This window comes from Azolla caroliniana, unplaced genomic scaffold (genome assembly GCF_043228905.1).
Source record: "Azolla caroliniana isolate FFs.n. ecotype wild unplaced genomic scaffold, voAzoCaro1.0.p SCAF_7, whole genome shotgun sequence".
In the NCBI taxonomy this organism is placed as follows: domain Eukaryota; kingdom Viridiplantae; phylum Streptophyta; class Polypodiopsida; order Salviniales; family Salviniaceae; genus Azolla; species Azolla caroliniana.
The window spans coordinates 2,954,955-3,083,920 of NW_028230442.1; the positions used below are offsets into that span (position 1 = coordinate 2,954,955).

Consider the following 128,966-nt stretch of genomic DNA (forward strand, 5'->3'; position numbering starts at 1 on the left):
TACAAGCCAAAATAAACAGGAAGTTGACCCAATGGAGTAGATCTAAACTATCCTTCGCTGGTAGGGTCCTTGTTGCGAACCAAGTGTTGCTCACTACCATGTGGCACTCAATCTCCTGCTGGATTATGGACCGTGTAGGTCTGCACGCGATTAAGGCTGCCATCAGGGGGTTTATATGGTCAGGTAAGGACAACCCAAGGGTTGCTGCCAGAGTGTCATGGTGTTGGTTAACGCAACCACGGGCCAAAGGGGGGCTTGGCCTCATAGACCCCTTAATGCAAAGTCGTTCATTGCTGGCTAAAATGGTGGTTCGCTGCCTCCTGCCAGGTAAGGGGTGGTGGAAGGTACTTCTTCGCAACAGGCTGCAAGCAAGGACTCCCAAGTATGGTAGGCCTTGGCCCGACTCCTTGAATTGGTGTTGCACGAGCGGAGTCCCACCCAAGCTAGCTTGCCATCCAAAGGACAGGGTCGCGAACTCCATCTTGCGGGCATGGTGCAATCTACGACAGCATTTGGTCAAACACACCCCGGAGGCATTCACCGAATGGACTAAACAGCCACTATTCTAGAATCCTCAAGTGCGAACAAGTGACAACACGATGCTAGGGCAACTTAAGGGCCTACCATGGGGAAAGCTGGCACAAACATGCATCCTATCTATAGACGATTGGAGACGCATGGATGTTTCAGGAAGATCCCAAGAGGACCTTTTCCCTCCCCTCAAGGGAGCTACGAAAATGCGGAGACTGATAGCTGAGGCAGTTGACAGGGTTCCGATGGGGGAGGCGAGAGAACCTGCATGGTTCGGTCTCTTTGACGAGGTTGGAATGGTCAAGTCGCTAAAGGGTGTGAGCGGATCGGGGAGAGATACAGTTTTTGGGGATGGTCAGAGCAAGGGTTCTTGGCACCCAATCCGAGTGGTGGCACAGGTTGACAACATCTGGAAGACAGACCCGGATGTTGCTAAGGTGGAACCCCATTGGAGGTTAAGGGTATATGGTTGTCGCCCCCTTGTCGATCTGGATTGGGACCCAGGGGATTTCAGATGGAAACATGATGATAGACTCCATCACTTCTTCGATTACACCACTAAATTGGGTCGGACTTTGCAGCTATAGCTGGGCAACCCCCTTCGCAATGGCTGGCGAACATTGGGCATCCCCGATGAGGTGCTCATTACCTTTTGGAAAGGTCTCTGGCGCCTCCACATGCCTGAAAAGATCAAGCTCTTTTGGTGGCAGATCGGTCATAATGTGGTGCCCGTTGGTGAATGGCTAGGTAAACGCGGCGGCCTGTTAGGTTGCCCAATGTGCTCTCGACCTATTGAGACTCAGAGGCATTGTCTGTGGGATTGCCCTCAAGCTCAAAAGATCTGGGATAGAGTGACTCGCCTCCTTGCGGCATGTGAAGTTGAAGGAACAGCCTCGTGGAGCGCTGCGGCATGGATTGGTCACTCGGTCGAAGGGTGGACGGACACCGTCAATGCGGATAGTTGGTGCTATGTATGCACGAGAGGCAAAATCGTCAAGATCCGTTTCGAAAGAGGCTTGCAGCCCGCATCCCCTAGGTTTCCTGAAATCTGGATGCTGATTGCAGGTTTCACCTTGTGGTACATATGGAAAGCGCGTTGCCTCAAGGTTTTCCAAGGTACGGTACGGCCCCCGGAGGAAGTGATCATGGACATATGGTTCGCGATTATCAACTGCCTACGAGGGCAACTGGAAGAGATTTGTAGCCACTCCAACGACGTGATCTCTGCCCGATTGCGCTTTTGGCAGAAATGGAGGAACACACCTATGGTGATGCAAGGCGAGAGTGACCCGAGGTGGAATTACCAGCCCCCACGCTGGTTGTTTCCTACTCACTTGCCACCCTCTCTTCGTTGTAGGCCCCAAGAGCCGACTCGTACTAGGCAACATTGAAGGCCATCGCCTTAGATATAGGTAGCTTCTTACATTAAGTTAGGCCGCAAGGCATTGTAAGTAGGTTGATCTTCTTTTACTTGATCGGAGGAAGACTCCCCGATGTGTGTATAAGTCTCCTTGTAGACTCTCTATGTAATAATCCTTCCTAACTAATGGGAAAGTAGCTTCATTTTGAAAAAAAAATAAAAAAATACTACGTAGGATTTCTTTTTGCTCTTTCAATGAACGCAATAAAAACTCTTTCCAAGTCTGAATTGTTTTTGCTTGACCTTTTGTCATTTTCCCCCACGATAGCCATTGTCTGGAACCCAACACTAAACCATATGATGTTGTAAACAACGGGTTCCAAACAATCTTTTGTCTGAGATAGTCAACATAATGTTTGGGACACATAGATACGTCTTATGTATGTATTTGTAGTATATATACATACCCATTAGACATGTATATGTATACATATAGACATAGGCAAGAACATTGGCATACATTTACACATAGATACGCACACAATCTACAAATAAATGTATGTATTTGTAGTAACATTAGAGACGTCTATCTACATATACATACACATTAGAGACGTATATCTATATACATAGTACGTAAAATTCGTGTTCGTCTAGCATAACATTTGTTTTCCCACGTTGGAAAACGAATGCGAATGTTATTCAAACATTCTTGTGTTTTTTTTGTCCATTTTTTAAATGTTTTCGGCTTATTTACCTCATAATAAATAGTTAATCCAAAAGTATGGTATTTATCATTCTCGGATGGTGTTTTTTCGTACGCGAATGCACGTATGGTACGTATGGTTCAGACTATGTCTATATATACATACATACACATACATACATGTGTGATTATATGTATGATTATATGTATGTATATATACAAATTCCTATAGACGTGATGAAGAGTCACATGTAACTCTATGAAGAGAGAGAGAGAGAGAGAGAGAGAGAGCCAGAGAGAGAGATTTTCTTCACGTTAAATAAAAGAGAAGAGGAAGAATGGGGCTCCTGAAGATATGGAGGAAAAGCTTGGAAGCCATAGCCACTGGTGCGAGTGCTAGTGTTGCTTCTGCTAATGAGAAGGTGAACAAGAAGAAGAAGAAAGGGGTGGAAGAGGATGAGCATGATGGACATGATAAGGATGATGGGCATGATAAGGATGATGTCCCACGTACCAAACACAAGAAGAATGGCATGCATGTCTACCATGAAAAACCATTCCCTCCACTCAAGACCCCCATCTCGCCACTCTCTACTAGGGTTTCCTCTACCTTTGGACGCCAGGTCTCTCTCTATGAACATAAATTGCATTCTTCAAGTTTGGCATGCATGCAATGCAATGCAGAAATTCATGTCTCGCACATTAGAATGTTAGATCTCAATTCTCAAAGGAATCTTGACCAATATCATCCCTTGAAACATGATTCAATCCGAATGTCTTTCTTGCTCGCATAATACCATGTCAAGCATATACATATAGTATTAGGAAAAACAAATGCACGTAGTACAAGAAAAGAGTCTTGCATAGAAAAGTAGAAATTTGATGGAATTTTTGTTGAAAAAACCAAAGGTATTGTCTAAAAAAGCATCAGGACCCACCATCCTTTTCGGAACATCGGAAAGAGAAACAGTGGAAAAGGTAAATTTTCTTGTTTTCATTATTTTGACACTAGGAAAATCACCAATATGTTAACTCCTCATATTTGGTCTTTATTGTTGACAAATTATAGCAATACTTCAATCAAGAATTTGATAGGTGTAAGGCTGGAAGAGATGGGCCAGGCGAGTGGGTTTTGTTGAACAACCATTAATTTCACAATATTTCTCATGTACAATCAATGCTAATGCAATGTTTGATCATTAATGCAGGTCCTATATATACGGTGAAAGTAACATCCATAGGAAAGCAAGTGGAGTCCATAAATGAAAATGCTCCTGAAGTTGTATTTGGGATGTCTAAAAGATTCGCATCGGTATGCATATCTTATGGTTTAAGAAAGCTAAATCATTCTAGTTATGTTTCCATGCAATATGATGGATGCTATTTGCAAATTGCTTACACCCATCTTATGGTAATCTTTATTGTATTCATGCGACTTTTGTACTTGTGTTAAATAGCAAAGGTTTGGGGCGGGTAATCCTGGACCTGGAACATATTCTTCAACCTCGGCGTTTGGTAGACAAGTATGTCCTCTCTTTCTCTCTCTCTCTCTCTCAAGAAGTAAACCTTGAAATGCTAACTAAATACTATATGTGTAAACAACTGAAAATCCAAGTTTTCATGGCATGATTGATTTTTAGCAATATTTTGTATCAATTCAGTAGTAAAGGACAATGTGCCAATTTCAGGTTTTATCATACCAAAAATCACCATTGTCTGCTGATTTCAATCGCTCAACACGAGAAGACCAAAATAAAATCTACATGAGTGCAGCATTTGACAAGGTGGTACCAATGAAACACACCCACAAATATTGGCTCATCTACCTAATGAAATAATTATTCACAAAAAGTAAAAAATAGGGTTTATCACTACCATAGAACTTATCCCTATTTACATGCCTAATGAATGTAGATCAAATATGGTGTGGATTCCCCGGGGCCGACAATTTGTGATGATTCGTCTTCTTTAGGAGACCAAATTACTGCAAACTTCAAATCTGCACCCAGATTTCGATTTGGTCGAGAGAAGAGGTTTAAGGTGCATACTTCAAATGGCATGGTTTCCATTAAGTAAATTTTATTTGTTTCAAATATTTTAGCAAGTCTTCACACCTCAAGACTTTGTAGCAAACACTTAACTACAAAGCTGCTATGAAATCAGCAATTAACACACTCATGCCAAACTTCATGATGGTGTAGCAACACACATAGGATTATGTTCAAATAGTTGTCACACATGAAAACAATGAAATGTGAGACATGCCAAATTGTAGATGCCCAATACTTGGGAAATATGTCGTCATAGGATACAAATACATCATATAACAACCGCTCTACAAGCATCAAAGCATATTGTTATGCATCAGATGGCTCATGTATGGTCCAAATATATGGTTTTCTAAGGCACTTCCCATTGAATATTACCATTGCCTTAAGCCAATAAAACAAAATTTAGTAAAGCAACACTTTACCTTCTGGTTCTCACATAGACATCATTCACTACATATAAGGATTACATCGAATTCCTAATAGAATGATGCAAATGAAGAAGCCTTTGTGCACAATCCAAACACCGAAGGAGTTTATATAGACCTAGATGAGGACTTCACGTAGCGCAACCTTTTAAGTACAATTCGCGAAACATCACATAGACGTGGACAAATGCCAATATGACAAACGTTGACCTATGCCACACGTAAAGAAGAAAGTTTTTCGGTGTGTAAATGTTTTATCAGCACCCTTTTATGAACAATGCATCTTCTCCTGGAGTGGGGAAATATGAAGCTGCAAGCTCCTTTGGCAAACAAAATGAGTCAAAGACAAAGAATATTCCTTCGTTTAGTTTTTCGCATAGCAATCGTGATCAAAGAGCTAAGGTATGTACAAGTTTTCTTAATGCAAATGAAAATCCCCTCCAAAAGCTAATTGAAAGAATAAAGATCCTGGAAGTTATGAACCTTTCAAGCCTTATGGGAGTTTTCCCATCGTAATGCATTGAAATTTGTATAGGTTTTCATATCACCACAACATGATAAGGACCATTATGGAGCAGAATCACCAGGACCTGCAGCAATTGGTCCAAAGGCATTCCCAAAGATGGTAAACAAATCTTTGTTTCTAATTGTTCTTTTAAGCATTGCATGTCACTCTGTAATGGAGATGTTCCCATTTAAGTTTCTTGTTGTAATTTCAAGTGTTTTCAGGTATTCTGTATGGTTTGAGTTTTTATTAATCATAATGAATAATAAAAGTTCTATTTCTTATTCAGGGTCAACTACAAATTGATTCAAGAAAACCTTCATGTACTGCCTCTCAATTTGGAACATCTACACGCTTCAAACAATATTACAGTGACAATCCTGGTCCAGGGAACTACAATTGTTAAGTTTTTTGCTCTGTAATGAATGTATGCGTAAGCTTTTGTTATAAATTGGAAAATATATTAAGTGTTTTAATCAAATCTGCAATCAATATATATCTACCTTCCATAAATGAAACAGAATTACAAAATGAATGAATGTTGAATTTACATCGCCAAAATGTTATCAAATTAATTATGTCATTCCATACAAAACTAAAGATATGGAATGAGAAGTTATACCACTTACCCCCATAAGGTAAACTGGATATACAATGAAATCTATTAACTTTGTCAAATCATTATCCATATATGTTAGTGCACACAAAAGTATATCCTCAGATCACATTTAGCATAATATGCTCGATGAACACGAAATATTCTTGTTGTGGCATAAATAGCTATCTGCATCCCAATACCCAGCATTTCTGTCTCTAACAAGCAAAAGTTCCAGTCCAGACAACTGATTTATTGACAAGGTGCAACATTATATGTTAAACGTATTTAATGGATACATACGTTCTTTCAAGTTGCATGACAGGTCAACATGCTTCAAAATTCACTCTAAAAATATACTGCTGTAACGATAACTTAATTGTGTATTCTTGGGTGCAATAGGTATATGCCACTAGAACTTCCAAAGATAGATAAAATCTATTTTTTATATACATCTACGCATCCATCCATATGGATGTACATATATTACATATATACCATCTTTACAAAAAAATTTGTTATTGCATAATCTATAAGAGATCCTTACGTAAAAATTAATATACACTACGAAGTTCCCAAGCCCTAATTTGATCCCTGAGGTACACGGTAGAAATCATATGATTTATCATGTCCTTGCACAGCCTCTTTCAAATGGCGGATAATTGTTCGTTCGCCAGGCAATGCCGATGTTCCAGTAACACCCTCTCTCTTTACAACAAGAAATGTGGTTCCATCTTCATCATTCTCTATTGTGACTACCAAAGAGCCTTTAGCTTGCAAGACACCCATTTCAGCTGCAATTAAGGTTAGATGCACCCCATTAGGCAATGGGTCAGCTTTAAATGGAAGAGGAAGTGGTAACTCGCTAGATGAGGCAAATGTTATGGCCCATTCCTGTGCACTCTGTATTACCTGACCAAAGGTTGGAAAGACAATATATTGGAATTTATAAGACAGATAGTAGATGGCATTCAATGGAAATATATAAAGCTTATGCATCTCAACTTGTTTGTTTTCTTGTCATAAATGATATGAACATACTTTTAATTTTGACTAATCCATGATGTGAAAGCTTATGCATGCTTCTTTTTGTAGTACTACATGATACAAAAGCTTATGCACACTTGAAATACATGTATGAATCTTATGCACACTTCTCTTTTGTCGTATGTGGCGCGTGATTCTTTTTTTGTAGTACATAGTAATCTATCACACAAAATAAGTCTGAGAAAAACCTTTGAAGCTTCATTCGATTCTATCTCTAGTTTCAAAAGTTCGGATGTGGATGATCTGCCGAATAAACCGTACCAAGAAGTTGAATCCTTATTATTAGACTTCTTAGTAGTGGTAGATCCAGGTTGATTGAAACCCCATGACCATAACCACGAAAAGACACCAGCCCGCATTTTGAAATCAGCATCCATTCTGGCTTTCCTTTGGGCTGGGGTTTCTTCCCTCTCATTAGCTGAATTTCATCCCAGAAAAGCATACATCGTTAGTAAGAGAGAATGGCATCCCTAAATGTCTGGAACTGAAGACTTTGATTTCGAAAGTAATATCATGCCAAAGAGAAGATCTTCCTATGAGTTAATGCTATTCTTTTGAATATGGAAGATATAGCAGCAAACCAACACAATGAGATACTAAATGCTCTTGTAACCACTTGTACTCTCCAGCCTTTTTAAAGGCACTGCTGTCCTTGTATCTCATTTGATGAAAATAACACCCTTGACCTCACTTTTGAATGTTGGCTAATTCTGTTTTAAGTTTCTTAAATTTGTCTCCCTTAATATAATGTATACTAGCTTCAGCTCAGTTTTGAATGTTATTGGACTTTGATAAGTTTCTTGATAGTGTCATTTAATATATTATGATCCCCCACAGAGGTTCAGGCCTAGTGGTTTGAGCCTGAGTCCTAGAAATCCTACATGAGTAGTTCAACTCCCACCCCAAGACTCTATTGGCACAATCGACAATTAAACTGCCATTAAGAGGAAAAAAAGAAAGAGTATTTGAAATAGAACACAACCACAGTATTATAGCACGGTAGATTTTATTACAAGTGTACCACAATTTGTTTTTTTGTTCCATATGTTGCTAAAATTTGAGATGTGCATCTTTCTTTTTGTTTTTACCTTTACTGTTCAAATTTGATGTTGCCTCCATTTTGCGTTTGAAAGTCCTTGCTGCCATAAAGACATTAGAAGGTCGTTCCCAGCCCCCACCGAAAACACCATTACTCTCCTTTGGTTGTGGTCGCATAAGGTACTCCAATACAGGTAAATCTTCTCTTTCTACATAATGAATGCAGTTCACTGGACATGCTTGTAAAGCGACCTACAGCATTTCATCAACACAGCCACAAATTTATTTGATTTCACACAAAAGAGATTATATAGCCAAAAACAACTAAATCAAACCAGACCTTGATTTGAGCATCAGAATCCCCCCATTGATTGGTAACTCGAGCACGACCACTGGATTCATCCATGGAGAAAGTTTTGTGTGCATGGAAAACACACTCTCGGCATCCTGTTCATCAATATGTTAGGGTATTAATAGAGATGCGAGACCCATTCGTGATGACGAAGCCCTGACTAAAGTGATAAAGAGGCCTAGATATGCAAGTTTTTTAATGGTATCAAATTGTGAAACAGCCCTGTGCAAGCAAGATGTTGGATGATGAAACCCTAATGAAAACAAAAGTGGCCAGTTGTACACAAGCAAGTTGTTGGATAATGATACCCTAATCAAATCAAAGAGAGTTTGGCGTGTGCAAGATGTTGATGATAAAATCCAAATCAAATAAAAAGGAGTTGAATATATGCATGATTTTGACAATGAAAGCTTTATAGAACTGAAAAAAGTGCTCAGATGATTTGAATGATGAATACCTAATCAAATCAAAATTGAAGAAATGAATGCAAGATTTTGGTTTCTATAAGACAATGCATCACCACATCAGGCATGCCAAGGTTTCTAACAAAAACAACACGCAATTAAGGTTAAAAGTATTTTTACCTATGCAAGCATTCTCGTCGACAAATATACCCTGAGGTCGATCAGGGCCATTCCATGCACTATACGAAAAGCCAGTATAAGAATACTCTGAAGTGCCTCGGGTATTGGGATTAGAGGATGAGTAAGCACGGCGCAACTCATTGCTAGTCAGAGTCTTGTAAGCTTCATTAAGCAAGAGAGTCATTGCATGGCCCTATCAAATCAAACACCAAGGACCGTAGTGTTATGAGTGTATGCACAATTAAGCAATTGGGATTTAATTAAGGTTATCCACTACAGTATGCACACCAGCTCATGGACAGGCTTTTGGCCAGGGACAATCAAAATGGCTATCATCTGGAGTCACAGGGTTTGTGGGTATAGCATATGCATATCTAAGTAATTAAGAGTTACAAACATGACATTCACATATACACACATGACACACCCAGCATTACGACTATAACATACATCCACACATGTGTGAAGTACATGGTGATGGTTTACGAGTACAGTGTGCCATCACATGACACATATGATGTTATTGTCAGTTACATATGATATATTGCACACATTATACAACATGACACCAGTGATGGTGACATCTTGGCATGTCAGTGATGAGTGAACAGTACATCATAAATCCACAGGATGATGTCACATGTCACATACTTATGACATCAAGTGAAACTACATTAAATTCATGGGAAGATGAAAAACCTCAGGTCCAGCAACATCTGGATGGTGTATTTTCTGCAGATTCCGGTAAGCTTTGCGGATTTCTTCGTACGAAGCATCGACATTAACGCCCAGGATTTCATAATAATCTCTGTGGTTCAGATCATCCGCATTAGAGATCCGAGTCGAAGCTTGAGCGATAATCCTGCAGCAGGAGGAGGAGATTAGGGGGGGGGAAGTGCACCAAAAATGATACTCAAATTGATGATAAAAATGATGCTAAACCGAGGAAGCAGAGCAAGATGAAGCAAAACCTGAAGGTTGAAGGGGAAGATGGTCGACTTGTCGATGTTGGGTTCCTTCGATTGGGTTGAAACGAGTATGATGGGAACAGAGGAAACATCAGAGAAGAAGCCATTAGGAAGGAAATATCACAAAAAATATCAAGAAAGATAATTGCTGTTGGTGATGGATGGCTGGAGGAGGCCCTTTTCTTTTTTACAATCTGAGGATCTCTCCCCCCCCCATAAGAAAGTGATCAAATGAACCTTTGAGAAATCTATATACCTTTTGATATGTCACACAATATGTGCCCCGCCCCATCGGTCTCTACGAATGCCGGCCTCGTAACCAAACTATAATAAGACTCGGGAACACAGAAGAGCAAGAGCATTCGAAGAGAAACTATCACAAGCCTCGCAACATTGAAGAGCGTTCGAATGAAACTATAACAAGCCTCGGAACATTGAAGAGCATTCGAATGAAACAAGAATGTGAGTCCTGCCCTCGACCAGATTCACGCCTTTAGACGCGGCCCCCGCAATCCAGACTCTGGCCTTGCATCGCTGAGATATAACGTTCATGTGGCACGAAATCATTGGTCCTGCAAAACTCGGGGTGGGTGGAGTTGTTCTTTGGGCCCCAATGACCGTGGAGATGAATATCAATGGTGCCATTGGCAATAAGCTTACACTTTTTGAGTAAGCCCCTTGTTTCAGATTAAATGGCTTGAAGGAGATAAATGTTGGTGTGGAGCAAAATCCGTGGTCATTGAACATGTGGTGCAAACAATTGCTTCTCTTGGGTATTGGTACAAGAAAAATAAAATGTCAAGCTCCAAAGAAGTTTTCAAATGAAGAGATAAGTGAGATCCACACCAACAATGCATCAAGGTTGGGTTCATTGAGGAGGCACACTTCAAATGGAATGAAGACATTTATTTTGCGACACAAAGTCATTGGCCATGAAAAAGATGATGGACAACAATTATCCAAACTATTGTTGTTGGGGTAAATTTTATATTGACTTGACAAATTTTGTTTAAATGATGAGATAAATGAGATGCATCAAGGTTGGGTTCTAGCATCTTGCTTTATAGTAAGTCCTAGTTTTGGTCACACACTCGAATGAGAACCCATGCTAATTATGTAGCATGAATGCTAATTCTGTATTGGTTTTAAGGAAATTACTAGAAAAACAATGAGGCATAACTTGATAAAGTATAATGTAGAAGAAATAAATTTACAAATCGATTAGAAATTATGGCTAGAAATAAAATGTTGTACATAGTAAACCTTGAAAATTTTGACCTTTAGCTTGAGATCAAAGCCTAAAAGTAACGGTTCTAATGTTTCAATCATACTTTGTAAACTCATACTTTTAACTTTGAAATATTACATTGATAGGTAAGTGATGCTTTTATCCTTAAAACATTGCTTTACAAAATTAGTTCTTTAGAACGCAAAGGTAGAGAATGCTAGCATTGCTTTACACAACATAATGAATGTTAAAAACAAATTGACATATTATTTTGAGATATATTCCTTTGGAAATATCTAGATTGTCTCCAATAGATGTGATAGGTGGATGCATCGATAGGTTTTGTTTATCATCCTTGAAGATCAAACATGACTATGGATGAAAGCATAATATCATCATGTAATATGCATGGAGTTGATTAGTGACTCTCACTATCCAATGATTTTACTAATGGACATTCATTGAGAAAGCACAGACTTGATTGTGTTTGAAGGTGGATCATTGTAGTGCTCATTAGCTTGTTTGGGGCAAAATATGTATAATTAACAAGTCTCCTCACTTGTGTCCTAGTGTTTCATTTCCGATAGAAGAGAATGTGACCCAAGGTGTTTAGAAGCAATGGTGCCAATGGGTAACAAAGAGATATAATATATAGTTTATTATTGTCCTCAAAGTTAAAACATGAGAAAGGGTGAAATAAAGAAGAAAGAAAGAAATATTAATGTCTTCTAAGACCGAAATTGGCCCATGGGACAATTGGTTTACAACAAAATGGGGTGTGTACCCATTCATCGAAAAAAATAAAAAAAATATAGATAAAAGAGTTATAGTATTGTACAAAATGTGTTATAAAATAACATATTCTATAAAGGAAATGGCTTTGTGTTAGGCCTAGTTTCATTTCCATCCAAGTCTCTCGAAAAGAAGCAGGAAATCAAAAGGTTTCAATGTGGGTGTGGGTCGTGGTCCCAATGTAAAAGTTACCCCAACCATAGCTTCTAGGCGGCCTAACTCACGTTCCCTTATCTTCTTAATTGCTTCTACACCACTAGTTAATTTGAACCCTGCCGTCTGAGGGTGTTTGGTTGTTCTTTGGTTTTTTGCTTCAACAAAGGAGAGGTCGAGTGGTGCAGGTATGTCCACATTCATCGTCTCCCCGTGTCCTTGAAAAAATTCATTGGTTACATGTTGGTGAATATTAGAAAGGTTATTGTTTAACATTTTGTAGCTTATTCTCTCTATGTTGTTTTAGCTCTAAGATATATCTACCTAGTTTCTTATTTTTGAAAGATAGTGTAGCCTAAACCAATCCACATCTAACACCATCACACTTTCTCTCAATGATCCACTTATAGCTGAGTTTTTACCAAGTGATTGTAAAAGGTTAATGTTTTTAGAATATTAGGCCAATATCCAACAACCAAACTCGTTACAAAAACCACTTGAGAGCCCTACACCTAGTTTCTTATTTTTGAAAGATAGTGTAGCCTAAACCAATCCACATCTAACACCATCACACTTTCTCTCAATGATCCACTTATAGCTGAGTTTTTACCAAGTGATTGTAAAAGGTTACTGTTTTTAGAATATTAGGCCAATATCCAACAACCAAACTCGTTACAAAAACCACTTGAGAGCCCTACCCTACAAATAAAGCTTTTCTCATGTTGCTACTCAACCTTAGCCTTATATGAACTGGCACTCTTATTATATATTGTTGATCAATTTTCTTGTGCGATCAAGTATCCCTCAACCTAGAAAGTGATGGTTTTTTGCTTCAACAAGGGAGAGGTCGAGTGGTGCAAGTGTGTCCACATTCATCGTCTCGCCTTGTCCCTGAAAAAATTCATTGGTTACATGTTGGTGAATATGATAAAGGTTATGGTTTAACATTTTGTAGTTTATTCTCTCTATGTTGTTTTAGCTCTAAGATATATCTACCTAGTTTCTTATTTTTGAAAGATAGTGTAGCCTAAACTAATCAACATCTAACACCGTCTCATTTGCTCTCAATGATCCACTTATAACTGAGTTGTTACCAAGTGATTGTAAAAGGCTAATGTTTTTAGAATATTAGGCCAAGATCCAACAACCAAACTCGTTACAAAAACCACTTCAGAGCCCTACCCTACAAATAAAGCTTTTCTCATGGGGTTGCCACTCGACCTTAGCCTTATATGAGTTGGCACTCTTATTTTATATTGTGTGGATAAAGTATCCCTCAACCTAGAAAGTGATGGTTTTCTTGTACCTATATGTGCCTCTATTGAGGGATATCACTTTCTCCTCCTTAGATTAAAACCTTTCAAATGAGTTGGTTGTAGCTTAGTTGCTAAGGTGGTTTGGCATAGCAAAAGGACATTCATTTGAACCCTACATTCCACATTGACATCTAGTAAAAATATCAAAAAATATATGCTTCAACAAAAGAGGTGCAAAAGTCAAGCTTTGACACCAATGCCTTGTGTTGGTAGTCTAATAGCTTAGCACTATTTTCTTGTGTGGATCAGGTATCCCTCAACCTAGAAAGTGATGGTTTTCTTGTACCTATATGTGCCTCTACCGAGGGATATTGCTTTCTCCTCCTTAGATTAAAACATTTCAAAGGAATTGGTTGTAGCTTAGTTGCTAAGGTTGTTTGGCATAACGAAAGGTCATGCATTCAAACCCTACATTCCACATGACATCTAGTAAAAATACCAAATAATATATGCTTCAACAAAAGAGGTGCAAAAGTCAAGCTTGGACACCAATGCCTTGTGTTGGTAGTCTAATAGCTTAGCACTAAGGTAAGTTAATTATGTAATGAGAGAGATGGCGTCGTGAAGTAGTGTGTTCACAAGAGAAATGTATTGAACTCCAAGTATATCAAAGGTTACTCAAGCCAACAAAAAGATATAGTTCAACTAGCCAACTTAGCTTTAGAATGATAAGTCAAAGGTTCAAATCTTATTCAAAGGGAATAAGCGAGCTTGAATAGGTCAATAGAGGTATTGTGAATGGATGGACGTGATGGTTAGCATTTTGCTCAAATTGGGTGCCTTGGGAAGATAAGGATGGGTGCATGCTAAAAGAGGAGGTTCCTATGTTTATTTACAAGAAGATCTCTAAGAAGGTATAAAAACGACAAGACGGATGTGAACTTTTGATGTAAAAAGATATTCTAATATGTATTAAAATTAATTTTGGTAACCGTGTTGTCTTCGTGTGATTCGTAATTGGTTGAGGCTTGCGACAAATTTTTTGGTTGGGAAGTATGAGCATGGCACACAAGATATATGGACATTGCCTCGAATTTGATGGAAGTTCGGACATGGAACTTCTCACTGAAGGGCTTGTAATGTTAACATGAAGACGTCACTATGAGGGTTGAGACGAAATTTTTGATACATTAAACCAAGCTCCAAGTGAAAAGTTACAATCGAAAATTTTGATTCTTGAACTTGTCACACCAATCAAGGTTGATGTCCTATCAACCAGATGACGTCCAACTCCAGTGGGACATTTTCGTGAATCCTTGGATTCAATTTCTTGAATTAGGGAAATGTGAATCCATGAAAGCCCAAAGGCATTGAGCTCTCATGGGCTCATGAATCCACAAAAGCCCATATTTTATTTTATTTTTTAAAACTACACCATAGTTTCCATTACCAATCCAAAAAGCATATACAAGACATATAATAATACAATCTAGTGGCAGGTAAGATATCCCCCATTATGTCATAATTGAAACCAACCTTCACCTATGGAGGGAATAACCATTGCGGGGGTACATATTGCCAATCCATTTTTCCATTTCTCTCCACAAAAACTAACAAATCCTTCCATTTGCCTTTAAAGGATTGTTGTTTTAGAAAAGTCATATCTTCACTACCCGTGAAGGAGTCATATTGACCTTTTAAAATTGAGATAAACATCGGCCAAGTTTCCTTCACACAATGAACAGGATTTTGCTTTATTTGCTGAAACACATTTTTGCATTGATCTATCCAAATATTCCATAGAACCACTAATGACATCGTAGCCCATACTGTGACATCCACATTCAACCGATTTGAGCTTGAGTATGGTACAGTAGACATTCGGTTAAGTGCGCACTTTGAACGCAAGGAAGAAGTGCGCACTTAACCGAGCTGCGCACTTAGGGGGTTTCTGAAACATTTTAGGGTTTTTTGGAAATTTTTAGGGTTTTCTGAAATATTTTCCTTCTGTATGCTAATCATACAATTCTTTATAAGAAAAGTGATAAATTTATGTGATAAATTGACCTAAAATGTTTCTAGTTCCACCATTCATACTTTTCAATTTCTTTCTCTCAAACATTTTAGGGTTTTTGGGAAATTTTTAGGGTTTTCTGAAATATTTTTCCTTCTGTATGCTAATCATACAATTCTTGATAAGAAAAGTGATCAATTTATGTGTTAAATTAACCTAAAATGTTTCTAGTTTCACCATACACACTCTTCAATTTCTTTCTCGGTTCTAGATGGTATTTGTCTTTTTGCTACAACTGAGAAATACATCCATTATGCAACAAACCTAATGAGCTTCCTTGGATGCATCATGCGATGGGATTTTTTCTTGCGTTTTCTTCCTAGTGGCAGCAAGTTTGAGGAATTGAAGTAGAGATGGAGGAGACAAGAAAAGAGAGAGGGGGAGCAACAGATAGATCACCGACTACAACTTTTGTCATCTAAACAAGATGCACAGAAAGAGAGAGGGAGGGAGAGAGGCTTTCTTCATGCAAGAAAAGAGCACACACAGATGTGATACATGCACACACAGAAAGAGAAGGAGAACAGATGGATATGTTGCGCGTGGAGAAGGAGAGCTCACGTTCACAACCAATTGCTACAAAACTTGACTATATTCATGATCATCAAGATTTGTTTTCCATTCTTTGCTTATGTTCTTTAATCAAGAATCAAAATCACAGATTTGTAATCGTAACACACACACACACACATGTAGAACACATGACACACATGACATACCCACAGAAACTCCTTTCGTTGTTTTCTTAATGTTTGGACTCGCTCTCGTTACCATAACACTTCTTGGTTCTTGTGTGACTAAACTTGTGGGATGTCCTTGTAATCGTAAACACACACATAGACATACCCACAGAAGCTCCTTTCGTTGTTTTCTGAATGTTTGGAACATAGTTTTAACTTGGTTTGATGTAATTTCGTCATGAAACAATGTAATTTTTTTGATCCGGATTTCGACCACTAAAAAAAGCGCACTTAATAGAATGGTGCACTTATGTGGGCACGCACTTAACCGAATGTCTACTGTATGTCCTTAACTTGCCCTCCCCTAGTTTTAAGGGTAAATAGTTATCTTTTCCCTTTCATAATTTCCATCTAAAAGACATTTCCCCATGTAATAACATTAGGTCCATATGCAACACCAATGAAGCGCAACATATGTTTCCAAACAGAACATGCGGCCATACGGTTCCATAAGGCATGTTAAATTGATTCCAAGTGAAACCCACAAAAAGAGCAAGTTTTGGTTCCCTCCTACCTATGCATCCATTCCAAGACTGGAAGTGCATAGTGGACACACAACCATCTAAATGTAATGATTTTGTGAGGAATCTGTAGAGCCCACAACCATTTCAAAAATACCAATACTAAATGCATAAGAATATTATTATTTAACCATATCTTAGCTGCAACTGACATAACTAGATTCCTCATTCGTTGGAAGTCCCTACCTAATTTTACAGAGTAGTCAAAGAAAGAAACCATCTTACCATTAACATCTCTCCACCACCATTCCACCAGATCCCACTTTAACCCCAATAAAGGCTTACTATCACAAACCCAAATATCCCAGAAAGGGTTTACTTTTTCAGGATGGGGATCAATAATACATACCTTCCCTCTTTTTGCAACCACCATAATAGGCTTCCACTCCACTAAATTGAGAAGGTCATCCTCCATAGAGACCCATTGCAATTTTCCCTTCGAAAATATTATATATGCTAAGAAGGATTCATTAGATGTATAAGCTCTTGCTCCAATCAAGACATTAAACGAAGAGAATGCCCCATACCATACATGGTTTCAATTAAAGAAGAAGGCAAAATCCTATTACAAGCGTTACTTATCACTTGGAACATTAACATACCACCTCTTATTGATTTCAAAACTTGTTCCTTAACATCCCTCGAGGATTGATTAAAGTTTAACCAAGTACGAACATTAGCCACAAATGCCTCATCAATTGCCACCCAATTTAATCTTGTCCTTCTTCCCAAAATATTACCGTAATCATCCTTAATGAAGGGGTTCTAGCAAATTGGTTGCCTTTTCCACTTGTCCTCTCATACATGATGTTTATGCACAAGATTAGACAACAAACATTTCCAAGCTCTTAACAAAGAGTTAAAAAAATTTATCTGAAGTGAAAATAGAAGCCAAAGGCATATCCTTGTGTACAAACCACCACCTCACATTTCGCTTCTAATGTCCACCTCTACATTGAACCAATTCCTTCATACGTTCATGAAGTAGCAATTTCCATGGTTCATTCCCTGGCAGCATACTTCTCAAAACAAATTTCCCAAGTAATGCTCTACATTGAAACATTGGGTCTATCAACCCTAATCTGCCCTCGTGAGGAGGAGATATTATTACCTTCCACGCAACTTTAAATCTTGCATTTGCATAAGATGCAACCCATAAGAAATTGCGGACAAGCCTTTGTACTTGAGGGAGAACAGATCTTGAAAACAACCAAGATGAGAGGATATACCACATCGAGACAGAAGCACTTGATTAGCAATTACAATTCTTCCAGCCAATGATAAATGTTTCGAAGACCAAAACAACAATTTCCTCTTCAATGACATCAACAAGGGGGCAATAAGGTTGATCATGAGTAATATCAACACCAATCATGGGGCAACCAATGTGAAACTCTATTATTCTTCATTCTTATTCCAATAGATTTATTCCAATGTATAATAGCACCTAATAGCTCACAAAATTCTTGCACCACACATTCAACATTACGCAAATTTTGTTCCTCCCCATCCACATATACAATTGTATCATCAGCAAATTCATTATCAAGCACTTGCTTATTATCGAATCCCCATTGCAACCCTTTAATTCTTAAGGCATGATTATTAAAATACACATGAAAAGCCTCAACTATTAATAGGTATAGGAAAGGGGCCAATGGACATCCTTGCCTAACCGACCTTGAAATAAAGAAGGGTGCATCAACTTCTCTTGCCACATATACAGAGCTAGACGCGTTCTTATACAAGGCTCTTACCGCCACCACCCAAGCCATTGGAAATCCTAGTTGTAACATAACTTCCTCGAGGAAAGACCAATCAACTCTATCTTATGCCTTTTCAAAGTCCAACATTAGCACCACTAGGTGAACATCCTTCTCTTTTGCCAAAGTTGTAAGCTCCCACAACATGACAATATTATAAAAAATAGAACGCTCTTGCATAAAACCCGTTTATGATTTATGAATAATATCATTTAATAAAGGTTGCATACGTAAAGCAAGGACTTTAGCATAAAGCTTATAGATAGTATTCAGAATAATTATCAATTGCCACTTCTTAATGTCAACTACTACCCCCTCCAATTTAGGAATAAAAAAAATTAACCTTGCATTCCATTGATAAGTCATATCACCCAAAGTAAAAACCTCTTGTAACGCTTCCGCTACACTGATTCTAATGTGATCCCAATAGCAAAGAAAACATTCAAGAGGAAAACCATCGATGCCAGGACATACATGTTTACCTAAGGCCTTAATTGCAACATACACCTCATTAACATTAAAAGGTTTAACTAATTCATTAGCCATAGAAAGATTAACTTTCTTCTTCATAACACACCATAATGTAGATCTTAAGGCTAATTGCTCATGCGTAAATGACTACCTAGTTAGCAAAGATTTATAAAAGTTCAAGGAAATTCTCCTCAATTCAACGTCATCCGATGTTAATGATCCATCTTCCCTCTCTAATTGTCTCATTACATTCTTAGTATGGCCAATTTTATTTACACGAAAAAAATCAGCATTAACCTTATCTATGAGATGAGACCATTTCGTTGAGGATGCACAAAATTTGTGTTGAGCTATAACATCCTCAATTTGTTGCATCTCAACATGTGTTTGATGCAATTCAGCTCCAACCCACATAGCCCGTGGGTTTTTCTCTTGTAGGTTTTGATGAGCAACAAGTGTTCGCCTAGAAGCTAACATCTTTTGTTTGGCCTCTTGTAATTACATCAACGTTTTATCCTTAAAAAAATTAGCAATTAAATACAAAGCCTTGTGTACCTTAGAAACTTTAGATAGTTGAGCCCCCACCTCATAATTCCATATACCCAAAACTTGACTTCTAAAAATATCATTCGAAAAGAAGGATATAGGAATTTTAGTGGAAAACGTTCTATGTTTTTAATCCTAACCAACTTCAAAATCACCGGAGCATAGGCAGAAAATAGAGAACCCCCAATAATCTCAACTTCTCCTCCAATATCATTAAAATAATCATCTACATATATCCTATCTAGCCGAGATAGATTAGCCCCTAATTGACACCTATCCGATCTAGAATACTGTAATGAGTCACTAAGTCTATGAAATGAGGGGAGGTGCCAAGCATCTTGTATCCTCAACATGAAACATAATCTCTCCCATGATGCCAATTCACAGCCTATAAGAACAACATTAGACCACCCACTCTATCCCCAACGGCCTCAATCATATTAAAATCACCGCCCATGCACCAATGGTTAGCATGGCAATTGTTGGACAATTTGTGTCCAAAAACCCTTACGAGCACCCCTATCATTTGGGGCATAAATGTTCAAAAAAACTCAAACAACATCATTAATTTTAAGGAGTAGATAATGAGCCCTTCCTTACACCACTTGTTGGGAATGGACAACAAATTGCATCCATTTATCACTATGAATCACAAAAACCCATATTCACACATATGTGTATGACTTATTCACACATCAAGACTTGGTGCTTCAAAGTATGTATAGATATCCCTTCTTAGGAAGGAGACACATCAAGATAACTTTTGTACTTATGTCCTATGTGTCAATATTTGCCTCTCTATGGATGCAAGAATATCTATCTACCCCACTATGGGTGGCATAATATTTTCCCCAAATACCCCTCCCTTACCTATTAACACCTATTCACACACACTATACATCATCAAACAACCATTCAAATAAACTTACCTACTCACTCACACGTCAAAATGGACTTAAACACACATACATACGTATGAATAAATCCAAATATTTATACATAATCATTGTTACAAGCCTCGTACATGCCTGACACATTAATGTGAATTAAACAAATAAGGAATCAAACAAGAGACTTGCTTACACATGATAATTACTTGCATGGTCTAACACGCTTTAGCATTGACAAAACCACTAGAAATTCAGGTACTTGCCCTTGCATATAGAGCACACATAAAATCAGCTACACCCACACCCACACACTTAAACATTATCATGGTCTATCTCGAACATTCGAACAAAGTTGCGTATTGTCAATTTTGAAGTTCCTGAAGCCATCCACTCAAATCATCTCGTCCCCTTTATTTAAAGACCTTAGTGATCCCCCTCACATTTCACACACACACGCGTATTTTCTCAACAATGGTTCTACAAAGGTCCTAAGTTCATGCATTCAACCCCTAAATTCTGCATTGGCACCTCATAAAATCAAGAAAAATATATGGTTTTATAAGGAGGTGAGGAAGTCATGCCTTGAACCCAAGGACTTTTGTCTATAATCTAATAGCTTATCATTAGAGAGAGACAAATATATATTTTTAGCATCCATAGAGAGAGAGAGAGAGGATGTCTAGATGAATGTAAGGTTGCCCAATGGAGACCAAAAGGTCATGGGTTTAACCCCTACACTCCACAAATGGTGTGTAGTAATTTTATTATTATTATTATTATTCAAAAAGATACACCCTGGTATTATAAAATCATAAGAAATACAAAAGTTGTGTTGGATATACCAATCGATTCCCTTGTACTCTCATCATGGCCGATTTGATGTGTATATACAATAACCACACATAGTTTTTTGTACATTGATGTTCAATATTCCTTGCTTTCGCCAAGCCCTAAGCTTGGGTTCATGACTCTTTGATTTGTGAACTCAAGTTCCCTTAGATCTATGCATTATGGGCAGAAATTTCATTGCATGTTCATCAACATCCATGATATATTCATGTTCATAGTTTGCATATTCTGGTTCCCTTATATACAACCATCATCGATATAGAAATCCATGTTAATCTCATCAATAAATGCATACATGACATGCTCATTGATATAGATATCAATGGTATGTTCATGTTTATGAGTTGTTAAAACCCACCAGATCTATCAACTCATCCATGATCAATATAGGCATCCATAGTATGCTCATTGACATAGACATCCATGGCATGTTCATATTCTTGCTTTCTCCAAGAATCATGTTTTATTCTGATCATGTTTTCGAATTTTTTTTCATCCTCTAACATACCAACACTTCCAAATATATCAACCATGCGAACATATGCCTCCACACCATTATTATCTAGTTGTATGGCTTGATCAAAGGACAAACTCCCAAGCTTCACATTTCCCCACTTCCTACAAGCACCCAATAGTGAAATCCCTATGGCTGAATACTCAAAAAATAGCATTGCCTTGATCACTGAAATAGCCTTATCAAATTGCCCCCCACATCCAAATACTACAACCATGCAATTAAGATGCTCTAAGTTTGGAGAAATACAATATTTTGTAGTCATAATCTCAAAAAACATTTTGGCATCTTTTATGAGCTCAAAGTGAGCACTTGCAAGTAGGCTATGATAAGGCGTGATAAAATATGAATTTCGAAATTGACAGCGAGAGACATGAAGGAAAAAGTAAAGTTGTAGCACACATAATAATGTTATGTTGTTAGGAGATATGCCCTCGCTTTCCATGTGTTTGAGACACTTCAGGGCTTCATGTCCTTGTCCTTGTTGAGCATAGCCAACAATAAGGGCTGACCAAGCAATCACATCTCGAAGATGAAGCTCTTCTAGTACTTTTCTCGCTTTCTCAAGCATACCACATCTAGCATACATATGAACCAGAGCAGTGCCAAGAACTATATTCTTCTCCAACAATTTCCTTTTCACGACCTCATCATGAATTTGTTTGCCCTTGTCTATAGCACCCATGCTTCCACAGGCCTTTAGAGTGCAAATAAACGTAACAACATCATGTGATAAACCCTCATTTTGCATTTGTTTGAAACTATTGGGTGCATCATGGCTTTGTCCATGTTGAACATACCCATAAATTATTGCAGACCATGTGATGACATTGTGATTAGAATGGTCTTCGAGTGATTTTTGAGCTTTGTCAAGCATTCCACATTTAACATACATATAAGCTAAACCGTTAGCAAGCACAATATCCTTCTCTATGAAGTTCCTGCTCCGAATTTGATCATGAATTTGTTTGCCTTTCTCTATAGCCCCTAAATTGCCACATGCCTTCAAAATGGAAAGGTTAGTGCTTCCATTGGGAGAAAGACCATCATTTATCATTTGTTTGAAACAATTTAATGCCTCATGGTCATGCCCTTGCTTAGTATACGTTGTGATTAATGCATTCCAACAAATAGTGTCTCAAGTAGAAAGCCCTTCAAGCACTTGTTGCACTTTTTCAAGTGCACCACATTTTGCATACATACCCACTAAAGCAACTCTAAGAACAATATCATTCTCCAAAAATCCTCTCCCGAGAAGCTTTTTATGAAATTTTCACCTTTCTCAACAAGGCCAATGCTGCTACATGCTTTCAGAATCAAAATAAAGGTGATTGCATTTGGAGCAAGACCTTCACTTTGCATTTGTTCATAGATGCTCAATGCTCTGTTATTTTGTTCATTTTGCACACATTGGCATGTAGTAAATTTAAGGGTACATGTACTGAGTAATATAGAGGTGTGATCATTGGGTTTTGAACACAAGAAATACTACTACTGCATAGGTTAGTAAAAAATATGGATTACTACTGCTGAGTATGAAGAAAGACTAAAAGAAAAAGAGATGACCAATCTCTTTGGGACGATATCGAGTTTGCAAGTAAGATTGAAGTAACTACCAGATTATATGAAATTTATGCCATTTTGTCCTTTACGGTGAGTTGTTGCCACAGAGATTGTTAGTTGGCTATTTTACTACCTTGCAATAGAACATTAGGCCATTTATTTCCTTAAGGTAGGTTCTTGTAAGTTGCTAATTGGTTATCTTATCATCTTGCCCTTAGTTGTGCATTTTCAACATGATTCATAAAGAGAAAAACATTACCCATCTTACATATCAAATTCACCAATTACAACATCAAAAACTCGTAAGGTTTGTCAAGCGTAATGATAGCCTACCTTTCAATTGGCCTAGAAATATATGTTTATATTCATCCAAACTTTGGTTTTGCTTTAGTTGAATTTGCCATGACAAATATGCCATCAAATCAACCTGTGTTAAACAAATATTTAAGGGGATTAGTTAGAAAGCATGAAAATGGTGTAAAGGTCACTTACTATGTCAATTTATTGCAATCCACTCTTCATAATCACTCTCTCTCCCCCTCCCCCTTCTTGCATACCCACGTTTTATGTCATCACTATCTTAGAGACCAAAAGCGAGAATTTCTCATGATAGTTTTTGAGGGGATGGGATACTTTTAGGTGCCCTCGCTAGTTTAAACAAAGAAACTTTTCGAATAGATACCTTTCTAGGTATGATTGCCTTTTCTCGAAAGAAAAGAAACATCATAACCAAAAAGTAAATTTTTTACGACACATGAATCGAAGTCCTACAAAAATGCGTGAGGAAATGATTTTCAGAATCCAAGTTGGTGAAAAAACTTTGATCCCAAGGTCCAACCTAGCATTTCGTGGCACCTCAAAATCCAATTTATCATAGAGTCGACTTCAACTCCCCAAATTCGAACTTTACTCTGGATAAAAAATTATCTTCTTTGTCTTAGAAAATAGGATAGATGCAGATTACCATAAGGTATGCGCAGTTTACAATTGTGTGATGTTCCCCATTGTCTCTTCCACATATAATGGTAAGTTTACCTATATTCGAGGGACGAAAACAAGAATAAAGTATACATTAGAGATATACCTAACCATATCATGTCTTTTAGTTCAAATGTAACTTCGCCAACAGTGACAAAACGAATGCTTAGGCTATTCCTCAGGTGTCAATGACCATAGTATATATATATATATATATTGTCCAACACTCCAACGTCCTACGTACCACTGTAGTTTCGTAAGGAAACATGTGATTTCTTTTCTTCTGTTAATAGTAATTGTACCTCTTCTTTAAACAAAGCAAAAAGAGCTTAGCCACAATTGCATTTTTCATGATACGTCACCACAATTTGAAAAATGAAATTAGTTGTTACTTTGTTTTTTTACCCTTTTTTTTTCAAAACAAAATATCCTTCCATTAGTTTAAAAAAAGTATATCAGCGACAACATACAAAATAGATGGAAAGGAAACGATTATCCTTCCCAAGCCCGTCTTGTGTAAGAAAATGGCTAGCCATGGATCCTTAGTTTAACCGAGCCAAGGAAACAAATCTATATACATCCAAAGTAGAGGAAAACAACCAACTAAATGGGGAGAAAACTTCCATATTATCCTACACTTTGTCAATCGAAAGATTGGAATGCAGCTCCAAAGCTTCCGAAAAGTTATTGTAGCCACTCATAATCCATATGTGTAGGAATATTATCATTTCCAGCTTTTATTGAACTCATCAATTCTAACGAAACGGAAGTAATGGTTTCTTGGACCAACATTATTTGACCCTGAAACATCTGCACACTATGCTTTCCGTAGAGATTATGCTACTATTGGAGCCAATCTATCCCATAACTCCTCCATCCATCTCAAAATCTAATTTCATTTCAATATGTACTACCAATTTTCCCATGTTGCCACATGCTTTCAACATACTAGAAAATGTCATCATATTAGGTAACAAGAGGCCTTGCACAAGCATTTGAGGATAGAGTACTTTGTTTTTTATCCTTCTTTGAACCTACTATGAATTACATAACAAACTTTTCGCAAAGTAAACCTTTTCTATCCTCAATAGAAGCCTATGGTCAAGTGAAATGTTTTTCCTTCTTTGAAGTTGAGATATGCCTATAAGTTCATTCCAGGTACCATTACACTATCACATTTATAAAGGAAGAAGTAGTGACTAGGCCATGGATAAGAAGTAAGCACATTGTTGTGTAATTAGACAAAAGGATCTCTAGGGCAAGTGGTGGTGCACTACGTATACCATCATGATCCACTACACGTAATGTCTCCTTGGAACATTTTCACACCTTTGGCATTAATACTATGCACTAGCTAGCAAGCAAATTATATTCAGTTTTGTGAATGAAATTATCAGTCCAAAAAAGTTACTCCTACTTTGAACATGATCATTACAATAAGACCAACAACAAAACTTGAAAAATCATCACAAAAGTACTAAAAAAATTAAGACTCAACATGCAAGCATTTAGGTCACCTTGACTAAGTACAAGTGCATAAATATATATAGCCATCATCTTATTAAAAAATACACTTGCTCATATCCATAACCATATGATGGTATACTTGCAAAACCTGATTAGATATTTTTGCTTGATCATGTACAAAAGAATCATTACTTTCTTTTGGTTATTTTCAAGATCTTATTTACACTAATCTTGTCTTATCATCTTATTAATAGCGCAACTTTTGTATGATACCCTACCTAGAATGCCTCTCATGTCCAAGAAGCATCCCATTTTATAATAAGTATATTTACCCTAATCAAACGATCACAAATGGAGAGGCAATAGTGACCACTTCCAATGCTGAAATGGTAAGACATGTCTTCTCCACATCATATGCATTCATATCAACTACTTTTGATGGAACATTAGTACTAGGAGATTAACTCAAGAACATTGTCAATCACTTATAACAAAATAGAAGTACACAATGCATACATCGAGATATTAGGAGATTGATCAAAGAAGATGACGCTGGCATTATCTTTACTTAGAAGGTGCATCACTTTTACTTGGAAGCCATAACTCAAAAAATTTGCTGTTATGTATCTTTTGAGTTTGAAAAGAAGAGCTGAAATTAACATAAGATACAACAAAATGTTGATTGATACAATGCTAGCTTTCCCAAAAACAAGTTGAATTTTACGTATGTTATATCTAGGCGAACTAAATGGCATCGAGAAAGACGGAAGAATCTACATTTCTCACAAGAAAGAACCCATTATCTTTCCTGCGAGTAAGAAGGAATTAACTGGCACCCAAAAATTCATGGCTTGCCAGTGTCGAGCGGAATACAAATCAATCACATTCGTTAAGAAGTGATGTAGGGTTACAGTTAGCCTCCACAACTATGCCAAGAGAAATATTAACAACATTCTTCAAGCATTATAGTATACACATAACTTGTAATTTCAGCAACAATATCAAGCAAGCATCAAGCAATATATACCGAGAGGAACATTGACACATCATTCGCATGACATTCAACATACAGCTAGTTTCCCCACAGCTATATCAATATAAGATCCGGAGGGCTTGTTGTTCGAGCTGGATCTTTCACAATACCATTAATTTCCGACAAAAGTTGCACTACTTCTCGCATTGTAGGACGATGGTCAGGTATGTCGGACAAACAACTTAATGCCACCTTCAGTAGCAACATAACCTCTTTAGTTCCTTCTACATCTAAACTCATCCTTCCATCCACGATTTGTAGTATCCCTTCCCTGTTCATAACCACGTGCTTTCTTACCCATCTTGCAATGTCGATGCAATCTCCATACTCAGGCTCAATCGGTCTTCGCCCTGTTACAAGTTCCAAGAGAACAACTCCAAAGCTATAAATGTCACTCTTCTCATTGATCTTTAGAGTGTACGCGTACTCTACATGTCAAAAAATCAACAAATGAGTTTTTCATTACACAGATCAAAAGACTACATTAAATATGAAACAAAAGAATGGTGGTTTGGTTACGAGCGTAATGGCAATCGAATATACATGGAATTGTTAAGGCTAGAGATAGGATCATTAGGTCATGAATGGACATTTCGTGTCGGACAATGTCAAGATAGCTATGCATATATACCTGGGTTTAACTGGTGTGTATATATATAGGCCAAACTGTCTCTTGCCTCCTGTTCTTAGTTTCTCTTGAATTACTCTTTTTAAAATTAGGTTTACTTCACAAAATGTGATTGTTAACAACATCCTTTACACACTTACCTGGAGCAATGTAGCCATAAGACCCTGCAACAGAGGACATGGACTCAGATTTTCCCATTGAGTCTCGGAGGGTGCGAGCTAAGCCAAAATCTGCCACATGTGCTTCGTAGTTGGAATCGAGAAGTATATTGTTGGATTTCACATCCCTATGCACAATCAAAGGGGTACAATCATGGTGTAGATAACAAAGGCCCATTGCAGCCTGTAAAGCAATCTTATATCTGGAACCCCAACTCAATGACCCTCCCCGAGGCCCATGCAACAATTCACCTAGACTTCCATTAGGCATATGCTCATAAAGTAAAAGATTGGCTTCATGATTAGAGCAACATCCTACAAGTCTCACAATGTGCCGATGTCGAATATTTCCGAGTGTTAAAATCTCGGCTGCGAAACCATGGTCATTGTACTCTTCCGAATCCTCTTCTGGGGATCCTTTTCGTATTGCCGGGAGCTTCTTTATAGCGACCATTTTCCCATTAGGCATCAATCCTTTATAGACTGTCCCTGACCCCCCTTTCCCGATCACATTCTCACTTGTCAAGCATTCCAATACATCGTTCGCTGTGAAATCCAACCGCTCAAACGCAGTTAATTTCCATGATCTCTTCGATAAGAAGCTCTCATTGAACAAAGAGCACAAGAATTGCTTATCCCGCTCATTCCGGAACATAAACACTAGTGCACCTAAAGTGAGAATAAAGAGACCAACCACTAGACCACTCATGCCATAGATGAGAGACCTCGAAGATGATGACAATCTCCAACCGGTAGTGTTCGTGTTCGTGTTCGTGTTCACACCCTTCCTGGCCTCTGCAATGCAATTGTGTTTGCTACAAAGCTGAGGATTACCGACGAATGAAGTTTCGTTGAAATTTGCAAATTGACCTTGGTCTGGAACCAATCCCGAGAAGTTGTTGAAGGAGAAATCAACAGTTGTAAGAGTAGACATATTCTCTAGTGACAAAGGGATGCTCCCATAGAAGTTGTTATAAGATACATTGAAAGAAGCCAGCACATTGAGGTTTGAGAGCTCAGGGGGTATTTCTCCTCGGAATTGATTGTGACTAAGATCGATGCTAGCGAGGCTCGAACAATGGGTGATGGTTAGAGGTAAGGAACCATTCATTAGGTTTCCACTTAGGTCTAGCTTAGCCAGGCGTTTCAAAGAACCTATCTCTTCTGGCATCGGCCCAGTTATGCGGTTTCCAGAAAGATCTAGATCTACTAATCCCGACAAACTTCCAATACTTGATGGAAGTGTGCCAGTGAGCTCATTGTGTGACAAATCTAAGCTCCCTAACTTAGATGAAGAAGGCATGGTGAGGTTTATTTCTGGAAAATAACCATTGAGACGGTTCCTAGGAAGCTCAAGTAAATCTAGCTCAGGAAGCGATAGAATTCCAGGCGGTATAGAACCACTCAACATGTTATCGCCCATTCGAACCCGGACAAGTTTTGGGCAATTTGCAATACCTCTTGGAATAGGTCCAGAGATTCGGTTACGAAGCAATATGAGCCGAGTAAGCTTCTTACTTTTGCAAAGGTGAGGAGGAATGAATCCATAGAATGAGTTAGATGAAAGATCGAGTTCTAATAGTTGCCCATTTCTTCCAAGATGGTGTGGGATAGGGCCAGTAAAATTGTTTTCCCATAATGTGAGAACTTGTAAGTTTGGTAAGTCTCCAATGTAGGAAGGAACCTTGCCATGAAGACTATTAAGGAATAGGTTGAGAAGCTCTAGCTTGTGTAGAGAAGCTAACTCCTTTGGGATCAATCCACTCAGCTTATTATTGGATAAATCGAGTGATTTTAGGTTTGTAAGGTTCCCCAGCTCATGTGGTATAGGACCCATTAAGCTATTAGTTTGCAAGAAGAGAGAATCTAGGTTAGAAAGTGAGCCTAATGATGATGGAATCTCACCACTAAGGCCACTATTGGCCAAGTCTAACCTGACTAAGTTGCTTAATCTACCCAACTCCACTGGGATTCCACCTTCAAATTCGTTGTAGTAGCCCAAATAGAGCCTCTGGAGATTCATTAAGCTGCCAAGTTGGGGGGGTATCCGACCAGTCAATGCATTTCCCGAAAGGGCAAGGTATTGGAGATTGACGAGATTGCCATATTGGGGGGGAATGCTGCCATAGAAGTAATTACCCCCTAAATGGAGGTGCTTAAGGCTAGTTAGTAGACTTACTTCGACGGGTAGCTCGCCGGTGAAGTTATTGTTGAATGCGTCGAGGACCTCAAGTGTCGGCATGAGAGACGAGAAATTGTTGGGGAAATGTCCGCCCAAAAGATTGTTGGATATGTTGAGATAGGTCAAATGGGAGAGGATCGCAATGGCAGGGCCCGAGAGGGTGCCCGACAAGTTCATGGAAGAAATGTCTAACCCTATCACATGACTTGAAACATTGTTGCACTTCACACCCATCCAGTTACAAGGACCTGCAGTGTTAGCAGTAGAATTTGTTGTTGCTGCTGTTGTTATATTCCAATCATGGAGATGTTCAGGTGGACCCCCATATTCATCCACAAATCCGGCTTTCAATGAAAGTAGAGCTAAGCTTTCTTCAAGTAGAGAAGAAGAAGAAGAAGAAGATTGCACTCTAGCTACCATGATGAAGCTACCAAGTATGCAGAGAAGGGATGGAAATAGGTGTGTCGATCCGACCCATTGGCTCAGCCACATTTTGTTCAAATAATTTTTTGAGCTTATATTTCTCAAGCTTAGCAAGTGTAGGAAGGCATTGTCATTGAAAGCAAACTAGACATTGTAATGATTTCAGGGCCTTAATGTGGGTTTCGGGTATGATAAGCTACCTAAGAAATCACTGAAATGATCGACATGTAACCCAAAAAAAAGACCTAATCTCGGAGCTCAAATTTCTACAAGTATAGGAGAATCAGAAGAAGCAGAAACTGGAACAGAGTACTGTGGGGGAGAGGAACAGAGAGGGATATGGAGGGAGGAGCTAGCCCTGGTAATGATTTCAGGTCTTTAGTGTGGTTTTCGGGTATAATAAGCTAACCTGAAATGATCAACATGTAACCCAAAAAACAAAACATAAATCTTTGGAGCTCAAATTCATACAAGTATGTATAGGGGAGAGTCAGAAAGAAGCAGAAACTGAAACAGAGTAGTACTATGGGGAGAGGAACACAGAGGGGTATGGAGGAAGGAGCTAGCCCTGGTAATGATTTCAGCACTTTGGAATGGATTTTTCAGGTGTAATGCATTAGCAGAGAGATCATTGAAAGGATCAACATGAACCCAAAAAAATAGAACTTAAAACTTTGGAGTTCAAATTCTTACAAGTATGTGTTATGTGTAGGAGAGTCAGAAAGCAGCAGAAACAGAGTAAATGGAGGAGAGGGGGGTATACATGGGAGTGGCATCATCCTATATGTATAGATGTTTGATAGATATGATTCATTTTTCATGAGGTTTTAACAAAGGGGGCATCTCTGTCTATGGTTTATCTGCATTTGGGAGAATAAAGAAAAAAAAACAGGGGCTTTTCATCTGTCATTGCCTAATTACATACATACTAAAAAGCTAAGAATGTGCTTCCTCTTCTCTAGATGTAGTTTGTTTGTTGGGTTTCTCAATAAAAAGTTACCTCTTTATGTTTTTGGTTCACCTTTCAAATTAATAGTCATTCCTAAGTGGTGGTCCTCTATCTATCAACACACTTTTAGTCTTACCTCATGGGTCTCTATCTACACCTATGTATGTACATATGTATTAGTTGTCAATCTATATCTATGTCCATGTATGTATTGGGTCTCTATCTATCTATCTCAACTTATATCTATCTTTTGGGGATCTCTCTATCTATAGAGATCCTAGGCCCAAACATCCATCCACTACATAGAGATAGATATATTAAAAGAGAGAAGAGAGAGTTAGGAACATAAGAGTGTGTGAGTGCGAGAGATGTGTGTATGAGAGAGAATGGGCATACACAAGTGTGTGTGTGTGTGTGTGTGTGTGTGTAAATGACTAATGTATGTGTGAGAGAGAGAAGAGATTATTAATGTCCACATGAGACCAATGCAATTTGTGTGCGAGAGAATGCATGAATCCTTGTATAAATGTTTGAGAGAGAGCATGACTTTGTGATTGTTTGCGAGACAGAGAGGGAGGGAGAGGATGTGTGAATGGGGGTGGGTGGGTGCTAAGAGAGGTTACAATTTACAAAACCAAAGCATGTGTGCACACATGTGTGGGCATAGTAGAGAGAGAGAGAGAGCACCATTCCGCTTCTCTATTGGTTGGGAGGTTATATTCATACTCTCTTTCTCTGCCCTCTCGACTCACTAGTTAGTAGTAAGTGTCTACGAACACATAGAAAATCTAATTTCTAGATTCTCTACAAAGTTCTAGATCGTGCTTGCAAAGTTGTATTTCATGCTAAATAGCCATGCATAATGCATCAACACTTACATGAAAATTAAGGCACACGATTGATAGATGATAGATCACTTTGATGACTTACATTTGCATGATAGATGAAGCATGACCACGCGTGACCAACTGTATCGATTAATATAATACATATTTGAGGATATGTCAAAATTACATTATGATATATTGCAAATAATGTTTAAGCTTTCTTTACATATCTTCTATCTTGTCATCAAGGTCTGAATTTTTAGTATTTATCACTCATCAAGCATTTGAATAATAACATAGTACATAACTCATTTGGAATTTTGTAGAACCACAAAATCAATTTTTTAGTATTTTCTGGAATGCTTGGACGAGAGAAATCTTCCTAGCATGGAGGGAAAGAGATTAGAGATGCAAGACATGTTCACTCTCCTCAAGTGTCTATATGCTACCTTGACATCAACTTACAACACTTACAAGGTCACTCTTATGCTAATATTTTTCAATTTTTGCTCTACTTTATGAAACTTAGGTTTTTGTATTTGTTTTTCTAAATTGGATGGCCTTTTATTGTTCCAATTGTCTATAGTAAGAATGTCAGTTATGAGTGTAGAAATTACTCCCACACGATTGGATCCCACGATAAATTTCTAGGAGAGAATGATAAATGTTAATTTGATAAAGTATATTGACATTCACGTTCTATAGTGTAGTACCATGCAATGAGTAGTATATATTTGTTTTTCAACAAATTTTCACAACAATCTAGATTTATAAACAATAGATATCGTGTAAAATAGTATTCAATATCGCATGGAAACATTTATTGAAGTGACCAGATTAGTTAAACCTAAACAATGCCCCACGATGTATGTGTTCAAACTTCAACATATGTTTGAGTGCTTGTGTAGCACAAGTAAACATGAATGGCCAAGCTCTTGTTATATGTTCCATTGGGACATATTGTGACATTATACCAAACCTTATCATATCTAGGATATCAATAGAGGCTACATTACAAGATTGAGCCTAAGATTAGTTATAGCATTGTTAAATTGTGAGGATAAGTACCTTACAATAGACATATTATTGAAGTTGATTTTTACAATGTAGCATTTTTGGGTGGTTCCCTTGTAGAGGTCTATTTTGAGATTGATATTTTTTTTGAAGATTATTGGTGGTAAACCTTGCATGGTATTCTTTATGTGGTTATTACAATAATGATCCCCATATACATTATTGCCAACGTGAAAACATTACAATTTGGCCCAACCGTACAACATTTGACTTGGGGCCAATTCATCCTCTTATGCCTAGGGTGTACCATGGTTGGCATTGAGGCATATGCATATTGCCAACTTGTACACTTCGAACGAGAGTGACTTACACTTGGTTTAAGGGATGACAATGCATAAGTACAATAATCAACCATTTAGTATTGTTTATAACTTATAGTGTTGACCTATAGTTTTGGAATGGGGTGTTGGGTATGGGGAAACCTCTCACAGGGTCACTTTGTCTAGTATATGCAGTGATATGTTTGTGCTTAACAACAAAGTTTCCCATCTTGGTATTGGCGCCATACCCCCAAAATCTAAAGGTGTTTGAAAACTTTGTTGTAGCCAACTTGAACTAAACAACTCACAACTTGGGAGCACTCTATAGTGGCATTCAAGTTTCTAAGGAAACAAGGACATTGCCATTATGGCTCCATAACAAGGATAAAGATCATAAGTTGATCTTGTATATTATCAAATGTATTGGTACGATACAAGGTTGTATAGGTTTTGCTCCCATTCTTCCACCTTGTCCCAAGCATGAATTTACCCCGTCCCCTCTAAACAAAAAATTCATTTCAAGAATTCAATGAACCCATTGACAACAATGAGTAGCTTGAACCTTTCCAAATGTTTGTAATATAAACATTCTCATGTCATTTCATGTTGTAGAAGGTTCTAAGCTCTTTTGAGTAGAACCATCCTAAAAAGCTCAAAACTATTTGAAATTGTGCCTTTCAATAATGGTCAAAAGTATTTATGGTAGTGTACCGCAACGAGGTTTTAAGTTCTAATAATTTCATATATGATATAACACAAGAAAACTTGGGCAACAAGCTCGAATAAGTGTCTTGAGGTTCAACTTTTTTCTTGAAATCTTGTATTGTCTTGTGACATGGTCATGCATTTGGTTTCGTATTGTATAGATATTTGATGAAGATTTGCAATAAGCATATTAAAAGGTTAATCTTTTCCTTGTAATCTAGACTTATGTCTTGATTCGCGCATATATTGAGTCTCATATTGTTAAATACATGACGAGGTCTAACGTTTTGTCACAATCTAGTCTTGTCGTATGTTCTTGTCATGTATCGAATCTTCCCTTGTATAAATATATGATGGACAAGCGAGATAAGCATCTTAAAGTCCAACTTTTTCTCATAATTTAGTCTTGTCTTGTGATGCAGTCATGGGTTGAGTCTCATCTTGTTTAAATGTATGAACCCTTGTAATTCATACTTATGATCAAGTTAATGCAATGTACTTTACATTTCAAAATTTTATTACCTCAACCTAAGTTCTTATAATCAAGCACTTCGATGGTTGACACAGAGTACTAGAAGAAGGTTATGAAATTTTTGGAACTCAAGTGAGATTAAAGAATTCTAGAATATTTTATAAACCTCGAGAGAAGGCCAAGATATTCCAAGCAAGATATATTCACGTTCACGACAGTACGATAGTCCTCACCCACATTGAAGTGATGAACAATGCTCGGGTCACATCAAATGAATGAATATAATGAAAGAACAACCCCAAATATTTCGTGATCTCCAACATGCCCTTATAATTGAAGTTTTGCGTGTTGTATGAGAACAAGTAACATAACCTACGAAACCGATGAAATGTGCTACAAGTGTCTCATCTAGAAAGAGAGAGCATGTGTGTGTGTGTGTGTGTGTGTGTGTGTGTGTCTCGCTTATGGAATGAGGTCTTCATTTGAAGATTTTACACATTCTATTTTTATTTCACAAAAGGTGTAGTAAAGAGCCCTTCACTCAACTCCAATTCTGGCATGGTAATCACATATATAAAAAGAATATGAATTATGTAAATTGCTTGTACAAAATTTCGTTGTCTGTATCTGAGAACGAGGCCCCATTCATAGGTTTATTTATTTTGAGCTGAAGCTTCATAAATTTTATTGATGATGTAAAGCGGTAAATTTTGTCCCATCAATTCATGACACCGTGGATTTCTTTTTTGCTATTACCAATAACATAAATATGTTGCTTGTTCACCTATCATTATGGATCCTACTATCGTTATTGTATTCGATATTGTTTCCAGACTTCAATCTTTGATCAACACAAGTAAACAAGTTGTAATAAGCCTTATGAGTTTAGATACTCATTTTGTGATTTCTCTAGAGATTATTTTGGATCAAGGAGTTAGAGGTTAGAATATGCTCTCAAGTGCCTTCCAGCATTGCACGGAAAAACATCAAGAAAAGAAGGCAACATTGAAGTGGTACAACACAGAGAAATACCATCACAACTTCTTGAACTATAAAGATACATATCGCCATTACCTCTATCGAGTATCGTGGAAAAGAACATAATCTAATTTGTGTCTTCATAACCACTGAGCTCCAACACTTTATGAAGGAAGTAGAGAAGATGGAGCAATAAATGAAATGATTGGTACAAGAATCAAAGTCTTTGTTACAATCGACAATCACCATGTATAATTTTTAATTGCTATGGGAAATCAAAGCATCCACTACAATCGGGAATCTCCATGTCTTGTTTCTAAGCCTCAATACTATCATGGAAGAACTAGTGCATGATCTCCCCCTTTCCCATACGAACGTGGGGAACAAGTAGAGTCATAGTATCGAAAGGTCCTCTTAGCCAACTTCTCAAAGTTGAGAAAAGTATTCTAGATGTAGTGGCATAGTGTAAAAAAAATATTATCTCTCATATCAAGTTTGCACTTTGCAATTTTGAAAATATTAATATATACCCCAAATAAAAATAAGAAGGCTTAAAATTTTACTAGCATTCCAAGAAAGAAGTTAACCAAGGGACAAATATATAGCACTAACTCGTCGAATAATGGACACATATATAGGTAAGTAGATTGTAGAACATAACACCAACCATGTTAATATAGGTGCAAATGTATCAACAAGGTTATTCCAATATGAGCAAACCTATCTAAAGTGAGTGTCGAGAGCAAGTGACCTCGGGCTCAAGAGAGCATAATTACCTTGCTTGTATGTGAAGGCGACAAATCAAGGCATGGTGGTGGAGCAAAACCTCTTTGTCAAGATTCCGCATATTGTATGAATTTAATCAAAGGGATAATCCAACTCAACTTCAAAATTAACGCAAACCACTTGTAGTAATAAGCCAATTAAGTTATGGATATAAACAAATATTGAAGGAAGGGATATAAACGAATATTTGGAGGAGGGGTAGGGGGAGAACGGAAACTTGCTACCCTTGTAAGAAACCAACAATAACCAAAATATTTTTTTATTAAGTAACTCAAGTGCGCAACAATAACAACTATCTTGGAGAGGGAGCATTATTGGAATACCCCACAAGTCTCTAACAATAACCAAAATGCTTTTAAAGTAATTCATCTGAACACTAGCCAACAACTTTCCTGGTTTTAAAAAAAAATAAAAAATTTATTATGAAAGATGCGCCTAGTACATATTACTTTCCTGGTTAGGGGTATATAGTGGTAATCTATGAGGTCATTTGGGAATCAGGACAATAAACCATTCCATAGTGTTAGCGTGTGTAATCAATCGTTATGTGGCCAAGGGCTATTTGGGGGTAAAAGCCGTTACTGTGTTCGGGTGATCTGTTCAAGGGGTAGGGGCATTTGAGTGATATTAATAATACACGTACGTTTGGGGGGTGTTGGTCCATGTAATAAATCGAGATTGTTACAACGAAGAGGCTAGCAGGTGTTTGTTTGGTTACAGAGATAAAAAAAAAGGAGAACATAAGGGAGGGGCATATGGGGAATAAATGGGAAAACTGTGGAAGAAAATAGAAGAAAACATGATGAGTAAGGAAAAGTGTGTGGTAAGTAAGTGTGAAAAATGTAGGGGCATATGGGGAATAAATAGGAAAACGCATAGGAGGGAGGGGCATTCTGTGGAAATACAGAAAACCAGGTCTTCTCCCCTCCCTAAGGGTAAGCAGGAAATCTTACTCGTAATTTGGGAAACGTGGCGATGGAGGAACACAGCATGCAGAGAAGCTATGGCAGACCTTCCACGTCCCTCTTCTTTTCCTGTACAGGTATCTCATGTCATCGCAGAGGGAATTTTTTTGTGTCTTTGAATCCCTCGCCCTCCCCGTTTCCTACGTTGAATTCAATCGTCTTATTTTTCTTTTTCTTTCCTCTTCGGAGTTAGGGTTTTAGAAACTGTGTAAGTATAATGGATTGTTTTTTTTTTTTTTTTTGTCGTTTTCGGATTAGTGTTTCAGAAATTTCTTGATTGAAATCCTGATGATTTGTAGCACATATGATTGCATAAACAGCGTGAAGGCGATTTCTATTCTTTGAAATTTGATATCTTGACTGTTTGAAGGCCAGTTCTATTAATTGAAATTAGGGTCTGAGAAACTGTTAGAAATCCTGGTTTTCTCGACTTTAGGAATGACGGGCTTAGCGTTTCAGGAACCTTCTAAAATTAGTAGTCTTGCTGGAATTAGTGTTTTAGAAATTAAGTTTGTGTTATGGAAGTTAAAGACATAAAATTGGTATATTGGTGTTTGATAAATATGAGTAAAGATATTAGTTTTCGTTTAAACAGGGTCTAAGCAAAGGTCTAAGATTTCAATCTTCGTTGAAACAAGGTCTGGTTTTTCATTGGATATTGGAAGTAAAAGGATTTGAGCGCATAGTTTCTCCTTGGATCTAGTTTTATTTGCTATTGGATATTGGGTCTCTGAAGCTGTGGCAATATCTTGCTTATGATGATTTCAGAAACTGTAATTAATGATCGATTTGTGTAATAATGATTTATTGAATGTACAAAGGAACTTTTAATTTTCTTATAAGAGGTCGATATGTTTGGTAGAGAAAAAAGAAGAGGTAATTCTAGAGAAGAAGAAAAAGGAGACCAGGTATGACGGACAGTAATAAGCAGTTCCCTTCTCAACAACAAGAAGGTCAGCCTGGTAGTGAACATGAGATGCATCCCTCTCCTGAGATTGTTAGATCAACATATAAATCTTCAGATAAGCTCATGGTATACTTTCTATTCTTATACCTTATACATTTGAAAAATTGGAATGCATGGCTATATTATCTCTAAATTATTGATAAGATTAAGATAATGTGATTCATACCTCTCATTCTTTGAGATTCAAAGATAAATGTAAGCTTTAAGGTGTCAGTCATTTTTGTTTTCTACCTCTTCGTTTTTGAGATTCAAAGATAAATGTAAGCATAAAGGTGTTGTTTGTTAATGTGCTGTAGTCTTGCGTGCGATTCAAATTCAAATTATTGTATATTATGCACGAGATTCATATATTCATATATGTTTGATTATTGTGTATTATGCACATGATTCATACATCGATGATAGACCCCTTTTTGTTGTTATATCAGAATGCTGCAGAGTGGTACCTTTCCTTTCCTGTATATTATCCTGAGAGTGGCTATATTGCTATGATGAGACAAATTGATTACAAAATACTACGATTAAATTATTGCTTCAAATTCTTTTTATAGAACATGCTGGATTATGCATTTTTATTTGATAAACCTTGACATTCATTTGCTAGAATGTGCATGTATCCTGCAGAGATACCTAATAGAAGGTTGAGAGAGGGAGTGAGTACCTGCAATCTTTCCTTTTTTTGTTGGATAACGTTGTGTGAATATCGTGCGAAACTATAGAATCAAGGGGGCTGAATCACCGTTTTTTTCATGGTGCAGGGAAAGGTAGCGCTAATTACTGGTGGAGATTCAGGGATTGGGCGTTCAGTGGCTTGCTACTTTGCAATCGAAGGTGCAACAGTTGCCATTACTTATGTGCCAGAGATTGAAGAGAAAGATGCATCCGAGACATTGGATCTACTCAAGGACAAATACAAGAGCTCTCATGCAAAAGACCCAAGAAGATAGCGGTGGACTTAGGTTCTGAAGAGAATTGCACAAAATTTATCCAGAAAGTGATTGATGCGTATGGCCAGTTGGATATTGTGGTAAATAATGCAGGAGAGCAGCATGAAGTTCCTAGAATTGAGAACATAACTGCACAGCAGGTGGAACGTGTTTTCCGGACCAACATATTCTCTCAATTCTAGATAACTAAGTGAGTAATAGCTTTCATTAATAGTTATGCATCTGCGGGTCTGATAAATGACTTTATGATTTTTATTATTTATGGTCCTGTGGACTGTTCATGACATAGGAAATATGCATAAGAACTAGTTATTGTCAATTGATAATTCCATATCTGTGAGATGGTTTTATAACTAGGCATTGATTATTCTTACTTTGATGGTCCTATTGTAAGGCATTTAGTATTGATCACTATCAAAATGTAAGACATTCTGTGAAAAAGCACCTAATAAAGAGTCCTGCATCATCAATACATACCTATATTAATGCATATCAAGGGTTATTGATTATTCCATGTTTTTATGTACTTCAATGGTTCTATTTTTTAAAGCGTAGTATTTACCATTGACCACTATTTGCTTGTAAATAAGGCATGCTGTGAAGCACCTGAAAAAAGGGAGCTGCATCATCAATACTACCTCGATTAATGCATATCGGGGCCATGCAACCTTAATAGATTACACCGCCACCAAAGGAGCAATTGTGGCATTCACAAGGGGTCTTGCCCTCCAGTTGGTTGATCGTGGCATTCGTGTAAATGGTATATGAATCAAATCTATCCTATCAATAATGTGAATATAACCAACATTATATATTATACCATTTGAGTGAGTATAATGCTGAATATATTCAACATTATAGTATTTAACGTATTCAACATTATAATACCATATCAGCATAATGCTGAATTTATTATAGTCAGTAAGAAAGTAGACATGATTGCATATGTCTCCATTTTCTTTGTCTGATATATGACATATTTGTAACTGGAAGTTTATTAAAGGTTAATTCTAAATCCAGGTGTGGCACCAGGTCCTATTTGGACGCCCCTTATTCCAGCATCCTTCCCATCAGAGAAGGTGGAACAGTTTGGATTGGAAGTGCCCATGAAGAGGGCCGGCCAGCCTTCTGAGATTGGTCCCTCTTATGTTTTTCTAGCATCGGAAGATTCATCCTATTTTACTGGCCAAGTTCTTCACCCTAATGGTATTCTAATCCTCTTTTTACTAAATTGGGTAAATAGCAAATTCTCTTTTTAATTGGAATTTTCTATCTCAATTGGATAGAAATCTTATGCTAATCCTCTTTTTACTAAATTGGGTAAATAGCAAATTCTCTTTTTAATTGGAATTTTCTATCTCAATTGGATAGGAATCTTATGGTAATCCTCTTTTTACTAAATTGGGTAAATAGCAAATTCTCTTTTTAATTGGAATTTTCTATTTCAATTGGATAGAAAGCTTTAAATGATATTCTGTTTTACCTCTTCTTTCTCTCATTGGGTAAAATTTAATTGTCCTCTCGTGGATTTACTTATTGGGTAAAATTTATTTGCTTTCTGGGTATTTACCAGCATACCCTAGTCTAAATTCAATACAGTACATCTCTATATTACACTTTGAGTAACTGTATTTTGGCATTTTGCCTTTAAAAGAGTCAGGTGATTTTGGCAGTGCTTTGCCCTAAAAAATGAATGTAGGGCAAAAATAAATGAATTGTGTTCACTGAGTGGTTTGCCCAAAAAATAAGTGAAATTTGGTGAAGTGAGGTAGGGATGTTCTGCCAAATAACATTAAAAACAACACACTGATTTTCTTTCAGGTGGCGTTCCTGTTAATGGCTGAAGTCTCCTTGGATGTTGGCCAATGGATGGATGTTTTATACAGAAGTGCACATGGAATATAAGGGTATTGGTTGATAAATTGCTTTTTAGAAGATTGTGAGCTCCACTGAAGAAGATTGTATAGATTTGTGTAGAAAATAGGAGTGTAAATAAAAGGAACCATGTACATTTAAGGCAGGCTCCTTTCCTTGTTTTAAAACATGTTTTGTGTATTAAAGTGTATTTAAGGCAGGCTCCATGGAGGATTGTATAGGTTAGTGTCGAAATATGTAGAAGCAAAAGAACTTGGTACAACATAATTTGTGTGCTCTGCAAAGTTGACATAAAAAGTGCCCTAGAAGCACAATTATATCGACTTTTTTTAAAAGTATCATATGTATTGATATCCAACTTGGTACAACATAATTTGTGTACTCTGCAAAGTTGACATAAAAAAAAGTTCCATAGGAGCACAAAGTATCATATTGATATCCAATATATGCACTTCATACATTTTCATCATATTGATATCCAATATATGCGCTTCATATATTTTCATCATATTGATATCTAATATATGCACTTCATATATTTATTTTGCGTTAGTAAATTGCTGTAATATGTAATAGGGAGTGCACACATATGGTTCTGACACCCGTTAAAAATTGAGCAATGAGAACAATATATTTTCATCATATTGATATCCAATATATGCACTTCATGTAGTAATTTTGCGTTAGTAATTTGCTATAATAGGTAATAGGGAGTGCACAAATGGTTTGGACACCCTTGTTTGAAATTGAGCAATGGAAACAATGTCTGTTATGATTATTATGAGAATATGAAAAGGGACTCCTATCTTACGATCATGTTATGTAATGGTAATTTTGCGTTAGTAATTTGCTATAATATGTAAAAGGGAGTGCAAAAATGATTTGGACACCCTTGTTTGAAATTGAGCAATGGAACAATCTATGTTATGATTATTATGAGAATATGAAAAGGGACTCCTATCTTACGATCATGTTATATAATGGTGTAGTGATAATTTGTATGTTCACAACATACAATGTGAACATTTGATTTGAAAAGAGGTTTTTATGTACTAGAAGTTGTGACTTGCAGCAAGTACTATTTTTATGTTTGCAAATAAGGAGTGTTGATAGGATATGAAAGTAGAATGCATAGTAATGTTAAACAGTGCACCTTAATGGTGATGTGATAGTATTAGCAAACAAAAACTCTTTAATAAGTGTCTAGTGATGATATATGAAAATGGGCGGGGATGCATTCGTAATGTTAAATAGTGCACCTTGATGATGTGATATTTGCAAACCACCACTTTATACGTGAATGAAGGTGAAAATGAGGATGCCTAGTAAGAAATATGTAGTTTATGTGAAAAGATGTAATAGAAAATTATGAGTAGTTCACCTTTAATACATGAATAGTGCCACTTGAGTGTGAGGTAGTATGCATGTCTTATTAAGATAAAAAGGGCAAAAAGGTATGTATGCAAGTAGCCAAATAAGAGTTAAAGGTACAAACAAGGAGGATACAAAAGGTGGTGCATTGTTCATGGTTGTTTTTAGCAATATTAACCACTAGTAAATGTTTTGCCAAGGATGTGGAGTGTTTGGTGCATTTGGCTAGAGTTTATAATTTAGCAATATTAACCACTAGTAAATGTTTTGCCAAGGATGTGGAGTGTTTGGTGCATTTAGCTAGAGTTTATAATTTAGCAATATTATGTACCATTTGGAGAGTCTACCTTGTTTTCACCATTGAGAGATGGCTAGAAGGTAACGCGAATACAATGTGAGAATTTGAATCTTCAATTTTTAAACGGGGACAACTTGAAGATTGTGTCATGAAATCTTGAAGATTATATCGTGCAATTCACTCTTGAGGGTTGACCTAATGAGAAGAAGGTGATAGAGGCCAATGTCAAAGATGGATCTCTTGTAACTGGGAGAACTTTGAGATTGTAAGTCTTGAAGATTGTTAAGTGCAATGGTTTAAGCTCGTGAACTTCTCTAAAGGGAAAAGGGTTCATTAGCTCGAATATGTTTCTCCAAGATTGTCAAATATCCCCACTTGTTAGGGGTAAAAAACTAAGGTAGCTTTATAGGGGCCTAGAGAAGGAATAGAGATGGAAAAACTATAATGGTTGCACAAGTTGATTGACAAATTGAGGATCGAAAATGACAAGAATAGAAGAAAAGTTTTTACAGAAAAGAACGGTAACAACTTCACGTCGTTCTCTCTAGAATCGTCATGATGAATCGTCATGCAATTCATTCTGTAAATGAACTAAGTTTATGATAATGTCTTCGTCAAACTGCTTGGTTGGCCTATGCAGTGAAGAAGTGTATAAAATGGGAACAATATTCCCCATATAGAATCTAGTTTTATGCACATCTTTGTCTTCTTAACTGTACAAAAGTCTTCTTGCATGTATCTCTAAACTCCAAAACTTTATTTACGAGAGCCTTTCATAGTCCACAACATATTGATTCATCTAACTATTGTTTCGATCCTCTCAATGGTTTGATCATTTTTTATATGCTAGTTGCTTGATAAAAGATCTAGTAATTCATAGCCATTTATCGTTTTAGCCAAAAACAATTCTAGATGCGAGAAAAACAAACCCAAAAACTCAAAATCAAATGGTTGGATTGAACTATATGTGATGCCACTTAGATGTAATTTCCTTGATTTTTATTTGTCATTGCAAAAGTGCAAACAAAAGGTGAATTTATGGTGGGATATGTGGGGGATTAGACTTGGTACAACCCCATAAGGATTTGTGACATGGGAACAAGTGGTGTCTAGAAGTCTTACCCCTCATTAGTATTTTATTCATAATATTTATGGCTAAGTAATAGTTTTGATGGACTATATTTTGAGAGAATGCTAAATGGGTTTAAAGATAAAGAGGCTTCAAGATGAAGGTCTTATGAGAGAGAAGTCCTAAATGAGTGAAGTTGGTCATAACTTGTGTGATAAGGCTTAGGGACGACCTTGAGATAAGGAGGAATAAAAAAATATGTTTTTCATGGAGTAGGACAATAAGTGACTCGTTAGAAGATAAAGATGTGTTGTGTCCCCTGGCACACTTTCTATTCTTTCCAAACTTCTACTCATATGTTTTTATTGTGTCATTCTCTTAACAATCATTGACATTTAATACTTTCATATTTTTGTGTCTACCTACCAATTTACCAAACACATTGGCATGTGCTTAGAGAACTTTCAACATGATGGTCATAACTCGGTTATAACTTGCATGGGGTAGGACAATAAGTGACTTGTTAGAAGATAAAGATGTGGTGTGTCCCCTCGGCACACTTTCTATTCTTTCCAAATTTCATATGCTTTTCTTGTAAATCATTGACATTTCATACTTTCATATTTTGGTGTGTCTACCTACCCAATACATTGACATGTGCTTAGTGAACTTAAGGTAATATCATAATATGATTTGGAGATTGTAATGATTACTTGAGTTAGGCGAATTCGGAAAATTGTGACTTGAACTTACACAACAAATCTTGTTCATGTCTAACCTTACATTTTAAAATAGACCAATGAGGTTTAGGTGGTTTCCTTCCCTTTTTAAACCTCCACATAGTGCACAAAATCATTTGTCTAATGTTTCTTATTGTGTTTGTAGGATTAAATATATAACACAAATTGCAATTGATCAAAGAACACAAGTGTTTAATCATGTCAAAATTTAAGCTAGGGTGTTTCTAAAATTAGCATTTTCATCTCTATAACATTCAATTTATGCAAGTGAGGATTTTGATGGGCGAAGTATTCAAAGATTTAGATGTGGGTTTATTCACATTAAAGAGCAACTTCTCATTGACAAGAAATCCATAATTGGAAGGAAAGGTATAGATTCCTCTAAAGCAAGCATAAGAACACAAAGATGATTAAATAAAAAGGTAAACAAACATGTACCAACAACTAAACAAAGAGAGAGAGAGAGAGATAAGGCAACCATAAGAATATTCCAATGAACTAACATTTTCAAGAGGTATATTTGATTTGACCGGTTGGACAAGGTAAATATATTGGGGAATTAGAAAACAAACCATAGATGATCTATTACATATTTATGCATATGTTTGTGTGATATATGGAACCCATGTCGCATATAGGATACAGACTTTGTGCGATGCGCATATATTAGTCCTGATCTAGTTTAAGATGTCACATTATCCAGTTTCCCATGAAATCTTTCAATGACGTGACATACTCAGGCATCACTGAAATATTCGGGATCGTTAACGAGGGCATCATGAGGATAACCTGTGGCAGATGGGCTTGAACTCTTCCGATAGTGCGCAAGAAGAGTAGAGATGAGTTCGAGAACGCGTCCGAACAAACCTTGGGTAGTGGTGCTATAGCCATTGACATACTCGTCATCCTCGAGAAGCAATTCCGAGTCCGTCTTAGTCCAAGTGATCACGAAGGCGGTCGACTGGTCATCATCGTAAAGATCAGTTAGGGCGTCGTCATGGTCTACGGAGTAAGCGACAATGGCGGTGGTGGTGGTGCTCCTGCAATCGGCCATGAGGAGCCGGGCATGGGCGGGGTATTGCGAGAAGCAGTAGAACACGAGGAGAGCGAGGGGTAGGGCGAAGGCGAGGCGGGCCATCAGAGAAGTGGGGAGTGGATTGATGGTGATGGTGATGGTGATGGTGGTGATGATGATGGCGATGGAGGAGACTCTGCTCTGTGTAGCAGTAGATTTGATAGTGATGGTAATGGTGATGGAGGAGGGACTCTGCTCTGTGTAGCAGTAGAATATATAGGTTACTGAATCCAAAAGACTTTACTTTTCTTTATATACGAAGGGAGGGGTGGGGGAGAAGGGCAGGCTGAGGCAGCACAGCTTTACTGCATAACGTTGAGGAAAAACATGTGATTTTGTTTATTATGCTTAAACGGTCAGGAGAGAGAGAGAGAGAGACAAACAGAGATCTGAGAGAACGGAATTTAGGAGCGTATCTGTGCTTCTGCAAACAGAGCTTTAATGGAAACACACGCACAATCTCTCTCTCTCTCTCTCTAAAAAAAAAATGGTGGAACTTACAAATTACCGGCAACATGCCACTACTTCTGGCGATGCAGAATCCCCTCTTCATTTCAATGTGATCTCTCATACTCATACGTCTGAATTTTGTCCGTAGCTTGCAGAGATTGCGTCAGTTTTTTTCCATCACACAACCCCACGCTGCATATTAACCATGAAATTTGAAGAGAGAACAAACGATGTGGGAACCTAATTAAGAACAGTTTGAATCGATTTGATTAAGGGCGGAAACAAAATCCACCATGGGTTAGGTTTTAATTAATTCCAGAAAGCAAAATCAACTCAATTTTGGGGTGAGATCAAGGTTGAGATCAAAATCTACCAACGTTTCAAGGTTGAATCTCTCTTTTGAAATTCAGAAGATATACTGAAACAAACCGCTTTTTTCATTTGGCCACTTCCCATTTCCATCAGCGCGAGAGGAAAAAGAGCGTAATTAAGCATATAGCAATCTCAAATCTTGTCATTAGTGGTATTTCTGGCATTTCCGGTAACTCAGAGCAGCATATAGGGAATTTTAATTAACCTGAGAGGCATTTTGAGAAATACAGCAAACTACATTGGCACTTTAGGAATTTCGCCATTGCATATATAGATATGCTGAAGTATGTAGCTGATGCTTCCATTGCTTTTCTTAACACGGGTTCTTATGAGAAACATTGAGAATAGTTGTTTCAAAAGTAAAGAAGGATTATGTAAAACATCACTATTTTTACCAGAACCTGTATTTATTTACACTCAAGTAACCTGACATTACTCTACCACCTGTCATTCGCATTCCATCTATCAAATAACACCATGTGGATCCAAGTGCACCGATGAAGAAATCGGCATCAGAAGCTAGAAGGAAGTTAACTAATGGATGGTTAGTGCTCATTATTCTTCCAAGGCTAGCCTCATATGCTGGCATACTCATATTCCCAGTTTGTCTACTAATATTAGTATAATAAATGTCCCATAGGCTTGTATACTGATTTGATTCTTCAATTACCTCCTGCAGTAAACCAAGATATATTACAAATTAATTTTTCTTTCCATGATCATGATTTTGATCTAGGTGGATAACACAAACACAATTAACTACACCTAGATTAGAATATAGTTAAATTAGAGACATGTAGATTATCACAAACCTCCTAGGACTCAATTAGACTCCAATTTATCTTATGAGGGTTCTCATTTGGCAACTCTAAGCATATCTAAGAAGTACTTGAATTTTAAAATTTGGAGGTTGAAATGGAATAAAAAACATTCAAGTCTCAGAGAATATAAGGCACAATGAAATACCAATGTTTTGTTCATTAAAATGTGACAAGAAACGCATACTAAATCAACCATTTGGAAAAGACGCTTAGATTTTATGGGAATATGGGTGGTTGGTTATAGAGTAGAAGAAGCACAAACCTCCATCTCTGTGGAGAGCCATATGCTTCGAGCATAAGGAAACCGATTGCGTAAATGATGTGCAAGGTTCATGTAGTCTTTAAAAGCAGCAATTTTCATCTCCTTTGCTTTATCTCCTTGTCGTACATGAATACTCACCAACGGCCTAGGAACCCATGGCCTATGTGTCGCCCACACAAATCGATTGATTTCAGTCTCATTCATTACCCAAGGAACCTGCATTTCTAGAACAAATGCGAATTATTAGAATTTGTTACTCGTTCATCAAGGCTGGCCAGGTGATGAATGAGGGTTTGCATGCTTTTTTGTCATTTCCAAGAATATATAGTATATTCATGTACGAGAGCCAGATACTTCAATGATGATGATGAGTGCCACAAAATGTAATGACATATTTATGAATGTTTCGTCAAGTGCCAAAAGTAGAATAACAAGATTAAAACCGTATGCCAAACTATTTTCAGAAGTTAACCTCTGGCCAAGTCAACGGCAGTGAATCCAGAACCATTTGAGCAGCTTTCATCCCAAATGCATTGTGACGAGCCACATTGAGTAGTGAACACATGTATTCACTTGGAAAGCGCATCAAGTATCGAACTGCCTACACAAAAAACCATTAAAGCATGAGTACACATAAGAGAGATTATTATCATACTCAGAAACTTATGTATAGAATATTTGCTCTAGACCAACTTCCTACTGTCTTACTCCGAGGATAAGTCAGACAACGGCAGAGTTTGCAACTATTATTGTTCTGCTCGTAGGTTTGCAAAAAACGGATGCATAAGTTGACAAAAATACAAGATCATGGTAAGTGTTTCACTTTATAAACAAACCAGAGTAAATAAAATCCTCAACAGGACAGTAATGAAATATGTGCAGACTACAAGCTAAATCTTCATGTTATTGCGAAGAAAGGAACGAAACACATGTTTCAGTTACACCAGGAAAAAATTAAACATCCTGAATTTCAAATACAACAAGAAATACATTGATCTCCAAATTAAAAAATTGAAACAAAATGACGAAAACAGGGAAAACCAGCAAATACAAACACACAAAGACAAGAAAAGGCCTCGGAATTGAGCAAAACAAACACTCTCATATACCACAAACACAGAAATAGAAGAGGTTGTCTGGGCCTAAGGATGGATTATGCATGACATGGCCCAGATACTGACCCACTAACATGTAATCTTTACATATTTACTTGGTAACCATAGACGTTACCTTACTACATCATCATTGACATCAACTTGAATAACATAACAAATTAACAAATGTGAATGTGAGACTGCCTCCCACGCATGTATGAGCCAAAGTATCATATGGAAGATTATCTCATCTAAAAGAATATGTATCTTAATATGACAAATATTCTAGAATTACATATGCGAGAAAGGGAGGCATTGAAGGATGATAAAGAAAAAAACTCATAAAAATATGGAATGTTTAAAGGATCGTTACATCTCAGAGCAAGGGAGACATTAAGGATGATCAAGAAAAAAAATGCATGAAAAAGGATGATCATACATGTATGAGCAAGTGTCATATGGAAGACTATATCATCCAAAAGAATATGTATCTTGATATGGCAAATATTCTAGAATTACATATGAGAGAAAGGGAGACATTGAAGGATGATCAAGAAAAAAACATATAAAAAAACTTTGACTTGGGCATAGATGATGTGGCCATAGTTATGCATCTTGAGAAAGATCTACTGAAGTTTAAGCTGGCTCTATTTATTTTCTATTTATCTTAATTTGTACTTATATTTCCCATTTGTATCAAATCAAGAATTACACTACTCTAAACGAAGTTCACAGTAGAACCTTGCCATTATTCACTGTGGGAAGAGGTTGGGATAGGTAGGAGAAATAAATAATATAATGGAATGGGTGCATTAGAATACATCGATTGTACTTTTCAAGGAATATGAAAAACCACCATTCTTGATCCTACCTGTGCCCTCCACCAGCGTCGATCCACTGCTTTATGATGCATTAAGAGTCTGCCATCGATTTGCGTTGTTGGCTGCATGAGTTCCCAAGGTTTGCCCCATTGTCTGCTACGCAGTTACCCATTACATTGTTAAAAATTATTGATACAAGAAAAACATGACGATCAGGAAGAAATGAATATGATCATAAAAAAAATGTACCTTGGTACCGTTCCAGTCCAAATTTTTCTCGATGAATAATTGCTTTTACCAGTAATCACACCTTGTTCCCATGCACTGGGCTGTGTCGCAAGAAACAGTGCACGATTTCTGCATTCCTTAGATGTTTCACTGAGGAAGTAACAAGACCAATGTGCATGGTCGCTACCTAAACAACATTATATATGTCCTCAGATATCCATCTACACTTAACATATATGGATGCTAAAAAGTGCATATATACAATGACCTGTAAGCAAGCTACAGTGAGAAGTATACCTAAACACTCCTGATGATCGGCACGATTGAAGTAATTGCTTACGAGAATTCTTTGTTCATTAACTGCAATGGCAAGGATACCAGTCATGGATGCAATTTGAGCTCCCATTCCGAAACCAATATCAGTCTCCCAATCTGCCAAAAGAAATCGCAGATTCGAATCTTCGCAGTTCTTTGGGTGTTGATGTTGCCATAATTCTGATTGAACTCTCCTAGTAAGTGGTAGATTATCTTCATCACCTCCTTCTACCTGATTATTTAGACATAAATAATACTTAGTCTCTCTTGATCTCGAAAGCACATTAAAATGCAAAATGCATCTTTATGTATTTGGCCACGCAAAACATTCAGCTTACAGAGCTTTGATAAGCTACTAGGTGATCATGATTGTAGCATTTAAGTATCCCATACATAGGCCAACCTTGACCTCATTAGAGACACTAACATAAGGGGGCGAACTCTCAAATAACCCTGCACTTTTTTCCCAGATGCCCCCAGGTTTTCTCATGATTCCCACAGAGAAATTTGGTCAACCCTCACGAGAATATTTATATCTGCTAGGTGCGCAAAATTAGCTAGTCAATGTATCCCCTTTTTCTCAATTATAAGTGTTATTTTAGAAATTATATAATCAATTCCTCCCCTTTTCCCTCTTTCCAGGGTTGATCAAGGGTATTTGGCGAAATAATGAAATCTCAGGGATATTTCAGAGTTTTTCCCTGGATATAATCTTTCATTTGTTCTGCAGCTAAGCCAACAGAGGATGTAGGGTTTAGCTGAAGAATGGAAAAAAATCTCAATAGATAGAATCCATTAATATAGTCCTTCTCAATAGATAAAATTATTACCCAGGGAGGATGTAAACCAAGCATTGTAAGGTTTCCAATAAAGTTTGAGTAATGCTTAAAAGAATCATCAACATAAAGCCCAAGTCCTTGCCCTTTCCAAAGTGTCCATAGTGGCCGAGTTCCATTTTCACCCCAAGTGTCTAGTTTATTGTTGATCCTGGCACGATCCTTGCAATTTTCAAGATGAGGAGCCCTTGGCACATTTGATGATGATGAAACATTAAAACTTCTAACAAGAGGATCATCAGAGTCTCTTAAAGATAGAGTATTTGAAGCTTCCCAAAGAGCAATTAGCATTGCAAGACGAGTTTCGTTCGTGTCAGAATGATGATTGATATGTTTGCCATTATCTGTTACAATTTCTTTGGTATCAGAAAATCAAGTCTTTTGAGTGATATAGCAGGGAAATATACATTTTAAATTTGTCTATCTTGCCAACATTCTAAGATAATACAAATAACAAATAGATGACACTAGGGTTTACAGAAACATTTGTTATGCACATATAACCATTGAAAATGATCATGTCACTAACTGTTACAGATCCTTTGATATCAGACAATTAGTTCTTTAAGTTATATGACAGGAAAACATATCAAAAATATACATTTTTTACATCTATTTTATTGCCATTCTAAGATAATGCAAATAACAAAGAGATGAATCTAGGGTTAAGCAAAAGTAGGTTGTTCTTACATATTACCATTAAAATGGTCATGCCACTACCTATTACAGTTTATTTGGTATCAGAAAATTAGGTGTCTTGATTGATGTAATGAGGAAACATATAGAAAATATACATTGTGCATAATTATTTTATCAGCATTCTGATATAATACAACTAACAAATAGAGGAGGCTGGGGTTTAATGCAAACTCTATTGTGAAACTGCTTATCAACATCAAACTAATATCTTTTAGTTGTAAATTAGATTGCATTCTATTACCACTAAAATGTACATGCCCCTGGACGTTACATGTTCTATGCTATAGGACAATTAAGTCATTGGAATGATATAACAGGAAAAACACAAAAAGAAATGCCAGTTTTCTTGTTGCAATATATCCTCACATGCACCAAGAAAGGGTAGCAACAAAAACACTGTTATTCTGGTGAGGAGGAAGGCGTGTTACCTGTAAAACAAAACATAGTTGGTCCTTTACAATCTAAGCTAATACACCATGGAGGCTAGGGTTAGCCAAGGTGCTGGTCTCTAGCTACTAAGGAAGATGACAAATATTAAGCTGCAATGCCAACTGTTAGCAGGAAAAGAAAAAGTTCGGCTTTTCTACAATATATATAGTCCTTCAGAATCTAAGCTAAAACATAGACACATAGAGTGGAATAAGCCAAGGATTGGAAGACTGAAGACATTAATGTAGGTTTCTTCTTATTCTTCTTGCTAATTTGACTTACCTCGGAGCAGGAAAGGTGAGATGCAGACATCCATACCATTCCAGATCCGATGAAGAGCTGGAGGTTGAAGTAAGAAGAGGAGGAGGAGGAAGAAGAAGAAGAAGAAAGAGATGGCAATGGAGATGGCAATGGAGATGGAGATGGCTTTCCATCGACGGATGATAGCACAGGTGTTCAATCGGGCAAGAAACTCCATCCGCTCAGCTCAGCTCAGGAGCTCTGCAGCTCCAATCGAAACTTTATACTTCAACTGATGGATACATAGTACTTAATATACTCGAATGCATTGGTAAACATTCGAATGCTAACGAACGCGAATGTTATCAAAACATTCTTATGGATTTTATTTTTACAATTTTTACCTTATAATTAATAATGAGTCCAAACGTATGGTATTTACCATACGTCTATGGTATTTAACATTCGCGAATTAAAACCATTCTCGAATGCGAATTTTTACCTTTGGTTCATACTATGGATGGATATGAGACAATTGGGAAATTTTTTGCTTTAACTCTCTCTCTTTTTCACTGTTTTTTCTTGCTTCTTCACTCCAACACATTTGTTTGTTTCTTCTTTTCTTTACTCTCTTGATTTTTCCTTTTGTTGGGGGGGGGGGGGGGGGGGAGTTGACTTTAGCGATCCAAAGACAGCCCAAGATGTGTGGGTCTGGGTCTAGCAAGCCACCCACGTCAATGACTTGCGGCCATTGTTAATTTGAGCCACTCTCGCAAATTTCGTATAATGTAGATCCTACGTCCGTTGCTTGATTCTTTGTAACACAAGAATACGATAAAAAAAAGGCACGTCGTTTATCCTCAGCCATGGACTTGGCCAAAAAAGAAACAGACCATCTAAGTTCTGACAACTTGCCATATTGTCATTCCTTTCCTTCAAATCTAAGTAATGTCAATTTATGATAAGTTGTTGGCACTTAGCATTTTGATCACTTTTGGCAATGATTGATTGATAACCAAATTAGCATGATTTTTATTTGTTGGTTATCAATAATACTAGCTTGACAATGGACAATATGTGTGGAGATAATTATGCGTGGATAATTACTTCTTTATTTTAATTGCATTAGAGATAGGCGTCAATGCTTTTGGTTATTTTGATTTGGTTCTAATTAGTTTTCACAATAAATTGTTTTGCCTTTAAATAACAAGGGTTGTGTATATACGTAAATTTGCTTTTTTATTGTTTGTAAATGACAAACTTCTAATTTCCGTAGAAGGAATGGGAAAAACCCCCTTAGTGCCTTGATCGGTCGATGGTATAACATTGTGAATCTCTCCATTGACAAGACTTAGGCAAGTATTGTGGACGACAATAGCTTTCAATGTAATGTATATGCCCCCTCTACTCCTATTGTGGAGCTTTGGCGGCATGGGCGGGCGGAAATCTTTAACCACGTGCCACCGCCCGATTGGACGCACTCAGAAACGCCGTTTCCTTCGACAGAAACCTTTCAGAAACGCTAACGCGAAGGAAACGGCTTAAGTCATAAAGTTGTAGTCTGTAGAATCGAAACGCCAAGTCTTTAATTTGTCAGAAACGCGCAACTATATGCAGGAAAAGCTCCGTTTCCTGCATCCGAAACGCCTTCCCGCCAACCGGCAGGAAAGAAACCGCTTCCGTTTCCTGCATCAGAATCACTTCCAGCTTCTTTGGCAGAAAAGAAATCGATGCCTTTCCCTGCATCAGAAACGCCACCTTGTTTTGCACCATCCTGAGCGAACAAGAAATCATCGCATCGCTTCAGAAACCGTCCCCATCGTTTTGCTGATCGAAACAGCTGTATCAAGAACAAACAAAGTGAAGTCATTCCTTTCTGTGTCAAGAATCTTCATTCTATAGCAGAACTGCAGTGTCAAGAGAGACCAAGAGAAGCCTTTTTTTTGTTTTTTCGTTTCAAGAATCGTCATTCTATGACGATTCTTTTACTAAGAATCGGTTTCTGAAACATTTCCTATTTGCATCATTCGAAACAGACAAGAATAATCATATCTGTTGCAGAAACATCGCCTTCTCCTTTGCAGAGTTTGGAAGGGAAAAGAATATTCGCTCTATAACACAAATAAAAGGTTTTTTGTAGCTAAAACAGTTCCCTGAGCTGCTATCTGCAATTTCTTGACGAATTACTTATCTATAATTCTATTTAGAAACTATGCGATTACGATTTCTCTGGATCGATTATTACCAAGAAGCTTCGCAGGCAGCTGAGAAATGGCACCAAGCAAATGTGCTTCCCGTTCCATCCCTGCAAGTCTGTACCTTTTCATCTTTCCCTTGCGAGACTTTGGTGTCTACACAGACAATATGTCAGCTTCTGGAAGGAAAATCACACATCGTAAATATCGACTCTTCCACATTACATCATCTTGACATTTGGAGAGTTCAATCACAGTTTTTGACCATCATTTTGCCAGAAAAAGTTGCCTGTTTGTGGAAGAATCCATGGCTAACTTTGATAACTAACGAATTATTTAGTGAAAGATTGCTTCTTTCTCAAGAGGGAACAAGAGAGGTGGAGTTGGTAAAATGTTTCTATGAGTTTGAAAGCTTTGCCGTGGATATGACATATCAAGTAAGAACGATGAAAAACTTGCCATAGGCAATGCATCATAAATCCTTATGACATGAACATCAATGAATAACAACGAATTTCAAATTTAGCCAGCCTACTTTCATCATCGATCACCTTTAATTGCAACTATGATGAGTTGTGAGAAGAAGAATCTATTATTTGAAAGAGATCATTAACACATTCTTTGCATTGAATAGTGTACAATCTGTGTGAGAGCTGTTCTCAGACATGTCAGTTTGTTATATGTACAGAACAATGTAGCCATGATGAGTCTGTCAGAACTTTCAAGTATCGTCAGCAGAAAGCCAATACAAAATGTAAAACAATGGGAGGTAATATTAAAGATCTGATCTAATTCAAACAGTATTTAAGTAAGAAATATGCATTAAGAAGGATAAGTCTCTCAGCCCCACATGAGGAAGTGTCATAATTTTCTGCTTATTTACTTACATCATGTTGCATTTCGTGTTAATCAGGAACAGTCTCCAACTGAATGTGGTAAATATTTGAGTATTGAAGATACGGTTCTCCAGCTAGAGAAAGGAGCAGTCAGAATTCAAGATAATTTGTATAATAACAAGAAGGTAGATAGAGACAGTTCACTCAGCTTTCAATATTCAGATTTATCAAGTAAAGCGGTAAATGCTGATTTAGCTTGTCAGAGTAGATCGAAACCAAATTTACTTGTTCTAGAAGTTGCCACAGTAGATGAAGCTCTACGTGTTTCCTGGACACATGAATGCTATTGGATGGAAGTAAAGAGATTGTCACTGGAGTTATTTCTTAATGTGGATAGGATATCTATCAACAACGAGCAAATCCTTGAACCAGAGTGGATGAATTTAACTCTAAATGAATTTTCAGAGCCTCTTCGTGATAAGAGTAACGAAATACTTGTTGATTCTGCACATGATTGTGATGATTCAATTTGGAATTTACTTGATTGTGAAAAATTCAGTGAGAATAACCACTTTCTTATGTTCGAATCACCTGTGACATTTTGGAAAGACAAAAATATTGTGAACTTTGAGCAACTTTTCAAACAGCTCAGTCTTTCTCATCAGTGCATACCATTGCTGGAAACATCAGACTCTACTTGCCATGGTCAGTATGAAGATCTTATAGTTATGCCTGAGTTAGTTCTTACAGATTCTAGTTTTACTTCATTACCAGTTCCATTCTTCAAAGAAAATGAAAAACAATGCATTGCCATGGATGTGATTCTTGAAGCTTTGTCCATGTGCAAACATTCAGTGCCTGGTGCTCTAAATTTCCTCTATTTGGATTGGCACTTATCACAGAGTAAAAATTGTGGGAAGGATTCTTGCAATATCCTTGAGAGCAGAGTTTTAAAAGTTGAATACTGTGAAACAGCTAAATATAACCCCTCTCAGTTTGATAATGTCAATCTAGATTCTACATTCAACATCTATGTTGAGAAGAAGTATCCTTTAGAGAGAGAACCCATAGTTTCTAGTCCTAAAAGGAATGGAACCAGGTGCTCTATACAAAGAGAAATTCCAGTTTCTACTACGAAAAACATCTGCAGCTTGGGAACTGAATGCTCTGTACGCAGAGAATTCCCAGCGTCTGCCATCAAGGAGAATCATAGCTTGGGAACTGAGTGCTTTGAACAAAGAGAACCTCTTGTTTATACTCCAAGGCAGAATTGCAGCTTGGATTCAAGTAATTCGGTTTGCCCTTTGACACCATCCAGTGATTCCAAATCATCTAGAATACAATGTAAAGCTACCGGAGTAGCGTCAAAACCAATGAACCATATGTACAATGAAGCTTCGTGCAAAGAACCAAATCCAGGAGATACATTTGCTTGTAAAGACTTGACCTTCTTCTTACAAACAAGACAAGGCAATATAAAGACGCCCAGCTCTGGAAACACATTGCAGAAGGAGAATCCTGATAGAAATCAAGTATCTCTTGCTGAGTGTTTGCCTAATTTTCAAGTGCATCAGGTATTGCTTAGTCAGAGGATATTGAGCCTTAGAGGGTTTCTGGAACTAGATTACTCCCGAATTTTAGAAGATGACAAGAACCTTGCGTTTGAAGTTCAGAAACACAAGTCTCTAATGAAACTCAGTACAGAAAACGATGCAAAGAAAACCTTGATCATGTTGATTAAAGAGAGAGCAGATAAACAAGCACTGAATGAACAGCAACTTCTTAGAAGTCTTATTGCATTATATATACTACAGCAAACAGCAGAAAATCTTTGTATATATGGAATCCTAGTTGGTCATCTTTACATGGAAAGCTGGTACTTAAATTTAAGGTTCTTACAAGATTTGATCTGCCTTTCATATTCTGAGCTTGAGGAAGCTTATAAGCAAGTTGAGAAAGGATTACTTATTGATCATCCTAAATTATCTTGTCTCCGAGAGATAATTGAAAGCCACAAGTCGAGACATAAGAACTCAAAATTTCTCATTGTTGTTGAGCGGCGAGCAGTTTTTACTATGTATAAACAGATAATTGCTTGTGATTTGAGACCTTATCAATTCGATCGAGAGGAGAATCTTTTATATGGTGGAATTCCAGTTGAATATCCAGATTTGATCAATCAAGCTGTTTCAGATGCTGTGGTGAAGTGTGATTGCCTTATTGTTCCTTCTGAGTAAGTTTGCTGCCTTACATTCTCATACTTAGTTTTGATGGTTGCAAGCTAATTTGATCTATAGGAATATGGAGTGAAAGAAATATGAACAGACAGAAATAAAAAATGGAAGACAGAAGAGAATAGATAGAGAATTTACAACACAAGCTAAGTCACCTAATCATTTGTTGGGGCGAAGCAGGTATATAGAAAGATGAAAGAGAAAAAGAGATGGTCGAAAATAAGATGAGATAAATATCTTATCATCGACAGGGAGAGACTATGAAGGAATAAACATATTTTTATTATGTTTTATTAAGTAACCTCTATCAGTTGAGAGCAGAAAACAAAAAGGGTATCTTCTATCATCAATAACTTTAACCCTAAGATTGTCACATTGATCTTGTAAAATGTACTCTTCCAGATATATTACATCATCGTTCCCGATTCAACAATTTAGTTGCATTATCCATTATGATGAATCCACTGCAAACGAAGAGAGAAATCTAAGATATACTTCAAGTATGTGTAGTCTAGAAATCCACTCATTTAAGATTACTATGAATGAAGATGATTCCAGAACTCGAGCAGGTGAACATATTCGATGCACTCAAAGGGGTATAACACAGAGTGGAATGATATCTCAGGTCTGTTTTTCATTAACATTTGGACAAACAATAAAATTTGTGCAGCATAAACTAATGAGGATGAGATATTTTGTTGAGCATGATAATTGTCATGGAATAGAATTCCAAACACTATGCTTCAAATGTCTCACCTTTGTGTGCCGAACCAAATTAGATTTTTTGTGTCCATGCATATTCAGTGTGTGTTAAATCTTATCATATTGAACTTTATGTCTGCCTAATGAATGCTTGAAAGTTCAGTCTCTTGTTGATTTTGGCATTGTAATGTGCCACAGGTATGATCTGAACTTTTAACAACATGATCGTATACAGGAAGTCTTAGGAGAAGGTAATATCAAGTTGCAAAATGGGCAATCGGTGAATATATCTACTTCTTCAATCCAAAACAATGCTGAAACAGAAAGGTTACATCTTGATACATCAGATCATTGCATATTTGGAGATGCTACCTTCTTTGGCATGCCACCCAATGGCCACAAACAGTGTGATATGAATATTATTGTAAACACCAGCCAGTCTTATAAACATCTATTGAGCTGTTACAGAAGTTCTTATGAGAAGATACTTGCTCTTGAAAAAGATGGAGTTTGTGTGATAGAAAGGGATCTCTTTCTTCCTATTGACTTGATACTAAGCCCTACAGTTTGTCTCATTTTGTATACGCAAGACAAGGTTTATGAAGCCAAAACAATGTCGAGTGGTACAATCCAGTTATCATGGATTGAGGATATTACTAATGATAGTATGAAAGCTCTTAGCTTTTCCTTCACGACCTGTATTATGGTAAGTTTTCCATTCCAACTTAACAGTCTTATTGAATTGTCTATTTCCTTTCTCCACAGGTACCATTGTTGATGTTTTCAAGATGGGTGTTCCTCTTCTTTTTTATATTTTTGCTGGATGTATTTGAATGGTTGCCATTTCTACACATTTGGTAGCCTCATCGGGGTGTTGACAATGGCGCCATCTTCATCACTTCGTATATGAAATTTAATTCATCACCATATTTTCCCGTTATTAGTTGAGTTTCACGTACAATAAGAACGAACACTGGAGGGTCTGTCTCAAATTATTTCCCGTTTGGTTAATATCTTATTTTCTCAGAAGATTCTCTTTTGTTTTCTCAAAGAGCTATAGTTGTAAACATCCTTAGGACACAGGCTATATCTGCATGAGCTATAGTTGTCATTATTATCCCTCTTCTTTCATCTCTTTCACTCTCATTATTCCCTTATTTATTGTCATGTGCACTCAGTTAATTGTCAGCCAACACCTTTTTGGTTTCTTAATTATGGTACAAAGCTTTTCAATCAGGCTTGCTTCACAATTTCCTTATATGGTTTGGAAAGTTTTTGAAAAATATGCGTAATTGTGCTGCATTACTGTCTTGGTGAAGATCTTTGAAGGAGCTTTCGATTGTATAGAAGAGATCGTTCAGGCATTTAGCAATCTCTATGCTGCAGCTATTGGTTTGGATATTCGGCTTCAATGTTTCATATCCGGGGGTTCTTTCACAACTGATTTGTTAATCTCAGAATGTATAAATCAAGTAAGAAGATCTCAGAAAACATCATCGTTTCCTAAAATGTTGGAAGCAAAAACATACGCAGAGGCTTTTCTCACAGAATTTGCTTCAATAAATCCTCTCACAGCACATGCAATACTATCTTCTGGTATTGGAATAAGGCGTTTCATGTCCTTAAGTGTTGCGGAACAGCTGCATCTAACTGATGCCTTCGATGTAAGTGAAAAGAGCTTACAACTTTTAAAGAAACAATGGCAAAATAATGGAAACTCTGGAAAGGTTTTCATAGAGTCAAAACTGACAAATTATCAAAAGAATGCAGGACTTGTTCCTGGAGAACCGAAGATCTTAGATAGTGAGCTTTGTAGAGAAAAACAATATGAAATGAGAAACGTTGAACATCGCAACCGAGGAAAAAGCAATTTGCTTGTTGACGACTTTAGTCTATCCAAAAATTGTATAATTGATGCTCTAGATGAGGAATGGAGGTTTCAAAAGCCACAGGAAAAATGTGAAGTAGGTAATTTTCTGGCTAATGAATGTGGTCTTTGGCCTCCTGTGGCTGGGGAGAGTCAAGATGAAAGGAAAGATCACTTCAGAAACCACCAACCAAATATGATCTATTTTAATGAGGAAACATCGCATCCTATCATCTTACCTGCACATGAACATATAACCACTTTTGCCTCTCCAGAACATGAGATTAAGCTAAAAAAGACTGTGGATTTAATCTTGAAAAGGGCTCCTCCCAAAAGTGAGAAAAAAAGTGGAATCAAAGATTGTTATTCATATCTGTCTGCAAGGAAGAACTTTCCGATGGGACAGTGTCACCTTGCGTCATTGAGCCCAGAAGCAGAGGTAGAGAATGTGCATGGAAATGATTCATCAGTGGAGGGTAATACTAGATTATCTTTGGATGAAGATAGTAAAACTAACTCTCAGGATAGGTCATGGCATATGTTTCCTTTTCCCACTGATTTTAGCCATGATTTGGCAGATGATATAACAGAAAAACCTGAACGTAGTTTCCTCAGTCACCCAGGTGTGGCTTCTTCTGTTATCTATTTATTTATTTTCTTTCTACAAATAATATGAATAGGATAACAATCAGATTCTCAACAGTCTCATGAATGTTATATGTAGTACATAGAAAAGCAACGGGAAGAGATGCTTTCGAGTATGAACTTGAAAAAGAGTACAGCATCAGACAGAGCTCAAAAGAATGCCCAGAAGAATTTGCAAATAAAAGAACACCTCCCAAACGGAGATTAGAATTCGATTTGCCCGCCACTGTGAAGAAGCATCAGAGAGGTGGACATCCAACAAAAGGGAAGGAATATCTGAAACCTGGTCTTTTTGACAAATACAGATATCAAGGAGAAGAGACAAAGCAGTTTGGAAGAGGAGGTTTACATTATGTTGATAATGAGAAGCACATTGGAAAGAAAGCTCCCATAAAATGTCCGAAAAAGATGTCTATTGGTAGTATAAGTCACGGATGGGGAAATAAGTATAGCAAGTCACCAATATATTATTCTCAACCAAGGCACCGGCAAAATGATGAAGATGATGATACCACTCAAACCAGGGAACTCTGCCCATCATGGACTCCACATGATAAACGATCAAAGAAGGTTCATTGATTACATACACATGCACATACACATACACATACACATACACATACACATACACATACACATACACATACACATACACATACACATACACATACACATGCACATGCACATGCACATGCACATCCACATGCACATGCACATCCACATCCACATGCACATGCACATCCACTTGCACATGCACATACACATACACATGCACGTGCACATACACATACACATGCACATGCACATGCACATCTGCATACATATGCACATACATTTATGTATGTATGCATGTATACCGTTATACTTTCAAAGCATGATTCCCCGAAGCAAATGGTAATTCTCAATAGATTGACAATTCAAGATACGTTTGGTTTCATTTGTGCAGGTTCTCGCTTTTGCAAAAAGAGGCAATGATGGCCAAAGCCAGCTTGTTTGGCAAAGTTCTAGTGAAAGAAGACATTGGAAGTGATAGAAGTTAATCGATTGCGTAAGAGTAAAGATTAGAGAGTTATATTGTATTATATTTTAAATCTTGGAAAGATACGCAAAACCAACATTATGGGACTATATAGGTGTTGACATATGATCTAGGATGTATCCTCTGGATATGGCTATGTAATCCTTTCGGTTCACTTGATTCTACATATTTATGGGAATTGATGACATTTTGTTTATGTTTTTATCTGCCAATTATCTTCGAATAAACAGATACGTGTATACTTGTATGCATATAATAAATGCATTACCACATACGCTTGGCATTGGAATATTGTTAATTAATGGCTTAGAGCATCTCTTCAATGTTTTGCATTTATGCAATTGATTGATCATATGGCTGGTAGGATGTTGTTGATAATGTTAGTTCATGATAGATATAGCGATCTATCATAGAATTATGAATAAATTATTTGCAACTCGAGAGTACACAATCAATATTATTGATTATGCTTCATTGTTATGATTTTTGTGGTAGCGTTTCTTTTTTTCCTTTTCAATATGCAATGTTTTGACCTTCACATTCATTACATTCTACCAAGATTCAAGTCGCTGGTATGATTTATTACATCTACCAGTAGACTATTTTTATGTAATCATGCATTAGTTGTATCAACACGAATAAGAGTATGGTTTGGTTAGAAATACCATTTCTATATATGCAATAATATATATATATATATATATATATGACTTATTTGCAGCTTACATTTTTGTAACAAGTTTTATAACTAGTTGGGTCTAGTAGTGACAAAGTAGTGTCCTAAGGTGGTAAGACAAACTATACAAGTTTGGAGGCAAAGTAGTGTCGTAATGTGTGTAGAAAATCTTTGTAGTATGATAGTCTTAGCTTGGAGCCTGGGTTAATATATTAGGAGACATGTTTTTGTCATTTCCCATAATGTGATTGTCTTCTTGCTCTCTTAACATGTATTTTTGACCTCCTATTTTTCCAAAATGTTTGCATTAAATCTTGGTTCCTATGCTTACTTTTGCCATAATCATCAAATGTCAAGACTAGACCAGAGACCTAGAGAAACCTGAAAATGTATGTATGTATACATGAGTGCACTAAGGTTAAAGGATATAAGGGTCTAGAAAGGTTTGTAGTATCAAACTAAGTGGTAGACGTATGCAAGTTCTAAGGTATGCAACCAAAGTAATTTGGTGGGCCTCTATTGCTTGAACAAAAATGAAAGTGATCCATCCTTGTGTTTTCGTAACATTATTTCTCTTCTTGTATATATAGCATTTTTTTTGTTTTGTAAAATAAAAGCATTTAGTCTCGTCTTTCTGCTAGTCTCATTTGCTTGACCAATATGAATATGGTTGCACATCCAAGGAATAGGGTATAACAAAATAGGTTAGGTTCACTCCACAATGGTTCACAAGTGTAAAAAGGAAATTCGTTGAGGGGAACACTAAGATTCAATGGGGGTGCTTGATCCTTAGGTTGAATGGATACGATGAAATTTTTTAGGGGCAGGGGGAGACGATGAATGTGGAGACACCTGCGCCACTTAGCCTCTCCCTTTTTGAAGCAGAAAACCAAAGAACAACTAAACGCCCTCGAATGCCATGTCTCAAAGTAACTCGTTGTGTAGAAGCAATTAAGAAGATAAGGGAATGTGAGTTACACCGCCTAGAAGCTATGGTTGGGGTACCTTTTACATTAGGACCAAAAGGCCACACCCACATTGAAAACCCTTTGACCCCCTGCTCCTTTTTGAGAGACTTGGATGGAAATGAAACTAGGCCTAGCAAAAAGCCATTTCCTTTATAGAATATGTTATACCGTAACACGTTTTGTACAATGCTAGAACTCTTATCTAAGTTTTATTTTATTTTTACTTTCAATGATTGGGTACACACCCCATTTTGTTGTAAACCAATTGTCGCATGGGCCAAATTTGGTTTTAGAAGGCATTAATATATATATATGTATGTATGTATGTGTGTATGTATGTATGTATGTATGTATGTATGTATGTATATATCTTTCTTTCTAGGAGGCATAGGATACCAGATGGCAGAAGGTGGCTAGCCCGGCTCTGAATCCTCGTGGTGGACAAATTGGATGAGCATGGATGGGAGGGACAAAACACGAGTGAAATGTAGACTGGACTCGACAACCACTACAATCACATAACATGCATAAACCAACTCCCCCCCCCCCGCGCCCAACAAAAACACTAGAGAATAACTTTCTCTAGGAATTAAATTCTTATCTAGTGTTTGGGCCCTCCTCTCTGTTTTATCATCATCCAGCGAACAGTATAGGCTATTATTATTATTATAGGCTCCAAACTCCACATTCAAACACAATGGTGAACAGAGGACATTCCTGACGCATCGACAAATCGAAACAAAGAGAGGGAGAGAGATTTTCTTACAGAGAGAATGACGGCTTTCCCTATCCGCATCATCAAGGTTAGCTATTTATGAGAACACACTCATTCTTGAGCCCAATCTTTCATATATCTATACATATGTAGATGCAATTATCTGAATATGTGAGTCACTTGAACAGCACACAGGAACCCCATAATGTGTCCACTACAGGAAAAGCTGTCAATTCCATGTACACATGTAATTGTTGTATTTATCTGGATTCTTTTATTATTATTATTATTATTGTATGGGTGTCAATTGCACATATTTATTGATTTCAGATCTGCCCATTCATTGGTGGGAGCTATGGTGACAAAGAATCTTTTCTCATGCGAATGTATCCGGATTCCATATAACATGAAAAACTTACGGTTGGCTCTCAGTTTCAGTAGCACAGTGGCTAACAATTGGCAATTGCAATGTATGGCATCAAAGCGTCTATTTACCTTCACATTGTCAAGTAGGCTTCAAAAGAGAAGGTATTTTATTTGTTCTTTTTTTTGTACGAGTATGTTTTTAGAGCCAATATAGGTCACATTAGCAGATAAGATGTGTGTATGTGTGAGAATCAGGCCTAAGTAAAAAGGGCAGTTTTACAATGTAAATCCATGTAGGAAATGTGTTAAGTGTTAAAAAATAGGAAGTGCAGTAGTAGGACGTGCATATGAATCATGTTTAAGATACATGGGTAGCTGTGCAACCTCAACTCATTTGCGAATGGTGTTAACACATCACTAAGGATCATGTTTCTAAGATGAATATCTAGCAAGGTTTCATCTGCTCAATGGGTTTCAAGAATTAAATTTGATGTGCAGAAATTTGAGAAAATAGAATGGTCAATAGCCAATAAAGAATAGTGAGGTAACCATGTTACATCCTGAACTTTGCATGCATCATGTCTAGATGTTAGAAGTTACATCTGAGTTTGGGATTTGGCATACATTTGTTAGATATCAACTAGGGCTTCAAAGGTAACCACATTAAGGAAGAGAATAACGGTAACTAAATGTCAGTCATTTCTGATGATGGAATAACCTTAGCTACTACCACAATTGGAATTTGAGAAGTTATTTAAAAAATATCAGTACTTCCAATCTGGAATTTTGGAATTCAATAAAATCACCATATCTCTCCGATTAGCATTGCTGGAATTTAATAAAATCATACCACAGATTTTTAAGATGATCCTCTAGATTCACAATCATGCTTTAGAAGGGGCGGATCACTTTACAAAGGCCAAGTTGGAGCTTGAGTGGATAGAGAGCTACATTGAAGAATCCAACTAGCATTAGACCAGTCCAATGATTTGGGAATATGGGCAACTGAATGATGGTGGAATTTGTGGGCAGATGATGTGGGAATTGGGGCAACCAAATAATGTGTAAGCTCACTATTTATTAGATGTATGAGTCATGAGAATAAAGAGCGTAAAGGGTAGTGTTGGTGTAAGAAAGTACCAAATAATGCCTTGACCTTGGTTAATGGAGAGGAGTTGAGAACTTCATGTAGTTGATCGGTGCACATGAACATAGAATTGCATTAGAATAATCTCGAGTTGTGACTGTTTTAATGTGCTATCAATATAATCTTAATCTTCCAGATTTCTTTTTTGTATTGATGATTGTGTATTTGTGATTTTCTACACAATAGTGAACATGGCAATATCAATTGTGTCAACAAAGTTTGGACAAGAGATGTTCAATGTGTTAGGCTGATGTGATAACCAGCCACACCACAAGACCATACGTTGAGACCTTTGATGTGCTGGGCTGATTTGACCTGAACGAAATACACTCATTTGCTTCAAACAAGAGACCTCTAATTTGTTTGCCAATGATTTGATATCAAACGTAAAAACTTCTATATTGGGTAATGTCGATCTTCATCTCAGTGACACATCGTGAAAACCTTTAAGAAATTTGGAAACAAGAACAAAAGGTTTTCATGTAATCCCGCAATTCCTTTTTTCATTAGATGATGCCCTTTGTCCATTGAATATATAGAAGTCTAGGGAAGAAGTGTCTTGGTTTTCTATAGTGTCAATTACCAATAAGAGATCGAATGCAATGTTTTTGAGTATGATCTACCAAGCTGTGTACCAAGGAGGATATGTATAAATGTAATCCTTCAGGGTTGCTGGTGCTTGATACACCATCTTCTTCCCAACATAGGATGTACAAACATATGATGTTGGGGGTGATGGTGTTACTGTTGATTGAGACATGAACAATGATAAGGATACAATTGGGTGATGAGGCACATGTTACTCTTCCAACAATTGCGATCATCTAGCAAGTCCAATTTCTCTAATGACATTGGCAAACACAACTTTTTTTACGTCAGTAAGTATGCATAGGATTGTCCAGATACAGCTTGCGAGCTATCAATCTAATGCTCAATACTTCGATTATGTCTACTTCAACCAATAGAGGCCTGCAGTACACATGTTAAATGAAAAAGCCCACAGCATTGTTCTTGTTTCATCTTTCGAGAAGAAATGAAATTATGAATAGAATGCTTTGTGAAATATGGCAGCAGCAGGAGAAGGAGCAGGAGGAATAAGAGAGAAGATGGCTTGGACAAATCATACAAGGCCTCTAAATCAGGGATACATTCATCATCTGTGTTTGTACTCTGCTACTTCTAAAGTCTGCAGGCCTGCCTCCAAACTTACTACCACCCTCGCAATCCACACCCACATGTCCTTTGAAGATGAAGCTGGAGGAAGTGAACGAGATGGAGATGATGATGCAGATTTCGCCCATGCCCTCGAACGCACGTCACTGGCCTCGGTTCCTAATGACGTGGACATGCCTGTGGATATTGCTTCCCTCTTGCAGTACTGTGCCCGATCTCGCTTGCTCGTGCATGGCCAGAGGCTCCACCACAGTGCACTATGTGGTCAGGGCCATCATGATCATGAGGGTGTGTTCATACAGAACCAGCTGGTCTATATGTATGGAAGCTGCGGTGCACAGCAGGAGGCATGGGCACTCTTCTCCACGACAACCCATAGGAATGTTTTCTCTTGGAACATTATGCTAGGCTTGATTGCATCATCGCACCAGCATGAACATAAATACTACTGTGCCGCTCGTCTTTTCTCGCAAATGCTCATGGAAGGGGTTGCACCTGACAGGGTAACCTTTGTGAACATGCTTTCTAATCCTCTTCCAAATATGATAAGGGGTGGTGAGCTCCTTCATGCCATGCTTGTGGGTGCTGAACTAGAGCTAGATGTGGTCATTGGCACAGCCCTTATCACAATGTATAGCAAGAGTGGCAATATGGAAAAGGCACGGTCTGTCTTTGACCACATGCCTGTCCGCAATGTGGTGACATGGAGTGCCATGATAAGTGCATGTGCGCGGCACAATGAAGCTGAGGATGCTCTACGTCATCTCTCATCCATGGAATTGCAAGGACATGTTCCAAGAAAGATAACACTTGTGAGTGCTCTTTCGGCATGTGCTAGTCTTGCCTCACAAGATGTGAGCTATGCCCTTCACACTCGAGCTGTGCTTAAAGGATTCGATATGGATGTGATAGTGGGAACTGCACTCATCCATACATATGGGAGATGTGGTAACTTGATGAGCTCTGATGCAGTTTTTTGTAAAATGATAGAAAAGAATGCACTCTCATGGACGGCAATGATGGCCACTTATGGTATTCATGGAAGAAGTGACCGAATGCTGACTCTTTTTCAAGAGATGCATTCAGAAGGTTTTCTTCCTGACGACATTTGCTTCTTGTGTATCATGTCTGCATGTAGCCATCTTGGAATGTTGGATGAAGGTTGTGGAATATTTGGGTCCATGACTTGTGAGCATGGTATCCAACCAAAATTAGAGCATTTTAATAGTTTGGTTGATCTTCTTGGACGAATTGGAATGTTGGATGAAGGGGAGGTGGTGATCAGGGCTATGCCATGTGGAGCTAGTAGTGGTACATGGTTGAGCTTGCTTTCTGCATGTAAACTGCATTCTGATATGGAACGTGCCGAAAGGATTGCACATCGCGTCTTTCAACAAGATCCGCTAAATGCTGCTTCACTGTTGTTGCTCCCGAGAACTCGTTCGTCTTCTGTTATTGAGACCTCCTTGCTTGACATAGAGGACTAGACTAGTCTTTTAAGGACAGTAATTATTTACGTAGCTGAGTTTTCAAGAATGAGTTTCGTAGACGGCCTTCATTCGAAAATCACTTTCAGATATCTTAAAGTGAAGGTATAGATAACTGAATCCAAGAATAGAGACACTAGAGGTTTCCTGTCACTCGGACATGAATGAAGGTTTATTACCGTTTAGTACAATTGGATTTCTCAAGTACCATGGGTGCACATGGAGCTGTCTTCTTGCCAACCCATTTTGTAAAATTCTCGTCTAGAGGTTTCCTGTCACCGGGTCATGAATGAAGGTTTATTACCTTTTAGTACAATTGGATTTCTCAAGGGCCATGGGCGCACATGGAGCTGTCTTCTTGCCAACTCATTTTGTAAAATTCTTGTCTAGAGGTTTCCTGTCACTGGGACATGAATGAAGGCTTATTACCTTTTAGTACAATTGGATTTCTCAAGTACCATGGGTGCACATGGAGCTGTCTTCTTGCCAACCCAATTTGTGAAATTCTTGTCTAGCTCAAGAAACGAGGTCATAAGCAAGTGGCATTTTTTTGGCCCACACTGCATACTTTTCAACTCCTAAATAAGAAGCTCCAATCCACCGATCCAGGTATTCACTCATATTCTGAAAGATGTGTCATACTAATGGCGACATACCGATAGTGATGGGGTCCATGTCATTTTGTTGGGCCATTTAGAGCAGAAAAGTATGAGGATCATATATTCCTTCGTATTGTATATGAAATCTTTGTTTGACTATGAGCCACATGCACAAAATTAATGAAGCTATAGCCTATAGAATAGAATAGATGTTTTATCGTCCATGAGGAGGCCATTTGACCTATGGGACCAAATCAACTTATCATCTTGTATGTGACTGCAGAAAAAAATCTCTATGTGAAAATAATGCATGCACGTATGTGCTCACCCTTCTTGGTGGACATTTGAGTATGCACTCACATGATCATGCCCGATGCTTGTCTAACAAGTCATCATAATTTCTTGCGAATTACCTTATACCCAGAGCATGCAATAAGTAAGTGATATTCATTTCCACTAGGTTTTCGTTGCATATCTTGCATATCTTCATATTTGGGTGATGATGCTATTATGCTACCTCAACACCTTACTTGCATAAGCAAATTCGATGAAATGTTAGGTTCTCTGAAAGCCAAGGCTTGTGGTCAAATCCCAGGGCCCAACCCTGGACATCTGGTGGAAACTACTAGGCTAGAGTATGGTAGTAGTAGAGGGAATTTTTGGTAGAGAGATGAAATGCATAGAGGTTGAAAAGACACCAAAGGTGATGGCACTCTGCTGGGCCGACACTGATACTGAGATAGATAGATTTTATTATTGTCTTTGGAGGTCAATTATGACCTATGAGACCAGAAATATAACATTTTCATGTAATACATGTGAATGTGAGTAGCGACTCTCAATGTTCCAGAACTTTACTAATGATTTCCACAATCGAGAGTGCACCCTATGACTGTGAGAGAAATTCGTGTAAGGATTGATTGGGTCTGGTTGAAGATGTGTGGAAAATATAGCCGAATGTGGTCAAAGACAACATTGTATCAAAGTGTGATGCTCAGACTTCCTACTAGTTTAGGACAAAGTGTGCATAGTCAACAACTATCAAGCCCCATCTCAAAATTGTAGTGAATGTGAGGTAAGTCACATGGAAGCAATGGCTTTGATGGCAGTAAGCGGATGGGCTCTATCATGTATTGATGTGTGTGGTTTCCTGGTTCGGCGAAGAATATGGTTGTCTTTCTTGTACTAAGAATAGTTCATTCAAATCTACGGATACACATACATGCCTGTCAATCAAATCTGAACTGAAACATGATTGGCATCAATGAGTGAAATCGCCCTGTGCTTTTTGATGAATCAAGAACAATGTGGTGGGCATTTTGATTTAACTTAAACATTATTTGGTTGCCCCAATTCCCACATCATTTACTTGCAAATTCACCATCATTCAGTCGCCGATATTCCCAAATCATTGGACCAGTCTTATTCTACTTGGATTCTTCAATGTAGCTCTTTATTCCCTCAAGCTCCAAGGCCTTCTTAAATTGATCTGCTCCTTCTAAGGCTTGATCAGAAATCTAGAGGATAATGTTAAATATCATCTCTATTGTGTGAGGGATGTTATTTAATTAAAGCAATTCCAATATGGTGATCTCTGTTGATTCCAATGTCTTCTTTCCCTTATAATTTGGAGAAAATACATTGTGATGGTGAGTATGGACATTCTATAGAGAAATTGTGCAACTCAACCTCGTTTATAGTATTCTCTCTATGAAGTTTGGGGTTAGTTGCACTTAGCTATCATACGGTAGTTGATAAGTGGCACTGGTGTGATGCATTTAGAAGACATAGAACTCTTCTGATTCAACATTGTACTTCGAAAATTCGAATGGTTTGATGGCTATTCTATAAGGTATTTTGGCCGAGAAGTGCTGGGATAATGAAGCAGCTGTAATGAAGGCTTGAATGGGTGACTCCTCAAGAGTATATCCAAGATTTTAAAAATCTGATCAACACAGCAGATGTGATGATATTTGTAATACAAGAGAGATGAGCAGGTTGAAAACAAAATGTCATTAGACAGGGTAATATGCATGCACATTGTGCGAAACATATACATTGTATGCATGCATGTAGCATAGGTGCCAGCAACTTCCATTTGTTGCTGGTGGAAACAAAGAAACAAAATGTTTTAGAACTGGAGATTAGATTATGATAATTCTATACGAAGAATAACTATTCAAACTTCTGTGCTATTTTGGAAGTGTACTCGATTCATGGACAGATTATTGCTCAAAAATTGACTTGAGATTATATTATGAATGTGTGCTGACCAGGAAAGGCAAGCTATGTGCAAGATCTCAAATTGATCCTATGAGTTCTCAAGGTGGTCTTCCAAATAAAGATCCAGGTTCAGCCAAAACAAATTCCAGCTCTTCCGAAGTTGGCGGGACCCGGTTATCAAAAATTGTACTATCTTTCTGGAGAAATATAGTGGAGAAACTTGAGAGGGCACAGAGAAGGGCACCTTTGAAAGTGCTTTCCCTTCTCTTGGGCTACTATTCAGCAAATGCTCTTTCCACGCTTGTTGGGCAAACGGGGGATTGGGATATTTTGGTTGTTTGCCTTGCGGTTGCTTTAATAGAGGGAATTGGATTTTTAACTTATCGTCTGCCTTTGGTATTGCACAAATTTCATGACTTCATACGCATGGTCAACTATTGGAAGTTGGGCCTGTCGCTAGGATTTATATTGGATAAGTTCAAGTTAGAAATGGAATTCCCATTTGAGGCGAATTGGAATGTATATATCCCTTCAATATTCTTTTGATTACCAAAATTGGGTGAAATGTATATATCCCTCCCTTCTAAAGTTCTATATAAAAGTGAGAGCTTGCTTAATTTTGTCGCCATATCTAAATCAAGAAATCTTTCTCGTCAAACATAACCTTGTCCAGCATGGTGTCAACTTCCTTGATTGCAAGTTTCACACACTGCGCATGTTTCTTTGAGGATATGCGCGAGTATTATGCCCAACTCTAGCAAATCAACATAGTTGTGATTCTGTACTAATATATTTTGAAAATATCAAAGTTATAAATTAAAGCTGGTTCATGTTCCCTGTTTGGTTAGTGTGCTTCATTAATGCGAGTATCATATATGTTTGTAGATGATTACAACTTTGACAAGAGTAGTACTAATGATGCAACCCCCCTCATTCATAGATGATGCCAAGACATTGAATCATTTATTAATGGGATTCACTTTTTGGTGAAACAATTTAGCTTCTAAATACGTTAATGTTAGTGGTTCTTAATATGTAGCTTTCCATTTTCCCATATGCTCGCCACATTTCACCATATATATATATATATATATATATATATATATATCATATAGATCATCAATATTGCAATGTTGCTTTAAGTAGTGCATTATATTCTTATGATTCATGTTGGAGCTGATTATATGTATATATTCATCTATCTGCCTGTCTATGATTCTTGATGATGAGACTTTCATATCGTTCAAGCTGAAAATATTGGGGCTAGCCTCATTTTGATGGTGCATACTGCGTTCAGATTCCCCATTGAGCTACATACAGAGTTGGTTGCAGAACTATCCAAATATTTTAGCTTTTCTTGACACAATTACCTTGCACAAGGAAGGAGGTATACTAAGAAAGAGCTCGATATGCATATTGATGTAAAAGGGTAGGATATAGCCCATACATACTGAAAAACATAGTTCACATTTCACCTGAACCAATACTGCATACATACTAAGAACCGATTCAGGCAATGCTCACATCTCTACTACTTTGAGATGCGCCTTCAATTTGATTCTGATCTATTTCTTGCATTGGTCGATTGAATCGATCAATGGATCAAAGGCATTCGATTGGTCAGAGAGAGAGAGAGAGAGAGAGAGAGAGAGAGCTAGCTGAAGAATAGACAAAAGAGGTACTCATTTTATTCCATTCTTGGATTGAGAGAGTAGTACATTCTCCCCATTCATTCACTCAGTCATAGGAGGATTAGAAGAAGAAGAAGAAGAAGAAGATAATTTTTATAACAGTTCAATTTCACTCATATACATGCATATAAAGTAGTTGAGATTAGCTGTGACAGAGGCACCATTGTTATTTTTGGGAGAGACAAGAGACAAGAGTAACAGAGTCTCACAAAGAGAGACAGAGGAAGAGGAGGAAGAGGAGGACATGGATCCTTTTTCCATCAGTTGGGTGCGCAGTAGGCACCGCAACGATACTGACAATCGTAGCGACAAACGCCGCCACCCCTCCTCCCTCTACCGCCACCTCCGCCACCTCCGCCGCCGCCCTGGAGGTGCCGCCCGTTCTGGCGTGTAGTTGCGCCGCCGCCACCTCCACCTCCACCACCTCCTTTGTTTCCTCCGCCGCCTCCTCCTCCGCCGCCGCCGCCGCTTCCTTGGCCGGGGCAGAATCCGACGCACACATTGTGACCCCCACCTCCTCCTCCGCCTCCGCCTCCTCCTCCTCCGGTGTTCCCGCCGCCGCCGCCTCCGCCTCCTCCTCCGGTGTTCCCGCCACCGCCACCGCCTCCGCCTCCTCCGGTGTTCCCGCCACCACCACCGCCACCTCCTCCTCCGGTGTTACCGCCGCCGCCGCCTCCGCCACCTCCTCCTCCGGTGTTACCGCCACCGCCACCGCCACCTCCTCCTCCGGTGTTACCGCCACCTCCACCGCCTCCTCCTCCTCCTCCTCCGGTGTTACCACCGCCGCCGCCGCCACCGCCTCCCCCTCCGGTGTTCCCACCACCACCGCCTCCGCCTCCGCCACCGCCGCCTCCAGGCCCTCTATTGAAGCCTCCGGGTCCTCTGTTGAAGCCTCCAGGCCCGCCTCCTCCTCCTCCTCCTCCTCCTCCTCCTCCTCCTCCTCCTCCTCCATTATTATTAGAATTGCAGAAGCCTGGGCATATGAGAGGAGCGCCTCGGCAGCGGCCGTATTGGCAGATGGGGAACCTGGGGCGGCCGCCGCCACCGAACTGCTCCACCTGTGCACTCACCATCACTCTCCCCTCCTCCTTCTTCTTCTTCTCCTCCGTCAATAATGCTGCCGCCGCCTCCTCCGCCTCGGAGTGGTCCCCATCACCATGATTGCTTGAAGCCAGCACATGGCAAGTAGCAGCACATGACAATGCCAATGCCAATGCCAATGCCAATGCCAGGAGCAGCAGGGGCCGCATTTCTTCCTTCCTCCCTCCCTCCCAGTCTATTTATTCCCTTCCGAGTACTTGAGATTGAGGAGCACAATGCGTGAGAGAGAGAGAATGAGAGACTCTGAGAGAGTATTTAATCTATTGATGGCAAGAGATGAGGAATGGAAGATATATGTATGTATGTATGTATGTATGTATGTATGTATACTTAGAAGAAAGGGAGAATCTGAGGAAGGATGCTGAAGATGATGCTGAAGAAAGAGTGTAGGCAAGTAAGGATGAGATTGCTCTACATTGCGAAAGCATTACAGCTTCTTCTCTTTTTATACTGAAGTTTTGGGTGGGGGGTAGGAGATAGGGATGTGTGTGTGTGTGAGAGAGAGAGAGACAGAAAAAGAGAGAGAGAGAGAGTGTGTGTGTGTGTGTGTGTGTGTGTGTGTGTGATGATGGATAGATGAGAGATGATGGATGGAGGAGGAAGAGGAGGTGGGTTTCCTTCACGAATATACATATGTATATATGAACAAAAGAATTGGATAGATATACATACATATATCATCATCATATAGATGTACACATATAAGGTAGAGAGGAAGACTTTTGTCTGTCTACAGAAGAATCAGAGTGATGGTGGTGGTGAATAAGAAAGAAAAAGACCCCTACCCCTACCCCTACCCCTACCCCCACCATATACCTTACTCTTCTCTCTCTCTCTCTCTCTCTGCTCTGGTCAATCAACAAGTAAGTTGGTGGGCACTCTTCTTCTTCTCCTCCAACTACTGCTACTACTACAGTCTATAATTACAATTTGTGTTGCATTGCATTTAATGTATGCCCCACCACCCTCCCTACTCATCCATCCCTATTACCACAGTCTCCTACTTACTTAAGAGTTAGTACTACTACTACTACTACTACCACAATTAGTAGATAGAGAGAGAGAGAGAGAGAGAGAGAGAGAGAGAGAGAGACACTTAGTACTACTACTACCACAATTAGGAGAGAGAGAGAGAGTCTCTCTCCCTTTCTAAAATGGTCAATAAGTAAGGAAGAAGGAAGGGCCCATCCATCATATGTACATTTCTGCATCTATCCATTCCATGCCATGTATATACAGTTGCATTGTTGAGTGTGTTCTTTTGTGTCATTTAATGCCATTGCATGGATAGAGAGAGAGAGAGAGAGAGATGAGAAAACAGACATTAGGGGGGGAAAAAAAGTATGTATATGCATGCAGGTGTGTTATGATATGGATATACAAATAAATGCTCTTAGAAATTAGACCTACAACTGCATGCAAAGTCAACAACAACAAGTGTGTGGGTGTGTGCTATGTGTAGTAGTGAATGATATTTTCATAGATAGCTATACATAGATGAATTGAGAGAGAGAGAGACATAGAAAGAGAGGATGTGTGTGTGTGTGTGTCTTTTTTTGGTTTTCATTTAAGAGGCACCGCGTGGAGAAGAGAAGAGGAGAGGGGGTAAGTGAAGAAAATCCCACAAGTTACACCTACTCTTCTCTTCTCTTTCCTTTTTTAAGGCTCTTTGTCTCCTTCTTCATCAACTCCTCCCAATCCTTATCCATACACACATATACATACATACATACATACATACATACATACATACATACATATGTATGTATGTATGTATGTGTATATATATATATATATTGCACATACATACATTATTATGGTGTGCTTCTTAATCTAACTCTCGGTAGCTGATTGATTGATCCATCCATCCATTCGATCTGATCCGATCCAATCCCACGATCTCGCTCTCCCTCCTTCCCTATGTGCGCGTCATCGCCCATGTGCAAATAGTCAACTTGCCCCTTTCGATCAACATCACGCGGCAGAGGACTTGATTTATGCAATCTCCGACCTTTGCACTTTCCAATACACGGGTCGAGGTCTCTGCTCTTTTAAAGTCTCGACCAGGATGAATGTACCTAGGGTGGTTTCATTAATGACAATGTTGCTTTAGCTCTTTCAAAAGGCTTCCTCTGTGTGTGTGTGTCGCCAGGGGGAAAAAAAGTCTACTCTGAAAAGTTATTGTAGAGGTCATGTTCGTGAGGACACACATAACTTTCTAGCTTTTCATTAGGAAACATAATTTCTTTTACCAACCAATAACTCCTCTTACGTCGGTGTTTTGCGTACAGAAAAGATGGCTAATGTCTCCCCCAATTGCATAGTCACCGTAGGATGTCCATCTATTTATTTCTAGACTCTTGTTTGCCACCCACAATCTTATTTGTTAATCCATTTAATTCATCAATAAACATGTCTTCAAGACATGAGAGTCGATGTATCTCATAGTGCATAAGGTCTTCTTTACTAACAATCGATATATTCCTTTTTGTAGGACTTTACGTCCATCCAGTTCAAGTTTGCAATCAAATTTCCAAGGATGAAACCACCATGTTTTCAAGCTAGTGTCTCCTATCAACATCATTGCACAGTTTTTGTCCTTGGTTCATCTTTGACGCATAATAGTGGTAAAATTTATGAAAACTCAATTGTATGCATTAATTAAAGACATGTATATGACATTATGTGTATGCGAAAATGGTAATCAATTTGTATGCAATTGCTTCCGGTTGATGAATGATTAATGGAAATAACATTAATTCGTGCAATGGTGCCACTTGATGAATGAATAATGGAAATAGCATTAATATGTCTAGATGTCTCAAGTTATCATGATCCCGCTTTTCTCAAATTAACTTCTTCATTCAAACTTTCTAACATGTTATGACATTCAATTACCACGGGGCGACCACCCATAAGTCTTAAGCTCAACTCTTGATCCAACATCATCAAAGAAAATTTGTTGTATGTCAATGTAGAATGATGTTCTCCAAACTCTCAAAGAATGAACCATTGATTGTTAGGACTTTAAAATCATGTAATTAATGCGAGATGCACTACAATAACTTGAAAGGGGTAAGGGTCCAGGGACAAATCATTTGCAATTCACTTTGAGGCTACATTTTTTTGAGACCATGGTGAACATTGCAAGAAGGTCACAAATTTAAATGTCTTGTCCTTTTTTTGACATTGAGGTGCTTTTGATAGAGCTAGTTACACATAAGAAAGTAACTAGGAATCCAAGAGTAGTACAAGTTTGAAATGGAAATCTCCTAAACTCGTGTTATTACTCATCTTCTATGTTACAATTGGTTCCTCTCTCGAGGATCACAAATGCTCCATCATTCTCAAGGTTATAAGGTCCCCATAATGACAAGAAGTCATGATTAAGCTCTAACTTTGGTATTTCAAAATGTGACTGAAAGACCCGCCCAAATAATTTCTGAGATTTGGATAGAAATTGTGCATAATCTCAATGGTTCTTTGGATAATATAAAAGGCAATATGCAACATGCAGATCTCAAACAATTGGAGTTTCATGCCACTTGGGACTAGGAATAGGCAAAGGCTTGGCTCAAGCCTAAATCGAGCCGTTAAACCAGTTTAAACTAGTTTAGTGGCTCATCTCGGTTTGGGCAAAATTTGACAGATAAAACCAAGCCTAAAAAACAAAGAAATACGTATATTGATTAAGTAATTCATATTTGTTTAATTAATAGTCTCGCAAGACAGGAAGGGATGTGAAAATATAAAAACAAAAAGAAGGAGATGAAGAAGGTGAAAGAAGAAAAAAAAGGAAACCAAAATTTAATGGTGGTTTGGGCCAAACCAGTTTGTCTTGGTCCTTGGATAAGGCCAAACTTGTTCAACCTAGGGATCGGTTTGGTTTGGTTGGGTCTAGGTTTAAGAACCCCCAAACCGGTTTGGCTTGGATAAGGCCAAACCAGTTAAGCCCAAACCGAACCATTGCCGACTCCTACCTGAGAGAGGCATATTTTATAGACGGATTTTTTATAAGTATGTATTGAGGTGGAGTGGTTCTAATGTACACCGAAGTATTTATTTAAGCCAACGGTTAGAATTTAGAAAAGGGGCTCATTATTGAAAAGTACATCTTTCTTTTATTTATAGCCTTAGGGTGTTTCTTAATGCTAACCTAGTAACTTTTTTTGGAAAAAAAAACTCTAACTTTTGTAGGACAATCTATTGGAAGAAATATTAGCTCATAATTGTAACCCAATCATGTACTATGATGTTGTATGCCATTGGGTTATGAAGAGCCTCTACAAACTCATTTCAATTTTAGGAAGTTACAAATTATCTTGAGGGGTTTATTTTCCCCTAAAAAAAACGCTTGCTCACACAAATCTTGCGACCTTAATGAAATAAAATTTCTTGAACATATATACATAACGTCATGCATTCAAATCCTAAAATTTGTCATCTTTATTAAATCATATATTGCTTTTCCTAAACTACATACCACATGGTCTCCAAATAGTCCCCGTAGATGTCTCAAAGAAAGCCTTTACACTTCTTTGAACTCACTTGCACAAGTCAACATGGCATTAGAATACAACAAATATGAAGATATGCAAGGTATATTATGGAGACTCGGTGGACAATGAAACTTGCTTTCATATGCATAGCATTTAATGTGTTCCATAAAATTTATGATGATTTAGGTTGTTTCCTTTTAGGGTTTCTTGCAACATTGTAGGATTTCCTTGTTCTATGTTTCCGGCTTTCATCCACATTGCATATGTAGGCTTTCTTTCTTTTTATGTTTTCATTGTTTCTTTCCTCGCATTTTAGAGTTTTTAAGGTTTGTTGCATTTTTTGGTTTCTTTCCTCTCTTTTTAATGCAGACAAGTAACTATATTTCTCTCTCTATCAATTGAAGACTCTTTAAAGTAAACTCTAAACTTGATGACTGACTCAATAAAACATATAAGATAACACTTCATAATAAACTTTGAAGAGACTTTACCATGTTTCCACACACTCAATAGAAGAATGAGGTGACAATATGTCACCATGTTATTAAGAATACAAAGATTAGGGTCCTAACTTATAATTAGGGAAATGGTTAAGGAGAGAGAGAGTGTGTGTTACGGGCATTATCATATAATATCCCGTGGTAAGAATTTATTGTAGTATTCTATACACGTGAATAAGTGTGAGGGTTAAATGAGAGTGTAAAGAAGGGGAGGATTACTTTTAATCCTCGGGATTGAGACAACCCATTAGGCCAAGTGTGAACTTGCTCGGGGGCCTTGGGTATCACTATAAATAAGAGGCCTAGCTACCATCATTTCATCATCTTTTGACTATGTCAAAACTTTGTTCTTGTGGTGGGTCAACTCTTGTAGCAAGCGCGCCAACACCAGGTACAACTCGACGCCACAACGGTAGTATGGGACGCCGATCGAGGCTTGAGTCCGTCTCAATCCCTTCGCTTGGGAGTGATCGGGTGGATCAACACCCTTCTTTCTCTCTCTCCTTTCTATCTATCTATGTTTTATCCTTATCATATGCTTACTTTAGATCATAACTCTAATAGAGAGAGAGAGAGAGAGAGAGAGAGAGAGAGAGAGAGAGAGCATATTAATTGGAGGAAGTCTAGTCTCATATCATGTACTGAAAGGGATTTGGAATGTTTAGATCGCAAGGATCCGTGGTGAAGAAAGGATCTATTTCTCGACACTTGGGCTATCCATTAGGAATGAATGTTACAAATGGTAAGATTGAATGAATGTCTAGCAAGTTGAGGGATAAGTTCGGGTATTGGAAATCACGATCTTGCCCATTTCATGTACATTTGAAGGCTATACAATGTATTATGGAACCTATAATATTATATTACTTACCATTGCTACCATGGACAAAGAAGGCTTTGCATTCTATTTTGCAACCTCTTCGATATTTGTTGTGGAAGAAGAGGGATAAGATGGGAATAACTTGGGTTGCATGGAATCATCTAGCAACTCCTAAGCGCTTGGGGGGAGCTGGAATACTGAACTTATCTAAGCATATGATGGTTCGTAGATTTTCATTATTACAAGACATGTGTTCAAACTCACAACCATGGATATCTATTGTTCAATATTTCATTGAGAACAAGGGTTTAACACACGGGAGAACAACAATTAAGGCTTCATGGTGGCAATTACTGAATGGATGTATTTCACTTAGGATTCTAGGCTCTACATGTATTCAACACTTGGTTACCTCATGGCAAGAAGCACTCTTGTTATATGTATGGAAACCATCATCTAGTAGAGAGCATTGTAATTCTTTGCAAAAAGAGTTACTTGTGTCTTCTCGGTTATTATGTTGGCCAGGAAAGAAGAGATTGCGCTCTCAATTTAATCGTTTGTTTCATTTGGGGGTCAAAGAGGTGGGAGATATAGTTGAGGATCCATCTCAAAGAAATTTGGAGTTTGTTGAAGCACGACAATTATTACGCATTCCGCCTAATTATGAGTTTATTTGGCAACAACTACAAAATATTCCATTGTGCAAGGTCCCTTGCCTCACGAACAGGAGAACAACCATGGATTGATTGGTGTTTAAAGGGTCAGACATTGTTGTTACAAGTGACTACTAATCTTTTATATCATTGCTTTGTCGAGTCTCTAGGATGGTTATCATCTAAGGCTGAAGAAGAATGGAAATTGCACAAATTTGATTATGGGTGGTGGCAAATCTTACGACATAGTTGGCATTCTAAATTGCCACTTGTAGCAAAGGTCTTCATTTGGAGAGTTTTGATTGGAGGATTGCCTTTGGGATTAGCTCTAAAGCGTCGTGGACTAGCAACGGGTAGTTGCTTTTTTTGCACTGTTCAAATGGAAGATAGTACTCATCGATTTATACAATGTCCAATTGCTTCTTAGATTTGGAGTTGCATTTCTCAAATTTGGCAAGTTTTATCACGATGTTATTTGACACCTAGATAGTGGGTGTTTGCACAATTTACACATGTTGACCCAAAGTCAGAGATGGAGATCGTTTTATTATTTCTGAGATATTGGGGATTGCGACATAATTGGAATATGCGCAATGCTTTTGTATTTGATGGTAAACATGGAGTGAAAGCATATCTGCGAAAGTTGAAGGGAGTACTAATGTGGCAATTTTCTTTATTGGAGCAAGTGGAGATTCTTTCCTCGGTGGAGTGTTCTTCTTGCTTATTGGCAATTCAACATGTTCTACTACCCATGTAATGTAGTTAGTGGGTGACCATACTTCATTGTCACACCCATTGTAAGTAGTGTTTTTTACACACATTTATTAGTATAATTGTGTGTTTTCACAAAAAAAGAAATATATATTTGCAAAAGTTGAAGGGAGTACTAATGTGGCAATTTTCTTTACTGGAGCAAGTGGAAATTATTTCCTCAATGGAGTGTTCATCTTGCATATTGGGAATTCAACATGTTCCACAACCCATGTAGTATAGTTGGTGGGTGCCCTCCATTGTGATACCCATTGTAAGTTGTGGTTTTCACACATTTATTAATATAATTGTGTGTTTTCACCAAGAGAGAGAGAGAGAGAGAGAGAGAGAGAGAGAGAGAGAGCTCATATGGATGTTGCTCAGTTGGTAAGGTTCTCCAATGGAGACCAGGTGGTCATGGGTTCAACCCCTACATTCCACAGTGGCATCTAGTGAATTAAGAGATATATAAGAAGTATATAATAGAGAGGTGAGGAAGTTGGGTTTCGAACCCACAACGCAGTGCTTGTAGTGTAAACAACTTACCACTAGGGTGAGGTAATTACAATAAAAGAGAGAGAGAGAGAGAGAGCCCAAATGGATGTAGCTCAGTTGGCAAGGTTGCCCAATGGAGACAAAGGGGTCATGGGTTCAACTCGGCATCTAGTAAAATTGAGAGATATATATGGAGTAATAGAGAGGTCAGAAATTGAATTTCGAACCCAAGACATAATGCTAATACTGTAGCAACTTGCGGACTTTGGTGCTAGGGAGATAATGCAACAAGTTAGTGCACGATCACTACCAGTACTCAAATATTTCCCTATATTAAAAGGCCAAGCATTGGATCCCTATATTAAAAGGCCAAGCATTGGAGCTCCCAGTATAAGACCCCTTGGTGCTAGGGAGATAATGCAACAAGTTAGTGCACGATCACAACCAGTACTCAAATATTTCCCTATATTAGAAGGCCAACCATTGGAGCTCCCAGTATAAGACAAGCAACGCCCTTAGTAACACACATACCCACCATGAGCAATTGTCGTCTGAATCTTCCTAAAACTAATGCCCTAAGTAGATGACCTCATTTATAACATAATAACCAATTCACCATAACTAAGATTGTTTGTATCGTCAAAGTGGTACCAAGAAAGAAAATTTACGATCATCATGATACGTAAAATTATAACGAGTTAATGGTATAGGGTACATAAACATTACTTCATGGTGTTCTAATCATGTGTTTGGAAATAATGGTTTATTAAATCAAACAATTAAAATGATTGTGCCTAAGTAAGTACATATGTATGGAACTATATGTGCTATGTTAACAAAAATTAAAGTGAATGTGCCTACAAAAATATGTAGGGAAAATTATATGTGTTATACTAACAAGACCGTTGATGGTGTTGAAATTGAGATGATGCCAAATGATGTAGTTAGTGAACTTAAGAGATACGCGGTTTCATCCTAGAGTCGCCAAAGATTTATTATCAGTTACTCAACTTGTCAAAGAACAATGTATGCTATTCGGAGAGTGATAGTTGTCAAATTTTTGTGTTAACAATAATGAAGTAATAGCCACTAGAAGTAAAGTTGGTCGCATGTTCATTTTGGATTATGTGGGACGGAAGCATTTTGTTAACTTTATTGATGTTTTTCCTACATGATTTGGATATAATTTATGAAACTTAAAAGTGATGCGTTTCAAAAATTATAGTGACTGTGAATATATGTTGTCCAAATCCATAGTTGAGAATGAATGTGATAAAAAAACAAAAGCTTTAAGAAGAGATGGTGACTGTGAATATATGTTGTCCAAATTATGTAAATATCTAAAAAGTAATGAAAGAACGAGATATATATGACACATAGTTGTACCCCTAAGATGAGCGTAATCGTTGAATGGAAAAAATGGCATATCTTCGAATGTGTTAGAGCTATGATGTTTGAAATCAATGTCAAAAAGGTCTTTTGGCCAGATGCATATCGTTATGCAGTAACATTGATTAATACAATGCCAACAACTACCATTAAATATGTTATTTTGTATGAGTTATTTTTCTGATGAAAGCTTAAAGCTTATTTGTTATGTGCACATATTTATACAAGTTCCATATAAACTTGAAGAAAAAGCATTAAAATGTATTTTCCAAGGGATAGATAATAAAACATGGATATTGATGTTATGATCTAAACTTTATGTTTCTTACATTATTAAATTTGATGATAGCAAGAATCTTGAAGATATATAGCGTAAGGTGAAGGTACCCAAACCATGTCGCCCACAACATGTAAGAAAACTTGAGGCTATTGTTTGTTGATGTCAAAAATTGAATGAATGAAAATTGCATTGAACCAAGTCCCTATGAGGAATTATGTTGTAAAAACGAAAGATGAAAAGCCATGCAAGAGGAAAGTGGCATATGAGTATTGGTGCCAATAATTGACATTCAAACTTTAATTGATTATATAGGTGGATTTGTAAGGTAAAATATAATTCTGATGGTAGAATTAATCATTATAAAGTTTGATTTGATGTGAAGAGTTACGCCTAAACTTATAGTTTAATTACAAGGAAATGTTTTCACTAATCGCAAAAATGTTGAGTACAAGATCCATAATCCTCTTGCCATGCATTAAAATTGGAAACTTTATTGAATGTTTAATGGATATAAAAATGCTTTTTTAAAGGTAATCTGGTGGAAATTGTATACATGAAACAATTGCGAGGGTGTACAACTGGTAATATCTTGTACACAAGCTAAAATCACTTTATATAGATTGAAACTAACACCATGTTCATTTGTATGGCAAGTTGAGAAAGTTTTTACAATGAAATAAATTATGGTTCTTTGATATGCTTGTAAATTGTAATACCCATCTTCTCTACATTAGAAATTAAAGAACAAATCCATTGTAGGGCACATACTTGGGAATAGATTTGGAAAGACCTTTAGTCTAGACTCTAAACAAGTGCCCACATGATAAAGAGCAAAGCATTCGTGCTCCATGATATAAAGTCTAATATTGAATGAGGCATTATTTTAATCAATGATCAATATCTAATAAATAGACTTGGAAGTTGGAAACTTCCAGAACAAAAACACTCAAGATTGGCACTTATATCATAAAAAAAACTTGTTAAACATGGAGATAATGATTATTAGTGAGTTGAAATGCAAGCATGTTTCCAATTACATGGCATAAGTATGAACACTACCCAGATTCTAACATAGCTTGAATTCTCCACATTTGAATTTTAAACCGTGGAAACAAACTGAGTGATCCATACTTATATCATTAAACTAGATATTGAAAGAATATAAATCAACACCACAAAACTTCTTGGTAGAAAGTTGACACACATCATAACATGAATTTATTATAACACCTTATATAAACACACGTCTAGCTCATGCACTCTATTGAATGATAGGGCACCACAAGACCCCTTCAAATTAGTTAGAGATTTAGGCAAGCATGCACACAAATCTATGCCAGAATGGATTTGCAAATTGTGCCCTCAAGGGATGGAATTAAAACAAAAAAATCTTCCATTATAATATTCTTTATGAAATAAGCAAGTGAAACCATTACTTGGGGCTATTCTTGCTAGAACTCAAAATGCCAAGAGACGTTATTGGAGGACAAGAATGTAACCAATTAAAGGCCATAAGCAATGCACATAAGCCATTACCATCTAAACTAGTCCCTTCAAAGTTATCATCAAGCAATAGAGATAACTATCACCTAGCAAGAAAGGTGCTTCCTCACTTCAAAGATGTCTCCATCACGAAGTAGCTCATGCTAGAGATTTTTGAAGGCATAAGCTTCAATTTATCTATGTTTAAAATATTACCCACTTAGACAACTAGATTTCAGTTTGTCATTCTAAAGGATGAGACATTTTAAGATGTAACCTCTCGTTCGGTCTTACAGGTCACTTTGGCCTCGAAAATGCATTGATATTTCTTTCTGTATTTCTCCCAATCATTCATAGTTTATAAATGTTCTTCTAGCCTCTTATTACCAAATGTTAAAATATTTTAAGTCTTTCCCAACACATTACTATGCACAATGCTATCAGCTAACAAAGTAAAGAGATGCCCTGAAGAAGAAATATGATATACTTTACAGAAGTTAAAGAATAAACCTTTCAGCACTATACAAAATACTAGATAAGTTTCATTCGACTTGAGATTCTGCTACAAATTTGTAATGATCTTAGAATGCAAGCCAGATGTTTTCATTCATCAAGATAGACAGTGCTCCTTATCAGGTAGCTGCCTCCCCAATGTGGACATATTGAAACCCCTCCTATGGCACTGAGTACTCACAAAAGATGAGATAAGATGTTTCAAATAACAAATGTTCCACCATAATGCAAGAATTTCAGAACACACCTTGTTTTCTTATTAGAATACCTCAAGAGGGTCACGTTGGTGTAAAAGAATTTACATGCTGTTCAGTAACCTCTTCTTGTTATGATGCCTCGTATTGCTGTACAACATAGCTAAGGAGAAAAACAAGTTACAAAAAGATTACTTATTGTTTCTACAAATTTGAGCTCTGCTCAAACAACTTCAAACACAAAGTAGAAGTTTTATGTTGTAGCAGTCCTAGAATACACAACCTCAACTTACATTACATTCCCTTATATCTACAAGTTCATCTTCTTCTTTTGACCTTTCATTAGCAAACCTCAACTTACATTACATTCCCTTATATTTACATGCTCATCTTCTTCTTCTAACCCTTCATTAGCATTCCTATAAAGGACCATTAAGTAGTTATCCACAGTGCTCTCATCCTCATTGTTGTTTGCATCATCATCTTCACCAGTTCTATGATCTCTACGTGAGAACCATCTAGCCAATTCTGGTTGTACATGTCTTCTTTGAAGTCGCAATACATGCATTATATCAGACAGATTTGGGGAGCCTTCTTCTCTATCTCTTTGGTTCATCTTCATGATCTGGCACAAAGAAAACTTTACATTATTAAAGCGATAGGTTTGCCAAATTGATCTTTCTTCAAATGTACTTTAATTACTATTTAATTAGTTGACCTTTTTATGATTGTATTAAGGCCATGTGATCTTACACTAGAAGGCTTTCAGATAAGTGGTTTCAAGCACCACATTGTTGATTGGGTGTTAGAAAAATTAATTTTCATTCAAATGTTCTTTACTTAGAATTACTTTATATTACCTTTTCTGCATCAACTGGCAGTGGTACATAATCTTCAACAATTGGAGCCCACACTTTGGCAGTATTATCAATTCCACTTGTTGCAAGGACTGTGATGTGGGGATGTGGCTCTAAGCAATTTACAACCTGTGTATCACCTTTGAAAAGCGCCACAAGACTTGCACCTTTCTTTCGCCAGATGAAGACATTTCCACAGTCTGATCCGCTCACAACATATTCTGTGTTAGGGCCAAGGAAGCTTACACCCTTCACCGTCCGTGCATTGCGATGTCCCTGGTAAACCTGAAGCTCATTTGTTGGTATGCATCCCTTTTCATCATCTTGCATGTTTTCAAAAGACCCCAATTTTTCAAAGAGGTAGATATGTTCATCATTATATGACACGAGAAGCTCCTCCTGGAAAGAATATGCAAGCGCAGTCACATGTACTGAGCCCTTGCCTTTCAAGTGTGCAGGATAAAAACTAGTAACCGGATTATCATCATTGCTTTGCTCACCCCAATTAACTTTCCTTATGTCATATACTCGTGCATACTTGTCAGAGCCACCAACAGCAAAGTAGTTGGGATTTCTGGAGTTTATAACTATAGCACTCAGACGAACTGGATGTCTTCTCATCTTCGATGAGCCTGACAACGTGTAGCACTGGAAAGTGGCCTTGTTGTTTCCATCTCGCAAATCAAACTGCACACCAAAATCAAAATCTTGCTCCCTCTCCATCTCCCCACTCTTTCTGAACGCTAGTCTATAAACCCATACTAATCTCAGAGTATCTTCTTGTATATGCAGATATGACCAGATTAATGTCCCACCATTTGTAATGGAAAGAATGGAATTCAAATGCAAGAACACCCACGTTTTGATATATGTCTCATAAAATTAAACAACTAAGAGAAAAGCCTGATCTGCTCTTATTTACACAGATATGTATCAATTAGAAAAATATCAAGAAAACATAAAAATAAACAACACAACAGCACTTACACGACGAATAAGGCCATCTTCACCACAACTCATGAACATACGGGAACTTCCCGGCTCAATTGCAAGTTTATGAACACGACCTCGATGTTCCGCAAGCTTTTTTGTTTCAACACAACCACCCTCCAAAATGTCGGCTTGACGCACCTATAAGTTTAAAGCATATATATATATATATGTAAACTGCGTTAGCTTCTGAACAACACAGTTTTATCATACAAGTTCATTTCAATACCCCCTTATTATTCCCAAGGGGAATGACTCCTTCATGCACCCACAGCCTCTAAATACTTCAGATGAAAATTATATCCTGCATTTTAATCTTTGGTCAATGTCAAGAAGCCCATACTATTTACAAAGCTTCATAATAGTCAACTAAACAAAATGATAAAATACGAGACATGAATATATCAAATAAATATGCTAGATATTCATATACAAAGCACTTGCTGAACCATAAACCAGAGAACAATGTCGGGAGCATCCAACCTAGACTAATAGTTATGCAAGAATATTTGTGAGAAAAAGTTCCTTTTATAAATATGCATAATAAAGAATCAAACTCTTCAGGAAATTCCAATGAGATCAAATTAATCAAAGTGGAGGCATTTGATAAATAAAATTTCCAGTGAACCCTAGTAGAACATCAACTTGAAACTTTAGAAAACTGAATGCCCATCTCCCTCTCCCCTAACAGCACCTTCATATTAGCTGATTATGCTTGAATCCCTTGCAGACTGCCTTCAAACAACTCAAGGACATTAACACGAAAAGTGGAGCTCATGGTCATGCAATAGAATGACAATAAGTCTTTTTGTCTGCTTTATAATCAGAAATTTTCTTCATCTGGAGTAAACCCCAATCTACCATTCCCCATATAGACCAATCTCAGTACTAGTATTCGTCAGGGAACTTCCCAAGCACAAAACTGCACTAAATGATAAATTATGCATAGTTGTCAGTTAAAAGTACGTATGAATAAATAGTTAAAATGAAAAATACATACAATGATATATGAAATCAACAATGAAGATGGTTGGATCATCAAGAGAAGACCTGGCCATCGGCAGCACAGCTTATTATGATACGGTCATCTGAAAATGGCATAATTCTCGCTTGGAAGACATTGTCGTCATGACCTGATGTAAATGACAATCTCTTCGATTTTGCTGCCCAATCCCATAAGGCTATTTCTCGGTCATCAGACCCTGAAACTAATATCTCACCACTAGGATTGAAGTTTACAGTATTTACACAGCCCATATGGCCATGCAATTCAGTGTAGAGTCCAAAATGACGAATAAAATCCTGTTGCACCATGAGAACAAAACAATTTGATTATGTTTACGTCAGAAACATTTATCGATTTTTCCATATAACTTGATTGAGAAGTGTTGTGCAGAAGTCGTGATACTGTCTATAAAGATGATATGGAAAATAATAGCAAAACACAACAAAATAAAAGAGGAGACATTAGAAATTCGGAAAATTGCCGATATCCACAGAAGGGAGATTACTCTTTCATCTAAGCAGATTAAAAGTGGAATACAAGAGAAAACTCCTAATTTCTCTCAACCTTACTTTCCTAAAAAACTTTTCAGTTTCCACACTCTCTCAGACTTGGCTGTTTGCAAAGCACCACACACGCACTCAAGAAAACTTATTTCTCTCAAATGTTTTTATCTTCCCTGTTTCAATCATAAAGAAGGAATGCCTATTTATAGGCCTTAACAAACAAAACATGTATTAAAACACTTGTCTATAATGCAATAGACACTTGCCTGAGATGCAATCACATGCAATATTTCACCCCATTACCAAAAAACATTTGACTAAATGGAAGCTATTTGAGAGGATTAACGAAACAAGACGCAAAGAAACAACTGAAAGCCTAATTATATGGTGGCAAGTAGAAATTGATAGGAAATTAATTTCAAATGTTTAATGAATGTAAATAATTTGGCAATTCCTCATTTTCTAAAGAAATTTTAAGCTTCCGAGATTCAGTTAAACAGCCAAACACTTAAAGAAAATACTGAAATTTTGTGAGGCACACTTCCAACCTATCCCCACTAATTTTAGAAATAGTTGGGGATTGTTTTAACCTCTAGACATTTTCTGCTTCACTAGACAGAAACAATTGGAATTGAGGAAAATATCCTAAATTTATAACTCTTTAGTAGATATTTTTATGTATCTGTGAGATTCTATAAGTATTTCTAATTGATGCATTCAGAAATATGATCCACTTTCTAGTGAATGAAGGCAGCCTTCCAAAGCTATGCCCCCCCAAGCTTGCAACATCGTAGATGGATACAATATTAAACTATGATAACAAGATTACAACGTGGATGATAGCCTCAATATAGAAAGCAAAATAAATGAGAAGAACAAACTGGGAACAGATGAATAAATAAGGAATGACGCTCATGATGAACACAAATAAAAGGCAATGCGTAAGATAAAAAATCCAAGCAATTTGAAAGAACAGAAATTCTAAGAAATATGCTGAACATTACAATGAAGAACATTAAAAAAAAATCGCACAGTCCAAAACAACTTGAATGGAGAGAAATTTGAGTAAAAAACACAAAATACAAAGAAAATATGGATATAGGCAAAAACATCGATTTAAATCAAGGAGGGAAAATTATCAAAGTAGACGCAAAAAACACAAAAGAAAACCTTTTTTAAAAAATAGGCAGCTTAAGGCACGGAAGGAAATTTTGAATTTAAATTTTATTTATTTCTATTATTTTGGGAAAAAAGAAGGAGCTTGACGCAAGGCAAAATACTAGAAAGCAGAAAGAAGAAAAGACACACATTGAGTTTAAGGCAGGAAAACAAAATTGAGCAAAAATAAAAGCAATTAAAAGTAAGACTGAGATATGAGACATACTTCAGAGCCACCGACTCGTCGAGAAAACGCAAGAGGTTGCAGATCACCTATCTGTCTCCGCCAATAATACTCTTCCAAGCAGAAGCGATGAGAAGTCCAGAATTCCTGATACTTCATATTGTGATTCTATCCCCAGCTCTCTCCCTCTCCCTCTTATAAATTCTCTGCACGAAACCCAAACCCTAAATCGCAGCCCGGGGATCTCCTGAGAGGATCTGATCGTTTGCAGTGAGGCTCTGATAATGATTTGTTCTCTCTCCCTATCTATCGTTTTATTAATGTTTCAAATATAAAGTCAGTTGTTTTTTAGGCCCATTTAGCTGTGATAACCAATGCTGCCAAAATCCTGTTGTTATGGTTCAATTTCTCCAGGTATGCATATCTAATAGAAATCCTGATCCCATGATTCCGACCAACAATCTTCATGGGCTCTTCAACAAAATTTATTTTAAGTGATTCCAGCCAACAATCGATATAAATATCAAAATTGAAATCGTGATTGCATCATCGTATAACCTTCATGGGCTTGAACTTATTGCCAATCGTATAGCACAACCCTACATTATTGTCTAATTAATTGTCCACTTAATGTAATTAGAGTTAATGAATACACAATTCTTACCCATCAAATCACAACTATCTAGTCATACATTTTAATTGCACAATTGTTTGAGTTGAACTTTGCATGGTTAAAATCGTTGTAACTCGGCATAATTACCAAACCTGCATGCATGGTTAATAGGGTGTCCAAGTGGAACATGTCAAGATATTTTGTTTGCTTTTCTTTTTAAGTGATGGAATAAATATGTTTCATCTGCAACAAGATCAAAGCGGACACTAAGAAAGCACAATCTGATTATGATATCTATTTCTTCTCATCAAATGAAAAATCCCAACAATCCTCATATTGATGTCCTTAATTTGTAGGAGGAACTCAATTGAAGTCGCAATTGGTTTCATGAACAAATTCTTCTAAGAGGAATTTTACACTTGCATTTTACAGATCATGGTTAAGGCTAGTGAACCAAGTTTCAAGTACACATTCCAAAGATGTCTTAATGTACAATTTTACTTGAGTGCAGAGAGATTAAGAATGGGCTTATTACATTACTTTTGTTATCACAATCTGGAACTTTTGGTACTGATAATAGCACACATCAAAATCCTCTTTTTGACATTGACATGGGGAAACCATGTAAACATAGTAAATTGGGTATTGATAAGCTCAAAACATCTTGGAATTCTCTCAATAATAAAAAAGTATAGACGTTAAAGAAATTTTAGCATTAACACTCATCCAACTAGGAAGAGTAAGTAATCAGGTAATTAACAAAATGATGAACATGGTCAATTGGATATGTACCAATTCCGAATATCTTCAAGTTGACTCGATAAATAAAGGGTAAACGAATTTGACATTAACACCATCTAAAAGGAAGAATCGGCAACTTGGGAGCAAATGAAATTAAAGTGAGGATAAAAGTAATCATGTTGTTGAAGGGGTGATGATTGAAGGTATCCACACCGCCATATCCTTGTAAATTATTTACATAGACATAAATCAACACCAAAATTATTTACATCAATATTTCTACGTAACACTAAAACCCAAATTTGTGCAAACATGAATTAGACTTGGTATTAAAATCCGCGTAAAACCATCATCATGATAAGTCTACAGTCTACTCACATATATTACATCTAATTCTAGTCATAGACAAGCAAAACAAAAGCAATGTGTCACATTGCTATAATAAAACACAAAACTATATTTCTTCTTGCTTTATCTCATATATTGCCTTCTTGAAAATCTAGATATACCATCTATTAGAATATCCGCATCACCAAGAAAAATATGCTAGAACAAGAACCAAGAATTCTTCTATGAGATTATCTCTAATCAATATACGAAGAAATATTTTGGGGCAAACCCTTACCAGAGATACAATAACATCAAAGGAAATGAATAACATTATATCAATACACAAGATATCCTCGTTCGCTTTACTAGCTCTTTCGGTGGAGAAATCCAAGAGGTCTAAAATGAGAATCCACATGATGTTCCGTTGATATCTTTGAACCTCTTTATATCTCAGATATTGTGTGTACAAAATGGCAATCTTCTCCATGCAAACATAATATTCATGGGTTCTTTTCCCAAGGACTCTCCAAATCTGTGAAAGGAATATGTGAGAGTGCCAATTCAGACTCCCTAGTCAATATATGACTCAAAGCATACCTCTAATGTCGCATTCTATTGTAGGATCTGGACTCACAGTTACTTTACTTGTTCCAGTCAAACTGCTGACTTTGTTTAGTCGAACAGTTTATCACATCCTGTCAAACATTGGAGTTGCTACAGTCTGCAGCCTCAAACACTAGCTCATCATATTGAAAGATATAATTGTGCCTCTTCTACTACATAAACCCTTTTAAAAAGAACCTCTTATCCTCTTGGAATACAAAAACAAAGGAAAGAGTAAAAAGCGTATTATTGAGCATTTAGCATTCATATCATCATCTATGTTGACTCATGACTTCCTGTTCCTTTAAATGGCGTTGAAATCGTGCTAGTCGCGTTTGTAGATTCACAATTCCGGCTGCTTTTCTTGACAGGAGATAGCTCAGCTGAGAAATGTATCGGTCAACACGGCTACCAGGTTGATCCATTTCTGTTAAAAGCCTCATCTCCTGCCATGGATATTCTTTGGTTAATAATCGGATATGTAATCGCACTTAAATACCACAAACAAATACAGACTTTTCAGCAAGAAAGAATAAAGGTCGTATTTGCATCTACTGCTGGACCCTTTGAACTTTGAAGGCATATGTGACTAAAGTTGATATACCATTCAAAACAAAACAGATCAGGTAGGGCCAGTTGGGTACATGTAAACAAGAAACTAATTGGTTTTCATAATTATAGGTAAATAGACAGATATTTAAGTAGTACAGTTAAAGTGGACATTAATGACAAACTAAGGTTTTAATCAATGTACTTGCCGTTTTGATGGAGCTATAAATGAAACTAGGACACTAAATAACTGATGTTTATTTGCGATGTATCTAACATTCACCTGGGGTTAGGCTTTTGAAAAACTTTGACAATTGCTTAGGCTAACGAAACCAAATAATGCTTTACCAGAGAGGCTATCAACTGTGATAATCATACGCAAAAATAAGCAGCACGCCAAGGATAGAGGGATGATAATACCTCACGAACCAATTCCATTGTTTCCTCAACTTCCACTCTATGGGCTCCAATCAGGTCTTCTTCCTCCTAATATAAATCATTATCAAAGTTGCACAGCATCAAGAAATTTGCATCCATACATGACTGTTCCTTGAATAAAATGCAAAAAAAAACATATGTATGTCATACCTCCAGTATAGCACTGATGCGTCCATCATGTCCATTTTGAGAGGTCATCATAGTAGAAGTATCTTTGGATTTCAATTGGGATCCACTTGAAATCATTTGATCCTTAAATGGCATCTTTCCTCTCAGAGTGATGTTATCATTGTTTAATAGATCTGACTCATGTTTATGAGGCTTCACATCTTTTGCTACTTTCCATTTGCTAGGAGAGATCGTGTCCTGCTCATTTTTATTCACAGCAGAGTCCCATTGGTGACTAAAATTTGGCACACTCTCTCTGACAACAGGCCGATCCCTCTCATTGGCAAAAAAGGAACTTATAACATTATCTCCATGGATTGATCCCTGGTAAGACGTCCAATTGTTTTGCTCTACAACCTGACTATGCCAATTTACTTGATCCACTGAATTTTTACTAGGTTCTGGAACTCTGAAATCATTGCTTTTGTCCATTTCCACCAAACAATTCGGAACCATCTCTCTTTGCATCTGTAATCCCATATTAGGACTAGGATCTCTCTTTGCATTGCCATTCTTGGAAAGGCCCTTCACCCTAGATAAGTCCCCAAAAACTAATAAAGTCTCCTCCAAAACATGCATCAACTTATCTGAGACTCCCTCAAGACATGCAAGATGGTTGATGTAAGGGAAATGCTTCAAAATATCTGTGTGTTCTTTATTACCTTAAATGCCCTTTCATTTTCAATATTTCCCCAAATGCTTTTGGTCAATCATCAAAAGATCAATTATGAGTGCTATTTGAGCAACTATATGCTCAATTCATCATCCCCTTTTTCTCAAATTACACATGATACTTCAGAAATTATATGTTCAAATCATCCCCCTTTTCTCTCTTTTGGGAGGTGACCTCGTACAATCATATGGAAAAATATTGAAAACTCAGGAAATTGGGAAAATAAAGTAATGCTCGGGTATTTCAGAGTTTTTCTCTAGATGTGAAGTCCCATGACTCTCATCAACCAATAACTTCTATGCATGTTTGAACCTTGGTGAGGGCCTTCGATAATTCTTTAAAAACGGGTATGCATGTTTAAACCTCAGACAAGTTGAATGGGAATGTAAATGTGACATGTGGTTTGAAGACAAATTTAGTAAAAGAAATATACAACACTTACCGGTCGGCATATCTCAAAGTGTTTAATGTGTGTTCGCAGGACCCAGTGCTGGGAGAGATGCATGAAATCATTACTGTCCGAGAGTCACCAACAAAAGAATCGCGCAAAACCTCCGTTAGCTTGCTTCCTCTGAACGGTATATGACCTTGCTCATGATCAAGTGCCCTAATGCATTCTTTTAGGGCAAGTAAGCTTTTGTTGATTTCTGCTCCCTCAATTCTAGAGAATACAATATCAATCAAATAATAAGCATGCAAAATATGTATTATAGAACCACACAAAAGTTCAATGCATCAGACAACAATAAGATAAGTTAAATATTAAGTACATGAAACATATATCATAAAACCACAAAAATTCTCAATAAATCAGAAAATTATGAAACCTTGTTTGTCGATCGTTGTCAGTAGTATCAGCACCACGTTCACTTCCAGCAAGATCAATAAAAGAAAACTTGCCTACAAGCTTTCCCGTTCTCTCGTCCTTCTTGTTAGAATGCTTCTTAATAACTAACTGAAGGATTGCATGAGACCTTGAAGACTCTTCATTGGCTCCGGTTGATCCAGTGCTTCTTGACGCATTACCTTTCTCAATATATTCTTTTACAACCTCAACATTTGATACAGGGAATTCTTTCAACCCCACTATACAAACTTGTTGGCGGCCATCCTCACGCATACATAGTTTCCTGTTGATTCAAAGGAATATTAGAAACTACTTAGAACTACCTTGGACCTCTTCAGTACTTTTTTCATGCACAAACCTTCTGTCAGTCAGAAGATCATAAAGCTTCCCACCATATATCTCAAAGAAGCTAAGCCATAATTGAAGACCTTCATTCCTGTACATTGGGTGTAGCATCAAATCCAGTATGTCTTGACAAGCTCTTAGAGGTAAAGGCTGCATGGTAAAGGTTTTACCACTCCCTGATATGTACAACACAGATCTTTTAAGGAAAGAGAGAGTTGTCTTAAGAGCAGGAAGAAGATGGCTGCCATATGATGTTTAAATGTGAAGTAAAAACATGCAGACAGAGACAGAACCAAGCACAAAGAAAATAATGTGGACTTCATTGATTGAGCACTTACATGGGACATTCAATCAGTTTTTACCATTTACAATTTCTATTTAAAAACTCGGTACACTGATAAAGAGAAAAAAAACTCTTGGTAGCACACCTGTTTGTCCATAAGCAAAGCATGTTGCCTTGGTACGCTGAAATATGGTGGGGATAATTGGCTGAACAGTTTCACGATAGACCTAAAGACAACGAAAGACTGATCAGATGCTAGCACACTGAAAAACTCAAAGATAAGAATAGAAAAAACACAATTCCGTAACTCATAACAATTGGATTTCACATCTTGTTGTTCATCCAATGTAATGTAGACCTTAATCTCACAGAATCAATCACCACTGATTACAATGGGATAATGGCAATATTATACCTCATCATTTGATACTTGCTCATCAAGGACAGCATCAAACACAAAATCATGCTTCTCCACATAAGCTGTAAGATCCACCTGCAATGTATTTATGTATTGGTTAATTTCCATCTTAACAGACATTTGCCTAGCATACAATGTTTTCGTTTTTCAATGCATTCATATCTTAAGAACATCACTCTTATGCTTCATGAGAAAACACCCATCTGACAAATTTTCTGCTGTTAATGTGAAAGACATGAAGAGCATGGAAACAGCATTTTATTACAAAAGTATGCAACCATTCATCTTATCCATAATTCCATGCATATTCAATTCTACAAGTTAGAATTTAAAGATGCTTCTCTAACACATGCCTCTCATCATGGCAATAACACTACTGTAATTACGCAGGTCTCCATGACATCAACCAATTCTAAGATATTTGAGAGATTCAATGACTATTTCTTCCACTACCGTAAACCTGTTGAAATACAAGTGAAAAACCGCTACCTTTAACTTGGGCTCATGCACAGCAAGTGAAAATCCATTGCTATCAATCATTACAATGTCCTCCTCTTTTCGAGCAATTTCCTTTTTATTGAGAGGCCGTTTACGAACCTAGGGACAAACATTTGCCAATTTTGTAAAGGACAGATAAAACCAGCATTTATGCATCATAATGCTAGATCAGCAAATATTATTATAATGCTTACAACAACTCTTATCCTGGCAAGTCCTGCAGATATGTCTTTGCCAGGAACATCCTTTTCAAAGACAGAGGCTCTCATAGGGCTATTCTCACTTTCTGTTCTCTGCTTATTTAGTGGCTTGTTAAAAGACCAAAGAACCTCAGGTTCATTATCAAATCCTTTCTCCGTTACAGCAACAAATGGCGAAACCTCAAAAGGTTCATGCATGACATCCTGCCATCAAGATTCAAAAATCAGAATGTCCATAATCCATATAAACAACTGAGAATTGTCATTAGAGGTAGCATATATCAGGTTATCCTAATTTTAATAATCATCTAGAAAAGCTAGAAGAGGTTCCTATATTAGCCAATCTGAATAAATAAAAAAGTAGGTCCCTCTAGCTTTGAAGCGCACATATCTTGTTTCAAATATATTGTGGTAGACTGAAATGACTATTCTCCAATCAAGTATGAAGATTCAGAGCTAAAGTAGTTATGGCATACATTGGAATGACCACATGCACATAGTACTGGAACATATGTCACCTCAGTTAAGAGTTCAATATCATCAATCGAATGTAGGTCTAAAATCCCTCCTCCAATTTCTCCCTGTAGCTCTGGTGATGGCAGCCCATCTACACCATTCCTTCGTCCAGATGAATATCGGGGTGGCGTCAATAGTTCACTGGAAGGCTCTAGCCCTCCACTGATTGATCTTATCAGTCGGAACAGCTTTTTCCGTTCATCCGAGTTCCCATTCCTTGCCACATCCTAAGTTCATACCATGTATCAGATATAGTTGTTCTTAAAGTGGAATGAAACATCTATCATTCTTGTCCTACAATGAAGTGGAATCTCATAGTTCCACTCTGGAAAACATGGCAAACAAAATGAGAACCTATAGCTGATTATCCAAAGCATAGCTTCTCACTTCCAGTGATAATAAGAACATAGCATTACAATGGGAATTGAATGAGAGCTTACCTGTGGGATTAGGTTCGGGAAATGACGTGGATCAATGGAAGGCGATGCCAAGTGTTGAAGTCCTGCAGATTGCAACCACCTAGTCATCGCAGCATCCGCTGCATCTCCTCCTGTGTATGAACCAGGAAAATTGCCTCCATTGCGATCATACTGTGATGCATTGCTAGGCTGCTGAACTTGACCTCCCATGGTCAAAGAGACCTTAGAAACCTTCAAAAATAAGGATGTTTAACAACAGAATAGTCTGTCAATTCATAATCTCCTTTCAGCAAACAGAATGCCACTACAAAATAAAATCCTCTGTTTCTCCCAAAAAGAAATATCTTCGTCTACTACAAAAAAAACACATCATACATGGAAATACATACAATAATCTGATTTTATGGTGATCTCATAATCACAAAAGAGATGAGGACGGTCAGCTTATATTGTAGGCATTTACAATATCATCGGCTGTCTTTACACCTTCTAAAGAGCATCCTTTTTCATTATTCAAATTGTTTGCTTGTTAAAGGATATGTAAATCCGTAACATGAGTGCTAAGAATCCATGCAAAATCCACACAGTTCCAATCCGAGAAAAGTGCGGAAGAGGTGGAATAAGAAGAATTTGAAACATAAATCCTGGATTTGTAGTTTTGATAGAGTGACACTGAACTAATTCAATAATGATGGATTCTTTGAATTTCTTCTAAAATTTTCTGCTAATTTCTGCGTCAATATAAACTCTAGAGCTGCGATTATGCTTATCGGAAACCAGGAAATAGGTATGTGCTGCTCTGCATTCTGTTATGTTTGCTTCTATATAAACCTTATGACAACTAACAGTTTTTCTTCCAGGATCAACTAAATGAAGATGGATTATCCTCCGAGTCGCTGCTAAGTTTCTACTGATTTTCTTTCTCATATTGTGTGTCAGTTCCCTTTTAAGTTTTTTTTATATGGCACCCGAAAGAAATCGTTTCTTTTCAGCCAGAACGAGCTCGAAGATGGATTAGCTGCGAGTTTCTGCTAAATGCAACATAAGAAAATGCGCAGAAAAACGAAGATTTGAAACGTACACGGAAATTAAGAGGAGAAGAAAATGGACAAATAGATGATGCACCTTTGCGGAAAGAGCTTGGCGGGGCAGCTCAAAGGAGGTGCAATGGCATATGGTGTATGAGTGTGTATTTTATGTAAACCAGAGATGGTTTCTTCGTTCGCCCCTTCCGGAAGATCGAATCGCAGAGAAAGGAGGAGGAGGAGGAGGAGACACAGCTTAGGTTAGCTAACTATTGGAGATGGGAGGGTTTGCTCGGTCTCTGTCTGTATCTGTGTCTGTGAGAAGGATCGATCGATGGAGAAGCAGAGAAACAGAGAGAGAGAGAGAGAGAGAGAGAGAGAGAGAGAGAGAGAGAACAGTGACAGTATAATTAAAATTGAATACAGAGCCTCAAATTTTTTTCTGTTGTAATTATTAGCCCTTTCGGAAAGGACAGAGGGAGGGGGGGGGGGGAGGATTTAATCGTTATTTATATATTTGGCCCAAAAAAACAAAATTTACGAAAATGTCCCCCGGCCCTCTTCCTTGCTTGCTTGCTTTTTGTCCAGCAAATTTCCAAGAGAAAGTCGAGCTTTCTTCTTGTTGGCCAGGCTGCTCCACAAAGGAAGAAGAAGAAAGGCGAACACTTCATTCATTCACCTCAAAGAGCCACACGCACACATATTGTCGTGTGTCAGTCTGTTCGTAATAATGACTCTTTGGGTATTATGTTGATCCTTTGGGGGTATTGCTTGAAATGTGGCCTTGTTGACATTCGTTTCGTGGGAGATCATCCAATCACATTTATTGGCATACAATTGGGAAGAGAGTGAGAGAATGTGATATAGGTATCCTTTCTAATGTTCACGGGAGATCGGTTGCGATCTATGGGATGGGGGGGCCTAGCCCATGTCGAGAGGATCATACTCAAGTTCTCTCGATTCATGAGTTCGATGCTATGGTGTAAACCATCACGCCAATCTGGCCAAAGAGTGACATATAGTGAATGCACGAGGAAGACAATAGAGATTTACAAGGGAAAAAAGTAAATGCATGTTCTCTACTGGGGATATTAACTAACCATTGGTTCATTCTGCCTCTATTTAGGTGTAAAATCTTTGGATGTGCATTAATTGTCAACAAATATAGTGTGTTGTGAAGAAAGAATGTTTGATCTGATGCCAGATGACGAAGATTGTGGAAGTGTTAAGTTCATGTTATTCAAATATTCATTTCCATTCATGTTGTGAGGCATTTACATCCAAATTTTGCGTAGTCTTTTTCCGACGAATCTTTTGCAATAGCCACTTGCCAATATGAATGATTTCATGTTCTTTGAGCACTTAGTTCGGCAATCTTTGTATGATTGTCTAAGGTTACATGGCCTTCCACTACATAATTTCATTGCATTAAGAATTTATGCACACACACAAAACTTGTAGTATGAAATCTTTGGCCCTAACATTAAATCCTGAAGTAAGAACACTAGTGTTCAAATATTGTTATTTGCATAATACAATAGAGTTTCAAGGATCTCAATGTTAATGGCACATGGGCTCAACACATGTACGCATAATTTTAGTCAAATATGTGTTCGTGTTATGTTTATTACACACATTTCATTACACATATGTCTAATGTGCTTTCACATGAGTAAATTGTATATTTCTATTTGAGTGAAATCCTCCTATATATTTATGTAAGATTGAAGGGGGTTTTCCTTGGAATCCTAAGGATATATACACCATTAAATAAAAACCTCGTTGGCACTCGACCTCAAAGCTTTGGATATCCCAAACTTAAGATGTTTTTCCCTATTACAATGGAATCTTTGTATTATAAAGAAATGGGGAGAAGTAAAATTAAAAAAACATAGATTGCAAATCCAACGATAACCCACTTTCAAGTTCAAAATTCAAATATTGCAAAGCTCAACATGATCGGTCATAGGGAATGTGTGAATATAAGATAAAGTCCCTTTGGAGAAAAAGGCTTCATGATTGGGTTACCTTATTAGTAAGTTGACATTTAGAAAAAGTGGAGACATATAACCCACTTTAAAATTGAAGGTTTATCACTTATTTTAGAAGTTCTCATGCCCGTGCTCTTTGTGTTCTTCTTTATAAAAGAGATAACAAATCCTAAAGCAGCTTGAAATTTAAGCAACTTGACAAGAGAATTGTGATAAGGTAGTTAGATTGTTTTGTGTTAAAGTTGTAAAGGCAACGAAGAGGCGAGGGCAAATTACAGTTTTTCCATCATATTGTTTGTAATTAAGCCTATCTATTTCTACTTACGAACCCCACAAGTAACCAATCCTAAGAATGATCTCTCACTTACATGTTGGAAAGTGTTGCAAAATTCGTCACCCATGACATTTGTAATGGATGAACAATTACAGAGAGTAAACAAGTCAAATGATTATGGAAAACCATGTGATTGTTGAGTCATGGTTCATCTTATTTTTATAGATAACATTTTCAATTATTGCACAATTACTTGGTTTTTTTTCATCTCCACTACATCACAACTTCAGTCGTGCTTAATAAATTACCCCACACATGTTACATCTAGTTGCATAAGTATATAATCATCCCAACATGAAAAACACACATCCTTCGCATGTGAATGCATCCCTACCTCGTTCCTTGTAAGTAGTTCACAATGCATACCATTGCTTTCATTTGGGTTAATTTGCACCCTTTGATGTGAGATCACATGTTGGCCCACTACCAAAACTCTCAATAACTTTGCACATCGGGCAAAAATCAAGTTCAACAATTGAAGTGACATAATCTACTCGAGTGCTTGACCTTTCATATATGTTGAGCATGCTCTCCGCACTTTTCTATCCATGCCTTGTCATTATACACATTTGTCTCCCAAACACATTGTATACCCTCAATTGCATTTCTTGATAGTAATTTTTTCGAACACGGAGAATCACCATATGAACTCATTATATGGTACAAAAACTTTTATGATGGTAAATTGCACATACCTTTCTTATGGCCTTTTGCACATCGCTTTGCCTCAAATCTCTGTCTCAGCCTACCTCCCATGACAACACTTATTGGTAAAAATCTCAAAAGCATTGAGAATCGGACACATAAACATGTTTTTGAGGTGAATCTCGTGTACTTTTATGTCAATAATACCACATTGATACAATCTATCTATCTAATAGTCCCTCATTTGTGTATACTACCTTGTTTATCTATTTAAAGGGCAAGATTCTCGTTTTCATCTTTTGATCTCGAACGTGTACACATGCTATAGTTTTTACTCTTAACCCGAAATTGTTGAGCACGACGAGCTTTACCATATGAGTGCATACCAAAATCTTGCTCAAATAACTATATACAATGAACTTATCCAAAAGAAACCCAAGTTTAGGTATATACTATTTGTTATTAACCCAACTGCATCCAAATAACGCTAAAAGCGCTTATAAGATGAACAAACCACACAAATAGGAATTCAAAGCAACACAAAATTGAGTTCATATGCTTAACAATTAATCACAATATGTCCATTAGCATTAACACATAGAGACACACTTATATGGGCATATGAGATGTAGACTCCATACTATAATTCTCTCTAAGAATGACCTTGATTTGATATTATATGTAGTAACTACTACAAACAAGTGATGCTTGCATGTACACATCACAACTTATAGTTGTGAATGGCATACAACTTAAAGTAATGATTAGTGATTCCCCCCTCCCCTAATGCAACATGTTGTATGAATATATAAAACATCATCTACTTTACTTATGTCACTCTCCTCAATTGCTTGAGTTATGCATTTGTGACGAAGGTTGGGTGGTCAAGGCTTGTGGTAGTCAAATTTCTCCAAATCATTTTTGAAGTTGATCACATTAGATGTGTAGGACAATACTTTGACATAATGTGGTCACCTTTATCCTAGAGGGCTCTTAAAAATCTCAAATGAGAAGGGCCATCATGTCGGTGCATCCATGTAAGTATGATGTGACTCGACCCAACAAGGCAAATATAACGTTATGCAATGTTAATCTTGATATGGCAACATGATTTCCTCCCTAGAATTGAATCGTCACGTGTTTCACATTTATGATTGAAAATGGGAAGAACTTATTGTTAGAAACAGACCAGGATTAATCAATGGCTAAGCATTTGCTAGACAAAATATAGCAATGTCCTCACTCACACACAACGCATTAGCAAAAAACTTGCGCTAACATTCATTGCTTACATGAAAACCAAATGCTTGTCTTTACAACATTTGGCATCGTGGTTCCTCAAACATTAAGGGCTAGATTTATAAGACCGACCTTGGTGTTATGATTCCCTACACATCGGAGGACAATGATTTTGCGTGCAAGGGTTATGGGTGTTGCAACTAGGGGACCATGGTTACTTCCTTGCTTTCCCAAGTAGTATGCAGAAGTTTGATCTTGTTCAACACTATTGGATGCTATAACTTTCCAAACTCCATTATACATTGTTAGGTATGTCAAAGCTTAACTTGATAATGTTAAAGGTGTTTAACACGAAGAAGAAGTCAATATTCACCTTGGTATTAACAAAAAGATGCCCAAAGGCTACAAAGAATCCATATAATCAAATATATTGGGTTCAATCAACATGTGTAGTAGCGGAAGCCCTCATGCAGTGTCCTTCCACGACGGGGGGCGGAAAAAGCCATCTTGGTGGAGCATATCTTGATAATGTTAAATGTTTGGGGAAAACATGATCCCTAATTCCATTACACATGGTTAAACATAAAAAAAACGTAATCTATATAAGCTCAATAATGTTGAGCATTGTATGGAACCGTAATCTTCTAACTTAGGTATGTCGAGCCTCACATGTAGGAGCTCAACAATGTGAATGTTTGTGAGCATGCAAAACTTCAGATGTAGAATCTCAATAACGTTTAACATTGTATAAAATCATACACCGAGTCAAGATGGGTTATAGGTAGTTACACAAAGCCTTGCTTGCTAAAGCACATTACTGAGTATACAAAGCCTCACATATGTCAAATATTGTATAGAACTATATTGCCCTATACCTTATTGTGCTAGTGTAGGTATGCAAAACTTTGTAAGTACAACATTGACAACAAGAAACATTGTATGGAACCATTCTCCCCAAAATGACTATATCTAGCTAATATGCAGAACCTTGACAAGAAAATCTCAAGTTTATACTAAAAAATGTTGACATTTCGTGGAAAAATGTCCAAAACTTTGTGTGATTAATATACTCCTTAAATACAATCAGAAGTGTTTTGTCTTTCAATCTCCTTCATCCCACACATGAATATACATGTCAAATAACGAATGAAAGAAAGAACTATTGATATAAGCACAAACACAAGTATAATAGACTATTATACCTACTAACAATATGTTGGGCTAATGCTAATAATATATGAATAATAATGGGAACTACATCCATAAATGAATGATATTCTAGAATACAAAAGTAAATGCAGTCGATCAATGCAATGGTGAATAGTAGATCATGATACACAGGTTGATTCATGGCTATGAATCAACATTAAACTTTGAAGTGTAATAATATTGCAAGTTTATTATTATTTGATGGCATTAAATAGTTGTTGAGTGTATGAAATTATACGATCATTGTTTCCTAGACGTAAGAATACAAATCTCTAGTATGATATATTACTACAGTTTTAGTGTTTGGAAGTCACTTGATAAACGAAGTGACAATATATGAAAGGCTTCAAATTATCAAGGTAAAAGGATAATGCGTAAGAACCATGCAATCTCTTATGTTGTACGACTTATTAGATAAGGTAGCGTTTTATGAATTAGAAAAGTCAAATCCATAGAAGTTCAAATCTTCATGGAAGGACTTCCAAAGATCGAAGAGACCACAACCCTAGTTTCAAGAATGATTGGGTTGAACATAGTCCCAAACATCTTTGTGTTTAATAACCTAATAACATTCTAAAGCTCGCGACATGAATGGTTTCTCAAAATACTTAAATGATCTATCATATTTGATGGCTTTTGTTCTCGCCCAGAAAACTCCTTCTACAAATGCAAGGTTGCTAAAAACTGACAAATGGTTAGGTTTTATTGCACACTATGCATCGTATCTTGAATCTCGAGACATGTCTTCATTAGATCCCAAACAAACCAAGACCCATCTATCGGGAAGAACCAGAATGGCCATGGCGGAGGCCGAGCCCAACCGGCCAACTTGCCGGTCTTGCGGACATGATGACCCCAACCAATGCCAACACAAGGTTCAAACTAAGGTTCAAACTTCATGTAATAAACGCAGAACTTATTATTATTGCATATTATGCCACCCAATATGAAACGAATGAATTATGTATTTTTGGTTCTTGTTACCATTCTTCCATCGTTCACAACAATACCAAAATAAGACTCAGATCGATACCTCCTCGGGTTATCGAGGTTTCTCTGCGCATCCTCTCCCAAACGGACGGATCTGAAACCCTAAGTCTTCGAATTTAGTGATAATGTCTTACGCCTATCTCTTCAAATACATTATCATCGGAGATACAGGTAAATATTCTTTCAAATCTCTCTCTCTCTCTCTCTCTCTCTCTCTCTCTCTCTCTCTGTGTGTGTATATATATATATATATAGCCACGTCAATTATATATATATATTCATTCATTTTTTTACTTGTAATTTCTCCATCTTGTTTTATTCATTGATCTGTTTCTTCTACCATAACTATGTATGCTTTCCCTTTGTATATGAATTTTCTTTTATATTTTTATTCAAAACCTCTCTCTCTTGCTTACCATGGTTACACTGTACACAATTACACGTGGCTGCTTTGTTCTGTGTTTTTTTACTTGTTAGTTTTTTGCTTCATCCAGGAGTTGGGAAATCATGCCTTTTGCTTCAGTTCACGGATAAACGCTTTCAACCTGTACATGATCTGACCATAGGTGTTGAATTTGGTGCTCGTATGATCACAATTGATAATAAACCGATCAAGCTTCAGATTTGGGATACGGTAAGAGTGTCATATGTTCTCATTTTCTTTTCTGCTTGATTTTTTGGGTTTAATGATCTTGAATTTGCATTATTGTGTACGTTTCTGTAGAGAAATATTCAATGTTGCATTGCTGATACGTGTTTGTAGAAATGTATGTAGAGAAATATGCATTGCTGATGTGTGCTTCTAGAAATGGGCGTGGATCACTTGCATCATTGTGTACATTTCTGTAGAGAAATATGCAATCTTGCATTGATGATATGTGTTTGTAGAAGCGTATGTAGTCTTGCATTGATGATATGTGGTTGCATTGATGATATGTAATCTTACATTATTTCATATGTGATTGGATCCCATATTACTAGTGAGCATGACTGTTTAGATCTTTTAAGGGGATTTTTATTTCTTGGATTTTTCTTGGATGATCACACTGTTTTACATGTGCTGATTCACACAACTCATAGTACGAGTGATGTTGAATGTTTCCTAGTCTTCTGATGAAATGGTTTTTTTTTTCTCATCCTTATTGAAGTGGATGAATGCATTGCTATACATGTTTGAGTTAGAAGATATGCAATCTCATATTGCAAGTTATGTCGGATGTTAAAATCCTCACGGTATTATTCCATCTGATTGTAATTGAGATGGAAGATTGCATTATCATTTGCCCTTGTAGAAGATTACAATCTCATTTTCCATGTGAACCTTATGGTGTTGGAATTTGCACATGCGTAATTTTGATAAGGAGTCAATCATAAAGGTAAGTATACACCCATCAGCATCTACATAACTTTGTTCATGCAAGTGTGGATAATAGCGGTCTTTTAAAGTAGACCTAAGGTAATAAAAATAGCTAGTTGCTCCATTTGTGTTTTTCTCATCTTAATGGGTTGGATGATTGCATATTATGGGCAACAATATGATATTACTAGTGATTTTGAATATTAAAATCTTCTGATCATAATGTTATGTGATAAAGATAGAATTTAATGATGCTAGAGATAGTTTTCTCTATTCTTTGAGTAATTACTTCCTCGACGTACACTTGTGTACACATCTTGGAAAAGTAAAAAAGATAAGCATGTAAATATATTCGATAAGAGTAATTATATAAGAGAAATAACAGAGGTTAATGAAAGAATTCTAGATCATTGTTCAATTTGAGGGAGATAGAGAGAGGAGGCTGGAATTGGCATTGGTTACAAATATGGGCGATTTCATGTTATCCATACTGAAACTGAAGTCAGTTGATATTGCACACTTATCATTGAACTTAGAGAGAGAGATATAAAAAAGAAATATGAATTTGGCCTATGGTAAAAATCATATTTACAAATATCGGGGAATTTAAGTTATCCATTTGAAATAAAAATAAAAACTCTAGTTTGGCAAAAGATCCATGATAATGGTCTTAATGCACAAGGTGTCTCCCAAGATGGTTTTACAAATATGAAGTGCATAACTACTATGAATGTGGTTAGTGGTATGGAGGGGACATGGTGTCTCATGTTGGTTGGGGTTGTGGAGTGAATCTATGTGGAAGTTCACCAACATGGTCAATAATGGTCTCCATGATTTGGTGCTGGTAAGAGGACTAGGTAAATGCATTTTAAAGGTACTAGGAGGATATATCAAGGGTTTTTACACACTAGGGGTTTTTGTAATTGCGTGCTGTTTCTCCAATAGATGATAAGAAGTGGCAATTTGATTGAAACATGAATTTGTGAGATAGGATAAAACTTTTGGTTAAAAAGGGTTAATGCAAGTTATTAAAGGACAAGCTTGTATGATAGGACTTGGAGCCAATGAGAGTTATTGAAGAGAGGTCATTGTTGTAGAGGAAATAGTTTGCAAGGTCAAGGATAAAAGTGACTAGTTGGGGTGTGAAAAAAAAGGTAATCGAGAGATGAAGACTCTGAAAAGTGGATATGATATGGTAGAGGGAGACAATGTAAAGTAAACATGATGCAAGATGTAGGGAAGGAAGTAATCAAGAGATTCACGGAAGGGATAATGAATTGTGGAGATGTAGGTGTGTTTATTATTGGCGAGGATAGATAGATGTTTTTAGCGTCCATAGAGAGGCCAATATTGACCCATAGGACCTAAGTACAAAAGTTATCTTGATGTGCGTCTCCTTCCTAAGAAGGGATATTCATACTTTGAAGCACCAAGCCTCAATGTGTGAATAAGGCATACACATATGAGCTCAACCTTCTAGGTGTTCTCTTTAGTATGATACTCAAGTCATCACCCCCTCGTAAAATATCATCATAGCTTTCACGAATTGCATTATATGCAGATCATGTTAAAATCAAGTGATATTCATCCTCCACTAGCCCTTCCTTGCATACCTTACATGCCTTTATATTTGCCTGATTTTGATTCCATAATGCAACTTCAATATGTGAACATCGTTCATAATTGTATGTTATTTGTTGAACACAATTAATGCATTCTTTTGTTCTTCTTAAAAATGTAGGCTGGACAAGAATCATTTAGGTCTATTACAAGATCTTACTACCGAGGTGCTGCTGGGGCATTACTTGTCTATGATATTACAAGGTAAAGTTTCTTTTTGATGTTTGAAGATTAATTTGGAAAGGCAACTTTAAGTTTATTTTAATTCTTTTAAAAGCACACAGACGGGAGACTTTCAATCATCTGGCAAGCTGGTTGGAGGATGCTCGCAACCATGCTAATTCAAATATGACCATAATGCTTATTGGAAATAAATGTGACCTTGCACATAGACGAGCTGTGAGCACTGAAGAAGGTGAACAATTCGCAAAAGAAAATGGTCTGGTTTTCATGGAAACTTCAGCAAAGACAGCTCAAAATGTTGAAGAGGTATGATTCTTTCCTGGCTGAATTTTTGTTTGGACAAAAACCAGCTTTCCTTGTTTTTAGTGTTCACATTTGAATTGGCTTGCTGCCCTTAATATTGAATTGTCCTTTAGTTATGTGGTTCTATGCAAGTCTCATTGGAAGAGAATTGCAATGTATATGAATTTCCATCAACTGTAGTGCATATAGTTGGCATTTATCTGGGCTCTGGTATCAATTGTAATGAAGTGAATGCCTCATTTTGCCATGGCCTCTCCCTGTCTTCTTGGATGTGTCCAAAGTGCTGGATTGCAGTTCTTAGTTACGCCATTCTCCCGCCTTTGGTGCATGTCCCTAATGAGGAGGATGGTTCATCCCACTATGGCCTCTTCCATTTTTCTAGTTGTGTCTGAATTACTCTATTGCAGTTTCAAACTGCAATATGGTGTTTTCTGATTCTGCCGTCACAGGAGACGTGAATCCCCATTTGAGCACTTGTGATCGATTGATCCAACCATCTCTTTAAACTTTTCATTTCGCCTTTCCTTTGGACTCATATGATCCTCAGCATAAATTATTTTGTTTTGCTGACTTCCATCTTCATATACTTGTCGTTGAAGAAGTTAGGAGGCCACCTAACTCTCGTGGAAATCTCTCTTCTTGAGGAAGTCCATTCTTCCCACCTCGTTCATGTCAAGTCTAGTGGTGTCCTTTCTTGCTCTCCATCATGCTTTGGTGAAGGGGGATGTTTCTTCCTTGTATGCAGGCTTGGTACAATGTATCTTTCTTGCTTGGGCATATCATTTAGTGCCTTGGAGTTGCATATTGAGTCACCTTATGTGCCTCATCCACTCTTATTTGAATGATTGTCTCTATAGGAGAGGGAGATGGAGATGGAGAGGAAGAGAGATGAAATAGTAACATGCTCGGAAGGCCAGCATGCCATGGGATCACCAACAGTTACAAAGTACTCTCCCAAGTCATGTAGGTGGGGGATTGTCCTTCTGTTCTTCTGTGCGTGACCAATTAGGACTTGTTGTTTAGGTCTTTGATGAAGCACACATGAGTATTAACTGAGGCCAGGTTCTTTGAAATAGTAGGAACATAGAAGATATCTTGATGCACTTCTGATGTTCACCATTGTTACTGAATGAGACATCCCCAATGTGGCTACTTGGGTGCATGTTGGCATCACTTGGGTCCATATTGTCAAGCCACTTAGGTGTCCACAATTTGTGAAACCATTCACTGTGGCTTCTCATATGGTTGGATATGCCTGAGTTGTCAAACTACATGTTGTTCAGCTCAGTAGTGCTTGCAATTATCCCTATTTTTGCTTGTGATTGCCAACCTTTGGTAGGTACCATGCTTTTTCTTGCAACAATCTGCATCGATATGGCTGGACATGGTGCATTAACAACATTCTGGTTTGTTTTGGCAGTTTGGTCTACCATTGAAGCTCCCTCTTCTTCCCAAGTTTCTTCTTTTGCTCCTTTTTCATGCCAAGGTTTGGAAGCTGCATTTTGCAGGTTCGATTCTCCGCTGTTGATTCGTTAGTCCTCTTATCTTCTTCCTTTACTGACCACTGTCCGAGTGAGAGTGGAGTTTGGTTCTGTCCTGGTCAGGAGTTCTTGGAAGCTAATACAAGCTTGTAGGAAGCACTGAAAGGCATGTTGATGTCCTCATATGCGATGTGTACCAAAGTGACAACTCTCCTTCTGCTCAACATTTGGCCAACCCCCAGTTTCTATTTTCAATCTGTGACCATGTGCGCATCTGTGTGATGACATGTCTCCCTATCTTCATTGTGGGTGTTTGGATGTGAGCTTAGAAATTGGCCTGCCATTCCTTGTAATCGTCCCAAGATTGAGTGTTAATGCGGCTGCAGTACTCAATCTTAGATCTATATTGGGGGCTGTAGTCCATTTTGTTTATTTTCTCCTGTCCCTTACTTTTCGTCTGCATGCATATTTAGTTATTCTTTGGTATGCTTGGATCCAGCTGGATGAAAGAAACTTGCTTTCTTGGTTTTCCTGTGGCACAGGCATTTATTAAGACTGCTGGAAAGATTTACCAAAAGATTGAAGAGGGAATTTTTGATGTGTCAAATGAGGTAAAATTTTGATGTGGAGATATTATGCGTTGCACATATGGGTTTCAATGTCTTAATGTCTTACAAACCTCCTTTCTTTGTAGTCACATGGAATCAAGGTTGGTTATGGGGGTAGTGCAAGGACAGGAGCAACAGGAAGGGATGCCCAAACATCTCAAAGTGGTGGTTGCTGCAGTTGAGAAGATCAAAATTTATGAGAACAACTTGTGGTCATAATTCTTGGGATACAGTTGAAGATATTCAAAAAAGTTTAAGAGCTGCTTAGGACACTATATTCTTGCATCTGTAGTTATTTTGCAAGTAAGTATTCTTGTACTTCTTCCAAGCCTCGCATAATGCTGGATGAAAGTGCTAGGTCAATTTATATGCACTCTATTATAGTATTTGGTTCTTTCTTAAATTTACTGGAGCTTGATGGACTAAATATTTTTCCTCACATTCCAGAGAAATAAGGGACAAGATGGACAAATTTAGTCTGCTGCCTTTATGTAATCAGAAGGAAAGAACGTGAGGAAAGATGGTTCCAGTATTTTTATTATTTTATACTGTTTTTATATGATGTACCAAGTAAGAGGGATAGAATGACAGAAAATGGATATAATGTGAGTATATGCATTTATGTAAACTGTATTGATTGAAGGCATACATGGCACAATTTTCTTATGCTTTGAATGCCTAATGTGTACGTGTAAACGTTTAATATTGCATGTGTACTTATCATTCTTTTGACAGTTCTGGAATCAAGACAGCAGTATCAGATTTCTGTATTTTACTTATATATGTTCACGCTATGCTCTATGTGAAGTAACCACAAATTATTCTGCTGTAGAGCTTTGTACTAGTTTAATTTGTGGATTGGTGTTCCTTCACTTGAGAAAAGGTGCTAACTAAATATGTTGTTCCTTTAAAAATATGTTAGCTTGAGTGGTTGATGAGGATATCCTTGTGTAAGGTTATCAGTGTTTGGTGTGTGCACGTTTGTTTATAATGACAATCCATAGAGAGATTGAGATTGTATTAACCCTCAAGTGGTTATCATGCGACATTGTTATTTATAATCACGAATTTCCAAGTGTAGAACAATCTAATGTGTTGAAAACTACTTCAAACCAGAAGAGTTATGGCAGAACAACTTTGTTTATATCAGTTGAAAATGTTCTTCCTTAATCTTTATTGAAGCTCTGTGGAGGACCAACTGGAAGTAGGTGATAATGGTTTGGATTTTTTGTATTTGTATTTGACCATTCCCCACTTGCATGTCAGCATCTAATTAGAGATTGACATGGAAAAAGAACATGTGATGTGTTGAAAATCCAATTTCGTAGCTTCATCTTTGCAATCTGGTTATTCATGTAGTTTTCATACGTACCTAATTATGGTGTAGCTTATTTTATCCAGTTCTTTTATAGAGAGAAAGACCACGAGAGCATTGATAAATTGTTACTCATGAATCGGTATATTGAATAATTGAAGCATCTTAATAAATCTCAACCAATTTTTTTGAGAGACACTCATCACACAAGAAGCCACCATAAGTACTAATAGATTGCCTGAAACATTTCAAGACTATCAACAAGCCTATGGTTTGCACTGTTCCAAAATAGCATGGCTTTGAATTAGAGATGATGAGGGGCCCTCCATTGTTTCCATCACAACAGTTTATTGAAATGTTGGAAACTGAAACCATCATCGACATTTGAAGATTAGGAATGGGACTTATGAAGAACTGATTCTGTGTAACTTTCTTGAAATGCTGCTATTGATGTTTGTTAGAATGTCGAATAGACAAACTATCTGAGACATTTCCAGAGTATCAAGCCATAACAGGCTAGCTTCACATTGGCATGATGGGGAACCCTCCATTGCTTTCTTAAAATGCTGTCAAAGTTTTTGACATCTGCCAGATGTCATCAATTGTCCGAATTCCTTGCAAGAGGATCAATGTTAAGCAGCATATCATACACCCATACATCTCATCAAATAATTGTTAATTATCTTCATCAAACTCAGCTTCTTCATCTAAACTTTCCTTCATTGCAATCTCCTCATCCTGATGAACAAAAAGTCCAGGAAGTTAGCCATTATTGCCTGAGAGAAAGCTGAGTGAGATACCTTCAGAGAAACATACCACATATGCTTGGAATTCTTTTTCTTCATCGATTGCATCAAGGACAGCTTCATCCTCCAGCAAATCCTGTAGAGACTCCAGGAATTGATGATTCAAACATAGATTTTGACAAGCACTTTCTACATTATAAAACAGAATAGTAAAAGTGCTAAGATATTTACATCATCAGCAATAATCAACTCCCCTGTATCCTCATCCTGCAATGGAACCACAGTAACAACAATATCAAATAAATTGCGAATTGACATGATACACTTATTTTCACTCCTTTCACCCAGTGTAATGAATGACATCAAATTCCAAAGAAAAATAATTTGATATACAATTTTTGTTTCTACCTTATATGCTACAAACATAAGTGGGTCGAAGGGCGAGTAAACGAGATATTCAGAATCGTTCTGAAAAACACGAGATCAAACTCAGATATACCCCTGTTTAGTTCCTTGCATTCTAGTACTTTACTGATTATATATGAAGATGAACACATTCGATACCATCCTGAAGCTAGTGACTTCAACACCTTCATGTAAAGAGTGGTCACCACTTCCACCATATACTGAAACACAATCATCATAGTGTTGATTCAAATTTCACATGTACAAATATTGGCATAAAAATTGTGCAAAGAAATTCACGTAAAGAGACATCATGCGTAGCAAAACCTGTATTAACATCCATTAGATCGTTCTCTGAGTAACAAAAGCCACCTCGCAAAGTCAAGCAATAGCTGCATGTCATTGCAACAAGTTAGCAACCCTCATTCCTTGTGTCCAATTTCAATAAAAACAACTCTTCTATAACATTTTGGATATCTATTATGCAGAAAGCTTTTATTTTAGAAAATAATTGATAGTATATTGAAGATGTCCCAACCCCAAAACATATCTAGTTTGCCCTCAAGACCTGAACATTTGGAAACATAGCAAAGAAAGAAATGGAAACCAAAGCATAGTCTACATAATCATCATGCAGCCCATACTACATAGTTATTTTAGAAAACATTTGAAAGCCTTCAAAACTTGGAATTCTAGATGATCAAGGAATGTTCATATATTTAAATACCACAGTTTCTCCTCTAAAAGACTCGATATATTAAGACTTAGACTAAACCTTTTCTTCAATCCAGTACAGTTCTTCTAGGAAGCGTACAAGGATAAAAGATATTTTTGTGATATTCGTAATGCTATATATTTGCGTAAGTTTATTTGTTATGACTTCTCTCTTATATGTTGGATATTTATGAAAATTCATGTTTGAATGAGAAAGTCTGTAATCCCATGGTTCATTGCAACAACATTGAGAGGATGTCAACCACATTCAGAAGATTGAGGCTTTTGGATAAAGTTCAATTTCCCCAGGGGATAGTAGATCATATACATAGTTGAGCACTTAGAAAGATACACAAACAACAAACACCTGTTGATTTGTAATTGTGAACACATTATTGGTAATTGGAAGAATGGCCTTACCTTAAACACTGTTTTAGTAAGCAAATATAAGAGTTTAAAGTTGATAATGCAAAATCATGCTTTGAAAGATATCAGCATAATTACCCGCTAAAGGTTAGATGCAGGCGCCTCTTTGCTAGTTCGTATGATGCAGTAGGAAAAATGTCCTCCAACTCCTCATCTGTAATCTGTAATATCCACAAGGATCACGAAATAATATCCATTAGATGAGAAATCATTCAGACTAATTTTTTATTATAAATCAATTGAGTTGACCATCTGATGGGAATGATACAAACCTCCTTCAGAACTTTATCTTCTCCATTGATTCTTAGTATTTGCACTGGACTGAGATAATCCATATCGTTATTAACATCAGAGAATTATCTTAGTCATTTAGCGCCAGATGACATATGGCAGGAATAATTCCACAATAGTATAAAATAATGGATTTAAGATAGACTCACGTGTCAAGAGGGCAGAGAAGAAAGCACTGTCTGGCATCGATGCTCGAGAAAACTCGTCTTATGAGGCAATCCAGAGGCAATTTGGTTGCAGGATCAACCTGCGATAAATAAAAAGGAATGGATTGTAAAAAGTAAAATTCCTGGCCAGAATCTCTAATGAAATCTGCAGTTTTCGTAGTGATAAAAACCATAATGAGAACGTTTGCAGCAACAAACCCTAATCCAGACACTTTTGCAAAGATATTTTGTGACTGAAAAATCTTAGTACAGGACCAAGAAGGTATTTTGTAAAGGTAAGCCACATCTAATAAACATGGTATTATTTAACAGTTAAACCTTGGTTCGAATAAAAATGGAATTTTGTAGCAGTAAAAACCCAATCCAAACCTTTGCATAGAGTTGAACACTGGAAGCTTGTTAGCAGTAAAAACCTAATCCAGAACCATAACAAAGTCTTTGAATGGTATTTTGTAACAGTCCATCCTTACATAGAATAGACATGGTATTTTACAGCTGTAAAAAAAACTTCATTAAAACCTTTACAGAGATTTGAACACTAGACTTTTCTTAGCAATAGCCCCTAATCGGACTAATATGGCATTTTTGTGGCAGTGAAAACCCTAGCAGATCGACCATAGCATTTCGTAACACTAAATGCCGTAATACAAAAATTGGACTTTGCCACTGTAAAAAACCTAATACAGCATAAACACAGTGAACCCGAATATAATGAAACACAATATTCTATTAAAAGTAAAAACTCTAATGCCGAGCAAACGTTGTATTTTATAACGTTAAAACAACCAGAACCAGAATAACCAGTAATGGAGAAGGCAAATATTGGAAAAGAGCCTACAATGGTAGTGATTCGTTTATTCGGAGGAGCCATGAGAGAGACAGTGGTGCCATCTCTATCAAGGATGAATCCTGCAGGTGGCCGAGGAAGAAGCAAAGACTCAGGATCAAACTCATATGCCTCATCATCATCATCTTCATCAATATCATCGTCGTAGTCATCATCGTCATCTTCATCATCATCATCTTCTTCTTCTTCTTCTTCTTCTACTACTTCTTCAACATAATTTCTACTGGTTTTTCTTCCACCTCTGTATAACTGTTCTCGTTTCAAGCTCTGTTCTCTTTTTACGTTCCCACCACCGCCATACCCATAGCCAGCAGTACCTCTATCACTATTACCACTACTACGACTATTCTGGTTTCTACTGCTAACATTCTTATTGCTACTATTCCTGTTTCGATATCGATCATCATCTCCTCCTCCTCCTTTTCCTCCTCCTCCTCCTCCTCCTCTCTGGAGATCTGCAGGTCTTTTCGAAGAAGAAGACGGCTTCGCAGTATTTTGTCGAGATGGTTGTTGCTTGGCTAATGCATTTACAACAAAGATGGTTGGTCTGCTAATGCCGATCCTGAGGGTATTTCTGCAACCAAAGACACGCAGGTAAGGGTGGAACGAAAGGGCAGAAGAAGAAGAAGAAGAAGAAGAAGAAGAAGAAGAGAAGAGGGATGAAGGTGCCATGGCGGAAGCCATGTCTCTGGCTCTGTGGATCAGAGCCTTTGACTTGACACAACACATGTCATACATACATACATGCATGCATGCATGCATGTGTGTATGTATATATGTATGATGTATGATGTATGATGTATGATGTATGATGTATGATGTATGATGTATGATGTATGATGTATGATGTATGATGTATGATGTTTGATGTAGGATGTAGGATGTATGATGTATGATGTATGATGTATGATGTATGATGTATGATGTATGATGTATGATGTATGATGTATGATGTATGATGTATGATGTATGATGTATGATGTATGATGTATGATGTATGATGTATGATGTATGATGTATGATGTATGATGTATGATGTATGATGTATGATGTATGATGTATGATGTATGATGTATGATTATTACACTTAGTGTACTAGTTACTACCTGAGTGGGTGTATGTCCCCTTTATGTTGAAAGGTGCACTCTGGGCCAAAGAACATATGTACCTACGACGTATTGGTAGGCTCAGCACGTGCAAGCATCGTGATTGAGCCATGTACTTGGAACACAACGGAGCTGGGCGGGCTTTTCACCTTGTCTTTACCTATGTAGGCAGCTTTGCTCGAACACTAACTCGCATGGTCCATTTGCACTAAATTAGCATGGTCCATTAGCTCGCAACATTGAATAATGGATAGATTGTAGGTTCCATATAGGAAGAAGACTTATGGATCGTGGATTGGGGTCATTAGCTAATTGTGAGAACCCATGAGTATGGCATGGAACAATAACACATATGATTATGCCTCGACTAAAATGTCAAGCTTATGGGAAAGGGGAGTTGGATTATGCATGCTTGCAAGAAAGAGGGTGTAAATTCTACTCCTAGAAAGCATGTCAATTTAGATATGACATTGTTTCCAACATTTGGGTTGTGGGCAACCGTCTACAAAGCCATTTTTCTCAAGGAAGAAGCAAGAGTTGGAAACAATGGCTTAACTAAGTATACAAAACTATACTTAGTTAACAAAACCGTACACATTAACAAACTAAGTATATTTCCAAAAAATCATTAGGATCAATATCTAAATCTATAATATTAAGATCTAACATCAAACATTATACCACTCCATTGTACTCAAATATATAGCTATACAAACTTCGTAACTTCTAACCTATTTATACATTTTTTAATTGTTGATTATACATATCTCACAAATGTATAGTTACTCTGCTAGTGTTGTCTGTCGAGTGAATTTCTTGTGTTTCAACACATATTGCCTTGTTTTAAACATGCTTACTATTAGCTAAGCTCACATTTCACCCACACCAATTAGATCCACCAATTCAACAATAATGAGAATTTAAAATTTTAAAAAATCGAATAGAATGAGCAACTGTGCGTGCCATTTTTATTAACAAAAACATTATATTATCTTATAAGCAATTTGTAATGTGTTATGCCGTGAAGAAATCTAATGGGAGATCGCATTACCCAAGAACATTCAAGGCGAGCATAATACTACATACATGCCTCATGGGACTGGAGCTCTTAAGAGAACATACTTCAAAATTTTGTATTGTCACGCATACTATTGTATCATCATGAATCAATGGCATGCAATGCTAGAACTCACTAGCTGTTTTTTTGTGTCGATTGTAGAATACATTTAACAATTTTTGTGTGTTTGTCCATTGGATTGGGTAATAATGTGGAGTTCTTGTTTAGTGCCATTCCTATCGACATACATGTCTATGTAATGCGGGGTAAGATAAACATGAGTGGAATCCACTTGTTTTTTCGTCTCTCTATGTTATATTGTCTATACACAATTAACCAATGTTTATGGTTTGTGATGTTTGTGTGTTGGTTTAGCAAATGTGATCACATAAGAACACGCTGATGACGCCTAAACCTCTCATAGGTCACGAAGCAATTGCTTGAAGATATGAAAATTGCGAACCCATAACCTCACATATCCGCCACCAAAGCGTGTGAAAAAAGCATAATTGGGACACACGAATGGCAGGGTCGATAGAAGAGGTTACGTTTCTTTTCCGAATACGTGGATAAGGGAAGGGCTTTCTTGACACTGGCATTCCGGAGGCCGATAAGAAGGACATCCAAGTGCAAAGAATTCTCGAGGATCGAATGCCGGAACACTCGTCTATTTCTCGTAGTGTGGAAGATTCGGTTGGGGGGGAGGCCTTCCGGGAACGAGAAAGGAAAGAATTGATTGGATGAAGGATGAATGGAATGGGTTGGGATGGGGATATTCTGCAGAAAGAAAATTTGATGCTGATTTTGTAATTGAGCCAAACAGATTCTTCAAAAGCACTTTAAATTGTAAAGCTCCCCCCCTTCAAAAGCATCTCATATATAGTTCATCTTCATCTTCATCTTCATCTGAGAGACAGAGGAGAGGGACCATGAAGATATCATCTCTCAGATGGAGATCGGTCATTTTCTTCCTCTCATGCACTCTCCTCCCTATGTCAACACTAGCTGAAGCTAATACAAATCTTCACAAATTGCACAAATCTTCTTCTTCTTCTCAAGCATATGTTACTCTTCTTTACGGAGATGAATTTGCACTGGGTGTTCGTGTCCTTGGCAAGTCATTAAAAGATACAGGAACAACAAAGGACATGGTTGCTCTCGTTTCTGATGGTGTTTCAGAAAAGATCGCCCATCTTCTTCGGGTAACATTCTATTTTCTTTCTTTCTTTCTTTTTGGCTACTCTGAGATACCAATGTAAGATCGCAGGAAAACTAGATGATATTCATCTCTGAAAAAGAAACCTTTAAATGTAGAAGTAGATGAGGTTCACCTCCAAGTAATAGACCATCAATACCTTTGGTGAAATGACAGTCATTTATAGCATGCCCGATGCCAACAATCAAGTATCTCTACTTATTATCTGTAACCAATTTAAAGTAGAGGATTTACTTCCAAATGATGTATGTACGTAAAATCACAAACAAGATAATCAATCATCCTCAGGTAGCATTTTCTTCTTTTTATTACTTTGGTACCAATGTAAGATCACTGGAATATCAGATGAAATTCGCCTCTCAACCATTCTATTTGAACATTGTTGGTATCTTAAAGGACACAACCATTCATTTTCTTGAGGTAACATCGTGCTTCTTTTTTACTTATCATACCAATGTAAGGTTCACATCCCACTACTGTATCAACAAGTCAAACAATGTCAAACTTGGAAACTCTCTGGGATGTGGAGAACGTCACAAAAAGGCCACTGAGAAGCTTTCGATAGAACTGACACCGCTTACAACTTGTCAAAGTTAGGTGGGATGAAATGCAGATAAAGTTGACATATGCGACTGTGGAGACCAATGTTAGATCACTGAAAAAGTAGACGGTGTTCACCTCCAAATGATTAACCTTTGTAGCATCCTATGACAATTCTAGTGTATCTTTAGCATGTAAAATCACTGGAAAAGTAGTTGAGATTTACCCAACCAAAGACCTTTATAGCATGCCCAATTGGCTATCTTTAGGATCTACTACTCTGAAACTGATGTAAGATCACAGTAAATTAGATGAGATTCACCGCCCAACTCCCAACCATAGAGCTTTTATACGTCCTTTCAAGGACACCCGAATTACTACACTTTGCTGCATTTTACTTTTCTGATACCAATGCAAGATCACTGCAAAAAGAATGATATTCATCTCCCAATGATAGGCCTTTGTAACACGCCGATGGGTGCTTCTTTTAGGGGTTGAGAAAAAATCCTTATATTTCCAAACCAATCAAAATACTTGCTGTTGAGATACTGGCTGGTTTTTTGAATATGAATGGGTAGAGAGACATACGTTTTACTAGATTATGTAAGGAAAACAAAATTTGAATGCCCTTTTTTCATGTTACTACCATGTTAAAATATACTACCTTTGCTTTCAATGAGTTCCGCATCATTCTAATTCTACTGCATGTTTATCTTTCTGTAGGTACACTCTTGAGTTTTCAGTGTTAGGAAAAACATGCGTCATTCACTAAAACTTGCTGGCTGGATATATTTCTAAATAAAATTAAATATTGAAAAAATGTATAAACTGGTGATAATTTTTCTGTAAATTTTTGGTATTTCTGATAATTTTGTATTATTTCATCCATAAAAATGAACCTCAGCAGATTAGGTGAAGTTTTTTTCATGATCACTCCTACATATCAATGCTTCAATTTCCACTTGAATTACAAAAAAGGAATATGCTATTGTCCCTTTTTAATGCCCATGGGGAGGTGTGAACATGTGCGTGCCATAGTGTTTCTAATCTGTTTTTAGCATTTGTTTTAACAGCTCTTACAAAAAAGGAATAGGACCTTGCCTTTATGTATGCATATGGATGTATAATGCTGTTGTCTCCTCATGTGCATGGTGATGTCTGCACATCTACATGACATGATGTCTATCGTCTATTGTGAATCCCTTTTGTAGCTTTTATAAAGAATGAACATGGATTTTATATGCATGAGGAGGTCTGAGGGTGCATATGCCATTGTCTGCATAGTTTAAACTCTCAATTTTCCATTCATGGCAGGACAGGCTGATGGTTGGATCGTCCAAAAAATCAACTTGTTAGCGAATCCAAACAGCCGAAGGCCTAAGCGTTTTTGGGGTGTTTACACTAAGCTAAAAATCTTCAACATGACAAATTACAAGAAAGGTAGAAAATATTTGTTTTTTGCCACAGTTAAAAATAGCTACACTAACATGCATGGTATATCTACAGTTGTATACCTTGATGCCGACACCGTAGTGCGAAAGAACATAGAGGATCTTTTTTTATGTGAGAAATTTTGTGCAAACCTTAAGCACTCTGAGAGGCTCAATTCAGGCGTAATGGTCGTTGAACCATCTCATGAGGTTTTTAAAGACATGCTGACCAAAGTGGCGACTTTACCATCATACACAGGAGGTTATATGCTTTCAGTATGTTAACATTTACCCAGGTTTTTCTGGCTTCTCACATTTATCGAGCTGTTTTAAGTGCAGGGGATCAAGGTTTTTTAAATTCTTACTATTCAGAGTTTCCAAATGCTAAGCTTTTTAATCCTCATTTATCTGAAGAAGAAAGGCATTTAAGGGGGCCAGTGATGATGGAGAGACTTTCTACCCTGTACAATGCTGACGTGGGTCTCTACATGCTTGCAAACAAGGTAAGGCTGTCGAGTCTAACCCATGATTTGACATCTTGCATCTATAGCCAATTTGATTTTCATACTTTTCGATGGTCCTTTTGAACCATAATCTTCACATTTGGTAAACAGTGTCCTTTGTTGGAGTGCATACTTTGGTCATATCGTTATCTTCGTGTTATCTTTGAGACGCTGCTTTTGCAGAACTCTTTATGACCTCTGGTGAGTTCCTTGAGGGGTGACACTTTAATATCATCTCATGGACTGGGGGCTAAATGCAACTTGTTTTTTTATCACTGGCATATGGTAGACCGTAGAATTAAATTAATATTACCCATCTGGTTTGTACATTGGATATGAGAAAACTTTCAGTATCAGAAGGATAAAATAAGAAACTTAATATCCTTTGCTTATACACTGAAAAGGGTTTGACAGCCTCTTAGGAAATACAAGGAAGAAAAAGACAACACAAGCTTAAAACAAGACAGTACAAGCTTAAAGAAACAAGTTTTTCCTCTTAGTTGGAGTAAATAGCATCAGTATTTTCTTTTTGAGCAGGATAAATTATTGGGATGGATGCCTTAGGCTGATTACAATATTTTTATTTGTGAGTTGCATTTTCATGAAGTTTTTCTGGATTGTAGCCATTTTCAGTATAAGTGGATAAATATGAAGACATTAGAAAATAGGTAACAAAGGTGAGATGCAATTTGATTTGATTCAGACCATAATTGTTAAAAACTGTGTATTTTATGTTTAGAATACGTTTTAGAATTCTCTGAAGTATTCTACACATATTCTATGTAACAAGAATTTAAAATTTTAAAATTTTAAAAACTTTAAAATTTGAAGAAGTATCTAATTTATTCTATGTTTTTAATCTATTTTATCTGTAGAATATGTATTTTTAGTATTTAAAAAAAGGGTAGAATACTTTTAGAATATTAGCATACGTATCGTACGCATATTGTATATAAATATTCTAAAACTATGATTCCGACTTCCCATCATCATTTTTAAATTACCTTGATCATAGTCTTGTATGTTTATCAGATGTGTGCATTGTATCTGAGATGCTTTATATGCATGTGCTGACTCGTTATGATATGGAGGTTATGCTCATTCTCTGTTGGTTACAAGTTCACTTTGTAACAGTGGATGGTTGATGAATCGGAACTAAGAATAATTCATTATACTCTCGGTCCATTAAAACCATGGGATTGGTGGACAGCTTGGCTTTTAGAACCAGTTCGGTATTGGCAGGTACATGGCCAAGGAATTTTACAACGTGGTTTTTTCAGAGTCGTTTGAAATACCTACTTTTGTGCTGAAAGTTCACTCACAACACTGAAATCATAGGATGTTCGTGTAACCTTAGAAGAATCATTGCCAGGGACAAGTGGTGGCCAAGATCCTCATGTGCAACTGTTCATATGGGCATTGGTCACAGCTCCAATCCTCATCGTACTCTTCCTTTGTCGTAGCTGTCTCTCTGAGGTAAACTGTCTCGTGGTAGTTTCTGTTGAAGATTTGAAAATTGATTTTGTAATGTCACTTAGACTGAATGCCACTTTTTTCTATTTTATGCTTCCAGTTTCATAAGTGCCATTTGTGGAATGGATCGTTGTTTCGCTTTACCAGGAACTTTGTATATAAATATTCTAGTGTCAACATATCTCTGCCTCACATTTCAAATTTACAGGTCAGAACTTAAAAACCGCTTTTATATATGGTTACGGAACTGTTTAACATAACATTGTTTTAGGGTTTCTCTAAGGGAATGGATACAGTACTTGAAAAGCAAAATGCTAACACTGTACTAGTGGCCAAATATTTTTGAATTTCTGGATGGAATGTAAAGAAGTCATAGCTTGTCATTTAGTAGTTTTGAGATCTTCCACTGTAGTGTGATCTATCTATGCATTTCATCCTTTCAAAGTATGTGCGTATCTGTGTCTACTTAAAGATAAAGTGATTTTGAGGTTTATTTCTCAGAAGTTGTGTCACTTTTTAAGATAAATTTTTGAACTTTGAATCAAATGGTGCAGTATTCAAATGGGGTATCTGGACTAGGCCCAAACAATGTGAAAGTGCCTGCTGCTCTTGGAGGGCTTTCTATTGCTGCATGCTTCCTTTCTGCTGGGATATCTTTTGGTGTTGCATTGTTCCTCATACCAAGACAGGTTAGCATATGGGTTCCACGTAACAGTCAGTAACGGTTCGGTTTGAACTGAACCGAACCATGAAACCGTGGCTTAACAGTTTAAACGGTTCTGGTCAAGTTCATGTTTTTTTAATCAGTTTTCGGTTCGGTTTCAACAGTCAGAAACCACAGTTTAATGGTTTTTAATTATTTTTTTGGTATGGGAATAGGTTTTAGTCGCTAGGATTCCTCCACCAGTGTAATCAAACGTTTGCATTGATGATCATTTAATAGTTAAGAATGATGACTTTTGGAAACCACTTGTAACAATCATTTGGCATTAGCTGGTTGTATACTGAATATGAGCTTTGATGCATATTTTATTTTGTTTGGTTTTCTATGTGTAGGTCATGCCTCTGACAGGGTTGCTACTGCTGTATGAATGGACATTCTTCCTCTTCTCCTTGCTATATGGGTTGTATTTGGAAGCCATGTCTGCCTGGGGGAAAATGTTATTAGGATCGTCAGTGATAGTAACAAGTCCTCTTCAGCATGATTCTGGAAAAGGTAAGAGATTTTTCATTATTCCCCCAAATGTTCCTGCAAATGCCCTTAATGAAATCAACCCCTCAAGGTGCTACTTTGATTGTCAATTTATGCCATTTCCTCAGTTGTATGTGTTATTTGAGCTATTAAAAGATCAATTCATAATTTTTTTCTTTCTGGGGTTGACCAAGGCCATTTGGGCAAATAATGAAAATTTAGGGCATTTAGAAAAATAAAGCAACAAACATGACTATTTCATAGTTTTTCCTACATTGTTTATGTATGTACTCCTTACTCTTAATGCATGCAACCACTATGCTGTGAACAACCTACGAACACTGCTCTATGAAATTTCTTTCTATTCTTATGCTGCCATGAAGTAGTTTTTATTCATTTGTTAAAGTTGACACATTGTATCACTGGTGGGAAACCGCAATATGAGGTGAAAACCCAATCACTAACATTCAAGTGCAGTTATTAAGTGAAAAGGGTTGGAATGGAGCTTTAAGTGTCATACACATCAGAGATAGTGGCGTCACTTTTGTTTTATTTCCAACCATGCAGGCAATAGACATTCAGCCACTTGGGATAATCAGACTGTACTCTATTCTGTTGGCATGGCAAGCCTGGCAATACTTGCACCGGGGCTTCCTTTATTATTTGGCGTTACTGCTCTCTTCTCTCGGTATGTCATAATATACATAGAAGTGAATTAATGATGTGATGATTGTATCCGCATTACGTTGATATTTGTGTAGAAACAAAAGATATTAGTTGATGTTTGAAAAAAGTATATATATGATGAATAAAAGCATTCTAAATTAGGCAGGTGCAAGACAAAAAACATTATTGGGTTGTGTAGATGTTATAGGTAGAAACTTTGGCTTGTATTTGTTTCAGCAGATAACAGAAAACACAGTTGGGGTTGTATCTATTTCAGCATATAAATACAAATGGTGGACTTCTGCATCAGTGAAACCACTCATAATCTTGTACTTAGCTAATTAATATACCCAACACTTGCATGTAAATTAGGCTTCAATTATTACAAGTTGTTCTACAGCATGATCTCCATTATCTTTGGTCAACCACTTCCTATTTGCTAACAATTGCTCTGGTTGTGGTGGCACAGCCTCGGCATGGTGATTGGAGGAGCTATGTTATTGGTTTCTTTTATGACATATGCATCCCAACAACTTGGGGTTCAATGGTTTCTTCGTGGGCGAGATTTTGCAAATAATCAAGGTCGTCTTGCATCTGATTTCACTAGATTATGAGGCCATCTCTCCACAATAACTTTTGCTATTCCATCTTATTTGTAAATGTTTCTGTATAATATACGTGAAACAGTGTGAGTTTAATGCCATCTGAGGACAAATTGATCAAGATCTGCACACCAAATGGGAGCTATTCTTTTTGTAGCAAGTAGAAAAGTAAAATAAATTTTATACTACTGTATAAATCTGTTCTTTTATTTTTTACCATATTAACTTGAGTTATGAAGCGCCTAATTCAGTATTCAGTATTCCGTCATGGGCTCATGTTTTTAGATTATTTAATAAGCCTTGCACTAATTGCTGATTGTAGCCATTTTATTAGCTTTTGTATTATAATAAATTAGCTCCGGAGTACCACTTTGGAGCCATTCATTTTTTAACTCAGAATAAAGGAGGTTGATTCACAGCTTGTGATGTGATTAAAGAAAAAACTAATGGAGTAAATCACCCAGTGATGATTTTGTACACATTACTTATATCTCCTATGAATTGAATAGTCCGGTGAAGTTCTCATATTGTGTTGGGCCTTGCGAGAAGTGGCATGTTATAAATGCACTTTTTCATTGGAAGGTGGGGTTACTTGGATGTTATCAAGACCCGACTGCATAAAATATTATTTGAAATATTTGAAATATCCTAGTGAGAGGATTCTAGGATATCAAGGAATGCTCAATTTGGAGTCGTGAAAATTTCAGTTCTTCATTTGAAACTTAGCTCCAAATGTGCTCGAATGGAAATCTCTTTCTTGTAGGTTAAGAGAAAATCATTTTCAAATGTTCCAAAAGCTTGAAATGCCCAAATTGAGTTCAAAATTATCGTACTCCCCTATTGGTGATGTGGTGAGAAGTTTGTTAGTGAATGCTATGTTGGTGATCTGGAGCACTTCAATTCGCAACACAAGGATGCCAATTGATAGCTTATGAAATAAAAACATTCAAATTGAATAAAGCAAAAATCAATTGCATGCACGTAAAACTTCTAGGTGTGTTGCATCGATGTCACACCTTTCTCCTTGTCAAGGCCATTGTTCGAATCAAATTACTATGTACATTACCGAAGGCGAAATTGGTGGTGGTGGTTGTCAAACATTGCAAATCTTCTCTAAATATCTTTAGTTAGTTGACAAACTTGTTCTCACATTTTCACCCTAAGTTAAGTTGATTAAGAAAGTATTGCACTCATCATAGGATGTAACAAATAGTATTGAGTGCAATGAAGTTACAAACATCTTAATGATGAAAAATCATACCTTGCTTTATTAATCAAGTTACCAAACTATTGTAAGATTAATTTTTTAGTTTTAAGATTAAGACTTAAGTACTTAAACAATGAGAAATATACAAATCACATACTTGGAGTGAAAACAGAAGAAGCTTAATGAGGAAAGATCAATCATTTTTATTAATAAAGTTATCAAGCTACTCTACAAAATTAGACTTCAAGTTTAAGATTTAAGTACCAACTCGGAGTGAAAAATGAAACTCTTGAGAAGAGTAAAAAAGTTACCTTCATTGTTCTCTTACAAAACCACTCCCAAGGTCATTTTACACTTTGATGAAGCATCCACGATCCTTACACTTTGATGAAGCCTCCTTCTTGGCCACTATGGGTGCACTACTTCATGTTTCACATGTGAGGCATACTTTACTTGGTTGAGGGTTGGGGCTACAAGGGGGAGCAATACATGGGGAATGCATTGTCAGAGAATATTTGAGGTGAATGTTTTTGTCATGCAGTGTGTGTGAATGGAGAAAGGCGCCAAACATTCAAGTTTTGCAATTGATCAAGATTGTGGTTGAAGTGAACACGAGAATAAAAAGTCGGGACAAGGAAGCCCAGATAAACGATGATAATAACTATTTTATTAGAAGTGTAGAAATATTCCTAGTTGTGTAAGTAGTGACTTGGATGAATGGTGTAACGACTAGTGAGGTTAAATGCCCTTCCCTAGATCAGTTATTGAACATCCATAGTATAACATAAGGTAATATTCAGTGGTATGGGACACCTTCGGGTTAGGTGTGGATTAATTCATAAGGAATGAAGTGTAACCTTTGTCCCACACATCTATCTGAAAGAGCGGTTAGGAGCATAACCATAACCATAGTTCTAAACTTAGGATGAGGTGTGGCTCGTGGGTTAATTCATAAGGAATGAAGTGTATGGGTCAAGTTATTCTCGATCCTATGGTGGGAGATAGCTTTAGAGAGTTTCATCACTTGACCACTTATAATAAAGCAGGCTAGTGTGAAATAAACAAGGGCATATGCTTTAAGCCTACACAAGAAGGTTAACTACTTTCATGAAGGGGATCGTCTTTACTATTTTTTATATGCCAAATCTTTAGCTTTATACACGTGTTCCTCTTTTTTCAAACCCAAGGTATGATCCATGTCCGAAGTCATTGGTATTAGACAACGGTGGGGGACTCAAATATGCTCCTCACCTTTGCTGACGGTGGTCGAGTGTTTAACACCATTTTTTCATTATTTTCTCATTGATAAGAATTAGGGTTAATTAGTACCTAATTATGTGATTAAGTTAAGCGCAATATTAAGTGATATGTGTGTGAGAGGAAGAGAGAGAGAAGTACACTTATGAGCAACACAAGATGGGGGATGATTAACTCTATATTAAACTAGCATCATCAAATACAAAAATACCCACAATGAGGTATATATACAACTCATGTGCAATGGTGCACATGTGTGAGTAGAATATAGGTAGAAGGATGTAAGTCCTATATTCAATATACTTGGTAGTGGAGGATCTTGAATGTATCCCCACTTACGTACAAGTACAAAATCCTATTTAAGGGTTTATAGTCAACACTCATAACTAGATTCTATCTAGGTAACTACGAAGTTACATGGTTGACAAATTAACTAAAGTAAGTTGAGCTTGATCTCTCAACACTCCTTAATTTTGGTTAACATTAATTTAGATTGTTACACAAATGCAACAATGATCTTATTTCTCGTGTCTGGTTGGATGAAGCCATTGACAAAAGGTCATGTGAGAGTGTGGCCATTTGTTATAGATGTTTGTTATGCTTTTATTGGTTTAAACAGTTCGGTTCAGTTAGAAACCGTGGTTTAACGATTTTATTTTATTTTTAAATTTAAAAAAAAATTAAAATTTGTTTTAAAACAATCTTTCATTTTCAAGCCTTATTCCCACATTTTAGAAAATCTTTAAAATTTTGAAATTTTAAAATAATGAAATATTTTAATTTTTAAAATTTAAAAATTGAAATTTGACCTAACTTGAAAACCAAAACCGAACCACGAAACCACGGTTTTAATGGTTTAATGGTTTGAAACATTTTTTATGGTTCGGTTTAACAGTTTTGGGGTTCGGTTAATCGTTGTTGATTGTT

At 37.2% G+C, this 128,966-nt stretch overlaps 12 protein-coding genes and 1 pseudogene across 16 annotated transcripts; 6 read left to right on the forward strand and 7 right to left on the reverse strand.

Moving 5' to 3' along the window:
- The first annotated feature begins 2,866 nt into the window (after positions 1-2,866).
- LOC147861543 (uncharacterized) lies at positions 2,867-6,204 on the forward strand. Its single transcript, XM_087322406.1, has 10 exons — positions 2,867-3,220; positions 3,507-3,575; positions 3,667-3,718; positions 3,806-3,909; positions 4,055-4,120; positions 4,286-4,381; positions 4,512-4,658; positions 5,335-5,475; positions 5,609-5,698; positions 5,868-6,204. Exons 1-10 carry the CDS (start codon positions 2,936-2,938, stop codon positions 5,982-5,984), a joined length of 1,167 nt encoding a protein of 388 aa, XP_087178532.1. The 5' UTR covers positions 2,867-2,935; the 3' UTR covers positions 5,985-6,204.
- A 384-nt stretch (positions 6,205-6,588) lies between these two features.
- Positions 6,589-10,321, reverse strand: LOC147861544 (chaperone protein dnaJ C76, chloroplastic-like). The gene is made up of 7 exons (XM_087322942.1): positions 10,166-10,321; positions 9,894-10,056; positions 9,195-9,387; positions 8,599-8,705; positions 8,309-8,510; positions 7,409-7,638; positions 6,589-7,085 (listed from the first exon to the last, which is right to left on the reverse strand). Exons 1-7 carry the CDS (start codon positions 10,267-10,269, stop codon positions 6,756-6,758), a joined length of 1,329 nt encoding a protein of 442 aa, XP_087179068.1. The 5' UTR covers positions 10,270-10,321; the 3' UTR covers positions 6,589-6,755.
- An 11,495-nt stretch (positions 10,322-21,816) lies between these two features.
- Positions 21,817-23,016, reverse strand: LOC147861545 (putative pentatricopeptide repeat-containing protein At1g68930). The gene has a single exon (XM_087322407.1). The coding sequence runs from the start codon at positions 23,014-23,016 to the stop codon at positions 21,817-21,819; it is 1,200 nt and encodes a 399-aa protein (XP_087178533.1).
- Positions 23,017-26,898: 3,882 nt separating this feature from the next.
- On the reverse strand, positions 26,899-30,817 carry LOC147861546 (uncharacterized). Its single transcript, XM_087322204.1, has 2 exons — positions 27,769-30,817; positions 26,899-27,428 (listed from the first exon to the last, which is right to left on the reverse strand). Exons 1-2 carry the CDS (start codon positions 30,458-30,460, stop codon positions 27,055-27,057), a joined length of 3,066 nt encoding a protein of 1,021 aa, XP_087178330.1. The 5' UTR covers positions 30,461-30,817; the 3' UTR covers positions 26,899-27,054.
- A 6,615-nt stretch (positions 30,818-37,432) lies between these two features.
- On the forward strand, positions 37,433-41,663 carry LOC147861547 (glucose and ribitol dehydrogenase-like; annotated as a pseudogene). Its single transcript, XR_015530056.1, has 6 exons — positions 37,433-37,484; positions 38,270-38,440; positions 39,133-39,511; positions 39,912-40,081; positions 40,342-40,527; positions 41,143-41,663. The product of XR_015530056.1 is annotated as a glucose and ribitol dehydrogenase-like (transcript).
- Positions 41,664-46,477: 4,814 nt separating this feature from the next.
- Positions 46,478-52,606, reverse strand: LOC147861548 (alpha-(1,6)-fucosyltransferase). Of its 2 annotated transcripts, none has more exons than XM_087322759.1 (8): positions 52,359-52,606; positions 50,943-51,292; positions 50,095-50,344; positions 49,819-49,984; positions 49,620-49,725; positions 48,127-48,255; positions 47,655-47,870; positions 46,478-47,244 (listed from the first exon to the last, which is right to left on the reverse strand). In XM_087322759.1, the coding sequence occupies exons 1-8, from the start codon at positions 52,552-52,554 to the stop codon at positions 46,963-46,965; spliced, it is 1,695 nt and encodes a 564-aa protein (XP_087178885.1). In that variant the 5' UTR covers positions 52,555-52,606; the 3' UTR covers positions 46,478-46,962. The 2 variants fall into 2 exon arrangements, with proteins under 2 accessions (XP_087178885.1, XP_087178886.1); XM_087322760.1 differs by having other exon boundaries at positions 49,620-49,722; positions 52,359-52,605.
- A 1,555-nt stretch (positions 52,607-54,161) lies between these two features.
- On the forward strand, positions 54,162-61,948 carry SHOC1 (shortage in chiasmata 1). The gene is made up of 8 exons (XM_087322329.1): positions 54,162-54,948; positions 55,200-55,280; positions 55,425-57,580; positions 57,984-58,206; positions 58,519-58,989; positions 59,603-60,773; positions 60,875-61,365; positions 61,742-61,948. The coding sequence occupies exons 1-8, from the start codon at positions 54,529-54,531 to the stop codon at positions 61,823-61,825; spliced, it is 5,097 nt and encodes a 1,698-aa protein (XP_087178455.1). The 5' UTR covers positions 54,162-54,528; the 3' UTR covers positions 61,826-61,948.
- Positions 61,949-64,601: 2,653 nt separating this feature from the next.
- LOC147861550 (putative pentatricopeptide repeat-containing protein At3g11460, mitochondrial) lies at positions 64,602-68,974 on the forward strand. Its single transcript, XM_087322495.1, has 2 exons — positions 64,602-64,721; positions 65,893-68,974. The coding sequence occupies exon 2, from the start codon at positions 66,771-66,773 to the stop codon at positions 68,364-68,366; it is 1,596 nt and encodes a 531-aa protein (XP_087178621.1). The 5' UTR covers positions 64,602-64,721; positions 65,893-66,770; the 3' UTR covers positions 68,367-68,974.
- A 16,621-nt stretch (positions 68,975-85,595) lies between these two features.
- On the reverse strand, positions 85,596-90,568 carry LOC147861551 (uncharacterized). The gene is made up of 5 exons (XM_087322143.1): positions 90,296-90,568; positions 88,453-88,704; positions 87,400-87,543; positions 86,416-87,099; positions 85,596-86,180 (listed from the first exon to the last, which is right to left on the reverse strand). Exons 1-5 carry the CDS (start codon positions 90,410-90,412, stop codon positions 85,908-85,910), a joined length of 1,470 nt encoding a protein of 489 aa, XP_087178269.1. The 5' UTR covers positions 90,413-90,568; the 3' UTR covers positions 85,596-85,907.
- A 1,586-nt stretch (positions 90,569-92,154) lies between these two features.
- Positions 92,155-99,139, reverse strand: LOC147861552 (kinesin-like protein KIN-13A). The gene is made up of 13 exons (XM_087322142.1): positions 99,020-99,139; positions 97,916-98,125; positions 97,478-97,702; positions 96,954-97,163; positions 96,751-96,858; positions 96,259-96,336; positions 95,989-96,070; positions 95,574-95,736; positions 95,196-95,498; positions 94,811-95,029; positions 93,678-94,227; positions 93,510-93,575; positions 92,155-92,986 (listed from the first exon to the last, which is right to left on the reverse strand). Exons 2-13 carry the CDS (start codon positions 98,102-98,104, stop codon positions 92,813-92,815), a joined length of 2,367 nt encoding a protein of 788 aa, XP_087178268.1. The 5' UTR covers positions 98,105-98,125; positions 99,020-99,139; the 3' UTR covers positions 92,155-92,812.
- A 6,185-nt stretch (positions 99,140-105,324) lies between these two features.
- LOC147861553 (ras-related protein RABB1c) lies at positions 105,325-111,584 on the forward strand. 2 transcript variants are annotated; one of them, XR_015530011.1, is made up of 7 exons: positions 105,325-105,498; positions 105,822-105,961; positions 108,426-108,508; positions 108,589-108,793; positions 110,814-110,882; positions 110,966-111,182; positions 111,327-111,584. XR_015530011.1 is itself a non-coding variant. In XM_087322144.1 (6 exons), exons 1-6 carry the CDS (start codon positions 105,453-105,455, stop codon positions 111,059-111,061), a joined length of 639 nt encoding a protein of 212 aa, XP_087178270.1. In that variant the 5' UTR covers positions 105,325-105,452; the 3' UTR covers positions 111,062-111,584. The 2 variants fall into 2 exon arrangements, 1 of the variants encoding a protein (XP_087178270.1); XM_087322144.1 differs by having other exon boundaries at positions 110,966-111,584.
- A 727-nt stretch (positions 111,585-112,311) lies between these two features.
- Positions 112,312-116,507, reverse strand: LOC147861554 (uncharacterized). 2 transcript variants are annotated; one of them, XM_087322635.1, is made up of 11 exons: positions 115,782-116,507; positions 114,926-115,023; positions 114,758-114,806; positions 114,564-114,646; positions 113,673-113,737; positions 113,505-113,566; positions 113,349-113,408; positions 113,172-113,207; positions 113,011-113,076; positions 112,853-112,932; positions 112,312-112,779 (listed from the first exon to the last, which is right to left on the reverse strand). In XM_087322635.1, the coding sequence occupies exons 1-10, from the start codon at positions 116,472-116,474 to the stop codon at positions 112,870-112,872; spliced, it is 1,275 nt and encodes a 424-aa protein (XP_087178761.1). In that variant the 5' UTR covers positions 116,475-116,507; the 3' UTR covers positions 112,312-112,779; positions 112,853-112,869. The 2 variants fall into 2 exon arrangements, with proteins under 2 accessions (XP_087178761.1, XP_087178760.1); XM_087322634.1 differs by having other exon boundaries at positions 112,312-112,932.
- A 2,300-nt stretch (positions 116,508-118,807) lies between these two features.
- LOC147861555 (inositol phosphorylceramide glucuronosyltransferase 1-like) lies at positions 118,808-125,830 on the forward strand. Its single transcript, XM_087322664.1, has 11 exons — positions 118,808-119,155; positions 121,029-121,149; positions 121,216-121,401; positions 121,479-121,642; positions 122,777-122,884; positions 122,981-123,118; positions 123,216-123,323; positions 123,670-123,804; positions 124,172-124,331; positions 124,875-124,995; positions 125,443-125,830. The coding sequence occupies exons 1-11, from the start codon at positions 118,883-118,885 to the stop codon at positions 125,585-125,587; spliced, it is 1,659 nt and encodes a 552-aa protein (XP_087178790.1). The 5' UTR covers positions 118,808-118,882; the 3' UTR covers positions 125,588-125,830.
- The last annotated feature ends 3,136 nt before the right edge of the window (positions 125,831-128,966 follow it).

Bases quoted from the DNA above. Each gene is read 5' to 3' on its own strand.
- LOC147861552 (XM_087322142.1), bottom strand. From the start codon at position 98,104: ATGGGAGGTCAAGTTCAGCAGCCTAGCAATGCATCACAGTATGATCGC. The intron at 96,337-96,750 runs GTAGCGGTTTTT...AATACATTGCAG, and splicing joins TGCATGAGCCCAAGTTAAAG to GTGGATCTTACAGCTTATGT. The intron at 94,228-94,810 runs GTAAGTGTTGTA...GGACTTATCTAG, and splicing joins ACTTTGAGATATGCCGACCG to GGTGAAGGGCCTTTCCAAGA.
- LOC147861548 (XM_087322759.1), bottom strand. From the start codon at position 52,554: ATGGAGTTTCTTGCCCGATTGAACACCTGTGCTATCATCCGTCGATGG. The intron at 50,345-50,942 runs GTAATAATTTTA...CTAAATAATCAG, and splicing joins TTGGTTTACATCCTCCCTGG to GTAGAAGGAGGTGATGAAGA. The intron at 47,245-47,654 runs GTTTGTGCTTCT...GGTTTACTGCAG, and splicing joins GGCTCTCCACAGAGATGGAG to GAGGTAATTGAAGAATCAAA.
- SHOC1 (XM_087322329.1), top strand. From the start codon at position 54,529: ATGCGATTACGATTTCTCTGGATCGATTATTACCAAGAAGCTTCGCAG. The intron at 55,281-55,424 runs GTAATATTAAAG...CGTGTTAATCAG, and splicing joins AAAATGTAAAACAATGGGAG to GAACAGTCTCCAACTGAATG. The intron at 58,207-58,518 runs GTCTGTTTTTCA...GATCGTATACAG, and splicing joins AGAGTGGAATGATATCTCAG to GAAGTCTTAGGAGAAGGTAA.
- LOC147861553 (XM_087322144.1), top strand. From the start codon at position 105,453: ATGTCTTACGCCTATCTCTTCAAATACATTATCATCGGAGATACAG. The intron at 108,509-108,588 runs GTAAAGTTTCTT...AAAAGCACACAG, and splicing joins CTTGTCTATGATATTACAAG to ACGGGAGACTTTCAATCATC. The intron at 108,794-110,813 runs GTATGATTCTTT...CCTGTGGCACAG, and splicing joins CAGCTCAAAATGTTGAAGAG to GCATTTATTAAGACTGCTGG.
- LOC147861550 (XM_087322495.1), top strand. From the start codon at position 66,771: ATGGCAGCAGCAGGAGAAGGAGCAGGAGGAATAAGAGAGAAGATGGCT.
- LOC147861546 (XM_087322204.1), bottom strand. From the start codon at position 30,460: ATGTGGCTGAGCCAATGGGTCGGATCGACACACCTATTTCCATCCCTT. The intron at 27,429-27,768 runs GTAAGTGTGTAA...TTTGACATGTAG, and splicing joins TTATGGCTACATTGCTCCAG to AGTACGCGTACACTCTAAAG.
- LOC147861554 (XM_087322635.1), bottom strand. From the start codon at position 116,474: ATGGCTTCCGCCATGGCACCTTCATCCCTCTTCTCTTCTTCTTCTTCT. The intron at 113,077-113,171 runs GTAAATATCTTA...GAGTCTCTACAG, and splicing joins AGTTGATTATTGCTGATGAT to GATTTGCTGGAGGATGAAGC. The intron at 112,933-113,010 runs GTATGTTTCTCT...TTTGTTCATCAG, and splicing joins AAGAATTCCAAGCATATGTG to GATGAGGAGATTGCAATGAA.
- LOC147861551 (XM_087322143.1), bottom strand. From the start codon at position 90,412: ATGAAGTATCAGGAATTCTGGACTTCTCATCGCTTCTGCTTGGAAGAG. The intron at 88,705-90,295 runs GTATGTCTCATA...ATGGTGCAACAG, and splicing joins GACGAGTCGGTGGCTCTGAA to GATTTTATTCGTCATTTTGG. The intron at 87,544-88,452 runs GTCTTCTCTTGA...TTAAACTTATAG, and splicing joins GCTGTGCTGCCGATGGCCAG to GTGCGTCAAGCCGACATTTT.
- LOC147861544 (XM_087322942.1), bottom strand. From the start codon at position 10,269: ATGGCTTCTTCTCTGATGTTTCCTCTGTTCCCATCATACTCGTTTCAA. The intron at 7,639-8,308 runs GTAAAAACAAAA...GATGAAATTCAG, and splicing joins ATCAAATTTGAACAGTAAAG to CTAATGAGAGGGAAGAAACC. The intron at 7,086-7,408 runs GTTTTTCTCAGA...ACCTTTGGTCAG, and splicing joins AATCGAATGAAGCTTCAAAG to GTAATACAGAGTGCACAGGA.
- LOC147861545 (XM_087322407.1), bottom strand. From the start codon at position 23,016: ATGATAAATGATGGTCTTTCTCCCAATGGAAGCACTAACCTTTCCATT.
- LOC147861543 (XM_087322406.1), top strand. From the start codon at position 2,936: ATGGGGCTCCTGAAGATATGGAGGAAAAGCTTGGAAGCCATAGCCACT. The intron at 3,910-4,054 runs GTATGCATATCT...TGTGTTAAATAG, and splicing joins TGTCTAAAAGATTCGCATCG to CAAAGGTTTGGGGCGGGTAA. The intron at 5,699-5,867 runs GTAAACAAATCT...TTTCTTATTCAG, and splicing joins CAAAGGCATTCCCAAAGATG to GGTCAACTACAAATTGATTC.
- LOC147861555 (XM_087322664.1), top strand. From the start codon at position 118,883: ATGAAGATATCATCTCTCAGATGGAGATCGGTCATTTTCTTCCTCTCA. The intron at 121,402-121,478 runs GTTATATGCTTT...TTTTAAGTGCAG, and splicing joins TTTACCATCATACACAGGAG to GGGATCAAGGTTTTTTAAAT. The intron at 123,805-124,171 runs GTTAGCATATGG...TTCTATGTGTAG, and splicing joins TGTTCCTCATACCAAGACAG to GTCATGCCTCTGACAGGGTT.